We start from the raw sequence: 135,381 nt of genomic DNA, 5'->3' as shown, positions 1-135,381 counted from the left end.
AGGTTCTTCCGTGCTTTACGGTTCGGTTCAGTTCAGTTCAGTTCAGTTGCTCAGTCGTGTCCGACACTTTTTCGACCCCATGGGACGCCTGCCTGTCCATCACCAACTCCCAGAGTTTACTCAAACCCATGTCTACTGAGTTGGTGATGCCATCCAACCATCTCATCTTCTGTCGTCCTCTTTTCCTCCTACCTTCAGTCTTTCCCAGCATCAGGGTCTTTCCCAATGAGTTAGTTCTTCGCATCCGGTGGCCAAAGTATTGGTAGAAGACAGCTTCTAAATCAGTCCTTCCAGTGAATATTCAGGACTGATTTCATTTAGGATGCACTGGTTGGATCTCCTTGCAGTCCAAGAGACTCTCAAGACTCTTCTCCAACACCACAGTTCAAAAGCATCAATTCTTCCATGCTCCGCTTTCTCTATAGTTCAACTCTCACATCCCTACAGACTACTGGAAAAACCATAACCTTGACTAGGCAGATCTTAGTTGGCAAAGTAATGTCTCTGCTTTTTAATAATATGCTAACTAGGTTGGTCATAACTTTTCTTCCGAGGAGAAAGCGTCTTTAAATTTCAGTCACCATCTGCAATGATTTTGGAGCCCAAGAAAATAAAATCTGTCACTGTTTCCACTGTTTTCCCATCTATTTGCCATGAAGTGATGGGACTGGATGCCATGACCTTAGTTTTCTGAATGTTGCGCTTTAAACCAACTTTTTCACTCTCCTATCTCACTTTCATCAAGAGGCTCTTTAGTTCTTCACTTTCTGCCCTAAGGGTGGTGTCATCTGCATACATGGAGAAGGCAATGGCATCCCACTCTGGTACTCTTGCCTGGAAAATCCCATGGGTGGAGGAGCCTGGTAGTCTGCTGTCCTTGGGGTCGCTAAGAGTTGGACATGACTGAGTGACTTCACTTTCACTTTTCACTTTCATGCATTGGAAAAGGAAATGGCAACCCACTCCAGTGTTCTTCCCTGGAGAATCCCAGGGACGGGGGAGCCTGGTGGGCTACCGTCTATGGGGTCGCACAGATTCAGACACGGCTGAAGTGACTTAGCAGCAGCAGCATCTGTATAGCTGAGGTTATTGATATTTCTCCAGGCAGTCTTGATTCCAGCTTGTGCTTCCTCCAGCCCAGCATTTCTCATGATGTACTCTGCATATAAGTTAAATAAGCAGAGTGACAATATACAGCCTTGACGTACTCCTTTTCCTATTTGGAACCAGTCTGTTGTTCCATGTCCAGGTCTAACTGTTGCTTCCTGACCTGCATACAGGTTTCTCAAGAGGCAGGTCAGGTGGTCCGGTATTCCCTTCTCTTGAAGAATTTTCCACAGTTTGTGGTGATTCACACAGTGAGAGGCTTTGGCATACTCAATAAAGCAGAAATAGATGCTTTACAGTTGTAAGGGGCCAACTCTGTGCCAAGATTGTGGAAGGTCTTGGGTGGAGGGGACAGAGGGAGGAACACCACAAATGAGATCTTTTCCCTCAAAAAGTTTACACTCTGATGGGGGGAGGGGCAGGTAAGATGGCAAAAGCAAGAGAACCAACCAGAATGATTTGATTTGGTTTCTGCCCTGATTCTTAAACATTATTTAAGAATATGGTTTTTTAAAACATGGTTTTTCATAAGTATTGTAAAGGAAACACTTACAGTAAAAGGCTGAGATTTTAAATACTGCCTTTGAATAAAGTCTTATAGATTTCCTTATACAGGTCTGATTCATTTTATTCCTTTGTTAGTTTTATTCCTAGAATGTATATAGAGGTATTATATTTGTTTCTTTTTTCCATTATGTTTTCTAATTAGTTACTCCTGATGTGTACAGAAAAGTATTGATTTTAGTGTTAATCTTGTGTATTTAGACACTGCTGAATTCTCAACTGGTTCAAATAGTGACAGTCAATTTTCTTGGATTTTCTTGGATATGTGCTTCCCAGAGAAACATCCATCTGTGTTCAGTTTGTTAAGTATGTGTATGCATGTTGTATATATATATGTTTTAAAAGCAAGAACAAGATTTAAAAAAAAATTTAATGCTTTTTGTGTATCTTCTCAGATGACCATATGGTTTTATCCTTTGATTGTTTAGTATAGTAAATGATGTTGCTAGATTTTTCTGTTAAAGTATCCTACCATTACTACTACTATAACCTCTTCTCAATCATGCTTGGCATTGCTTATTTTTTAAAGTATACCCAGTGTGGGATTTTTGCCTCCTTGATTGAAGTGATATTAAATGGTGGGTTTTTTTCATGCTATCCTTACAAAATGTTGGTATAAGCATTGTAATAGCCTCGTAAAATGAACTGCCATCTTTTTCTCTGTTCACATTGAAGAACAATGGCATTATCTATTCCTGGACAATTTGATAGAACTTTACTAACAAAACGCTTTGATCCTAGTATATCTATGGAGAATGGCATTGACCTTTGATTGCCATTTCAGTATTTTGCATGGTTATTACTCTTCAGGTTTCCTTACTTTCCTTCAGCTAATTTTGGTAATATTCCTCTTTAGAAAATTGTTTCATTTTGGTTTTCACTTATATTGCTATAAAATGTAGGCAAGGATGTGACACAACTAGGATTTTCATACAGTGACAGTCTCTTATATAGATAAACTTACATTTACCATCAGACCCAGAACTTCCACTCATTTAGGAGGAATTAAAAAAAAAACACTTGGAAATGAATTTTCATAGCAGCTCTATTTGTAAGAGCCTCAAACTGGACAACCATATGTTCATTAAAAGAGGAAGTGATTTTAAAAATTGTGATATATCCTTATTAGCTACCCTGGTGGCTCAGATGGTGAAGAGTCTGCCTACAATGCAAGAGACCTGAGTTTGATCCGTGAGTTGGAAAGAGCCCTTGGAGTAAAGAAAGGCTACCCACTCCAGTATTCTTGCCTGGAGAATCCCATGGACAGAGGAGCCTAATGGGCTACAGTCCATGGAGTCACAAAGAATCAGACACAACTGAGTGACACACACACTTATTAATTAGGCTGCTATTCAGGAAAGAAATGCAATAAACTGTTGATATTTAACATGGATGAATTTCAGGATAATTTTGTTGAGTGAAAAAAGGAATATATAAAAGGGTAGATAGATATCTTGATTCCATTTATACAAAACTCAAGAAAAGGCAAACTATCATATAGAAATAAGATGAAGAGTTGTTTAGTTGCCAAGTCATGTTCAACTCTTTGCAACACTGCCCCTGCCCACCCCCGACCCTCCACATTACCCCAGGGATTTCCCAGGCAAGAATCCTGGAGTGGGTTGCCATTTCCTTCTCCAGGGGATCTTCCCAGACCCCGGATGGAACCTGTGTCTCCTGCATTGACAGGCAGATTCTTTACCACTGAGCCACCAGGCTGCTCAAATCAGCAGTTACCTAGAGCTAAAAGGCAGAGGAAGGGGATTGACTGAGGACTGACAAGAGAACCCCTGGGTTGTCAGAAATATTTTATACCTTGCTTATGGTGGTAGTGGTTACAAGTGGTATATGGTTATCAAAATTTCTCAAATAATATATTTAAAAGGTGTGCATTTTATTGTGTGTAAATTATACTTCAATAAAGTTGATTTAAAAAACAAAACTTATTGGCATAAAATAATTACAATATTTTTTATAATTTAAAATATATTCTAATACTGCTTTCCCTTTTCATTCCTAATGTTATTACTACCTCCTGTCTTTTTTTCCTCTTGCAAATGTTTATTTTATTGATCTTAAAAAAAAAAAAACAGGTTTGGGTTTTTATTGATGAACTTTACAGTTTTCGTGTTCCTTTTTATTTCTGCTTTAAGTTTATAGAGTCCCTCTGTCTTATTTCCTTCAGGCTATTTTGTGGTTCTTTTTCTAGTTTCTTGAATAAAAAGCTTCATTCAAGTATTTTCAATTTCTGTTTACTATCATTCTAGGTTTCTTATTTTTCCTTTTTCTGCTTTAGATGGACTGATCACTATTTTTTACTCTGCTTTTTCTTACACTGGTTTCAAGTCATGCTTTCTATTTTGCTTCATTCAGTTGCTATCTATATTTTTAAGATACTTGTTTTAAAACAAATTTTTATAACAACTTCTACAGTTAGTAGGTATCCATACCCATTCCCCTCAAACAGACAAGAAGCTTAGAAAACTATTGCTTCCCCTCACTTAGTATCCCAACTCACTGCTACACCATTCCATTTGTTATTATCTGGGATTTTAGTTTCAGATTTTTTTTTATACCAATGTTGAGACATGATGGAAGTATAGCAAATTAAATATATATATCTAAAGCATACAATCAGATGTTTTAACATATGTGTACAGCTGTGAAACCATCTCCACCATCAAGATAATAAACATATCCACCCCCAAAAGTTCTCTTACTACCTCCTTAGGCTCCTTGAAGTTGCCCCACAATTCACTGATACTCTGTTCACTTGTTTTTCCTTCTGTCTTTGTTCTCTGTGTTTCATTTTTCAGTTTCTACTGTTTCTTCACGTTTACTAACCTTTTCTTTTGCCAGATCTAATTTGCTACTAAACCATCCAGTGTATTTTTTTGGTATCAGATCATTTAGTGTTCACCTCTAGAATTTTATTTAAATCTTTCTTATGTCTTCCATATTTCTACTTAACATGGTCTATCCGTCTTCTACCTTTAACATGGAATGTAGTTATAGTAACTACTGACTGTCCACTCATTCCATCATCTGTGTCATTTCTGGGTCTGTTTCTACTGGTTGATTTTTCTTATTATTACACTTTTATTTTGTCCTGCTTCTTTGTAAGCTTGGCAATATTTGCTTGGATGACCATTGTAAATTTTACCCTATTGGATGCTGCATATTTTTCTAATAAATATTCCTGTGCTTTGTGTTATGTTTTTGGAAACAATTTGAGTCTGGTTTTACCTCCTTTTGAGGTTTGCTTTTATGCTTAGTTATTCAGATTTAGAGCAACCTTTATGACTAATTTTCTCCTCTGCTGATATAACATGCTTCTGAATACTGTGTCTGAGAACCCATGAATTTGCAGGTTTTTCCACTTTGGCTAATGGAAACAGACTATTTCTAGCCCTGTGTGAATTTCAAGGATTGTTCCTTCCAGTCCTTTCAGGTTGTTCTTTCCCTGGCACTGTATAGTTTCCTCCCACACACGCACTGATCAGTATTCAGCTGCAGCTCCAAGGGAGATCCTCAGCAGATTTCCAGAGCTCTTCTTCACGCTGCTCTCTTTGTCTGGTACTCTGCCCTGTGAACTCTAACCGCCTTGGCCTGCCTAGACAACAAACTCCATCTCTCAAGGAGACCACAGTGCTCTGCCTAGGTTACTACTCTTGATTCTGCATTCTGGATACTCTCTCGGAGCAGCAACCTGGGGCAGTCACAGGGCTCACCCTGTTTGCTTCTGTTCTTTCAGGGATTATTCGCCTCTGCTCCCTGATGTCCAGTTTCTGAAAAGATTGTTTCATATAGTTTGACCAGTTGATAAATTCATTTCCTGTTATTCCATCTTGGCTCAGATTGATTTATCTTAAACACTTAAAATAATACTTGGATTTAACTGTTAAATGTTTAGATAGGTGATCAGAGGCAAATCTTTCTGAGATGTCATTTAAAATGAGAAAGAATGCAAAGGTATGGAGCTAGTCATGTTAAGAGTTGAAGAAGTGCATTCCAGACGGAGGGAACAGTGTGTGAAAAAGCCTCACACAATAAAGAGCTTGGTGAATCCTCAGAACAAACAGAAGACTGGTTGGTGTTGCCAAAGAGTATCCAGTCAGGTGGAGTGTGGTACTTACTGAGGATGGAGTGACCAGCAAGGACTTGGACATGGCCAGTATCAGGGGTTCAAGTATTATCCTAAGGACGTTGGTGGTCATTTAAGAGATTTCTTAAGTGTCACATGGTTTAGAGTTTAAGAAGGTCACTCTTGATGCTAGTCGGAGAACAGTTTCAAAGCAAGAATGGGCATAAGGAGATTAGTTAAAAGCTTCCTTCAGGAGCCCATGTGAAATGATGATGACCTAGAACAGAGACGTGGAGCAGACATGGAGAGGTGACGATGGTTTTAATTGTACTTTGTGGAAAAATAGAACTAGCCAATGGATTGCTTATAGAAGTGAGAGAAAGGGAGGAATAGTAGGATTTTGATTTGAGTAACACAGTGGCAAGTGGTGTCTTTTTCTAAAACAGCAAGGACTGTACTAGTACCAAAGAGGGTCTGTTCCTCATAATACCATTATTTGCTCCTCTCCTTCTTTGTTACAACTGATTTTTTTCTGGTTTTACTTAAGTAAGGTCCTACGTAAACAGGATAGTGCTCCCCTCTGAGCAGCCACATGTATCTTCCTATTCAGAAATTCTACAGGGTGGCAGGCTTTTGTTTGGGACACGCAAGGCAAGGACAGGGGCGTCAAGAACCCAGTTGTGGGTGTGTTCACTTTGAAATGCCTATTACACATTCGAGTGCAGATGCCAAGCAGCCAATCAGCTATCTATCTGGAGTTCCGGGCTAGCACAGAATCTGGAAGTAAGCCACGCAGAGCGGGACACAGACTCATGGAAACGGATGAGATTACTAGGCTGAGAGTGAAGAGAGAAAAAGGGGCCCACGATGGAGTCCTGAGGAACACCAGCATTTAGAAGTCAGCTGGGCATCCGGTCCCACCACTTCATGGCAAATAGATGGGGAAACAGTGGAAGCAGTGGCTGACTTTATTTTTTTAGGCTCCAAAATCACTGCAGATGGTGACTGCAGTCATGAAATTAAAAAACACTTGCTCCTTGGAAGAAAAGTTATGACCAACCTAGACAGCATATTAAAAAGCAGAAACATTACTTTGCCAACAAAGGTCCATCTAGTCAAAGCTATGGTTTTTCCAGTAGTCATGTATGGATGTGAGAGCTGGACTAGAGAAAGCTGAGTGCCAAAGAACTGATGCTTTTGAACTGTGGTGTTGGAGAAGACTCTTGAGAGTCCCTTGGACTGCAAGGAGATCTAACCAGTCCATCCTAAAGGAAATCAGTCCTGAATATTCATTGGAAGGACTGATGCTAAAGCTGAAACTCCAATACTTTGGCCACCTGATGCAAAGAACTGACTCACTGGAAAAGACACTCATGCTGGGAAAGACTGAGGGCAGGAGGAGAAGGGGATGACAGAGGATGAGATGGTTGGATGGCGTCACCAACTCAATGGACATGAGTCTGAGTAAATTCCAGGAGTTGGTGATAGACAGGGAGGCCTGGCATGCTGCAGTCCATGGGGTTGCAAAGAATTGGACATGACAGAGCGACTGAACTAGAAAAAGAATGGGGCTTCCCTGGTAGCTTAGCTGGTAAAGAATCCCCTGCAAAAGAGGAGACCCCGGTTCGATTCCTGGGTCAGGAAGATCTGCTGGAGAAGGGATAGGCTACCCACTCCAGTATTCTTGGGCTTCCCTGGTGACTCAGCTGGTAGAGAACCTGCCTGCAATGTGGGAGACTTGGGTTTGATCCCTGGGTTGGGAAGATCCCCTGGAGAAGAGAAAGGTTACCCACTCCAGTATTCTGGCCTGGGAAATTCCATGGACTGAATAGTCCATGGGGTCGCAAAGAGTCGGACAAGACTGAGCAACTTTCACTAGAAAAAGAAAACCTAGTGAAAGGAAGGAAGACGGGATGTCTGAGGAAGCAGGGAGAAAACTAGGGAAACTAAGAGTTTCCAAGAGGAAGTGCTTCATTCATTTAATAAATGTTTGTTCTGAGTCTATGAAGCGCCAGGCTCTACTTCAGGCACAATAATAAGTAGAAAAGAACAAAGCTTATAACATAATGAGGAAGGCAGAAAATAAAGATAAATAATAACTATGTATATAATATGTTATCTGAACATTTTATTGGACAATAAGTCCAATGAAGAAAGACAATGCAAGATAAGGAAATAGGGATTGATGGAGGGTATAACTTTAGCGTGGTCAGAAAAGGCCCTATTTGAGGAAATGACATTTAAGTAAACTCTGGAAGTGAGGAAGCAAACCATGAAGATACCAGGCAAAGATCACTCCCAATCAAGGGAATAGCAAGTGCAAAGACTCCAAGGTGGACACGTGTCAGGGATGTCTGAGGAATAGCTAAATCAGTCTGTAGTTGGAGTGAAGTGAGCAAGGTGGGGGAGGGGCTCAGAGAGGATATTGGAGAGGGAGCTTGGGCCAAATCATACAGGGATTACAAAGACAGTCTAAGAATGTTGGATTTCAGTCTAAATGGGAGAGAAGCCATTAGAAATATGGATGGCTTCTACTTTTTAAAAATATTAAGTATGAGGTGTGATTTTCAGCCAAGTGAGTATGAAACTACCCCAAAAAAACATAGCATTTTAAGAGAACTTTTTCTTACGCTATTTTTTCCTGATGCTAATTTAAATTAAGGCCCTGATAGTATAGAGTGCATCCTCCAACCTGTGCTAATAATAATAATAATAGCTAACATTCATTGAAAGCTATTGTGTCAGACTCTCTGCTAAACACTGCACAAGGGTTATCTGATCTCTCCCCTCCATAACAACCCTATGAAATAGATTCTATGATCTTCTGCATTTTGCAGAATGGGAAATTGGGGCTTCCCGAGGTCACACAGCCCATGAATGGCTCTGACCTCTGTGAGATTCGTGCTTCTTTAACACGAGTATTCCAAGCTGTTCATTATAGATGCTCAAGGATGTATATTATACAATGTTTTGCCAAAGCAAAAAAGGGGAATTTCCAAGTTCCCCATCCTCTCTAGATGTTGCCTGAATTCACACCACATTCCTGAGTAACTCATCCTTAAGTCTGGTTGATTTCTCAACTTGCTCAGTCTATATATATACAACCTCTTGTCAGGTTATGTGCTTCCATTTCCTGTGTCTCGCTGTAGTGTCTCTCTCATGTACAGTTTGCTTCCCATTCCTGCCACCCTAGAGCTGAGTTCTGGTGCTTGTTCCTTCTTGGGTTCTTATGATGAGCTCTCCCCCTGAAGAGGCCTCTGCCTGTTGTCTCTCTTTCCACCAATATGTCCTACATCCTGTGGCCGCAATAACTTGGGTGAAATATACATCTGATCTTGTTTTTCTGCTTAGATATCCTTATGGTTATCTTGCCTGCAGAGTTAAGTCCAGGCCTGTAGCCTGGCTCCCCTTGTTCTGACCTCAGTCTGCCTTTCCAGCCTCACTGCTGACTCACACTCCTGGCAGTAGGCCCCACTCTCACCTCAGCCCATTGCTTGTGCATCTGCCCTACCTTTTGCTCCATTTCTGCTTTTAGAAACTCTGCCCAGATCATGTTTAGGACTTAGCTCAGAGGTCACCTTTTCATGATGACATCTCTGCCTGGCACCCCCACAGGTAACTGACCCCTCTCCCTTTGTGCTCCCACCATACCTACAAATGTCCCTATGTCGGTCCTGCCACACTATCACATTCAAAGGCCATGTGTCTGTCTCACCCACCCCAACACACACATACAGGAACACCCACATACGGCTACGGTTCAATTGAAAGCTCTTTGACAGAAGAGGCTGTGACTCATCCATCTTAGGATACCTACTCATCTTGAATTTCTGGGCAGCATAGTGTCTAAAGTATAGTAGGTGCTCAATGAATGTGTATGGAATAAATAAATGAATGAATTCAAGAAAGAGAGAAGAGAAGATGAGGAAAAGGGACATAGGCCTTGGAACAGGATGAAATCAGACAGAAAACATCTTGATCATCTTTGTGCACAGGGAACTCACTCAGGATTGAGAAGGAGTACAGAATTAACAGTCTATGAGACAGCCTCATGCTATAACTCCAACACAGAAGTCAAGGCTGCTGTTTCTTAACACTAGTTTTCAAGAGCCCACAAATGACCCTTCTGTTGCTTGAGCAGCTTCCTTTCACGATATTCAGTGTTCTGGTTCTGTTTTCCCAATTGCCTTAACCTGCCTGTTTTCTGGGGGTGAGGTCATTGGGCGACATACTATATTCACTTCCTTCCCTTAGGGTCTATCTTAGACCTGTGCCAGGTGAGAAGGCCTCTCGGAGAATGCTTAGGGCTGAGAAGCAATCTTCTAGCTTAATCACCAAGACCTAGAACCCAAAGAATTGATAAAATACAGGAAGACAGGCCCCCTTCATCATTCCCCCTTCGGGCTAAAGGATGCTGCTTGATTACTGGAATCTGTTCTGCTGCTAATTTGGGGGTCTGTCAATGCCGTTCTGATTTCCAAAGGATGCTAACACTGAAACAAAAACAGAAACAAAAGCATAAACCAAAGATAGGGCTCATAAAAGAGCAGCAGACTTACTTCATGTTTGGTTTTGTTACTCAGAAAAATTATAGGTTGAACTGTCAGTCAGTAAGGGCTCCCAGGGCTTCAACCACTCATAATTAACTGGATTAACAGCTCATGATTGAGACAGAATGAGAGCAGGTATACATTGGGCGCTTTTATCTGGCGAAAGATACAGGCCTGACAAAACCCATCATCTCTTCTTGCTGGCTCTCTCCTTCCTCCAGGTATGTCCCAGAGACTGAGTAAATTGTGGCACAGCTGTACCTACTATCTAAGCAACAGTTTCTACATTGTAGAACTATTAGCGCATATAGAAAATCTAAAGAAGAAAATATAAAGGAATGACTGTACTCCCTGATATAACCACTATTACTCTTTTGTCATTTCCATTGACTCCTTTAAATGTATTTTCCCTATTTGGGACTGTGCTCTAAATATAATTTGATGTTCTGCTCTTTTTCCCTGCACATTATCCTTATGGACCTCTATGGGGAAAACAGAGAGCTAACCCAGGTGGGGGGTGCCTACTGTTGGTGGGGTCTGGCCTCAGGATGAGGCAAGCTGACATCATCTAATTCTGTACCATCCTGCCCCTAGAACCACTGCAGTTTTATTTGAAGCCTGAGACAGCAGGTTCTTGGGTTAAATCTGCTTCAAGTTCATGAAATTTTCAGTATGTTCCCCCAATCTTTTACTGTTCTTGGCAGTACAGCTTTTTAAAATTCTTTGGCATCATGCACTTTATATTTGCATTTCCTTTCTTTAAAGCATTTTCTTAATGAAACAATCTATTCTTCAATATGAAAGAGCTTTGAGATTGAAAATGTTCCCAGTTTCTAGTACAGGGTGCTTAGAGTCTTCAGTATTTGTTTGATCACATTTATTTATTTATTTAGTTTCTCACATTAATTTAGACTTTTTAAAAAAAATTATAATTCATTGAAGGTGGTTTTGAAGAGATGAGGGATGGGAAAGATAAACTGAAAAGGTAGCACAAGGGGAGGAAGAGAAACAAAACTCAGATAAGAAACACGGTATCTGTTTGAAGGTCACACCTCATAGATTCCTCCTGGAAGACCAGATCGCACAGAAGTAGAAATGTGATATTATCTGTGTGCTTTAAAAAGACCTACATTTCTCAGAATTCATGTGCATACATGCCTATGTGCCTGCAATGAAATCATGTTTTAAAGAGGATTCAGCTGCATTATATTTATAACTACGTGGTTGCTACCGGCTACCAGCCTGTCTCCTTGCGGTGGTTCACTTCTCTTTTCTCCATGTCCTAATTCTGTTCTAAAGGGTGCAGCTTTGCTGAAGCCACCGGTCAGTCCACACCCTCTTCCCATCATACACAATTCCAGCTGTGGCTTCCTAGGAATCCTGATCTGGCCCCACACGGGCCTATGTTCTGACATTTTTGTCTCTGGGTTGCAGAAGAAAGTTTGAAGTGTTGGGGATCCAGACCCTTCCTTTGGTGGTGAAAGATGCATCTCTATGGGAATCCTGTCCTATTTGACCAGGATAAATAATGAGAGATTAACTGGATCTGAATCTGAGGCTCATTGGCAAACATCAAGTCAACATCTTCCCCAGAAAACAAAGAAAGTGATTAAGTAGGGCTTTTTAAACATTAGTGAGCTTTAGAAGCATGTGAGGAAGGTGGTTAAAATGTAGATTTCCAGGTCCCACCCAAAGTTTCTGATCTCAACGTTTTTTAGTAGAGCCTGGGAACCTGCATTTAAGCAAACACTTTCATGTGATTCTGACACTGGAAGTTCAAAAACCACGCTTGGAAGAGTATCAGGGTCCTAGTGGCATATCCTGCTATGAACACCAATTCAGCAAAATAATGCCATTGTCCTAGCTTCCTCCTACCTCTGTCTTTAGGTCGCATGTTGCTAATCATTGGGTGTACCTAAAGTTCCTCGTAACCCTCCATTACCTTGGTAATAATATGTGTATTGGGGAGGGGCACGCACTGCAACTTAGTCCAGTTTAGCAGTTCTTCCTGGAGAAGAAAATGGCAACCCACTCCAGTATTCTTACCTGGGAAATCCCTTGGACAGAGGAGCCTGGGGTTGCAAAGAGTCAGACATGACTTAGTGACTAAACAACAGCAGTAGAATCCCCTGAGGATGGCCCAGACCACATCCATTCAGGCACTTCCAGAACAGCTGTACTTCCCTACTAAGAAGACAGACATGCAGAGCCCTACACAGAAAACAAATTCCCAGGAAGGTGGACAAAGTTCCCGCGTTCTATGATAAACCCTGGCACAAGCTCTTTTCCCAGTGTCCAGACTCCTTGCTGATGTACAAACTCTAAGCACACATTCAAAGCTCACTATTATGGGCTTTCACTTTCCACCTTACATGCAAATCCAGGTTTCCTTCATCCAGTCCACCTCCCATTTGCAATTTCTCAGCTCTTATGCCCAGTTCACTTCAGTTCAGTCACTCATTCATGTCCGACTCTTTGTGACCCCATGAACCTCAGCACGCCAGGCCTCCCTGTCCAAAACCAACTCCCGGAGTCCACCCAAACCCATGCCCATTGAGTCAATGATGCCATCCAACCATCTCATCCTCTGTCGTCTCCTTCTCCTCCTGCCCTCAATCTTTCCCAGCATCAGGGTCTTTTCAAATGAGTCAGCTCTTCACATCAGGTGGCCAAAGTATTGGAGTTTCAGCTTCAACATCAGTCCTTCCAATGAACACCCAAGACTGATCTCCTTTAGGATGGACTGGCTGGATCTGCTTGCAGGCCAAGGGACTCTCAAGAGTCTTCTTCAACACCACAGTTCAAAAGCATTAATTCCTCGGTGCTCAGCTTTCTTTATAGTCCAACTCTCACATCCATACATGACTACTGGAAAAACCATAGCCTTGACTAGACACATCTTTGCTGGAAAAGTAATGTCTCTACTTTTTAATGTGCTGTCTAGGTTGGTCATAACTTTCCTTCCAAGGAGTAAGCGTCTTTTAATTTCACGGCTGCAATCACCATCTGCAGTGATTTTGGAGCCCCCCAAAATAAAGTCAGCCACTGTTTCTACTGTTTTCCCATCTATTTGCCATGAAGTGATGGGACCAGATGCCATGATCTTAGCTTTCTGAATGTTGAGCTTTAATCCAACTTTTTCACTCTCTTTCACTTTCATCAAGAGACTCTTTAGTTCTTCTTCACTTTCTGCCATAAGGGTGGTGTCATCTGCATACCTAAGGTTATTGATATTTCTCCCAGCAATCTTGATTCCAGCTTGTGCTTCCTCCAGCCCAGAGTTTCTCATGATATACTCTACTTATAAGTTAAATAAGCAGGGTGACAATATACAGCCTTGACATACTCCTTTTCCTATTTGGAACCAGTCTGTTGTTCCATGTCCAGTTCTAACTGTGGCTTCCTGACCTGCATACAGGTTTCTCAGGAGGCAGGTCAGGTGGTCTGGTATTCCCATCTCTTTCAGAATTTTCCAGTTTATTGTGATCCACACAGTCAAAGGCTTTGGCATAGTCAATAAAGCAGAACTAGATGTTTTTCTGGAACTCTCTTGCTTTTTCGATGATCCAGCAGATGTTGACAATTTGATCTCTGGTTCCTCTGCCTTTTCTAAAACCAGCTTGAACATCTGGAAGTTCAGAGGTTCACGTATTGCTGAGGCCTGGCTTGGAGAATTTTGAGCATTACTTTATTAGCGTGTGAGATGAGTGCAATTGTGTGGTAGCTTGAGCATTCTTTGGCATTGCCTTTCTTTGGGATTGGAATGAAAACTGACATTTTCCAGTCCTGTAGCAACTGCTGAGGTTTCCAAATTTGCTGACATATTGAGTGCAGATGCTCACAGCACCATCTTTCAAGTTTTGCACAAAATATCCTTGTTATGTATGCTTAGATACTAAATATTATTCAGACTCTCTTTCATGCTTTGTGTGCTCGTGCCCACCAGCGCACAGACACATACTCAGTATGTGTGCATAAATAACTTGTAGACAATAAACATACCTCGTTATATCAACCCTCTGGTCTAGACGTCCCTGTCACAATGCAAAGGGCATATGCTTTGGCGTTAATAGATCTCAGTTCAAATCTACATGGAAGCAACCTCAATGTCCACTGAAAGATGAATGGATAACAAAGCTATGGTATATATGCACAATGGAATATTACTCAACCATAAAAAGGAACACTTCTAAGTTCTAATGAGGTGGATGAACCTAGAGTCTATTATATAGAGTGACGTAAGTCAGAAAGATATTAAGCAGAAGCTATTAAGAAGAGATGGCAAGAATACACAGAAGAACTGTACAAAAAAGATCTTCATGACTCAGATAATCACGATGGTGTGATCACTCACCTAGAGCCAGATATCCTGGAATGTGAAGTCAAGTGGGCCTTAGGAAGCATCACTATGAACAAAGCTAGTGGATGTGATGGAATTCCAGTTGAGTGGTTTCAAATCCTGAAAGATGATGCTGTGAAAGTGCTGCAGTCAATATGTCAGCAAATTTGGAAACCTCAGCAGTTGCTACAGGACTGGAAAACATCAGTTTTCATTCCAATCCCAAAGAAAGGCAATGCCAAAGAATGCTCAAACTACCACACAATTGCACTCATCTCACACGCTAATAAAGTAATGCTCAAAATTCTCCAAGCCAGGCCTCAGCAATACGTGAACCTCTGAACTTCCAGATGTTCAAGCTGGTTTTAGTAAAGGCAGAGGAACCAGAGATCAAATTGTCAACATCTGCTGGATCATCGAAAAAGCAAGAGAGTTCCAGAAAAACATCTAGTTCTGCTTTATTGACTACGCCAAAGCCTTTGGCTGTGTGGATCACAATAAACTGTGGAAAATTCTGAAAGAGATGGGAATACCAGACCACCTGACCTGCCTCCTGAGAAACCTGTATGCAGGTCAGGAAGCCACAGTTAGAACTGGACATGGAACAACAGACTGGTTCCAAATAGGAAAAGGAGTATGTCAAGGCTGTATATTGTCACCCTGCTTATTTAACTTATAAGTAGAGTATATCATGAGAAACTCTGGGCTGGAGGAAGCACAAGCTGGAATCAAGATTGCTGGGAGAAATATCAATAACCTCAGGTATGCAGATGACACCACCCTTATGGCAGAAAGTGAAGAAGAACTAAAGAGCCTCCTGATGAAAGTGAAAGAGGGGAGTGAAAAAGTTGGATTAAAGCTCAACATTCAGAAAGCTAAGATCATGGCATCTGGTCCCATCACTTCATGGCAAATAGATGGGAAAACAGTAGAAACAGTGGCTGACTTTATTTTGGGGGGCTCCAAAATCACTGCAGATGGTGATTGCAGCCGTGAAATTAAAAGACGCTTACTCCTTGGAAGGAAAGTTATGACCAACCTAGACAGCACATTAAAAAGTAGAGACATTACTTTTCCAGCAAAGATGTGTCTAGTCAAGGCTATGGTTTTTCCAGTAGTCATGTACGGATGGTTTTTCCAGTAGTCATGTATGGATGTGAGAGTTGGACTATAAAGAAAGCTGAGCACCGAGGAATTAATGCTTTTGAACTGTGGTGTTGAAGAAGACTCTTGAGAGTCCCTTGGCCTGCAAGCAGATCCAGCCAGTCCATCCTAAAGGAGATCAGTCTTGGGTGTTCATTGGAAGGACTGACGTTGAAGCTGAAACTCCAATACTTTGGCCACCTGATGTGAAGAGCTGACTCATTTGAAAAGACCCTGATGCTGGGAAAGATTGAGGGCAGGAGGAGAAGGAGACGACAGAGGATGAGATGGTTGGATGGCATCATTGACTCAATGGGCATGGGTTTGGGTGGACTCCGGGAGTTGGTTTTGGACAGGGAGGCCTGGCGTGCTGAGGTTCATGGGGTCACAAAGAGTCGGACATGACTGAGCGACTGAACTGAAGTGAACTGAAGTCAGAAAGAGAAAGATATATATTGTATACTCATGCATATATATAGAATCTAGAAAGATGCTACCAATGAATATATTTACAAGGCAGCCTTGGAGAAACACACACAGATAACAGACTTATGAACTCAGGGTGTGGTGGAGGAGAGGGTGAGAGAGTAACTTGGCAACTCACATTACCATATGTAAAATACATAGCCAATGGGAATTTGCTCTATGACTCAGGGAACTCAAGCTGGGGCTCTGTAAGAACCCAAAAGGGTGGGATGGGGAGGAAGACGGGAGGGAGGTTCAAGAGGGAGAGGACATATGTATACCTATGGTTGACTCATGTTGATGTTTGACAGAAAACAGCAAAATTCTCTAAAGCAATATCCTTCAATTTTAAAAGTAAATTAATTTTTAAAAATCTTAGTTCAAATCTAACCACTGCCATTTATTAGGTAGCTGATCTTGGAGAAGTTAAATTATCTATGCCCGAGTTTCCTTATTTGGATTAATTGAGATAGCTTGTAAAACATCTAGGACTATGTCTAGAACCTAATGGAACTGCAAATCCCATGGACAGAGTAGCCTGGCAGGCTACAGTTCATGGGGTCACAAGAGTTGGACACAACTGAGCATCTGAACCAATAATTGTTACGTATCTCCTTTATTTCTATTTTCTTTCTTAATTTTTGTATCTGAAAGAAAACAATCCCTCAAATTTCTCTCACACAGTATCTTTGTTAGGGTTCTTAATTGCAAACTTCAGAAATCATCTCTGGCTAAATCAAGCTAAGAGGGAATGTACAAGGGGACATTGCGTAGCTTACAGAATTGCTGAAAAGCCTGAAGAGCCAGGTGCAGAAAATGAACTGGAACTCAGAGCCTTTGCAAACAAGAACATAGCCAAGATCTCACCTCAGAATAGTCTGATGGCCTGCTATCTGCCACCGTTGACCTGTGAACACTGGAGGCTGCTGTCCCCTCAGTGGCAAAACCGATTCTCCGCTGATTCTGCTTCTTGCCTCATGTGCTCCTGGTTCAAAAAGCTCTGAGTGATCAAGGAAAGACAGGATAAATTCTACTCTGGGTTGTACCAGCATCACATCTGGTTGTACATTCTCGTTGTTCCCCATCAATTCCTCGGCAATTCCAGTATAGGCTTCCAAGCAGCCTGCCCTTCGCTTAATCAGATGATCCACCATGTTGTAGTCTGACTTGTCCGCTTGGGCTTGGGAGGCTTGCTTAAAAAAAAAAAAAAAAAAAAGCTCTGAGTGAGAAGGTTCCTGGTTGGTGAGACTGCTCTAGAGTTTTTGGCTTTCAAGCTCTAGTTCAGCTTCCATCCTTTACAATAAGAAGGGAATTGAGATGTCTGGAAGCCATGAGAGACCAGAGCAAATCCTCACCATTTCTGATATTCACATCTCATCCTCATTTCATGTATACATACATTCATTCCTAAGGTTGTAGAGTCTCTCTCCAGGAACTCTCCTCAAGCCTAGAACCACTCTGTTTTCAGAGCAATTTTACACCTTTCTGCCTCATCTCCTTTCTTTCCTCTGCCCAGTACTTCCCTGTCCTGTCCCCTGTCCATCACCAATCCCTCAACATAACAAATCCTGCCCATTCTATAAACACCAATTGAGACATTAAATCATTTTTACTGGTGTTGCTCACTCCCCCCACTCCCCACCCCCACTGAACGGCTCCTTCCTTCATGTTCCAGGGGCACTTTCTCCATACCTCCACCATCAATATATGCTCTCCTTTACCACCAGTATTTGTTTTCTGTTTAATGGTCTGATTTTCCTTCCTCTCCTGGACCCAAGATGAGGCCCCTTAATGGCAGAAAATCTGCCTTCCTCATCTTTGTAGCTTTGGCTCTTAGCACCTAGTAGATGCTGGATACATGTTTGTTAATGTATATATTTCTTGGTCATCTCGAAACATGTACATTTAGGATCCTTTCCTACACACACAGACAAATCCTTTTTAAGACTGAAGTGATCCATCTAAATACGCCCTGCAAACTCTAAGTGAAATTCACTCAGACATTGCCGACTCTTTGCGACCCCATGGACTATAGCCAGTCAGGCTCCCCTGTCCATGGAATTCTCTAGGCAAGAATACTTGAGTGGGTACCTATTTCTTACTCCAGGGGATCTTCCCTACCCAGGGATCGAACGCCGATTCTTTACCATCTGAGCCACAAGTGCACCTTTTTGTAGACAAAAGGCCGAGAAGTGATTAAATGCTGGACAAATGTGAGCCGTATAATTGTTCAGTTCATTCTATATTTACATATTTTTCTGTTAAAGAGCAGCATGCCCTTATGTCATAATGTTTTAACCTCATAACGTTTTAAAAGAAGAAAGTTTGGATGCAGATTCTCGCGTACCTTTTCCAATTCTGCGGAGCCCCTTGGTTTTTGACATTGTTAATAAGGGATCAGGATGGGGGGGGGGAAGGGGGTTCAGTGAAAGCCCACACCCTCGCCAACAAGTTATGCCAAGTCGCCGCAGGTCCCTCTCTCCCAGTTAGAATGGCTCTGGCCACGTGCGTACCAGACTCCCTCCTCGAGTCCACAACCCCGCTTCTGGCTCTGGTCCCGAACGCTGGCTTCGCTAGGAGCTGCCGGCGCTGATCGCTCCCAGCTCGGCGCAGCCCGCCCAGCCGCCTCCTCCGCACCTTCTCCCCCTTGGACTTTGTCTCTCGGCCCTGACCTCCCGGCCGCAGGGGCGTGCACGTGACGGAGAAACTTTGGCAGGCCCGGGGCGGGGGGCGGCGGGCGGCGGGGCGGGGGGCCGGCGGCTGAGCTCCCCCGCGCGGCGTGCGCTGCGGCGGGAAGGCACTCGGCGGGCTGCGCTGCCTGAGCGTGCGGGTGCGCTAGCGGGCTGGGAAGGCGCCGCCGAGCGCGGGGCGGACTCCGGGAGCCCGCGGCAACGCGCGTGCAGCCTGCGGCGCTGTCGGCCCGGGGCCCCGCCTGCGCTGCCGGGCCGGCGGGTGGCTGCACCCAGGGACGCCGGGGCCTCGCTCGCAGCCGGCGCCGCGGCTCCGCCGCCGCCTCCGCCACTCGGTTACATAGATCCTCCATCTCTGCCGCTTCCTACTTCCCTCACTCCTTAATCTGGATGGGAAGTTGGGGGAAATGGACAGAGTCGTGATGGCTTGGGTTGCTCTCCTCTGGCTAACAGGTAAGAGACATTTTCAACCGAGACGGATAACTTGACATGTATTCCGGTACTGGTACAGTTCTCACCCTCCTCCCCACCCCATCCCCAGTTCCCCCCAGACTGTGTTTAAAGCTGCTTAGCAGAATGGTGGTAAGTGGGGGAGGGGGCTGTGTGTGTGTGTGTGTGTGTGTTAGAATGATGGGGGAGGCCGAGAGAAGCCCGAGTGTGTGTGTGTCTGTGTGTGTGTGTCTGGGTCTGTGTGTGTGTGTGTGTGTGTGTATTAGAATGATGGGGGAGGCCGAGAGAAGCCCGATAATCAAGTGAGCCGGCCAGAGATGCAGGTGTTTTGACTCATTGGAGATATGAGATTGTTCTTGCCAATGTGCATTTCCCTTTCCATTCCACGGTTCTCCCCAGTCTTATCCGGAGTTTGTATAATGTGAGTCCTGGGGAAAACCTGGTTGGGAAAAAAAATGAAAGCTCAGGGGAGACTGATTAATTAAGAGAACTAGTTTTCTGGAGGTTGGAGGTCCACGAGTGTCTCCTTGATTCCTTCCCTGGAGAACCCGGAGCCCCAGGGGTGCAGGGGAGCTGGAATGAGGAAGGAGACTGGGATGGAGGCTTGATTGGTTGTGGAGTTGAGGGCCTTGCGCTCACTCATTTGGTATCATTTGGGGAGTGGTTGCATAGAGGAGAAGAGCCTTCCTCCGATAAACAAGTGGGAACGCCTCCTAATAAAGATAATTTGCAGAGATATTCAGAAGGTAAGGTTCCTCTTTAGCATTAGAGTCACTTCCTCGAGCTTGGACCTCCGTATTTCCCCCTCCCTTTTGGTGAACTTTCTTGTCACCCTCCTGGGATCTGGAAAGGCTCGAGTTCCAAACGTGTGTTCCCACAGGATGATCTGGGAGGTTGAGAGACAGGTGGCCAGGCAGGGTGGGCAGCCCTGCCTGGGGATGGAGGGGTTAGGAAGGCTTGGATAGTCGGAGGCTGGGTCTGAGGCAACAATTCAAAGCAAACTGGAAACCAGGTGATGGAGCAGAAAGGTGAGGACAAGAGGGGGCAGTGAAGGGCAAGAGAGAAAATATAAAATAGCACCCAAAATAAAGTTGTGTCCCCTCTCGGGGCATTGAAGACTGGGAAAAATCAAGTCAGCAGGAAAAGAGGAACAAGATTAAAAATCTAAGGCAAGTGATTGAAAGAGGGTCAATAATACAGTTAAGAAGAAAGACAAAACCACTATTTCCCTTAGTTTCAGAGTAAGATTATAGATTACCTCAGTTTTTTTTCTATTCCTAATGAAGGGTCCCTAACACTGGCTCTTGCCCCCTGCTAGGTTTAGGTTTGGGGGAGCCTTTAGCAGAGTTAGCCACTTCTCTTGGCTGCTCTGAGTTCATCCCTCCCACATTATTCAAATCTGAATCATCTCTAATTTCAGGGTTTGGCTGATCCATGCCTCCCCACTCCTCTGGCCTCCCAGTGCCTTCCACTTCTACCCTTACTGATTCTGAATGTCCTTAATTTGCCTCTGCTTCTCAGTTATCGTATTTGAGGGGAACTTTGGCCTTGAACCTCTATCACCTCCCTAAAGTCCGCTAGGCATCTGTGGAGGGGTCCTTGATTCAGAGATGCTCTTCTAGACACCCCGGGGTGTACCCTAGAAAAGCTCTCTAAGGACTTGTAAGGCATGGGCAGAAGGGGAAGGTATAGCCCACGCTAGAGGGCTGAAAGCTTTTTAATGTAATGGTCCCTGGAAGGAACAGTCTAGTTTAGTCCTCTCAATTTTTACAAATGGAGACCCAGAAAAGCAATATTTACACAGCAAGTTTGTGTTGGAGCAGGTGCCAGAACCCAGTTCTCTCGAGCCCCGGGCCCGTTCTTCTCCCATCGGCACTTGGAGAGATTGCTTCTGCCTGGAAACAGGCAACAGGTTATCAGGGCCATCCCAGCTGTCAGAGGGCCAGAACTTCCAGGCTCTGCAAGTGAGGTGGCTCCGGAGATCCCACTGATCTCCCACTGGCACCCCCTGGTCCTAGCTTCCGCTTCCCTTTCATCCCCCGGTGGACAAGCCTTTCAGTCTCAGCCAAGTGCAGGAGCTAACAATGGCGGCTGGGGAGGGGAGGGGAGGAGAGAGGAGCAGTCAAGGATGAGATGGATTCAGACTCTTCGTTCACAGAGCAACCAGGAGAGGAAAGGTAAGACATTTCAGTCCAGCCCAATCAATGAATTTTCTCTTGAGGGGGTGGTGGAAAGGGAGGGAAAAAGGAAAGGACAGATTAAAAATGAGTCAGAGAACCAGAGGGGAAAAAAACACATTCATTCTCCCCCTCCCTCCCTTTCTCTCTCCTCCCGCTTTTCACTTCTCCCCTTTTCTCCTACTCTCCTCCCATCCACCCTCCCCACCACCACCACCACCACCACCAGTTTCTCTGTTTTAATGCAGTCTGAGCAATTACTAATCAACACGTCAGGTTTTTTTCCCTCAGGCTCTAGCAGCTTCTTCCTCGTCTTTCAATGCAAAAATTCTGTATTTCTTTCTGCTGTATATTTAGCCTCCTGATTTCCCATTGTCAGTGTGAGGGAGCTTCTTGCAATAGACTATTTTGTTGTTGTTATTGTCCTTGTTGTTTTGCACAAAATAAAATGCTTACCAGCTGCTATTTTAGCAACAGGTGCCATCTAGCAATAAGACTTGAGGGTTCACTATGTCTTTGTTCCTGAATATGGGTGGCATTTCAACCTTTCTGGCAGCAGCAGCTGTGAGAAACGCCAGAACCGTGGTGACACTCTGGGAACATACTCCAGGAGCAGGCAGTGCATTTTCCTGGAAACTCTTTTGGGTCTCTTTGTGATAAAGAGTGCTTATTCTATTAGCATTTCTTTTGGCACCTTTTTGGTGGTATTGATTCATTTATTCATCCATTCTCCAGGCATGTACCAAATACCTGCGGTTTCTAAGTATTTTGATAGGTGCTGAGAATACAGAGAGAAAAGACATAGTCTTTGCCCCTGAAGAGTGGTCAGTCTAATCAGTGACTCAAATGAGTTTTCAGATAATTTTGATATGGAGGTAAAAAGTCCTACAATGAGAGCCATGAGAGCCACACAGGGGCTGTTAGGGCGTAGATGAGGCACACCCACCTCAAACCTGGGGTGGGAGTCGGGCAACTCGGAAACCAGCTCCTGGAAGAGGTGATGGCTGAGTTAACATGTTTACTCATGCACGGTCAGCTGCTGAGTTACTGTCACATCCAGGCATTGTGCATTGTGTACGACAGTCGTGCATTCCAGCAACTTACAGTGTGGTGGTGGTGACCTCAGTGAGGGAACTGAACAGTTAGGGAGTACCACTTGCAAAGGCGACCATGGAGATATGCACCAAGTGTTGTGGGTGCTACATACAGCAGGAAGGGAAGTATCCAGGAAGGGTTGTTACCTGGTTTGTTTGCATTCAGGTAGTATGAGAATGGGCTTGCGTATGGAGAATTAAAATGTTATTAGTCCTAGAGAGGCAGGGGTTTCTTTCTTTTTTTTTGTATTGATAATATATATTTTTTCTCTTTTTTTTTTTTTTATAATTTTTTAACATTGTATTGGTTTTGCCATACATTGACTTGAGTCCTCCATGGGTGTACATGTGTTCCCCATCCTGAACTCCCCTCCCACCTCCCTCCCCATCCCATCCCTCTGGGTCATCCCAGGGCACCAGCCCTGAGCACCCTTTTAAAGATTGCTGACACCTCAGCAGCTGGTGTGCTGCAGTCCATGTGGTCACAGAGTTGGACACGACTGAGCAACTGAACTGAACTGTTACCTCAACTTCCATTATCTCCTTTTTCCATCCTTTCAACTCCCTTCCCTCCTCTGTTCATTTTTCCCCATAGAAGAGATCTTTTTTGTACTGGAGCATCTTTCAGCACTTTATTACAACTCTCTCCACTTCCTACCATGAGCCTGGATGCTTTTCTCTGGACTAGGAAAGGGGGCTTGTTTCGTATCCCATTTACACCTTAGATTTTAGACTCATGATTCTGCTGAGTGTCTAGCTTATACAGACTTGGGTATTAGTTCTAGTAGTCCTGCTGTAACTCCATGCTAGTACTATACTATAGTCTTAGTGAAAGTACCTAGTGCTTATAGTGTTAGTACCAGGACTTGGTTAGTGGAAAGAACTCTAACCTAGGATTTGAGGACTGGATTCCAATCCCATCTCCACAGATTAACTGTATATCCATGGGATCTGGGTCTTATAATCTGGTTTTTTTTTTTCTTTTGGTATGTAATTTTATTATTTCATTGAGATATAATTGACATATAACATTAGTTTCAAGTGTACAACAAGATTCCATATTTCTATATGTTATGAAATGATCACCACAATAAGTTTAGTTAACATCCATCATCTTATACAGTTACAATTTTTTTCTTGTGATAGCTTTCAGCATTTATTCTGTTAGCAACTTTCAAATATGCAACATAGTATTATTTTACTTTAGTCACCAGGGTGTGCATTATATTGGTTTGGACTGCAGCACGCCGGGCTTCCCTGTCTTTCACTATCTCCCGGAGTTTGCTCAAACTCATGTCCATTGATTTGGTGATGCCACCCCACCATCTCATTCTCTGTCTTTCCTGCCCTCAGTATCAGGGTCTTTTCCAGTGAATTCGCTCTTTGCATCAGGTGGCCAAAGTGTTGAAACTTCAGCTTCAACATCAGTCATTCCAGTGAATATTCAGGGTTGATTTCCTTTTGGATTGACTGGTTTGTTCTCTTTGCCCTCCAAGGAACTCTCAAGAGTCTTCTCCAGCACCACAATTCAAAAGCATCTATATTTGGTGCTCAGCCTTCTTTATAGTCCTACTCTCACATCTGTACATGACTACTGGAGAAACTATAGCTTTCATTTTATGGACTTTGTCAGCAAAGTGATGTCTCTGCTTTTTAGTATGCTGTCTAGATTTGTCATAGATTTTTTTCTAAGGAGCAATTGTCTTTTAATTTCGTGGCTGCAGTTACCATCTGCAGTGATTTTGAAGCCCAAGAAAAAGAAATCTGTGCATTATATACTCAGGACTTAGTTATAAACTAGAAGTTTGTACCCTTTGACCCCCTTCACCCAGCCCCCACCTCTGGCAACCACCAATCTGTTCTCTATATCATGGGCTTGGTTTTTTGTTTTTGTTTTTAAAGATTACACATTTAAGTGACTTCATACAGTATTTGTCTTTCTGATTGATTTCACTTAACGTAATGATCTCAAGGTCCATCCATGTTGTCACAAATGGTAAGATTTCATTCTATTTTATGGCTGAATAATATTCCATTGTGTGTGCATGGATATAAATGTCGATTATACACACACATATATAAATATATAGTATGGCATCTTTTTATCTATTTATTAAATGACAGACACTTAGGTTGTTTCCATATCTTGACTATTGGCTACTATAAATAAAGTAGCAGTGAACATGGGATTGTATATATTATTATCTTCTAAAAATCCATTTCTTTTTATTATTTTATCTTTAATTGGAGGATAATTGCTTTACAATGTTGTCTTAGTATTATAATCTTTTGAATGAGGTCATGTCTTTCAGCTCTAAGATTCTCTGGTACAGAACTTTTCTCTCTTTAATTTTGATGAGTTGGAAATCAGATTTACAGAGCCCTCAGTGCCCCTTCATGGATCACAGCCTTGTCATGACGAAGGGACTTGCATAAGTCAGTGAAGCTATGAGCTGATGCTGTGCGGGGCCACCCAAGACAGACAGGTCATAGTGGAGAGTTCTGACAAAACGGGATCCACTGGAAGAGGGAATGACAAATCACTCCAGGATTCTTGCTGTGAGAATCCCATGAACAGTATAAAAAGGCAAAAAGATATGACACCAAACAATGAGCCCCTCAGGCCAGAAGGCATTCAGTATGCTACTGGGTAAGAGCAGAGGGCAGTTACTAATATCTCCAGAAAGAATGAAGTGGTTCAGCCAAAGCAGAAATGGCACTCAGTTTTGGATTTGCCTGGAGGAGAAAGTAAAGTCCGATGCTGTAAATAGCAATATTGCAAAGGAACCTGGAATGATTGTTGAGAGAAATGTCAACAACCTCAGATATGCAGATGATACCCCTCTAATGGCAGAAAGTAAAGAGAAACTTAAGATCCTCTTCTTGAGGGTTAAAGAGGGGAGTAAAAAAGCTGACTTAAAATTCAACATTCAAAACACTAAGAACATGGAATCCAGTCCCAACACTTCATGGCAAATAGGAGGGGAAAAAGTGGAAGCAGTGACAGATTTTTTTTTTTTTTTTTGAGCTCCAAAATCACTACTGATGGTAATTGCAGTCATGAAATTAAAAGATGCACGCTCCTTGGAAGGAAAACTATGACAAACCTACATAGCATATTAAAAAGCAGAGACATCACTTCGCTGACAAAGGTGCATCTAGTCAAAGCTATGGTTTTTCCAGTAGTCATGTATGGATGTGAGAGTAGGATCATAAAGAAGGCTGAGTGCCAAAGAATCAATGCTTTCGAACTGTAGTGCTGGAGAAGACTCTTGAGAGTCCCATGGACAGCACAGAGATCAAACCAGTCAATCCTAAAGGAAATCAACCCTGAATATTCATTGGAAGGACTGAAACTGAAGTTCCAATATATTGGCTTCCTGAGGCGAAGAGACAACTCATTGGAAAAGAACCTGATGCTGGGAACGATTTAAGGCAAATGGAGAAGGGGGTGGCAGAGGATGAGATGATTAGAAAGCATCGTTGACTCAATGGGTATGAATTTGAGCAAACTCTGGGAGATAGTGAAGGACAGGGGAGCCTGGTGTTCACTGGATTACAGGGAATCAAACTCAACTTAGCAACTGAACAAACAAACAGAAGGTCCTCAGTGAGGAGCCACAGAAGGAGCCCCAGTTATCTTCAGCCTTTCTCTGACCACTAACGATTGGAATGAAGAACAGCAGCTGGGAAGGGAGAGCCCTTGTTAGCATTTTCAGAGGAACGAATAGAACCCAGTGCCTGGTGGACAGGATAGGATCAACTCTAAACAATTAAATGTTGTTATATTGGGAACTGTTGAAGTGAGTCAGGTGCTTTGGGTCAGGTGGGATGATTCCTGCTCTAGCCAACGTGGCCCTCAAATGTCCCTTCTGGTCTCAACTTTTTGTTCCAGGACACACTCACCTCTTTACTCCTTCCAATTATTTTAGCTCTTATGATGACTTTCCCCCAATTAGGAATTATAAAAAAAAGGTACAATCTAATTGTTGCTCTTGCTTATTTAGAAACTATAATGCTTTTCTAGTTTTGTGAGTGGTAAAGAATCTGCCTGCCAATGCAGGAGATGCAAGAGACACTGGTTCAGTCCCTGGCTCGGGAAGATCCCCTGGAGTAAGAAATGGCAACCCACTCCAGTTTTCTTGCCTGGAAAATTCCATGGACAAAGGAACCTTGAAGGCTACAGTCCATTGGGTTGCAAAGAGTCAGACGTGTCTGAGCACGCTCGCAATACTTTTTTAATGTGTTTTATGACTTTTAAAATCTCTTTTGATCCTTCTAAGTAAGGCTGGTTACTATCTACCTATACATAAGAAGAACAAGGCTCAGAGGAAGTAAATGACTTGTCTAAGTCCATTGTATCTTATTGATTAAAAATAAGAAATAATGTCACTGACTTACATATGACTTGGTTGTTCAAATGCCTGAATCCAAGGGAAACATTTTCTAGTTAGTGTGGGTGAAACTAGAACTCCTGATTTAAGGGAACAAATCCAGGTGTCTGGGCTTCCCTGATGGTGCAGTGATAAAGGATCCACCTGCCAAGCAGGAGGTCACACATTTGATCCCTGGGTTGGAAAGATCCCCTGGAGGAGGAAATGGCAGCCCACTCCGGTATTCTTGCCTGGGAAATTCCATGGACAGAGGAGCCTGGTGGGCTATTGTCCATGGGGTCATAGAAGAGTCAGACACGACTTGGAGACTAACAACAGTACAGCGTGGCTATCTGCCATAGGGCATTGGGTAATGAGGCTCAGAATTCACAGCACTCGGGGAAATATTACAGGGAAAAGTGGTAAAGAATAGCATTTAGTATTTCTAATTAAATCCTAAAATCCACAGGAAAGGAGTGAATGAGGAGTGCCCCAGTGAGGCACAGGAGAGCATCTGATGTGACCCTGTGACAGCAGAGGCTGCTGGCATGTCAGAGCCCATCTGGGACTAGCGGATGGCGCTGTGCGTCCAGGAGCCACACAAGAGGGAGCATATGTAGGTTTAAAATCTTGGTCTTTAAGATAGCTTCTGCTTGCTGGAAATGAAAGACGGCATCTTGGATGACTAGAGTTCTTTATGGGCCAAGAAACAAGGAGGAACTCAGAACATGCTGCTTCCCTTTCTCCTCCAGCGGCTGAAGCCCTGCAGGAAGTACTGCTCTAAATTAGGAGTAGAACCTTCACATTCAGCTGGAATCCTGCATCATCACTCCTCCCTTGCCCTGGGCTCATCAGGAGGCAGTTGGGAGAGAGGGATAAGGCTCAAACTGACTTGGATTTAAATATTAAATTAATAGTTTACCTTATTTTATTTAGTTTTAAAATGGGAAAGCTAACTTACCTTGTAGGGTTGTTGTGATCATTAAAATGAAATGATGTACAATTCCTAGCACAGTATTTGACACATGTTATGCTCTCAATGCTTTTTATGGGCCCCAAATAGGAATATTAGTCAGCATTTTGATGTAGCAATAACCAACCTCATAATCTCAATAGCTCACAACACCAAACATTTAGTTGTTCATATTATATGAGAGCTGCAGTCAGCTCCAGATCAACTGTGAATTGGCTAGAATTGGTGAACTTGGCTCATTTCCAGACGTCTTATTCCAAGACCCAGGATGAAGGAGCAGCCACAGTGTGGGCATGCTCTTCTCCTGGTGGAGGACTCATGGCTGGTAGGGAGAGGGTACAGAGCCAAATGACACAAATGCCTTTTAAGCTTCTGCTTGGACAAGTCTTACGGCACATGTACTCACATTGCATTGGCCAAACGTCTCACCTGGCCAAGCCATAGTCTATGGAATGGTAAGTGTACTCCGCCTACAGGGAACAATGTAAGAGTGAAGAGAGAAAACTACCTGGGAACAAATAATCCAATCTGTCAACTGGCTTAAATCATTCAACTGAATGTGTTGAGTACCTACTAGGTAGCAGTATTTAAAAGCCTTCAGGAGAGAGCTTGTTGTTATTAATAATGGCCAAGACAGATGACTAAATAGGAAATTCTTAGACAAGATGATGTGATTCTCTAGGGTACCATGACTGCAGTAAGAGCAAGAAGAAGCTTTTATAGGAAGTGATAGCTGAGGAAGTCAGGAAAGATAAGTAGGTACTACTAGAGGAAGAGTGGGATTGAGGGAAGGGAAATTTACAGAGGAGACAGCATGTGCAAAAGCCAGGAATCAAAAGAGGACATGATGTTTTTTGAAAAGTACAAATATTTTACTTGTTGTTGTTGTTTTGTTTTTTTTTTTTTTAAGTGAGTGGGTAGCCTGTCCCTTCTCCAGGGAATCTTTGTGACCCAGGAATTGAACTAGAATCTCCTGTATTGCAGGCGGATTCTTTGCCAGCTGAGCCACCAGGAAAGCCCCATGGAAGAGGGTGCCCCCATCTAAAATGAGTCCTTGTATTTCTGAACGCCTACAGGGAGTATTTGAAAGCATGAGAGCATAGGAGTGCTATGACCAGATGTGCATTTTAGAAATATTATTTGAACCTCAATGTGGAGGGTAGATTAGATATAGACAGACATGCAGCAAAAACCAGCTAGAAGACCCTTGCAGAAAGAGAGGGAAGACATGATGAGATTCTGAGCGCCGGTGGTGCAGTGACGATGACAGGAGTAGACAATGACAAGAGATGGAGGCAGTAATCCTGGCTTGGTTGCATGTGGAAGTTGAAAGACAGGAGTATCAAAGATGTCTCCAGGTTCCTGTCTTGGGATTGCTGGGATGCCATTTATGGATGTGAACTAATATAGGAGGAGGAACATGTAAGGGAGGGAGATACAGGTTCAGTTTTTTGCATTATATTAGAGTAAGCCTAAGATGCTATAACAAAGAGACCCTAGTAATAGTTTAAAACTCACATAGTTTTTTTCTCTCTCCTATAACAGAGAACTAGTGGGACTGAGTCTACTGTTCCCATATGTGGCTCCCAAGACTGCTCCAGTGATAGGTATTTTTCAGCTAGTAGAAGCAAGGAAAACAGAGGATCAAGTAGTTTGTTTTTAGGGAGGTGACATGGAAATCACATACATCACCCCTCCTCACCTATGTCCTGAATCTAGTCCTGTGACCATAATTAGCTACCAGGGAGGCTAGGAAATATAATATGTGGCTGTCTTGGCTGGCCAGATTAAAACCTGGAAGGTTCTGTTTCTAAAAGAAGTGGACAGTTAGCATCTCCATCTATAGAATGATGAGTTTGGGGTGCTTGTGTAACATTCGGATGGAAAAAGAAGTTATATATTTGGGTCTGGAGCTTGGGTAAGATATCTAAACTGGAGATACAGGTGACAAGTTGATGAAAGTGGAGAAGAGCTCTCTTACAGGAGCTTTCTCTGCCCACATGGCTGGTCCATCCAAGGAGTCTGACCCACCTGATTGAATCAGGACTGCTTCCACAGTTCCTGGGCTGTGCAGGGTAGACTGACCTCTTTTAGTACTGCTTTAGTCACACTGGACCAGCATGTAAGCCAGCTAGACATTACCCATGAGCTTGCTTCAGATCTCTGGAAGATGAGCAAATCAAATAGAAAGGAGATGTGCTTCTGGCTTTCATTTGCACAGTGGTGGCAGAGAGTGGGAAGGCAAGGCTCAGTGGGACACACAGGACATGTGCTTAATGAATGGCAAGCTCTGCATGCACAAGGGCCGGAGCTATAGGCAGCAAATAGTAAGTAGGCCATGAGCAATGCCCACCTGAGCAAGGGCGACACCAGTGTTTACTTTAGCCCGATAGAAAGGGGGAGACACTGATGCTTTTTAGGACCCTTGGGGAGAAAACATGAAAGAATGTTGTCATATTTTTAAAATATTTTTTAAAAGAAATCTCTAGTACATCTGGTCACCCTAACCCTAAAATGGATCAAGCCATCAGGTACTGTGGTAGCAAACAAGAGAAACTGATTCTGTTCAATTTAACCAATTGGACAGAAAGAAATTTATTGAAAGAAAATTGATTAACCTGTAGGACCAATAAGCAAACTGGAGAACTAGGCTTAGAAAATAGGCAAGCACTAAGGGAATGTTTATGATTCTTGGTAAAGCCTCTTTTATTATATAACCCAACTATATCAAAAGATGAATAGCTTCTATTTCTGGTGGTTAAAGGGTTCAGGTTGTGTTTCGTCTTTAAAAATTGAGCCTGTAGGTCAGAATTTCCCAAAATACTTTGTTTTCCATGCTGACAGTACTAAGGGATGGACACACTGTGGACCAAACCTAGAGGAGATGCTTCAGCACTCATTATTCATCTCTTACGCTTAGAAAACCCGCCTATCAATTGTTCCTAAAACAATGTCATAGGAAATTGGGACAGTGTATTAAAAATGTGAAGACAAAAATATGGATTCCTTAAAGATCTAACTTAAAGTCAGGAAAAAGAAGATATGTATTGTCATATTGAATGAAGAAAAACTCGGGGTTCTGAAAGCCAAGATATGCTGGTGAATGGGCAATTCTGAGGGCTTCAAGAGTTAAAGGATGGATGAACTTGATATAAAATTTCTAAAGATGCTGGTCTGTGGTGGTAATAATTTTCCATGATCTTCAGCAGCAATCTTTACTTCTCTAAAATGGGGCTGTGTTTATAGATCTGCATTTCAAAAATGCTGGCAGGAATAGCTTACAACTAGTGGGGAAAAGGGACTTGCTTTGAAAAAAAAGAAAGTGCTAAAATAAGAACAGCATTGCTGTAGATACTGCTTTTGTTATCCTTGCAAGAACACAATTCCTCATGTATAGAATCCTTTTTTTTTACATGAGAATTGGGGCAGGAGCTTATTTTGCCATATGTAAGGAGGCACTGTCTATACTTGTGGCTGATCCTCCCGGGCCTGGTAACTAGGCACCCCTGGTGATTAGCTGAGATGGGGCCTGCTGCTCTGAGCTGTCACTCATCGCTCTACTTTTAGGCAGCTTTTCTAGTTATTGATCAGAATCCATTCTCTGCACTGAGGACCACCTGCTGAGAAAGGCCCTTTGGATTCACTTATTCATTTCTTCATTCATTCTTTGATTCATTCCACATTTTGTGAGCTTCAGCTCAATTTTATGGCCTTGCTGTATAATGAGGATACAGAGTCAACCAAATCCACCAAGCTGGTTTTAGAAAAGGTAGAGGAACCAGAGATCAAATTGCCAACATTGTTGGATCATCAAAAAAGCAAGAGAATTCCAGAAAAACATCATCTACTGTTTTATTGACTATGCCAAAGCCTTCGACTGTGTGGATCACAATGAACTGTGGAAAATTCTGAAAGAGATGGGAATACCAGACCACTTGACCTGCCTCTTGAGAAATCTGCATGCAGGTCAGGAAGCAATAGCTAGAAGCGAATACGGAACAACAGGCTGGTTCCAAATAGGGAAAGGGGTACGTCAAGGCTGTATATTGTCACCCTGTTTATTTAACTTATATGCAGAGTACATCATGAGAAACACTGGCCTGGATGAAGGACAAGCTGGAATTAAGATTGCCAGGAGAACTATCAATAACCTCAGATATGCAGATGACACCACCCTTATGGCAGAAAGTGAAGAAGAACTAAAGAGCTTCTTGATGAAAGTGAAAGAGGGGAGTGAAAAAGTTGGCTTAAAACACAACATTCAGAAAGCTAAGATCATGGCATCTGGTTCCATCACTTCATGGCAAATAGATGGGGAAACAGTGGAAGCAGTGACAGACTTTATTTTTGGGGCTCCAAAATCACTGCAGATGGTGACTGCAGCCATGAAGTTAAAAGATGCTTGCTCCTTAGAAGAGAGTTATGACCAACCTAGACAGCATATTAAAAAGTAGAGACATTACTTTGCCACCAAAGGTCCATCTAGTCAAGGTTATGGTTTTTCCAGTAGCCATGTATGGATGTGAGAATTGGACTATAGAGAAAGCTGAACGCTGAAGAATTGATGCTTTTAAACTGTGGTGTTGGAGAAGACTCTTGAGAGTCCCCTGGACTGCAAGGAGATTTAATCAGTCCATCCTAAAGGAAATCAGTCCTGAATATTCATTGGAAGGACTGATGTTGAAGCTGAAGCTCCAATACTTGCATACTTGCTCCAATGTATTGCATCCAATACAGATGCAAAGAACTGACTCATTGGAAAAGACCGTGATGCTGGGAAAGATTGAAGACAGGAAGAAAAGGGGACAACAGAGGATGAGATGGTTGGATGGCATCACTGACTCAGTGTACATGAGTTTGAGTAAGTTCCAGAAGTTGGCGATGGACAGGGAAGCCTGGCGTGCTGCAGTCCACGGGGTCGCAAAGAGTCAGACACGACTGAGTGACTGAACTGAACTGAAATCCACCAAATCCTGGTCCTTGCCCTCAGGGACCTTAGAGTTAGAAACCAAGTTTATATTGAATTTTTCAAGATCAGAAGCTGGTCTTTTAAATTTATTTCCCCAGAACTTAATACTGTATTTTACAACATGTTTTTGAATGAATTTGAGTTAGATAGTCAAGGGCAGTTTTCCTGAAGATCAAGGGCACAGTATAAACTGGAAGAATGGTCTGGTGATCCAAGAATGATGACTCCTTCTTTTGCAAATATAGAAAACCACCTATAATTTTCAATCTTCAGTATATCATCTGGTGCTTCTTTTGGTCAGGAATCCTAATTTTTACAGATATGTTCTATATAGTATGATCCCTTACTTGACTTACCTTCTTTTTCTGTCTTTTGCTGTCTTCTCTAAGCAGTCTCCTTCCAGTTTTGGGGGATACTTATTTTATTTTGTAGCATGAAACATGGATTCTTCCCATACTTCTGTAAATGTCTTTGTAAGAGCTTCAAAACACAAATCCTTTCTGGTGTCGGTGCCCAGGTTCCAAGTCCCAGCCTTCCCACTGTGCCAGCATCTGCTTCTCATATATGTGCATGCCCTAAACTCAGTGCTTCTCTCTGTCCACCTCCCAGAAACTCGGGAATAACATGTTTATAATAAAAGAATGGAAAACCTCTTAGTCTGCCTGGAACGAGTGTGGGGCCAAATCATGGAGAAAATCTTACATGCCATGTCAAGGCATTTGGACCTTATCCTGGAAGGAATGGGGAATCTTTTGAGCCTTAAAGCAGGAGACTGTCTTTTCTGAAAGAATATTCTAGATATAGAAAATGTGGGGAATGCACCAGGCTGGAAGTAGGGAGACCACTGAAGAGGCTATTATAAAACCAAGAAGGTAATGAGGACTTTAGTAAGAGCTTTGGGTCCAGTCTAGGTTTGGGGCTTCTCTGGTGGCTCAGTGGTAAAGAATCTGCCTGCCAATGCACGAGATCCAGGTTCGATCCCTGGGTTGGGAAGATCCCCTGGAGAAGGAAATGGCAACCTACTCAAGTATTCTTGTCTGGGAAATCACATGGCCAGAGGAGCCTCATACGCTATAGTCCATGGTGTTGCAAAAGTGTCAAACACAGCTTAGTGACTAAACAACAATAAAAGCCTAGCTTCAAATCTGTCACTTGCTAACCCTCATGTGTTAGGCAAGATACATACATTCTCTGAGAGTCAGTTTCTTCATCTGTAAAATGGATGTAATGATAATATCTACTTTATAGGATTTTTTGAGAGAATTGAGATACTACATGAATGACACATAACACAATTTCTAATATATAGTAATTCTTTCACAATTATTTCCTGGTATGAGGAATAGAAACCTGATTTATTCCCACTGGGAATGACTGTAGGAATAGAGAAAAGTCAGATTGGAGAAAGATTTGGAATTAATGACAACTGAAAGTGGGTAGAGACAGAGAGGAAATGATCAAAGCTTTAATTTTATCTGCAGTGACAGAACAAGGGCTGTACTGGCAAAAGAGCTAGAAAGACAAGGAAGACCAGTCTATGAGCAAGAGTTGAGGTGGGAAAAGAGAAAGTGATGTGTGTTTAATTTGAATAAAGAAATTGAAGTCGCTCAGTCACGTCTTACTCTTTGCGACCCCATGGACTGTAGCCTACCAAGTTCCTCTGTCCATGGAATTTTCCAGGCAAGAATAATGGAGTGGGTTGCCATTTTCTTCTCTAAGAGATCTTCCTAACCCAGGGATTGAACCCAGGTTTCCCACATTATAGGCAGAAGCTTTACCGTCTGCGCCACCAGGGAAATCCTGTCTAATTTGAAGTATCTGTTAAACACGCAGATGAGGTTTCATGAAGCTGAGGGTCTGAGACATAACTAGTAGTTAGAAACATGGGAGAATAAGATTTCTTAGATCAGATGCACAGGTGAACATTACAAAATGGCTGAAAAGGTTTAGTTTATTTACCTGGCACTCAAAGATGTTCTTATTAGCCTGTATAGACCAGCATAAGAAGTACTAGGTTTTTGACATCTGACGGGTGGTGACATAGAAAAACAAAAAAATCTATAAGAGGTGGGACTCGAGTTCAGGACACTAACCTAGCCCCAAGGCAGATCTCTCGGGAACTAGAGTCAGAGGCAGTGTTCCCAGGCCTAAACCTCAGTGTCCATAGGAGACCGCCAGTCTTGGTCTTCATCCAGACTTGCTATGACTCTGAGGGGCCTGATCTGGGATAGGAGTGGGGATGCCATGAGAGGTGTTTTTTGAAGTTGAGTGAATAGCAACTTTACAGATATAGACCAGTCATGTGTGAGTATATTGGAAACAAAACCTAGTCCTCAGGAGAAGGGCCCTATGTCAGGCCCCAAGCAAGCAGGGCTGGATCTCAGGACAAGGTTTTGGCCCCAGTGGATTGCAAGCCAGGTGGAAACACAGCCTATTATAAACATGGACTGAGGGAAAGACATGTGGCTCAGTGGGTGTGGGAATTGCAGCCCTCACCCAGAGCCCAGGATTAGGGCCAGAAGAGCAGTTCTCGGCCTCACCCTCCAGTGGAAATGGGATATCTGACAGGGTTGGCCAGGACAGGCTTGGGACCTGGGTGGCGTTTATCCTACAGTTTTGAAGCTTCTAGAGCTCATGCAGGGATTGACTTCTTTAACTTTCTAACTCTTCACTCTGGTCCTAAAATGTTCAATAAACTGACATTTCCTTGAAATTCCTAGTTCTGTCCTCTCCAGCTATCCAGATGTATCCCTAGCTTAGATTCCCAGGAGTTCCATTATCCCTGCATGTGTAGAAATGCCTGTGTGTGTGCACACACACTCAGCGGTACCCTGCTTCCAACTGCTAGAAGGTGTGAATGCGACTGTGCTATGCATCCAGTCATTGTTCAACACCGAGTTACCCAGTCTGCAATCACTATTCCTTCGCAGTTTCTGCCCATTCTGCCCTATAACTCACACCTTTGTGCTCACCTAGCTCTCGGTTATATGGCTTTACAGAAGTCCACAGATTGTTATTGACAGCAGCAGCAACAACTACATTTATTGAGTGCTTACTTTACATTAGTATTATCCTAAATGCTTAGGATAAAATCTTTATTTCACCCTGAAACAACTCCACAAAACACTTACTATTATTCTGGTTTTAGCAGTAAGGAAACCGAAATTCCTAAGAGGAGTAATCTGCTGCAAGTCATGCAGCTAGGAAGTGGCAAGACTTGGATTCTAAATGAGGACTCGCTCTAAAATCCATGCCTTTAACTATCATGCTATAAAGAGGCAAATGTTTCTGAAAACATATTCTTTATTCTTTGGAAAATGAGCTTATGTGTATGTCAGAAGAAACATACACATAAACTGAGTTGATTAACCTCTGTTAATAATTAAGGGAGTCCACGATTTTAAAAAATAATAATTAATGGTGTCCCATGGCTTGGTCAAGTGGTTAATCTCATTAACAGAAAACAGAGCTGAGAAGGAGGTTATTCTTAGTAATCATTTAATGAAGAAAACCCTATACTTAACCCTTCCCCCAACACTTTTTGTGCTGCACCTGCCTCCTTTGCTGGTTTCCTTTATCCTGAAAGGGCTAGGAAATATTTCATTTCCAAATAGAGCCTGAATAGGTAGCAGAGAAGAAAGGTGGTTGGTCAACAGCCAGCATTGTGATTGGTCGATACCTGTGATTGGTCATCCAGCCTCAGCGACTGCTCACTGAAGTCATTTCACCTCCCTGTCCCATTTGTTACCTGGAAAATCAGACTGTGAATAAGGATTTAAAGAATTACAAGGTTAAAAATTAATGCAATAGAATTCAAGGAGAAACTGTAAAAAAAACATACACACACACACACACAAGTCTTTTCCTCATCTAGATTCTAGATGTGTGAGTTGGGAAGAACAGAATCAGTGACACCAGCATTTGGGGGTGGTGGAGGGAAGCAGCAGGGCCTAGGAGGTTCTTTTTTGAGCTTCCAGATGGGAATTATCTTCCCCTTGATGGCACTGATCTATGTAATCTGGCTATACTCAAACCTTTTGGTAATGAATGGTCATCAAGATTCAAGAGACTCTGAATGGGAGTCAAGGGGAAAGGCAGGAAAGGTAAGGGAGGGCTCTCATTTGAGATGTACTATCTATGGGTCATGGTCAAGGTGCTCTTAAAGAGTCCTCTCTCTGCAGGCACCCAGAGAGATAAGGTTTAACAACTCTGTTGAGTTAAGGAATATGAGGCTCATTTTACAGGTGAAGGTTGCTTAAGAGACTTCATTTAGGCCTTACCATTAGTGTGTAACCAGATGAGATTCAAAGCCTTATCTCTTTGATTCCAATGCTCTTTTACTATACTATGCTGTTAATGTCATTTAAACATAAATGTGAACTCCTAGAAATTTTCATATTAATAGTCATTCATTCATTTACTTGCCCACTCCTTTATTTATTCTATAGTAGTTATCCAGCACTTAAGGTTCAAACACTAAATCTTAAATACTCTGCTGTATTCACTTCCCAATTCCATAGGATGCAGAAACCTTTTCTTCCTAACAGGAATTAAAACCTAGTTTTCACAGTGCTTTTATGGAAGAGAGGCACTAGTGAGTACAAATATGGTATCTTGCCCTTGTTGAGCGAGCTATAAAGCTATTATTCATGACCCTATAAAGAGTCATGAATAAATGCATATTCAGGTTGTGAGAGTGAGTTTGCTTTGTGGGATGTCATCATGACCATGGGCAATAGGAAACTAGTCCTTCTGCCTCTGAAGTCCACCTGCAATTCTAGGGTAAAACTCTGCCTCAAGCTACCTGAAAGTGGCTTGGCAGCCTCTTGGTTTCACCTCTGGACCTCTTTATCCTATGTTTCTATTCATATTCCTTTTTTTTTTTTGCTTCTCATCATGATTCTGCTTCTGTTTCGAAGCAGAATTAGATCAAGCTAGAAACTCTTAACTCTCCCAGTAACCTGAAGAAGTTATGTTCTCTTTGTCTGGAGTTTCTAGACCTTACCATTGAGTTCATAGAAGCCCTTTGCCTCTCAAACACTCCCCTGGGCTTTCATTCATAGCAACTTCCCTCTCTTTCTTGGACACCAAGCTTCAAATTGATCTTTGTAACCACTTAAACTTCTCATCTGCTTTCTAGTCTCCCCCTACCTCTTTTTGGATCACCTTCAAAGCTTTTGAACTTGGTCTACTGCTTTTGATCTGAAATTCTCCATTTCTCTCAAAGCCTTCTTTCCCCCTTAATCTCTGTCTTCTTTGCTTGGTCACCAGCTAGAAGGGAAGTCACTTCCTCCTAAATTCATACTTCCTGGATTCATTGTCCTCATTTATCAAATAGCTTATAGTGTCTATGGGCTTCCGGAGCCAGGACAGCTAAATAAGACATGTTACTTACTTGACCTGACAAGTCTGATGGCATGAAAATAAGAACTTGCGAAATTGTTATAGTAAATGTCTGGCGGAGAATGCTGGGGACGCTATGGCACAAAGGAGGAAGTGATAAATAGATTGACTGGTCAGAGAAGGCTTGACAAAAAGCCTTTGAACTGTGTTTTAAAAGATGAGGAAGAGTTTCCCAGGAAGATAAGCAAGGGAAAAGCTTTCCATAAACAAGAAACATTATGTGCCAAGATCTAGAGGTGTGATATAGCACATCCCACTTAGGGAAACTGTTAGTTTGGTGTCCTCTGAGCTTGATACTCAGAGGTGCTGCAAGAAGTGAGGCTCAGGAGGAATTAGACAATGAAGCACCTTAAATGCCTTGCTGAGAACTTTGGGTTTTGTTCTAAAGGCCATGGAGGATGAGTGAAGGATTTTGAGAAGGAGATTTAGAAAGTAACTCTATGGCTGATTCATATCAATGTATGACAAAACCCACTGGGGAAAAAAAAATAAAATAAAATTAAAAAAAGAGAAAGATAACCTAAAAAAAAAAAAAGAAAGAAAGAAAAAAGAAAGATAACCTGAGCTTATAGCAAGGAGAATGGATGCATGTGGGCAACTGCAGGTGGAGAGACCAGACAAGAGATTATTGCAAAATTATAGGCAAAAAATGAGGAGAACATACATGGAAGCAGTGGTAGTGGGGTTAAAGAGGGGGATGGAAACATTAAAGATGTTAAGAGGTCACGTTGACATGACTTTGTGACCAACTGGGTATCAGGAATGAGTGCAGGTTTCTGGACAGGGCAACCAGGTAGATATTGTGTTACTCGTTGTGATAGGTGAGGGACAGGTGAGGAAGGTAAGGCAGAGGGGCATGCCTGTGTAGTGTGAGGGGAGGCCCAGGATCCAGACGCTGTTTGGACGTCTTCGTTCTGTCTTGCAGCCGCGGCTGAAGGCCTCCAGGTCACAGTGCCCGACAAGAGGAAGGTGGCCATGCTCTTCCAGCCCGCCGTGTTGCACTGCCACTTCTCCACGTCCTCCCGCCAGCCGGCGGTCGTCCAGTGGAAGTTCAAGTCCTACTGCCAGGATCGCGTGGGGGAGTCCCTGGGCATGTCATCTCCACGGGCCCAGGCTCTCAGTAAAAGAAACCTGGAGTGGGACCCTTACTTGGATTGCTTAGACAGCAGGAGGACTGTTCGAGTGGTAGCTTCTAAACAGGGCTCGACTGTGACCCTGGGAGATTTCTACAGGGGCAGAGAGATCACGATTGTTCACGGTAAAAATGCCTCTGTTTTTAAGGAATGGGAGGGAGGTTGGCTTCATTCTTCACAGGTGCAAGAGGATGTCAGCAGTGCACCCTTTCAGTCTCTCAAGACTTTGATTTTATGGGAGATGATAGCATCAAGAAGCTTTCATGAGCTTGACTTTTAGTCTGATAACAAATTTATTATCAGCCCTGAATTGAAGTGGGTTCTAGTGAAAGCATTCTCAGTCAAATACTTTACATCTGACACCAGCCTTTATTGCCGTTGACTCAGAAAGTAAACTTCCCTAAGAAGTTCTCTGCTGGGAAAAGGATGATGTGTCTAAGTGCAGAGCCAGGTCGGTGCACAGCCCAAGTCCCAGGTAGTTTTGCATCTGTTCCACTCTTTCTCCTGGTCCCTAAAGCTTTGGAGAAGAGAAGGTCCAAAGTCTGGTATGACCTACTTGATTATTGGAATTTTGAAGGACTCCTGTGAACCTGTCCTGGGCTTCCCTGGTGGCTCAGATGGTGAAGACTCTGCCTGCAATGCAGGAAACCCAGTTTCCATTTCTGGGTTGGGAAGGTCCCCTGGAGAAAGAAATGGCAAACCTCTCCAGTATTCTTGCCTGGAAAATCCCATGGACAGAAGAGCCTGGCAGGCTAACAGTCTATGGGGTCGCAAAGAATCAGATACGACTGAGTGACTAACACTTTTCACTTCCTGTGAACTCAGCTTTTTTCCAGGAGTCCAGGTTATTTCTGGAATTTACTTGGTTTTCAGGGGCCTCTGTAAGCCTGGTTGAAAGCAAGTGTTCTATTCCTGAAACCAGCCTGCAACTAGACCAGTTTCTGGGTGTGAATTCTCTCGCCTTAGGGATGCTAGTTTTTACTATTGCTTTGTTGTTTGTTTGTTTTCAGTAAAGCAAACATCACGTCAACCACCATTCAGGTAAAAGAAATAGAACACTTTAGACACCCAGAAGCACCCCACTTCCACCCACCCTCTGTTGCTCACTGTTTTCTTCAAAAGACAGAATTTAGAACCAGGTCCTTCTTTTGTGATAACAGATGCAGATCTTCAAATTGGAAAACTCATGTGGGGAGACAGCGGACTGTATTACTGCATCATCACCACCCCTGATGACCTGGAGGGCAAGAACGAGGATTCCGTGGAGGTACTGGTGCTGGGTAGGTGACAGCCCTCCGCAATATTTTCATCTTAGCCCGCTTGCACTGCTCCTTCTTCTCACTTCTCCCTGCATGTATCAACAGGTGGCACACACAGGCTTTATCTTTGGTGCACAAACTGATTTTAGAATATGGTCTCTATGAGCAGTAGCTGTGTTTGTTATATTTTGTTTCTTGGCTGCTATGATCCCCTTTTTCGCATTGCCTAAATGTTTCTTCTGCTTTCTTAGTTTTTTTCTCCTCCTTTCCACTTGTACCTTTAACCCTGATTTCTTTCTGCTTATTCTTTACATATGCTACTAGTGAGGAAAATGCCAGACACCTTTGAAGCAGGGTAGAAACAGGAATTCACTGGTGTGTTAGGATCTCTTGAGGCCTCTGGGAATCTTTTCCCATCATTCAATTATCTCCCCTTAAGGCAATCCTAAGGAAAGATGGCTGTGCACTTTTAATAATAAAAGGTACCTAGTGAAAAGAGCTCTGGGTTAGACCTACTAGTGTTTAATTGGAGGGCAAATTTCTTGAAAGCTAAAAGTGCCTGAATTAGTCTCAAAGCAAATATAATCTAATCCTTATTAATATTAATTCCCTCATAAATGAAAACTCATTACTTTTGGCTACTTTTCTCTTTTGTGGATTAGAAGAATGTCAGTGGGAAATGACCTCCTTGTATGAAACTGAAGAACTGAGCACATATTTCACGCTCTATAAATGTTAGTTGAACAAGAAAATTGGAATAAAACATACAGAAATTAAGAAACAACATTAACTGTAGGATAAAATGTACATCCTTGAAGTGATTTTCAAAAGAAATTACATTTTTTGTAGCTTCTAAGAAACCAGGTGATAACAATTTGGGGGCATAAGTAAGGTGGTTTCTTTTAGGGCAAATAAAATTAAAGGTTAATTTTTACCTGCTGTGAGAAATTCAGTGCCCAGGGAGAAAATGGAATTTTCTACTTAGGACTTTTAGTTTTACTCTATCATGACTGGCAAATCAGGTTTACTGTTGCCTTAATTTTACAGTTTACAAATGAACTGAGGTAACTATTAGTTATTAACCCTTTAATAATAATCAATGAATTGATGCTTTCAAATTGTGGTGCTGGAGAAAACTCTTGAGAGTCCCTTGGACTGAAAGGAGATCAAACCAGTCAATCCTAAAGGAAATCGACCCTGAATATTCATTGGAAGGACTGATGTTGAAGCTCCAATACACTGACCACCTCAAGTGAAGAGCCGAGGCATGGGAAGAGACCCTTATGCTGGGAAAGACTGAAGGCAAGAGGAGAAGGGATCAGCAGAGGGTGAGATGATTAGGTGCCATCACTGACTCAAAGCACATGAATTTGAGCAAATCCTGGGAGATAGTGAAGGACAGAGGAGCCTGGCATGCCGCAATGAATAACTGCTGTGATCTGTAAAAGAATGGGAAATATGACATATATTCAAAAGGGAATAAAAATGTAAAAGGTTTATCTTGACATTGTAAAAGACTACAGGACAGTCAGATTCAGGATCTGCTGTGCCTCTGTAAATCTGTAGGAAATAAAAAGATAAATTTCTGCCTAATAACACAACTCTAATGGTCAAGTTTGAAGGAACAAGCGGCTCATTGAGCCTGCAATTAGCTAATTGTGAACACAAGTTATTTGGCCAGTGCAACCATTTGCAGCAAAGTAATTGCTTGTGAAGGAAAAGGAGGCCAGGTAAAAACCACTTGAAATAATTTGGTCCCAGTTCTGCAAATGTGGGGAAATAATAGAGTGAAAGCCTTGTCATTAGAGGATGTGCTGAAGTATGTGAAGGGCATTCCTCTGGTTTGAAACATACAGGGTAACTTGGGCAAAGATGCTATCCTCAGGACCAAGAGTGGGGTGAAAGGAAGGCTCAGATGAAAAGGGTCAGCAATGATGGGAGAAAAGATAAGAAAAATTAGTGTTATCCTAAAAAGGGATCAGAAAGACCAAATGTGGATGCTGCAAATCAGATAGAAGCAACACATTTGTGAGATAAACAGATACACAGTGGAGTTCTTAGGGAGGAGAAACATGTCATTCTGCTATTGCTGTTGTTTAGTCGCTAAGTTGTGTCTGACTCTTTTGCAAGCCCAGGGACTGTAGCCCACCAGGCTCCTCTGTCCATGAGATTTCCCAGAGAAGAATACTGGAGTCTGTTGCCATTTCCTTCTCCAGGGGATCTTCCTGACCCAGGGATCGAACCCGGGACTCCTGCTGCATCTCCTGCATTGCAGGCAGATTCTTTTCCACTGAGCCACTGGGGAAGCCAGTATCCCACATTAATTAGAAATATTCAAAGCATGGTAAATTTGCCATGTAAACTTTTTAGGGCAACACTGGTTGTGTTAGTTAATTAAAGGTGTTAGTCTGAAATCTAGGAGAATTTTCTGAATGCAGTATTTACTTTCCAAATGCAACATTCTGAATCTTCTTGGTCTTGACACCCCATTATGGAATTTTTCAAAATATTGTCACAGTTTCTAAAATTCTAATTATTTAGTGGTTATATCCTGCAGGCCTGTTCATGAGGTATTCTTTTTATGTGAGACCAAGAGAGCAGCCTGATTTCTGAAGTCAACCTCAAGGAGATAAAGACCTTGGTAGGAAGATAACGGGCCACAGTTTGCTGACAACTGTCATGAGCTGCTTGTGGTCACTGAACTTACTATGAGGAATAGTTGGAGGAACTGGGAGGATTTGGTCTTGTGAAAGAGGACTTGGGAAGGGGAGCATGTGAAGTCTCTCCAGATATCTGTAGTGAAATTGTTTAGGAGAGATTGGAAACTTACCCTGTGTAGCTAGGTAAAACTAGACCCAGGAGTGGAAGTTACAAAGGGAGGGAGTCTGTCTCAGGATAAAGAAAGGACTGTTAACAATCAGAGAGACATCTGAAGATGCAGTGTTCTTAGGAGTATTAATTTCTATGTCCTTAAGAAGGTGGAAGATTTCTTTTGAGTTATTGTATCAGGTATTTATAGGAAAAGGTGTTCAACTCACTTATTTTTTAGCTTTATTTCAAATTGAAAATTATTGATTTAAAAAGTAATGAATATGAGTGATGTGGCTACTCTGATAAATGAGAAAACGACTTCCCGGTAATTCAGTCCTCATGACAGAGATAAAAGGGTTACAAGTTGCTCACAAGAACATGCAGGATAGCATTCACTCAAAAGGAAGCCAGTGGGGATGCACTGTGGTCTTCTGTGGTACGTCAGTGTTAAAAGAACTGATTCCACAAGAATAAGAGTAAACCTGATGGAGGCTTGTAGGAACTGGAACGAGCTCTTCTTAGAGGATGATCACAGCATGAGGAATAGAAAACTGTAGAATTTCAGATGACCAATTAGTAAGGGAGATAGTTAAAGGAATAAATCAGAGGCAAAGTTAAGAAGAATTTGTTTTTTTCATTATACTCACAAAGATAAAGTTGGAAAAGTTAATGGAGCAAGGTTATGAAGTGTCTTATATGTCAGACTAAGAACTTTGTGTTCCATCTGAAGACTTTGGGGAGCCAGTGAAGAAGCCACCACAGAGCAATGAAATTAGATTTCAGGATCAGAATAAAAGTAGCAGGGTAGACAATACATTAGAGAGGAGTACTAGAACAGAGGGATCAGTTATGGGGTACTGCAGCAGCATGCGTGAAAGGGCATGAGATTCTGAACCAGAGTAATGAACTGAGAACAGACAGCATGGAAGCATTTCTGAGAGGGAAGTGATGGATTCTGAGAGAGAGGAATGAGTCAAAAGGACACCATGATTTATCGTTAACTGTTCTGTCAACCAAGAGAGAGGCTACAGATTGGAAACCAGGTTAGAGAGGCAGGAGAATGAGTTTGGTTCTTAATACATGGAATGTGAGATGTCTTGATGACAATTAGAAATATGGTCTGGAATTCAGTGGAAAAACAGGGAATAGAGATAATAGATTTGAGAGTCATGACTGATAGTCACAACCAAGAAAGAATAGATGAGTCACCCAAAAAAATTATATAAAGTGAAAAGGGCCAAGGACAGAACCTTATCAGTCTTATATTCTAGTTTGACTTCATGTGAGTGGTGACATTGGTACTGCGTGTATATTTGTCTTAATTTCCCTTACAACACTGGACCCTTCTCAGTAGCACTGGAACATGAGCTCTTCAATGGCCAGGACCAGTTCTCATTCATCTATTTGCACTGGTTTGCAGAGTTTCTAGAATAAAGAAGTTTAAGTGAATGTTTTTTAAATGATAAGTGGGCAGAATCTGTAACTAATACTTACTTTGTACGTCTTAAATATTAGTCAATGCTGAGTATGTATTTGTTGACTTATGAAGTGTTAATACAATAAATGTTTACAGTCTCAAGTGAGATATAACATCGTTTAATCTCATTGGTCATGATTCTTTATCTAGGTATTTAAATTTTTCCTAGTGACAAAACCATCAGGAAATATGGTTGAAGCCACAATACTACACAACCTGTCTATATTATGAAGCTATAGAATGCTCCCTGGCATCAGTCATGTTTTCAAAAATGTAACTGCTGCTTTAGGTAATGGTTTTTACTTGTCCCAGATTTGCTTTAGTGCTTCATTTCATTTCTCAGTGAAACGGCCTATAATCATTAACCTAGGCCCTCACTTCAAAGACAGAGTTGTCCTTGTCTGCACTGCGTCCTCCCCACTGAGTATGACCTACCTTCTTTCCCCATACATCTAAGCCATCTACGAATTGCTGCTGATGCTTCTTTCAGAGGTTCAGAAATATCCAAAGATGTGATTTAGAGAAATGCGAGGATAACCGCTGATTCACCATTAAACTCAAACACTATACTGAACACTTTGTTATCTTTCTTTGATGATTCAGAAGGTAGAGTCATTCTGAAGAAATGCACGTGGTGTTTAGGGTGCCTTGAGATGATAGTGACAGGTACCTTAGAAATATTTAGATATGTTTCGGATCATAGGGCCATACCAGCAGACAGTTACAGAAGGTGGAAGTGTCCAGAAAATCTGCCACCCTGAGATTAGACATTGGTCTAGGATCAGGAACAATCTGTTTATAACCTGGAACCATGCCACTGTTTGGATAGGAATAAAGTCCCCCTGGGCAGCTCCAGCTGGCAGGAAAAGGACTTCACTATTCAGGAAGCCTCAAGTAGGGAAGTTGCTATTTTAAAATCTAAAGGCAGCTCGCCTTGTTCTTACTTCTTTCTATGCACAATGTAGGGGCCTGACCCCTTCTTTCTGATGTCTCATGTGATAGCTTGTTTTTTAAGGGCCAAAATAAAAAAGGAGGGAAAGGGCCCCAGTAAAAATATGGCGCAATGAACACTTGTGCCTCTGGACTGAGAAAAGAATAACAGTGCATGAGCCTGTTTTATGAGCATATTTCAACATGGAACAGGTTCTCTTACCTGGGTTATCAGGATAAACAAGATGGCTTTAGCATCCTTTCTATAATTTTGACTTTATCTAAAATATCCACAAATTGCAGAACTAATTCTCTATATAGGGTGATGCCAAAATACTGCTGTCCTGTTTTGTTTAATACTGCTTCTGTTTTAGGGAAAGTGATACTTCTTTATTATAAAAACCAAACAAAACAGAAAACACAAGAGAAGAAAATATCTTTTAAAAAATTCACCACCCAGAGCTAACTATTGTGTTCTTCAGAACTCTTTTAATTGCAAGGCATAGATTCTCAAACTGTCTTAGGGAAACTTTTTGGCTTGCTGCTGCTGCTGCTGCTGCATCACTTCAGTCGTGTCCGACTCTGTGTGACCCCATAGACGGCAGCCCACCAGGCTCCCCCGTCCCTGGGATTCTCCAGGCAAGAACACTGGAGTGGGTTGCCATTTCCTTCTCCAGTGCATGAAAGTGAAGAGTGAAAGTGAAGTCACTCAGTCGTGTCTGACTCTTTGCAACCCCATGGACTGTATCCTGCCAGGCTCTTCCATCCATGGGATTTTCCAGGCAAGAGTACTGGAGTGGGTTGCTGTTTCTTTCTCCATGGGATCTTCCTGACCCAGGGATCAAACCTGGATCTCCAGTACTGCAGGCAGACTCTTTACCGTAACCAGTAATTCCAAGGGTGTTCCTCACTTCAAGCCTGGCTGAGTTTCAGTGTCCAGATTGTTTTAAATATCTCCATCTCCTCTGTGTTAGACTCATTCTCCATCAGGCTGTCTCCAAATGTGACCCCTAGCAGATCTTTAACACCTTTGATCTCAACTGCCTCTCTCCATAGTGTAGCCAAAGTCCTATTGTTGGGGGTGGGCTGTGCATTCTGAGAGGAATATAGGGTACCACCAGCCCCAAATGAACCATATGAATTGAAGGGAAAAGGAGTAGCTTCATAAAGAGAAATGGACATTTGTTTCCAAATGAAGAAGAAAAGAATGCCAGGCGGGCAAAAACACACACTGTTAATATTTTGTGGAATTCATCAATTTCTGCTTCTTTTTAGGCCAAATGCAATGCTATTCCAGGAGGCTAGAAATAGGCTTGCTCCCAGCAGGTCCTTGTGAGTAGGCGCTAAGTTGGAATTGATTCTTCCCTGTGAAGGTAATGCAGCAGAATTACCTATGTTTTCTTGTCATGCTTCTATTTTTCCTTCCATCTCCTCCTGTGATTTATCCTGAAGTACAGTACATATTACCTCGACAAGAGGTGGAGAAACAGGCATGCATTAAATTTTTTAAAAATCAAATTATTCACAGTACTGTGCCTGAAATTGTTATTCTGGTCTAAAATCAACTTTTTGGCCTACTAGCATTAAAAAGCCATTAAGGACATAATGAGAAATCAGGGAATTCTAGGGAGGGACATCTCAGAACTAGTGATCCAGTTTAGGGATTTTTGATAGGAGTCTGTTTCTATAGCTGTGCAGAAGTACTCAGGCACTCACCCCTCTGTCTGCGCTGCCTCAATTTGAATCCCGTTGTACTTCCCCCCCTCCCCCATTAGTTCTGGCTGTTTAGAAAGATTACCTGTTGCCAAGACTCCCCCTCCCCCTTCTCTTCCTCGCTGCCAGCCCGTGCTGCTAACCAAGGAGATTTGCCGATTAGAAGGGCTTCAGCTCACAGAGTTCCCATGGCAACAGACTCCTCAGAGGTCTTTGTTGCCTGCTAAAACTTTGATCTCTGAGAGTGGCTGCTGCTGTTTCTCTCTAAGATTTACAAACAGAGGAAGAGGAGAAAAGAATTGGAGGAGAAGAAAAGTTTACTCCTGGCCAAAAGGAGAGAAGGAATTAATTACAGCCACGCTCTAGCCATAAATCTGGAGGTTACTCCTTTGGAACATCTTCCATTTGGGCCATTCCTACATTTTCATTTGTAGACTCGATTATATTTCAGCTATCTTGGTTTCAAATGAAAAACTTAAAGTGGAGTTGATTCCTCTTGGAAGGTGAACCTATCCTATCCATCTTCAGATTTCCAGAAGAGTCGAGTTAACTGCTCTGGCTGCCATGAAAGCGGAGACACAGAACTAATATCGGGAGAGAGCTTTTTAGGACCCAGATCCACTGGCTTTTCTCCCAGCCCTCTCTCTTAATTCTGGCCTACTCTGTCCCGAGCTTACCTACATGCCTCTAATGATCTTGGTTTTGAGAAGAACCAGAGTAATGTGTTGAAGGAGTGGAGAAGAAGGAAGAGGCAGAAAAATCAGCCAGGCATCAATAAGAAGTTGATTCTGTTTAATGGCTGTCAGTGAGCATTCTACCATCTGAAGAGTGGAGTGGGGTTTGCGGTTGCTCCAGCGACTGGGGTTCATGCATTTCATTCTTTGCAAGAAGCCTCTGATGGCCTTCACACCTCTCTACTGCGCAAGCACAACCTTGTTCTTTGATGAGCATCATGGAATGGAGTCAGTTTTGCTTCAAGTGTGACTTGTATTTGCATTATGATTTAACTTTGAACCAGTCTTTTTTGCATACTATGTCCCTAACACAGGGAGGATACAAAATAAATAAAAGGCACTGTTCTGTCCCTATATAAGTTACCATCTTTTGATAAAGATAAGTATTATATTTCTGAGGCAATGAGAGAATAATACAAAAAAAGTTAAAAGGTGTATTGATATTAAATATCTAGGCTACTGATTCACAAGAGGGGCCACTTTTGCCCCCCAGAAGATATTTGGCAATATTTGGAAACATTTTGGTCATCAGAGCTTGTGGGATGGTATGGCATCTAGCAGGTAGAAACCAAGGAGAGTGCTGAATATCCCACAATACACAGAACAGTCCTCCCACCTCCAACAAAGGATTATCTGTCCCCACATGTGAATAGTGCTAAGGTTGCAAAACCCTGATCTTGATCAAAGGTCAATCTGGATACTGGATAAGGTCCACTGTGAAGAGCATGGGCTTTGGGGGGGTCACATTTATGTGGATTCAGTGCAGCCATGTAAGCTTTAATAACTAAATGTTGATGAGTCATGGTTTCCTTATCTGTAAAAATGAGGGAGGAAAAACAAAAGTTAACATGGAAAACCTATGGTGAGGATTAAATAGCACAGAACACAAACTCAGTAAATGTCAGTTCGGGGCTTCCCCTGGTGGCTCAGCAGTGAAGAATCCACCTGCAATGCAGGAGACTTGGGTTGGGAAGTTTGATCCTTGGGTTGGGAAGATCCCCTGGAGAAGGAAATGGTGATTCACTCTCCAGAATTCTTGCCTGGGAAAGCCCATGGATGGAAGAGCCTGGCGGGCTACAGACAGGGGTCACCAAAGAGGCGGACACAACTGATGACTAAACAGCAACAGCGAAATGTCAGTTTCCTTCTCCTACTTCTTCCCGTCCCCCACGTCTCATTTGCAGATTGCCACCCCCCTCTGAGGGAACACTCTAGGGAATCCTGTGTTCCGGGACTCGTCCTAGAGAGCCGATTTTCCTTTAGCTTGTTCCGTAGGCAGAGGCTTTTAATGAGCCATCTGAATTGGCGATCCTGTTACTAATAGGTTCATGTTTTTCCCGATGACATCTGTGCAGCGCTGTGCAGTGGTGACCCGAATCAGCCCCGTGGGAATCTTCCTGCTAGTGGGTTTCAGGGTATTCTGTCCCAGCATGCAATCTTTTGGTTGCTATGTTTTGGTAGCTGTTGAAAGCCCCTGTTTGTCAGTTGAATACAGTGTTTGCTATCTGACCTACATACAAGGATTAGGTCATACAAGCCACTCGATGAAGGCTGGAAGGGTGTGGGGAACGCCTAAGACTTGGATTAGGATCTGGATGGACTTGGAAAGACCTTAGATAGGACGACCTTACAATTTCTTGTCCAAATTAGGATACTCGAGAGTAAAAAGGGGAGACTTTAAATAACTAATATCAAGACAACAGACATACAGGTGTGATGATCATCTCACCTTTAGACATGATCACCAGGAAGGTTTTTTTTTTTTTTTTTTGATTGTAGAGACCAGAAGAGCCAGAGGAGCTGGGAGCAAATTAGTTTCAGCTCACCTTCACCTGCTGACCCCAGGATGTTAGCAGGCATTCTAATTAGGGAGCCTATGGATGTGCACCAGCTTCCCTGGTAGCTCCTGCCAATGCAAGAGACCCTGGGTCGGGAAGATCCCCTGGAGAAGGGAGTGACAACTCACTCCAATATTCTTGCCTGGAGAATTCCACGGATGGAGGAGCCTGGTGGGCTACAGTCCATGCGGTCACAAGAGTCTGACACCACTGAGCAACTAACACTTTCGCTTTTACAGGACTGTGTACCTCTCCATCCATTTACTAGAAGCAAGCAAAGAGGTGGTGGTTTGCGGTGCTACTTGTTCACTGAAAAATGTGTGCGAAGATTTCTGAAGGGTAAAGGACGTTTAGGCCCTTCACTGCCCCGGGTTGTTAAGAGAACAAACGAAGTCTGGAAGGCACTCACTGCCCTCCCCTCACCCACAACCACCCGGCCCGAGCTGTGGCTGCTGTCCCCTCCCCCCTTCTTCCGTCGAAGCCTTCATCCCGCCTCACTATTTTTGCTTCACTTGTTGCTCATCGCTGTGGGAGGAAGCTGGGCCTTCAATCAGTGCGCATTCCTGAAGCCCGCGGTTGCTGTGGTTACCGGGGCGGGAGCGGGCGCAGCTGGGGCAGCTCGCCGGGCGCATTGTAGTCGGAGCTCCCGGCGGCGGCCAGCGCGCTGAGCCGGTGCGCGTGAGCGCGGGACGGGGCCGGTAGAGGGGAGGCTCCGGGGGCCCGTGGGGGAGTGGGCGCCGCCGAAAATCGGCTCAGCTCTGGAAAGAAAGAATGGCAGCCCTTGGAAGTCGGTCAGGAGACAGTGATGGCATTTTTCTCCAAAGCCAGCTGCTGCTATTGGAGTGTGCCGCTTTTCGTTCACGAGGGGATAGTGCCTCTGAGTTTGCTCGGGGAAATGCCCCATGCTCAAGCCCCTCACACTGAGAGGAGGCTGGCCATGGAGGAAAGGGCAGAGCTCTGACCACCCAAGGCCTATCAAGTTGTGTGCCCCTGCGGTCAGCCTCGGACACCCTGGCTGTTTTGCTTAAGGAAACTAGCCATGTTGGTACCTTCGCATCTGTGGTATCTGTGCTGGTCTGATGGATGGAGCACAGTGAGCTCAGGAAACCAAAGTGGGCACCAAGAAACTCAATTTCCTGCTTCCATTAAGTCCCACCCTCCTCCATGTCCTTTTGGAGTCAAATCTACCTGTCTTCAGCATTTTTTCGTCTCATGCCAAGTTGAGCATGTTATATTACTAATAATACCTTTGCATCTGTTCACTCTAAGACTAGGGAGTTGGATCACTGTAGCACTTTGCAAAGACAGTGCTTCACAGTCATTTTTATTATTACTTTTAGTAGTTTGTAGCAGCACAGTGAATACCTTTTAATTAGCTCATACTGTGTTATGTATTCAGTAATCATTTTCTGGTCACAACTTTAAAAGGTGTTGAATTGTTAACCATCTCCAATCCAAAAATTATACTTGAGTTATGTAAGTAGAGCAATAATGCCACAAACACAGATTTCTGCGTTGCTCATTGCAAAGACTAGAAATGCTTCACATCTCTAACATTTCTAAATTTAGAATAAGCAAAGCTTGAGGTGGAGTGAGATATTGGGAAAAATGCAAGAATACTGGTGAGTAGACTCAGGGTCTACTCCTGGTTTGATTATTAGTCAGCTATGTGATTTTGGGTAAGATTTTTAAGCTCCCTGAACCTCAGGTTCTTGAAAAGATGAAATGGATTCTGGATTAGATGACCTCTGAAATCCTTTCTAGCAATACAGTCTGATTCTAGAATTCTGTGTGACTAGAAGTCAGTGCCTTAGGCTAAGCTTACAACTACTGTCAAAAAGCCTGAAGCATTTATTAACAGTTAATTGCAGATGGTCTGATATTAGTCATTTTGTGGAGAGAATTCAGTGTCAGAATTACTCCCTATAATTTGAAGTGAACTAAAATGAAAGGGACACAAAAAGAAAAAATACACACATGAAATGCTTACATAGTTTAAAAATAAATATAAAAGAGAAGCTATGTCCACGTTTGTGATACATAATCATAAACTGTATATATTGAATGCATGGTTGCCATGGGAATATAGAATAAGAACAGATGTGTGTGCCCTTGGGAAATTTCCAATTTGGGGGGATTCCAAATAGTCATAGAAACAACTTTAAACTTTAAAAGACCAGAGAGAAACATCTGCTCTTCTCAGAGACTTAGGAGAGAAACATTCTGGAGGTTAGGAGCTGAGACAATAGGGGTGGATATAGTACATCACTGAATAGGGATCCAGGGAATCTTAGGAAAACTTGGAAATATGATGAAGGCCAGATGTGCATTAAGCAGAAGGGGAAAGGAGGGAACCTCAAGGATATGGGGAAAAAAAACATTCTAGATTATCCTGAACAGAAGGTTCATTTTATAATATATTGGCAAACCCAAGCAGGACTCCAAGTTAGTACATTTCAGAAAAATGGATGGAGGTATCTATGTTATCAGCAGTTTTGAAATCACATGGACTAAAGGAAGTACTGTTTTCCCTTTTCATAAGTTCCAGTGCATAACATAATGTGTCTTATTATTACTTATTAATGTGTCTTATAATTACTTAATCAAGTAATTAAGTAGCAGATCTAAAAATCCAAAAACAAGTTTGTCCTACATCTAGAACTTCTGTACCTTCCATTATACTTCAAAGGCTTAGAACAGAACTTGGATTTAAGTTTTAAGACTAGAGACAAAAACCAATTTGGGGAGCATATTGAATCTCTCTGTAATAATTGCCTTGAAAATACCTTAGCCTGGTGGCTTTCAACTTGTAGGGCTGGGGTAGGGTGGTGCTTCACTTCCCTGAGATGGCAAGATGGCATTAGGGGATATTTCAGTGACCTGAAGATCTTCCTGACATTGACCCCTGAGTTCAGGGCTGCTAAATATTCTCCAGTACATAGCATAGTGCTGAATGAATGGGCAATTCCTTCAGATTCTCATTACGAGCCCATTTCCATCTGGGATGGATAAAAGGCACAATGATGAGCAGTAAATCAGAAGTCTAGCATAGAAAACTGGGGATTTGCTGCTGGGAGAACGTCAAGGTCCTGATGGGTAAGGTGTCTCCTGGTGTCAGGCTCTTAGGGATGCGGCACAGACACAGTCCCTGCCCCAGAGAGGTTTCCATCCTGCTAGTGGAGAAACCTGGAAAGGAATCACTGCAGCCAAGATGTGTTCTCATGAAGGTGTGTACAGTGGTCATCAGGAGCATGGAGGAGGATGTACCCTCTCAGAGCAGTATTCTTAAAGGACTGTCAGAACATATTTCAGAGTTTTGTAGACTGTGTGTGGTATGGATTTGAGAGAAGCAGAAGTTCATTAGCTAGTTATCTTAGTAAAGAAGGTAAGTACGTCCTGCATTGAGGACCTGACCAGCCAAGAAAAAGGGATTAGAACCTTGGGGAGATGTTACCAGGACATGATCTGTTGTAAATATACAAAAATAATGCCATGGGTAGGAGAAGAGTGGGAAACCAGGCAAAGATTATTGTCTCTGAGGGAAGGCCTCATGACTAGCGGGAACCTGATGTCAAAAATGCCCCCCAAAAGCTGATGAAAACATGGAATTTGGCAGGAAGATAGTCCTTTGACCTTGGTAAGTCATATGGCACAGAAGCAGATAAGCAAAGCTGAGTTCTTAACCTCATACTGTTGGACAAGCTGCTTGGGCAAGTGTGTGACTTTCAAGCATAGGGATCATGTCTTCTTCTCTGTGTCTCCACCTGGCACGATACAGATTTCTTTATTGATTGAATGAATGAATTGGAGACATTCCAAAAATGAGCTTGTTCTCAGGAATATGTACCAAGAGTTTAGTTGGGGATAACTTCAAGCTGTCAGTGGCAGAAAACAGCTGAAATGGGAAATTATACAGTTAAAATCTGTAAGTTATTTTATTCACAATGATTGTTTTCTGCCATCATCATTCAACCCAAAATATGTGACTGTTTTGGGCTGTGAGGTTTCTGATGGTATAGTATGGTATGAGGCTGGCACATGGATATGTGCATTACAAACTATCAGTATGCTTGATTCATTTGGTCTATTCATGTGGAAGTTTCTTTAAAATAATGGATTCTGCAAGGTTAAGGGAAAACTGAGTGCTTACATGAAAACTATTTTCTACTCATAACTTGAGCTGTGTTTGAAAAGAGTAAAGGTGGCCTTCTATTTGCGGGGTCTGTTCTCTGTGCTTTTCTTAGACATTAAAGTAACTTCTAATTGCCACTCTTTAACTGAATCCTAGAAGAATGACAGTGATTCACAAGTGTTAGTAAAGTGCGGTGGAAATCTGGAATGTATTTACTGCAGTTGTTCGGACTCTCAAAGATCAAGCCTTCATTGGATGTGATAGGATAGAAGAGAATGGGAAGAAAAGTTAGAGCATTTCTAACTGACAACAGCATTTCTTAGAAATTGTTAAGCAAGAAGCTGAAAGCAAAATGACTTTCAGAAATATAGGATTTCAGTATTAATCCAGTTTTTAAAATGCCTTTAGCTCCAGGAAAATATAGGTCATGGTATAAAAGCCTCTCTCTCCCCCTCTTCTCCCTACTGTTGACATACCATAGTGGTATTATCAGCTATCCCCAAACTCCTGCTATGTTCTGAATTTTGAAGACATTTAATTTTACCCACTTTACTGCCAAATTCTGTCACTCACACCACCCTGGGGCTAACACTGCATGGGTGCATTATGGGACGGCTTTATCGTCTTCTGAAACTTCAGCTTTTGGCTATTGCTTCCGGGAGAATGAGAAGCCCGATGCATGTCTCTCTGTTGGAGTGACAAGTTTTGTGAACCTCCTGTCCATATTTCTTATTGTAATTTTTTTAATTACACATATAAAAAAATCTAAAAAATGAAAGCCCTTTCATTGTTCTTCCATGATGCCCATTCCAGCTCCCCAGAAATAAGGGCTAACAATTTGGTGTGTCAAACTGTTGCTTTCAGATTTCAATTTGAACTTAGTGCCTAGAGCTTATATTCACTAACATTCTATGTGTAGAAGTAGTGTCAGAACACCATCAAGATGTTGTTTTAAACAGTCTCTGGGGAAACCCAGCTTTTGTGTTTTATCCCTCATAATTATATCTGTGTTGATAGCTCAGTTGGTAAAGAATCTGCTTGCAATGCAGGAGACCCCGGTTCCATTCCTGGGTCAGGAAGATGCACTGGAGAAGGGATAGGCTACCCACTCCAGTATTCTTGGGCTTCCCTTGGGCTCAGCTGGTAAAGAATCCACCTGCAATGTGGGAGACCTGGGTTCAATCCCTGGGTTGGAAAGATCCCTTGGAGAAGGGAAAGGCTACCCACTCCAGTAGTCTGGCCTGGGGAATTCCATGGACTTTGTAGTCCATGGGGTCGCAAAGAGTTGGACACGTCCGAGTGGCTTTCACTTTCACTTTCGTATATATCCCTCAGTGATTGCAAGCACATGATCTCTAGGTTTTATAGCCCCCAAACATATTTTGTATGTCTTGCCCAATGATTTTTAACAATCTATGAATCAGTTGCCAACATCTGAAAATCAGGATTTTTTACGTAAAAATCGGAGGTCTGGCTAATCTTGAAAAATAGGAAGATTTGCAACCTTGAAGACACATTTCTGTGAGGTAACAATTGTCTAGAGGTGGGCAGGAGCAGCCCCTACAGACACAATATGCTGTATGCCATACCCTTAACTGCTGTTGACTGTATTACAGAAGGGGATCTGCACTTGTTTGCATTACCTACTGGTCCATATAAATATACAGAGTTGAATTTGCAACTCTAATCACTAAGCATCAGATTTGAGAGCAGAGAATGTTATGGATAGGGTGACCATATAAATAATTGTCCAAATTAGAAGACTTTGAAATTAAAAAGGGGTGTTCTTAATAATTATACCAGGCATAAACCAGGACTATCCTAGACAAACCAAGATGTATGGTCTCCCTATATATGGATCTCTTCCTTCAACTACTTCATTTGACTAATGAGAAAACTGGATCCTAGAAAGAGGAAGGAATTTGCCTGTTAACAGTCAGCAAATAAACTCATGGCAAAGTTGCCTTCATTACCCTGATTCCCAGTCCCCTGCTTTCTCCAATAGAACATGCTCTATATGATAGGTGTGAGCACCATAGCCTCCTTCAATTTTTTATAGTTAATGATTTTATATTTATAGTTAATGATTATCACGTAGCTAATTTTCTGTGAGAAACTGTATACAAATCAATAGCTTGTATCATCGGTAACATTTCTATTATGAATGTAACTAATGATTTGGGCTACAGCACATAAAAGGATGTTTAAAACATTGGTAGGCTTGAGAACTAGAGAGTAAACACAATAAATGTCTCATTTTACTAGACACAATAAGAGATATATTTAGAAGTGCTAATTGTGCATATTAAAAAAAAAAAAACTCTTAAGTAAGTACCTGATAACTGTCTTGATAAAAAGCAAAGTATATTGACTTTTTGATCATTGGCTATCGCCTCGTAATTAATACTAATTATTCCTTTAAGAGATGTCTAAGATCCTAAATTCCCAAATCCTTGACCACCTGTCTATTACCTTGTTGATTTCCAAGAAATATTTGTCCACAGAACACTCCATATGAGACCAATGGATGCTCTTAATCACTTGCATGGACTTTAGCCCCATATCTATGTCTCTCACAGGGAACTGGACTGGACCACATGTAAACTTTATGGTTACCTCTCAGCCTTCCATGAAGGCTGAGGCCAAAGGCTAGTCAGAGAACTCTCCTTCAAGATGCCATTTTCCAGTGACCTACTTGTCTCCAACTTGTCTTTCCAAGAGACCTTGCAAGCAGCAGACTACTCTTACCACGTCAGCTGCACAAGAAGGAAACCCTTCTTGCCAAAACCTAAAGCAGAGCTAACCTAGGGGCCCACTCTGTGCTTCGTTTTCCTTGGAATGTACTCTGGTCCTGACTAACTTTTCAAATGTGGGTCCATGCAGGAGACGTGACGGGGATACATTTCACTACACTGGCCTTGTGTAGTTGAGGAGAGCCAAGAAAAATAAAGTGAGCAGAGTCTTCTCACCTGACTCCCTTACACCTTACCTCTGCTACAACATCTTCCGCTAGTCCTGGAAGAGCTCCTCTTTTCTTTGACTTTTGTCAGAGCTGCTTTTCTGTGGAGTGATTTGATACAGGAGAGGATCAGTGACCAACTATGTCCTTTAGACTCAAAATATAAGCCACATACATGGGTAACTTTTTCTTTAACACACCTCAACAGGAAAAGTTGTCTTCTGAGCGAGCCAAAGAGACCAGACGCCTGGAGTTGTGCTTTGTAATAGTGATGTGTGGTCACTGAGCCTTTGAAGCCTTAATATTTTGGCTACATTGATACAAGTGAAAATATCATGAAGCTAATTTTTATATTTTTTAAAAATTTAAACAACATACCTTTTTATTTACAACAAAGCCAATTAAAAGAGCTACAAAAGGAAATCTTTCAAACAAAACACAAATTTACCGAGATAGAACTTATTTTCAACAAACATATTTTTCTATAATATAACTGTTTACAAAGTTTTTCATATGAATTGTTTCATCCCTCCTCCCCTAGAACTGTGTACAGTATGCAATCCTTTCCCTAAATGATGGGGGGTAGGGTGGATAGAATGTACAGATGCATACATACAGGATGCTTCTATAGGCATGAGACATCTCTAAAAGGATTCACAGAAATTCATAACAATGGTCACCTCTAGAGATGGGTCCTGAGAAGCTGGGCTCAGAAGTGAGAAGCCTACTTGGCATTGCATGCCATTTTATACCTTTTAAATGTTGAATTCCATGAATACAGTTTTAATTTTAACAAAAATGGGATCATACTATACACTGTAGTATAATCTCATTGTTATATGATGTTACAAGCATCTTTCCTCAATATTCCATCATGTATAGATTCTGCATCTTAGCTTTATGGCTCTAACAGTTCTGTTAGTAAAGATATAACAACTATGTGTCCCCCCACCAAACTAGTCTAATCATTTGAATTCTCACTGGCAATTCCATCAGGTCTCCCTCGATATATCCTAAATTATATACTTACTTTGGTGGCTGAGATGGTGAAGAATCTGACTGCAGTGTCAGAGACCCAGGTTCAATCTTTGGGTTAGGAAGATTCCTCTGGAGAAGATAATGGCTGTCCACTCCAGTATTATTGCCTGGAGAATTCCATGGACAGAGGAGCCTGGTGGGCTATAGTTCATGGAGACGCAGATTTAGACACAACTGAGCAACTAACACTTTAACCTTTCACTTTGTGCCAGGCACTATATTATATATATATATATATATATATGTATATATATCATATATAATAAATGTACCACTCACTGAGTCCTATCAACAATTCTATGAGGCAGGTACCATGAATATGCCCATTTTATAAAATTTAAAACACAAAACTGAGGCTTAGAAAGATTAAATAACTTGTCTAAGGTCATAAGGTCACATATTCTAAAATCCATGCTCTTTTAACTTCTTTTTGTCCTAGATTGAACCCATTCAATCTAGGAGAGACAAGTCTCGAGACTGAGTTTGTTAGTTCCTTAATTGATCTCAAAGCAGCAGCGTTGCCTGCATACATTTTTATGTGGTCTCAACAGTGAGGAAAAGAACGGTGAACCAGATCCACCACACAAGATAAGTCCACAACACTAATAATCCTTCTCTGCCACAGCTGATGAAAATTATGCATAGCACATTTTACTTTACAAATTACAAAAGTCTCTAAAGTATATGTGCTTGTGAAAAACATACCGAACAGTCCATTCAGTTAATACACAAACAGTAATTACAATATTAAAAATTTTAACACATACCTATGTACAAAGTTGGGGCTTCCCAGGTGGCACTAGTGATAAACAGCCAACCTGATGGCAGGTTTGATCCCTGGATCAGGAAGATCTCCTGGAAAAGGGAATGGAAACCCACCCCAGGATTCTTGCCTGGAGAATTCCAAGGACAGAGGAGCCTGGCAGGCTACACTCCACAGAGTCTCAAAGAGTTGGACACAACTGAAGTGACTTAGTATGCACCCGTGTACAAAGTTAGTTGTTCTATCAGTAGGGTCAATGATCCATGTAGGATTGCCAGTTAAGACACCTTTTTTTTTCCCCAACTGCCACAGATTACTCACCAATGAAACTGTGAGATGTATCAGTTCAGTTCAGTCGCTCAGTCATGTCCAGCTCTTTGCGACCCCATGGACTGCAGCACGCTAGGCTTCCCTGTCCATCACCAACTCCTGGAGTTTGCTCAAACTCATGTCCGTCGAGTTGGTGATGCCATCCAACCATCTCATCCTCTGTCGTCCCCTTCTCCTCCTGCCTTCAATCTTTCCCAGCATCAGGGTCTTTCCCAGTGAGTCAGTTCTTCGCATCAGGTGACCAAAGTACTGGAGTTTCAGCTTCAGCATCAGTCCTTCCAATGAATATTTAGGACTGATTTCCTTTAGAATGGACTAGTTGGATCCCCTTCCAGTCCAACGGACTCTCAGGAGTCTCTCCGACACCACAGATACTTTTCCTTTATGGAAGAGATAAGCATTTTTTCAACTTTATGATCAGTGTATGTTTGTGTTAGTTGCTCAGTCATGTCTGACTCTTTGCAACCACATGGACTGTAGCCTGCTAGGCTCCTCTGTCCATGGGATTTTCCAGGCAAGAATGCTGGGGTAGATTGTCATTTATTCCTCCAGGGCATCTTCCCAACCCAGTAATCAAAGTTGGGTCTCCTGCATTGGCAGGCAGACCCTTTACCATTTGAGTCACCAGGGAAGCCAGTAGCAGTTACCAAATCAACTGGAGAGCTTTTAATCATAGCATTAATTTCATTTCTTAGAGCTTCATGAACCACCTCTCCAGCTTGTCTTGCTAGGGTTACTGCATAACCAATGCATTCGTGCCAAGGATCAGTCATCTCCTCTTGCAGGAGGACATGAGGCTGGGACCCCGGCAGGATCCAGTGCTGGGGTCTTCCAGAGGGAGAACTAATTTCAACTTTGGGGGGGGGGGAAGCGCTATTTTAATGCTATTACCAGAAATGCTAAAATTACCAGTTACTCACATTAATTTCTACTGGACAGAGCTATTCTATAGCATATGTCATGCCCATAAATGAAGTCAGATTCAGTTGCAGGCTTAAGAACCATAGTGACCTTTGCCATCACAAGTCTGAAATGAGTAGAGTCTGCTAGTAGTTACCTAATAGAACTTGTTTATTCACAAGGCTGCATGTGATAGAACCCAGTAGGGGCAGAAGTTCTATCATGGCCTTTACATTTACCTGGATATGAGAACATGGTGGAAGCATTGGGCCCTTCTTTCTGGATAAATCAGGCCAGTTTTTAAAAGACTGATCGCCTTCCCCACATCTCCCAGGGTGCTGTTTCTTGCACAGCTCTTTGCTTCCCAGAGTCCCGAGTCTGACAGCACCCTGAGGCTTCTGTGCCATGTCACGCATAAGGCACTTGGTCCCACACCACGCCAGCTGCGAGCGCCATATGGAAAAGCTGTCCCATATACACTGTACAGAGTGTTTCTGAGGCCAGAAGGAATGTGGAAGAATGTGTAATTGATCTAGCTGTATCTTTTCCTTCCCTTTGAAAATTGTAATCATTGACATATCTTTAGTCTAGAAATAGAATCATGTAGGGAGATAATTCTGAGTCAAAACCAAATATGTACTTTTGTTTTTATATGGACATGGGGCTGTATATGGATGTATGAAGATGTAGGTTGACCATTTAGATGTGTTTGACTTTCCAATAAAATGTGTGGATGTATAGATGAATGGAGATGGTATGTGTCAAGCAGGATTTTTTGTATTTGAAGCAAAGATTTCCTCCTTCTACAATAGTTGGAAAGAAAGTTCTGTTTCTGCTTCTGCTTCTGCCTGGTTTAGGTGCAGATTTCTCCTAAATGGCTGCTGAGGATTGATGCAGAAGGTCATTGTCTTGACTGAGCCCAGCCTTGGGGATGTGCCTTTCATCACTCAAAGAGCAGGGATCAGTGGCGCCATGTAGGGATGGTACCAACTAAAGCCAGGCTTCAGGCTGTATTTGCCTTTGGAGTAACCGCTTTTCTTCTTTTCCTTCCACCTCTTCTAGGCAGAACAGGGCTGCTTGCTGATCTCTTGCCCAGTTTTGCTGTGGAGATTATGCCAGGTATTCAGTCATTTAACTCTGTATTTGCTTAATTTGCTACCCCTCCATCTGTCTTGCTTCTGCATTAGTTACTAATTGCTCCTTTAACTTATTTGCACATTTGTCTATATATGTCTGTGGTATTTTCCAGGATGAACTAAGCCCATTGGAAGAGCCTTGAAACTGTATTCCTTCTGTTACTAGGCCCTAAAAGAATAATGGTGATTAAAAATAGGCTGAGATGGGGCCCCAGTCCTTGTATGTCGGGTATGCAGGCCCTTTGACAGTCTCAGTATCTTAGTTGCACCCAGTTGCTATAAGTATCTTTAATGGAGTTGTTATTTATCTGCATTCCTTGTTCCCTAAGTTTCATGTTTGAAAGTGAAAGTCGCTCAGTCATGTCCAAGTCTTTGCGACCCCATGGACTATAGAGTCCATGGAATTCTCTAGGCCAGAATACTGGAGTGAGTAGCCTTTCCCTTCTCCAGGGGATCTTCCCAACCCAGGGATCAAACCCAGATCTCCTGCATTGCAGGCAGATTCTTTACCAGCTGAGCCACTGGGAAGCCCAAGAATACTGGAGTGGGTAGCCTATCCCTTCTCCAGCGCATCTTCCTGACCCAGGTATCGAACTGGAATCTCCTGCATTGCAGGCGGATTCTTTACTAACTGAGCTATCAGGGAAGCCCAAGTTTAATATTTACCCATTCATTATTGTACAACCATGTTACTTGGAATTGCCTTTTATAACTTCACCAAAACATTTTTTCAAACCTTATGAAAGCTATGTACCCCTCCTACCTTGAAAAGTACACATTTACAGGTCTATATTGCTTCCTATACAATCTGTATTGCTTTGTATACAATAACAAAGCAATTACAAAGCAATAACAAAGCAATTTAGGACTTTTTGACCTCCTAATTCCCTGGGGTCACTGACCCTATGTGAAGGACACCTGCACCAAATGCACACCTCTGTCTTTTTCTGTAGCTTCTTTTGAACATATCAGCTAGACAAGCCAGCAGTAGTTTGATGCTGCACTATAGCCCATCATGGAAGGAGCTCAGAGAGAAACAAGAATGAACTATGGGAGAGGACATATCCAAACACAGAAAGTAGAAAAGGGTGAGATTCAGTTTTGCTTTGGAGGGCTTCTGCCAAAGGGTTAAGAGCTGACTAATAATTGAGAGCAACAGAAAAATATAAAATAATCCTGGCGATTGTTTTAGACTTGATTCAAGTTTTAAGAAATATTCAGAGTCCTCACAATTGAGCTTCACTCTTCTGTGAAATCTCCAGATGCTTTCCCATTAGCGGCTTAACCCAAACACAGACATTCTTCTTACTGATGTTGATCCCAAGATCACAAATAGATATTTCTTTGTGATCCACCTTATCCAGAGTTCAGTCAATTTGTACTTATTTTTTCATCAGAAAAAAACCCACAGTGTTACACTGCATTGCTTCAAACTACATGTTGTATCTCCAACTCCCAAGGAAAAGTTAATGTCTTTCTCATATCTGGTCCTGGTCCTCTGAATTTCCCTCCCTTCTGACTCCAAGAATCCTTTCATGGCTAACATTTTTTGTTTCTCCAGGGCAACCTGCTAGTCTTTAATCCTTGACTGCCTGACCCAAGTTGTAGCTACTATACCACACAGCTCTTCTAGTCCTCAGGGCCCATATCTATCTCAGGTCACATTGTGTTATTATGTTAGTGCAAAGGCAAGGCCAAAGCCTTCAACTATCTACTGTCCTCAGCAAGAAGCTCTTCCAGAACATTCTGGCCTTCTCACTTCCGCCCTGAAGAGAGGGTGACCTGGTTAATTTGAGTGTATTTCTATTGGGTGAGTGAAGAGGGACACTTAGGAAATCGAAGTTGTGTGTTTTCTCTGAGAAAATTATGTTCTAAGCAAAGGTCAAATAACTTTATCATTATCACAAAACCCTTTATCTAACGAAGATGTCATATTCTCAAGCTCTAAATGAATGTCCTATTTTGTTGAAGAAATATTTAATAACTAAAATTCAAACAAAATAATGTATACTTGAAATTGGTTACAAAGGGATTTTTGGTAGATGGTTTTCAATCAAAATGAATTGCTTTAATCTTTTGCTTTGAAAGGAAATCATGGCTCATTCCAGTCCATCCCAGGCTCCCAGCAGGACATTAGGTCTTATAGCCAAGTCCCAAAAGCATGACATCAAGTCACTCGAGGGCCACAGTCATTTTTATCTAAGCCAGATAGAATTTGTTTCCTTTCGCTTTATCTGTTGGATGGGCAAATGAATTAAATTCATATTCAGTCTCTGGCAGAGCTGTGAAAATAGCTGATGTTAACAAACATGATCAGATATACACATTAGCCCTTGCTGGTCATCACAGCCTGAACCACTTTAGTCCGTGGCTCTGCTGGCTGTGTAGTGTGGTCAGCCTGCCTGTGATCAAACCATTCTTAGGGGACAGGGACAGCATTTCTCTATCAGAGCCTTTGTCTCTATAGTTTTTTCTAGGAAATGGTTTTAATCTCAGTTCTGATGCTGAGCACAGGAAAGGCATCAAGAGGCAGTCAGCAGAGAAAGCAGATGGCTACATAAGGGACCTGGACCGCCTAGAGGTGTTCTGATTTAGACCACATAGACACGGAGAACTTTTTCCCAGGACTTACACTATTAAGTGATAAGATTAATTTGACTACAAAAGATACGTATTCATGGAAATCACCACTCTATAGCTCAGCAAGCAAAGTCCCCTGTCCCCAGCCAGGGATTTCTCTGCTCTTGTCCCCTACCTATTCTGACACCACAGTCAGTAAGGTAAGCCCTTTCCCTGGGAAGGGGCCCTGAAATTGCTCCTAGCGTTTCATAGTGGACATGATGTGTGCTCAGTATGACCTGGGTAACTGTCCCTGCCCTCCACGCCCCAGCCCAGCCCTGGGAGGGCCTGCACCTCTCAGAGTCAGAGCCCCTCCTGAGTCTGGGGGCTCTGTGCCCCGTTGCACGCTCCCTCTCCCAGGGAGGCCCGGCGGGGCCGCCGCGAGTGCAGGTCTCTCTGTGCATCCCTGCAGAGTGGGTGTTTGTCGGCCTGGTGGTCCTGGGAGTCGTCCTCTCCTTCGTCCTGGTGGGGATCTGCTGGTGCCAGTGCTGTCCTCACAGCTGCTGCTGCTACGTCCGCTGCCCATGCTGCCCCGACTCCTGCTGCTGCCCTCGGGCCTGTGAGTAAGAAACGCCGCCTTCCACCAGCCAGCTCTGTGCCCTGAGCGCCTCGTCCGCCACCTGTCCTTCCACCCCAGAACGCATCATCCCAGCCTGCCCTCTGCTGGGAGCCCCTGACTTCCTGAGATGCCCATTCCCGTTTGCCTTCTCACACACAGGCACCTCTCCATGCCTTTGATCCACACTTACGTCCCTGCATTTGGAGTTCTCTTAATACTACTGATGAAAGGAAGGGCAGGTTCAGGATGGTGAGGTTGTGGGGTAAGGCTTTTGCCCTCTCCTTGGGCATCTAAACTAGAGAACACTTTTCTCTGGCCATGCCTCTCACGTGCAGAGAACTCTTCTTTTTACCAGTAGCATGTGCAAAGTACAGCCTTTGGGTCCCCTCCAGCCACAGAGGAGTCTTATTTACTCCTATGACAAAATGGTCCACAAAGGAACTCGTCCTCATTTGGGGATTCACAATTTTACCTCCCTGGCAGCCCATATAGGCATTAAGTTTGGCACCCCTGCCGTAAACATCTTGAAGGAGAGAGAGACACAATATGTATCTTTAGTATCCTTAGGAACACTGCGGATTCTGTGAGGCATCAGGTTATCTGCTCTGCTTTTGAACTCAAAGAGCAGGGCCATGTGTCAGCGCATGGCTGGCTTCACCTCTCTAGAAGAGGTTTGGATCCTCTGGGCAGTCCGAGTGGTAGGCCTCCTACAGAGGCTGAGGCAGCCCACATTCAGGGTGGTTGAGAGTGGGCTGCTGCTGCCCCAGGGGAGGCTGCTGTGACAGCTCCCAGCACCACTGAATTACTCAGTTGCCAGGTACTACTAAACACTATAATCCCTTATGTCACTGCTGGAGGAGTCCAGGAGAGTTGGGGAGAGTGCTTCCAATGAATCACGTCAGGCCTAGTAGAACACACACATACATACGTGAGCCCACGCCGGCGCATACATCCAGGAGCTCCCTTAAGTGCATCCTCAGGGATTCTTGATGTGAGGGTTGTGGAGGGTGGAACGATGTAATCTCTCTTGCTCTTCATCTCCCTCCACAGTGTATGAAGCAGGGAAAGCAGCAAAGGCCGGGTACCCTCCCTCTGTCTCCGGTGTCCCTGGGCCTTACTCCATCCCCTCTGTCCCCTTGGGAGGAGCCCCCTCATCTGGCATGCTGATGGACAAGCCGCATCCACCTCCCCTGGCACCAAGTGACTCCACTGGAGGAAGCCACAGTGGTAAATGCAGTTCCAGACTGTCCTGCCCCATGCTCCTGTTGGGCTTCCGTTCTGATTCCTTGCTGATAAGAACCATCAGCTCAGTGATGCTTCTGTGGACAATGAGTATGTCCATTCCGGAAATGGGATCCTGACAGCTGGATCAGATATCTCCTGAAATGCATGTCAAGTTTGCCAAGGGCTATAGGACATAGTTGCCCCTTGCTTTCTTCCTGGGCCCCACAATAACTAAAATCATAAGAAAGAGAGACAATGTTGATCATTGTCTCTGAATGTTGATCCCTGAATGTTGATCATTCAGTTAATAAGTAGTTATCTCTTTCATGCCTAGTGCTCAGGACTTTACCGGGTCCTCTGAGGAACACCCAGAGTGTAGGACATGGTTTGTCTAACCAGCAGTATGGCCCAACCAGGCAAAGAGAATGGACCTTTACTAGACAATTAGGTGCTACAGTGTATGTACTGGGAGTTCAAAGAAGAAAGAGCTGGAATGCTTACAAAGTCTTCAGGGAGGAGGTGAGATTAGACCCAGGCTTAGAGGAGTGAGAAGGATTAGGAAAGCAGAGACACTCACAGGCCAACAGAGTGGAAACCCAGAGCTAAAAGAAGAGTGTGTGTGTTTGACCAGCTTTTTGGTCTGGCTGGCAGACCATGGAGGAATATGGTGGAGCTAGAGTAGGCAGGGCCTTGGAGGCCCCCAGAAGAGCCTGGGTTGGTGCCATAGTAACTGAGAACCCCTGCAGCCAGGCTCCTGAGTGGCAAGGTGACGTGCTGACAAAGTGCTGAGTAGACAGAGGAGAACCAGAGACCTTGAGCCGAGGTGTGATGGATAGGTTTCAGGTGGGACATTATGATGCAGACAGAGGGAGTTGAGTGGTAAATCTGAGAGACGCTTTGACAGAGCAAGCAATCGGATGTTGGAAATCTTTAGGATGAGCCCAAGTTGTCTAGTGGTGTATATCCTAGACAGAGAAGAAATAACTGGTAAGGAGAGTTTATTTGGATGATGATTAGCACCACTGAGGGCATGATAAATTTGTTCTTATAGGCAAGGGTAGAAGCGTATAGGGGCGTTAAAATGGAGCTTTCCGGGAGGCAATCTGAACAGGACTATACAGAGTACTAACAGTCAGAACTGTGTACGGAATATATTTAGGAGGTGACTTTTAAATCCCTAGATGTAAATGAGCCACAGGGTTGGTGAAACAGAGGTTTCTCCCCTGGAGGGCTCTGGACAGACGTCAGTGGGAAGCGGGGGAGAATGTCTAGTTCGTTTAGTGACCTGTCAGTGCTCCACCATGGAAGGGGTGGGTATCCTCAGTGAGTAATTGGTACTTGTGTTTTTTCTCTCTCAGAAACTATTAGTAGAATTCTGATGTATGACATCGGGAATGAGTCATAGACTGAGAAGTAAAAGTTAATCATCAAGGACACACAGGGCATTAGAGAAATAAAAACAATACAGTCCATTTTTTCCAAAGGATGCAGAGGGCAAAAGAGGCATTAATAGGACTTGTCTCTGCCTTTTTCTCCCAATCTTCTTTCTCTTTCCTTCCCACCAGGACCCTTTCCCCTTAGTTTTTACTGAGTAGATTCTCTTAATAAAATGACTATTATTTATAGGATGGCAAATACTTCTCTCCTGTTTTCAACTTTTTTCCAGTTCCTGCTTGTTGCAGTTCAATCATTTTGACTCCATCCTGCCATGCTAACCAACTGTAGTTAGAAGGGACTTAAAAAAAATAGGAAAAAAATATGAGTTCACATAGTGAGAAATTCCAAGGTAAGGTGGTTCTGGGGTTGGTTAATGGAAGAGTTCAAGTGGCATCACTGAGAGACCTGCTTCTTTCCATCTTTCGTTCAGCATCCTGAGTGCATCCTCTGTTCTGGACTAGTTCCCCTCCAGACCCCATGATGACTACCATAGTCTCAGATACTATATGCATTCAGAGATGGAAAAGATACGCTTCTTCCTTGTGCTTCTTTGCCCAAGAGGGAGGAAAGCTTTTCCATAAGTCTCCTTCCCTTCCAGCAGACTTCTACATGTCATTTTATTGGCAAGAATTATGTCCTGTCTCCATTCCTAAACCAATTGACTTGGACCCACCAAGACTCATCTCTCAGGCCAAAACACCTATTCACCTCAGAAATGTACAGTCTGTTAGCCAGGAAAAAGGGGAGGATGCACAACCAGCTTTGGCCACAGCTAGTCTGGCTCATGTTACCTGGCTTACTGAGTCAGAAGTGAATTCTTCATGATCCCTACCAGGTACATTTCTGTACTCATTGTCCCATGGACAGAATTACTGATGGCATTTAGCTATTTCTCCTTTAAGAAAGGTGGCTTAAGCCAGCATTCCATGTAGGTTGTTTTTCAAAGAATGTTAGAAGTGTTAAGAAATGCTGATTTAAAAGATGTAAATTTAGCCTATTTTATATTTTTATGCTACTTCAATTTTAGGGTAATCATCTAGCAGCAGTAATTTTTCAGATTACATTTGTACACAATACTCTTTGAATGTTCTGTATAGTTGAAAAGGCATCTTTGATGAGCTATATATAGTATAGCCAGTTAGTTACCAAATGGGGGAGAGAGAAAAGGAATCCTGACTCCTCCTCCCATTCTTCATAGCAGCTATTTATTACCTCTTTACAAAAAAAAAAAAAAAAAGGACTGTATCCTTCTGCCCTTCTCTGGATCCATTGCTTTGTCAAGGTTCTCTTTTTATTGAATCTCCAAATCCCACCCCATTCCCACCTCATGTGTCTGGCCTTTCCTTCTTTAGTGACTTCTTCCTGTCAGCATTCAATACATGCTCAGATCTCTCGCATAAAAACACAACAATTTGCAAAAACCTCTTAGTCCTCTAATGCTGTGTCCCTGTCCACGTTCCCCTCTTCACAGATAAACTTCTTGATAGAGTTTTGAATATTTAATGTCTCCTTTTCATCTCCTCAGCTAACTTGCTGTCACTTTTACCTCTCCAAAGACCAGCTCTTGCGAAGACTGCCTTATTGCTAAATCTAATGGATGCTTCTCAAAGCTTGCCCCCCTTGACTTCTCAACAGCATTTGCCACCCCTGATGATACATTCATATTCTTTGCCCTCCTCAACACTGTATTTTGTAGCTTTCCCTAGTCATTTCGCTATATGCTGGCTGTTCTTCTCTGCACATCCCCTAGATGTTGGTGTCTCTGTTTTGTCCAAGGTCCTCTCCCTGGGAAATCTTACCTTGTGCATGGCCTCAGTCATCATCTGTATGCTGATGACTGCCAGTCTTTATGTGCATCCTCTCTCCTGTTCCTCAGTCCCACATATCCAACTGCCTTCTGGACATTTCTACCTGAATGTCTTTCAAGCATTTCCAATTCAACCTCTATCTAGGAAAGGGAATTCATCTGCTATTTCTCAACCTCAGACCAACTCCAGCATTTCTTATTTCAGCGGATGGCACTGTTATCCACCTAGTAGCCCAAACTAGAAGCAGGGACTTGATCCTTATCCTTTCCTGTTCCTCACTTCTCTCATCCAATTGGTCACCAAGTCCTTCAGATAGGCTTTCAAAATAACTTTGAATTGGACCATCTCTACTCAACTATCCTAGTCATTGCTGCCATCATCTCTTCCCTTGCTTGAATCCATTTTATTTTCATATCTACCTGGTCTCCACTCATCCTTCTTACAAAAGAACTGAATAGGCAAGTAGGGTTTTAAAATGTCATTTTTCAAACTAATAAGGATATATGCCTACTGTATGTATACAGAGAATATGCAAATTTTAAGCATCACTTCTCCCACAGCTGAGCTGCTCTCACCCTGGGGGTGGAATCTGGCAGCTGTTCCATTATCCATAAACAGTCTTCCTTAGCTTATTAAGGTAGGACAGGAAGAACAAGGCTATATACCCATGGATATCTGCCTCAGACACTTTTGCAAGTTCTACAAATTGGATTTGGTGTTAAAGGGGAAATTAGCTGAAAAATAGTTGAATCTTAATTGGATCAGAATTATCAGCTCTAATCTTTTAATAATAAGAATTTTAAAAATTTGGCATCAAAATGAATATCCCAATATTCCTTCTCCAGTAAAAATCAAAGTTGGTGAGGCTAGTAAATTAGAGGAGCTGAAGTATGAAAACCACACCAACCAAAGGACTTGGACCAGGCTGAAATTCAAAACAGAAATAAGTCTTCCACTGAACCTGAACTGAAACATTACCAGGAAAAAAAGTCATTTTCCAAAAAATGCTGGTCTTTGGCCAATAAAGATATTTATTGTAGGATATTTGTTATTAAATATTGTAGGATATTTCTTTTTAAAATATCACCACACCTCAGAGAGTTCTCTGATCTAAATTACAGATAAAAATCAGCCCGACACCATTCTGTTTTCAAATCAAGAAAAATTTAATGAATGCCTACAAATTTTTTCTCAAGGAGTTTACAGTCCAGCAGAATGGTTTTGGGGGGCTTGTGAATGGAAATAAAATGAGTGAAAAATAGAAAGGAGCATGTGATAAGACTGATCTCTGATTTCAGCTCAGAGAAGGCAAAGGCTCATCTGCTTGGAGGGACCAAGAAAGGTTTTCTGATGTTTTCTCTGCTCTCTGTGACACAGAGTCAGTTCCTACCACAATGAAAGAATTAGTTATAGTGTGCTGCCCAATCGAATTTACAGCTTTTGATTAAAAAAGAAAAATCTTTTCAAGGGAGAAGGGCCCAGCTTTCCAACTGCTGAAACCAGACGGACGATGCCTCTGGAGTCTACCAGCGCTCCACTCTGTCCTTTTTGACAAAGGAGACTGATTTAGATTTCTGAAATTATGAGCTGGTGTGACTGAGAATAACAGCTGAAAGTACTGGGCTGGCCTAAAGGTTTGTTCAGGTTTTTCATAAGATGTTACAGGAAAATCCAAACAAACTTTTTGCCCAAGCCAATACATAGCACAGTGATGTCTCTTTATATTGCCAGTACTGAAAGGCAAAGCTGACATCTTCATCTGAGACTGTAAATAGTTACTATAACTTTTCAGAGGCATGATAACCTATGCATACATGATCAATCTGTGTCATAATTAGGAGCATAAATTGTTATAATGACACAGAAAGCAATCTAAGCTCCAATCCAAGTTGCAGTTCAGGGAGATTTCCAACTGTTGCTTGAGGTGGCAGCCTTCTCTCACCACCAGGGGACAGCTGGGACATTGTCCCATATAGCAGTACTCTTCCCCCTTTATCTAAGTATTACTGAATGTCTGCCTTAACAGTGCTTCACACATTAAGAACACCTAGATAAAGACACAGCTGCAGGTAGAGTAGACCCCTTCTTTAAGGCCTGTAAACATGCTCCTTTTCTTAACTAAAAACGTTGTTGTTTACATTCCCTAAGTTGTGTCCAACTCTTCTGCAACCCTATGAACTGTAGCCCGCCAGGCTCATTTGTCCATGGGGTTCTCCAAGCAAGAATACTGGAGTGGGTTGCCATTTCCTTCTCCAGGGGATCTTCCTGGACCAGGGATCAAATTTGCATCTCCTACACAGGCAGGTGGATTCTTTACCTCTGAGCCCCTAGGGAAGCAGACTAAAAATATAATCATCAATAAAAATAACAAAACTAAACCTTTTGCCTAAACCTTGCTGTTCCCTCAAGCTACCATTCAAGGCTTCCCCTTCCTGTTTAAAATTCTCCAACAAACTCATCACATGTCTCTTCTGCCTTACTTTGTAATTCCTTGTAATACAGTTTCTATTCCTGATTTTCCTTTCATTCATTCATTCATACAAACTCACATGTTTGGGGTGTCTGCAGTGTGCTAGGTTCTACGCTAGGTGCTCATAGATACACAGAGAGAACTGGTCCTTGATCTCAGGAAGTTTACAATCTAGAGAAAGAAATTCTACTGTAAATAATCTTTCTTAAGAAAGCATTAACCTCACACCCATCCCCAGGCTGGCACCACTTCAGCTCAACTAAACATACTATGTTTGTTTAGGAATATACTCTGTGTAGAGCACCATCCTGGGCTTTACACTGAGCTAGAATGATAAGCATTCTTTTCCCTCAGGAATCTTTCAGAAGATTAAACATTTATACAAATCATTTGAAACAAATAGGAATATATTAAGGGACATATGATGAAAGTTCAAAGTAAATGATTTGTAATTTGGGGGTTGAATAGAGAGAGAAAAGAGAAAACTTTTCTAGCTAGAGAAAAAGAAAGCCTTTTGGATGAGATGTTTGTGCTGCCCCTAATAATTACAAAGAATGCAAAGTGCTCCACTGAGTTGGTCTTTGTTGTCTTCTTTCTTTTTTTCCTTTTTTGGTTTATGTATTTGTCTTCTCTGACTTATAAGATTATTTAAAAGGTGAAAATTATTAGTTGTATTTTGTAGACATGAAAACTGAGTCCTGGATAGGTCACCACTTATTTGAGGTCCTTGTGGCCCACAGGGTGCCCAGTTCCCCACTCCCCAGCCCTGTTTTATCCATCAGACACAAATGCCACAGAACAGACATAGCAGTTCTGTGGAATAATTGCATTTTAATTGAACTGTCTGTGCCTCTCTGTAAACGCCTCTGCAGAGATGGGAGGGTGCGGAGGATGATAAATAAAACCATTTCTGCTAATAATTGCTTCTGCATAAGGATTAAGGATCTAACCTCTGGGAGAAGGTGTCACTAAAAAGCATGTGTTGAGATTCATTAATTTTTTAAGTAATTCCACAGTTGAAGCTGCAAGTGGACTGCCCATCCTGTGCTTATGTAGAAAACCAATGCACCTGCAAATGGGTGTGTGGGCGTCTTCCCAGTTTTCAACACCAGGGCTGTGATTAGAGTCGGTGAAAGATGATATTTTAATCTTCCACATACATGCTTGTGTAGGGGGCTATGTCCACAGCAGGGGAACATAAGCAGAGAGCAGAGAGCAGAACGCAGAACTTTCTCCAGAGACGCATGCAGTTTGGTTTCTTTATGGCATTTTCCCTGCTCTGGGAATAGAGAATGTTGTGGGTGGGTCATCTGCTTCCATCCCCATTGTATGGTCCTGACTGGCCACATGGTAGGATAGTGCCTCGGATGCCCAAGGTCCACCTCTGGGTTCTTCCTTTTTGTCTTCCTTTTGTTTCTCTCTGCTGCTTCTGGCCCCAGACTCCAGACAGACAAGAAGCCCAGTATGGTTGGGCTTCCTTCAGACTACATTCCAGTCCCAGCACTGCCACTTATTGCTGAGCAAGTTATAAAGCTTCTCTGAACCAAAGTTTCCTTGTCCGTGAAATGTGGCTGCTGACAGCTAACTCCTTGTGCAGTTTTGAGGACTCAGTGACCATGGAAGGCATGCAGCACAGTGCCTGGCACGTTCCAGTGCCCGCGAGTGCTGTCTGCCACCCTTGCTGTTCTGTCCCCACCCCAGTCCTTTCTCTTTCTTGCTTTCTCTTTGTCTTATCTGTGAGTATTAGATCTGCCTGTGTCTGATCACCCTTGGGGCTGGTATTGCATTAGATTGATGCTTACGTGATACCGGGCTTCAGCAGCCTTTGTCTCTGACACCATGAGTGATGAGAATGTGGAGGATGGTATTCTCTCTCATGCTTTATTTTTGTTTTGTTTTTATTAAGCCCTGAAAATAGCACCTGCCTGTAACCACACTGTAGCAGGTTGACTTAATCATGTCTAAAATATGGTATTCCCTTTCCTAAGGGGAAAATGCTAAAGAAATAATAATGGGACCATAACTAGTAATCCATGTATTCTGCATTTTATTTTGTTCTAATGTGTGTAAAGCCTGAAATCTAATATTAGCTCATATGCATCACCTAGTTATGGAATTTTTGTACAATCTCCCAGGCAACTACAGGTTTTTAGGCCACCTGTGTGAAGGTCTCTGACGTTTGGCTATCTGTCTTAAAGCTACATGTGCTTCCACCAAGTGAAGGTATGATCCTCAGGCTGTAGAGTGATCTGTATCCCTAGTCTAGAAAGTGGTCTTTTTTAGTGTGAGTATACTCCCCCATACTTTGAGAAGATGATCTTTAAGTGGAGCAGTAAGAGGTCAGGAAGTAGGAAGGAGAGGTCAGGTTACTGGAACAGAATTTTTTGTTGATGTGCCAATCCTCCATTCTAATGGAGCCATCTGGTAAAGGGTATGGTTCCATATATAGAAGAATAGGTTACTATTTCTGGGTGATTTCAGAAAGAGCTGTTATATCTGGGACCCATGTTTTCACTGGTAAGTTACATGGAAGTCACCTTTTCCTGACTTTTTTCAGCTTGCTATCTTGTTTCTTTCTCAACAGTTCGCAAAGGTTACCGGATCCAAGCTGATAAAGAGAGAGACTCCATGAAGGTCTTATACTATGTCGAGAAGGAGCTGGCTCAGTTTGATCCAGCCAGAAGGATGAGAAGCAGATGTGAGCATCTGTTAGTTTTATGTGATCTGTGCATCATGCTAAAAGGGATTTGGGGGTGACCATACATGGGGAGCCCTCAGCTTTCAGGGTCAGAACTAGTAGGAGTGCTGGTGACACCACCCTAAAGAAAGTAGCTTTGAGTACACGGAGGAAAGAAAAAGGGGTTCTGGTATGAAGAATAGGGTGGTAACAGGGAACTATATTCAATATCCTGTAATAAACTATAATAGGATTAAAAAAAAAAAAGAATAGTGCAATCATGTACCATCTTGGCTTCTGTTGCCTCTTTCCATGGGGCAGTCGGTATTGCCGGGCTGTGCAGTGGGGTTGGAACCATTTTATTAAAACAGCCTTTCCCTACTACTTCCTTTAAAATATATTCAAAATAATGGCTTACAATGTGGAAGCTTCAGTATCAGTTTTTCCAACATGAAAGGCCCGGTTTTTTCCAACATGAAAGGCCCTAGCCTCGAATGACAGTCCAGCTGCCAACTTGCCATATCAATGAAAGTAAAAGAACAAGTCTGCCAAATGAATCTTGTAAAAAAGATGCCTACATTCCTTTCAGATACCCAGTGGCAGAGACTGAGGGGCAAGCAAAAAGTCAAAAGCATGTTTTACTTATTGAGTCTGTAGGCAGCAGGGCCCCAACCCTTAACTCACCCACAGACCTTGGAGACTTTGCAGCTGACATAGCTGATTCTTGATTGGGACTCCAGATTACTATCTATCATGAAAAGCAACACAGGGCAGGTCTGACATGGATGGGCTAATTACCAGAGGTGCTGGCAGGACTGGGAATGTGGTCACTAGGCTTCTCTCTTTGAACCCTCCTTGCCTTGGAACCAACCCGAGACTCAATGGCATTGTTGGGAAAACAGTCCCAGACTAGAGGAACTTTATTCAGATTAAGGACAACATATTCCTCCCAGTTTGCAACTCTAATTTCATCCTGTCTGAGTTGCATCCATTGCTACCTCCTCCCACCACACTGGCTATAAAAAGACCATCTCCAGATTGGAGTGTCAGGAATGCAGATGTCACTGCGCTTGACAAGCGAGTTGTAACAGTGTTGTCATGGATCCCTGTAAGGGGACAGACAGTAGAGATAGTCAGAGTTCCTGGGGAAAGAGCCCATGGAGGAAATTTGTGAACTCACAGCTCAGAGGAAAAACAGAGGTTAGAAATAAAGGGTAGATCTCAGTTTAGGTGATGTCTCCCGTCAGCCTGGATTAAAGTGGTCTCCAAAGGCCTGGCTGGCCAGAAGGTAATGACCAAGGAATCTTAGAGTCCAAGGGGTGGTCAACAGATGAAGAAACAAAAGCCCAGAAGGTTGAAGTGACAATATCAGGACCACAACCGAGGTCTGCAGATTGCCGTCCTGTGCTTTTCTGCTCAACTAGAAACTTTGGAGCCAACTGTGGATGGTGCCATGGCTGCAGTAGCAGTTTATATTCAAAGATCACAGCCTTCTAACTCTTAGGACTTTAGGATGTTGGAGCTGGAAGAGACTCAGATTGTTGAATCTACCTCGCTCATTTTATGGAGGAGGAAAGGGAGGCCGAGAGGGAAAGTAACCAGTGCCAGTACTTACTGCCAATGCCAGAATTGGAGCCCAGAGCTCCTGGAACCTGCAGGTTCACATTATAATAACTGCACAGAGATGAAGTAGAAATCTAAGTTCTCCTTACTTTGAGAGGTTCTATCCCTAAAGAGCAAAGTAAACCCTGGGGTGGATCGTGGCCATGGGATAGTCTTAAAGATCTCATCTCATAAAATGAGCCACACATAGTTTCAGGTGTGGCAAAGGAGAAATAGATTCTGTGAGAAATGGGAGTTTCAGGGTCAGGCCCATGAATTTCCCAGAATGTGTGATCCTCATTCACCTACTCTTTTTAAGTAGGGGGTTACTCTGGGGATATTTTAGTCTGGAATCAGCAAACCACAGCTCCCAGAGCACATATGTTCCACCTCCTATTTTTGAAGTAAATTTTCTTGGAACACAGCCATGCCAATCTACTTGTCTTATCTATGATTCCTTTCATATTGCAATAGCAGAGTTGAACAGTTGTGACAGTAAGACTTGCAAAGCCTACAGTATTTACTATCTGGCCCTTTACAGGAAAAGTTTGCCTCTCCTGCCCTAGAGTTCCATTATTAGGTGTCTCTGAAGTGGGGGATGTTGATGTTCATGTTCACTGTGGCAGAAGTTTCAGAACAGCATACAGCCTGGACCATCCATCATATGAATGGAGAAACATCTCTTCCTCACTATCTGAAGAGATGAAAAATGTCCATTATTCCCTGAAGTTTAAGGCAAATTCTGAGCCAATAATGTAATTTTTCAATGAACACACTGGGTGCATTTTAAAGTTCTCTTCTGTATGGTTCCCAGAAGACTGGAATTCACTGGCATCGTGAGAAAAGGAAGAATCTAGATTTTATTAATCAACAGGCTCTGAGTTATTTCCCTTTAAAATAGGCAGGCACTAGACCATTCTCCTTGCGAGGAGGAGAAGACTTAGATTATAATTCAGAACCAACTGATCACATGACCAAACTGAATGGCATTCCTGGGCAGCCCTGTGTCCTGGTCAAACAGGACAAGGAGGTTGTGTTTATGGCATGCAGGGAGGCCCTCCCTTCGCTTCAGGGGTGGGAACCAGCAAAATTCCTCTGCTCCTCTAAGGACTGTTGGGGGTGGGGAGGAGATAAGGTAGAGGGGAACCTGACGCACACTTGTGCTTCCCACATCTGATCTTAGTGTACCTCTCATTCGGCAGCCAGGCCCTACTCCTTATAATTGTTGATTTTGATAATAGTTTGAAGTTCAAAGGATTTTTAGAAAACAAGTGGATTCAGTTACATTACAAATAGATTTGCTAGATTTACTTTTTAAGTAATGTGAAATTCAATCCATTTCAAAGTTTTATAAATAAATAGTTGTGTTTTTTTTTCCTTTCTAGAAAGGTCCTTATTCACAAGTGCTTTTGTGAAAAGCTACTTAGGCCACCCTAAAAAATGAGAAAGTTATGACCATCCCCTCCCTTTTTACATTTTTGGGCTGGGACCACAGCATAAGTGGAGGCCCATAAGCCATAAGTGCAGCCTAACCTTCCCCTTTTCTTCCTACACTTCCAAACAGCTATCCTGGCCATCCATGGCCACATATACTTGGAATAGTCTGGGGCGTGAAGAGGTCCACTCAAGCCACAGCAATGGACTTGGTACTGTTCAGGGAAAATATTCCAGGTTCCTGGATGAACCTCCAGAAGCAGGGTGTGCACACTCTCTTCGTCCTGTGGACTCCGTGCTCTGTGGGGAGGGGCACAGCAGCAGCTGGGATGGGGTGCATGTGAAGCACGGCATGGGACTGGCTCTGAAGGCTCCATCTTGGGACGCAGATAACAGCAGGGAAGATACTGTGATCCATGGCTTTTCTCTCTTTTTGCTCCTTTTGCCTCATGCCTGGGATCATGGCTCGTCACTGATTTAAACAAGAAGAAGCAAAACATTTGAGCAAGGATGATGATATACTGGGAGGAGACCAGCTGCAGAGAGCCTAAGTTCTGGAAACCCTGCCTTAGGTGGAACAATAACAATTGTTTTCCTATTCCAAGAACAGAGCATGTGGGAAGCCTCCCTCTCTGTAGGCAACTAGGCTTCCAACTGAAGCCAGTTCCTGCTGAGCTGAGGAACACAAATACCAGTAGTTCAGGTCTACAACCCACCCTGGACAGGACTGAGACCCTCGGGTGGGAGTTTCCCAAAGCTTCCAGTCTTAGCCCTTAACCAAGTTCCTGATCTGTCCTCCAGGTAGAAAGCTCTGTCATGCTTCGTTTTTGTCCTTGCAGATAACAACACTATCTCGGAACTCAGCTCTCTGCATGAGGAGGACAGCAGTTTCCGCCAATCTTACCATCAGATGCGAAACAAGCAGTTCCCTGTGTCTGGGGACTTGGAGAGCAATCCCGACTACTGGTCAGGTGTCGTGGGAGGCAGCAGTGGGGCAAGCCGGGGGCCCTCGGCCGTGGAGTATAACAAAGAGGATCGGGAGAGCTTCAGGCACAGGTGAGGTAACTGTGGCAAGGCAGCTCTGACGCTGGGCGCGAGGAGGCAAAAGCTGGGAGGCAGGATGGGTCTGAGGCTGCAAGGATCTGAGAACGGCTCTGTCTGCCCTTCTAGGTTATCCTGCCTCATCTCTCTGTGGCTATTGAACATCCCTTTCCCACATGTATTAAGCAAGGGAACACGAGGCACCATGTGAAGAAGTAATCAGTCAAGGTTCTTTGAAGAGGGTACTCTAGACCCCTTAATGAACCCTGTTGACATTTCTCTGCCCTTCTCATGTTTTATCTTGTAACCTCTAAAAGACCCCACCCGTCATCTCTCTCATTTTTGATCATTTGTTTTGTGAAAGGTCAAATGCCAATTATACTGTTGGATTTGATTCTCATAATTCTGAAAGGCAGGTACTATTAATGTCCTCCCTGTTTTAAGTTGGGGAAGCTGAAACTTAAAAAATTCTGAGGAACTTACACAGGGTCATGTGGTCAGTGAATGTGAAGGGACAAGATGTGTGCCTGGTTTGGTGTGGCTGATGCCCACTGATAGCGCCTTCCCCACTCACCTGTCCTTTATATTGAAGGACAGTAGATATGCTCTTCTCTCAAAGCACCAACTGCGGGGTCCCTCTGGCCTGCTGCCCCGCGAGGTAACCTGCCCTCCGCTCTGAGGAAGGAAAAGGCCTCTGTTTATCACCAAATATCACAGGGCTCCGTGGGCCACAGCTGTTTGGACAGCAGGCCACATCGCCCATGCCGGCTTTGAGGGTGTGAGAAGTGAGTCAGGAGGCTGTCAGCCAGAGGGCATACCATAGTGGCCAAAAGGTGCCCCACGTGTGTTTCAGCACCGTGTAGATCACAGAGTAGTTTTATTCACACAACCCCTTAATCCTTAACGCTAACTCACCAGATGGACGGACGCCTTGACTTGGCTGTGATTCTGAGGCGTGAGAGGTGCCTGGGGTCATGCATCCAGCCAGGAGCAGAGCCGGGTCTCGGGCCGCGCAAACTCCTGAGCGAGGCCCGACACATGGGATCCTTAGATCCCAGCGCAAGCTCCCTGCCTCGCGCGTCTGACAGGTCTTGGGTACCTGGGCCTTCCAAGGACTGACCGGCGCCTCCTCTGCCCGCAGCCAGCAGCGCTCCAAATCGGAGATGCTGTCCCGGAAGAACTTCGCCGCTGGGGTGCCGGCCGTCTCCATGGATGAGCTCGCGGCCTTTGCCGACTCCTACGGCCCGCGGTCCAGCAGGGCGGACGGCAACAAACAGGAGCTCCGCTGCGGGAGCCGCTTCGAGCGCTCGGAGGCGCGGGCGCACGGGGGCCTCTACGAGGACGGCTCGCTGGAGTACTATGGGCCGCGGAGCCGCAGCCGGGAGCCCCTGACCGACGCGGACCGCGGCTGGTCCTACAGCCCCCCGCGCCGGCGGCCGCCGGACGACGCGCACTTGCCGCGCCTGGTGAGCCGCACGCCGGGCACCGCGCCCAAGTACGACCACTCGTTCCGCGGATCCGGGCTGGAGAGGCAGGTGCGGCCGGAGGGCGCCAGCCGCGGCGGCAGCCTCGAGACGCCGTCGAAGCTGAGCTCGCAGCTCGGCCCTCGCAGCGCCTCCTACTACGCTTGGTCGCCGCCGGCCACCTACAAGGCGGGCGCGCCTCCGAGCGACGAGGAGGACACGCCCGACGACACGTTGCCTCCCTACAGCGAGCTCGAGCTCAGCCGGGGCCCGTCCTACCGCGGCCGCGACCTGCCCTACCACAGCAACTCGGAGAAGAAGAGGAAGAAGGAGACACCCGTGAAGAAGACGGTGAGGCCCAGGCGGCCTCCCCGGGGGCCGGCGGGCACAGTCGCCGTCCCGGGGCCGCGGGGCTGGGGAGGAAGGAGAACAGAGCGGAAGGGCCTGCCATAGATGCGCAGACGCCGGGTGGGGCCCGGGTGGAGAGAGCAGGCCCTCCTGCTTGGGGAATCCGAATGTGAGGCTGCTCTGTCCCCCACCTCCTTCTACCCAGGCAGCACCAGGTGAAGTAACTGGACTTGGAGCCCGGAGCGTTGAAAAAAAGCAGAAATAGCAGATATGTAGGTGCAGCAGATTAGCATTAATGGCCAGCTTTAAGAAGCATTTGGCATCAGGGATTCTAGGGGTCATTCCCACCACAGGCCTTGAGGTGGGACTATCTATGCTCTATGCATGCTTATATGTGCGCTCCTGCCTATCGCCTCCTCCCTTTAGAGTGAGGGTTTGTAACTTGCATCAAATGCCGGAAGAGTCCACGTTCCAGAGGTCAGTAGTCGTTGGTATTTGTGAAGGACAACTCACTTCTTTTTTTCCTTTGACGTTTTATTGAGTGTAAACTATGCCTGTATATGTGAAGGAAATCTTTCCATCCCTGCCCAACTCATTTGTCTCTTGTGTAAGTGGCCTTATTTAGACTTTACTGTTTTCTCTCTAAATGCCAAGAGCTGCCCAGTGAATCCTGCAGCCGCCTAATGTGAGCTCTGAACCTCAGAGATTGTTGGCGGACAAATCACAGGTCGTTGTGGGTTTCCAGGGCGCCTCTGTGCTCCAGAGGCCCTCTCCAAGCCTGGGTGCTACAGCCTCCTCTTCAGTTACGCTGCCTCTCTCGTCGTTTTGTTTTTCTCATGGTTCCCAGCAGCACGTTTGCTTTAGTGTATAATACAGGGAGAGAACATGGACATAAAAAGGTTCTGGCATGATTATTAACCCCTCCAAAACAAAACCTGCAATGACCCAAGTATTGTGAGTAGAGAAGGAACTTACAGGTGATGTCAGATTTACGGTGCACCATCCACACCAACTGTTGTGAAAGTGTAAACATTTTAGATATCCCTAAAGGGGTGAGAGGTTTTTCTGTGGTCGTGGAACTAAGTTCTATGAGATGCATGTTGGCTTCAGCACCAATTGAGGCTTAGGGGCAGTAGTCACAAGCTTAATGAAATGTCCTAAAAGTCAGAGTGTGCTAGGCTCTGCACAGGTGTGGATTCTTCCCAGAGAGCCATTTGTTGTGTTTCTTTAATCAAGCTTTTTCTGTTCTTTCCCCAGAGTGACTTTCCAACCAGGATGTCCCTTGTGGTCTGATATTTGTTTTCAAGACAACTCTCTGAATGACTGGGAATTGGAAACAGAACACGGGAACAAGACACAAATCCAAGAGCCAGCAGGCCCGGGACCTTCTTGGGCCCCCACCTTGGAAGATTTGCTGATCTTTGCTTTGGCAAGGGATGGGGGGGCATCCTTTAAGGGAGGCTGATTCCAAACCTCAGTGCCCATCTAACTAGTTTGAGAAGCTTATCAAGAAAGCAACTACAGGTGAACACATTCCCACACATGGAGTTTATCACCCAGAGTTCATCTTGCCCTGTCTCCTCCCTTAGCCAAAGCAGGATTTCTTTTCCATTTCTGAAAGAGAGTTAGCTCTGGACTGCTAATCTCCAGATAATACCTGTGCTACGGTCTGCTTTTCCATACCTCCTGTGCTGTGCTTAGAGACAGAATCGATTACTACTATTAGAAGGCCTTTACCCACAGCAGAAGGTAGCTTCAGGCAAAATACACCTTTTAGCCCCATCACTTCCCAGTCAGTAGTCAATGACTATTGTTACACTGCAGTCAGGCCTGTGGTGAGCTCAGTGACCATGACCCGCCGGACAATCACAGAAATGACTTCAATTTGCTGTTCTGAATGACAGTTCTTGACTGGAACAAAACAAGAGCTGTCAAAGTGGTATTTCTTTCTCCACTCTGAGAACATGAACTGCTTTTTCTCTTTTGTCATAGCGACGTGAGTCTTGGACATCAAGGGCTCTTCTCGTCCTCCCCTTTCCTGGGCTGTCCACAGGTTGGTGCCACACACAGAGCCCCATGTCCCTCTGCACTCTGATTAGGTTATCATCAGGTGCCTTTTGATAAATGCTCAAGATACACATATGAAAGAGAAGAGGGGGAAAGAAAAGAGGAGAAAAGAATAATGCAAAAGAAAGAAAAATGAGAAAGAATCTAAGAAGAAAAGAATGTATGGTCTCACTATATGTTGAATATGGGCCATTTCCTCCACAGGCTCCGTTGGCTCTTCTGTGTGTTTTATACTTCATTTACCATGAGTTGTTCCTGCCCATCCCAGTTTCATCATTCCAGAACACTTGAGTGTGGAGCAGGCATCACCAGGCTGCCACTCTAGATGCTCTTGGGAGATGAGGGATACTGCTTTCTCAGGAAGGAGCACTTCCTACTCCGTGTGTGCATGCTAAGTCACTTCAGTCGTGTCTGACTCTTTTCAACCCCATAGACCATAGCCCTCCAAGCTCCTCTGTCCATGGCATTCTCTAGGCAAGAATACTGGGGTGGGTTGCCAAGCCCTCCTCCTGGGGATCTTCCCAACCCAGGGATCAAACCTGCTTCTCTTATGTCTCCTGCAGTGGCAGGTGGATTCTTTACCACTAGCACCACCTGGGAAGCCCTTTTCTACTCCCACCCCTGCCTAAAGGATAGATTTTGCCTAGGTCTCTTTGGATTTCATAATTTGTATAGATTGTTTAAATTTTTTTAAAAAGCTACAAACTCTTCCCTTCTCATCAAGAAGTGCAATCTATTTCTCAACCCCTTGAATTTGGGATTGGCCATGTGATTTGATTTAGCCAGTGGCCTAATAACAGATGTGACAGAAGTAGAAACTGACAGATTCTTGTGCATGAGGAAATTTGTCCTCTTTTGCTGCTTTGGGGAACCTTGTATCACCACCAGGTAAATTAGCCTGGCTGGCCTGCTGCATGATGAGAAAAAGGGCCCAGTTACCCCCATCACCCTAACTGGCAGTCTATCAGCTCTCAGCTGATTGCAAACATGAGTGATCCTAGCCAAAACCAAAAGAAGAACTGCCTAGCTGAGCCCAGCCCAAATTGCTGATTGCAACTCAAGGCATGAGAAGCTGGTCCACTGTTTAAATGTTCATTTTTCTTCAAGGAAAAAGCTGACCTTTTTTTTCTTGTCTGAATATTTAACCCCCAAACCCCAGACTCTGTCTAACCTTAGGTGACTGCGAGTCCCTACTTTCTTGGACAGACTTTTGTCAAAGCTGTCCACCCCACACTCTTGTGATGGGATACTTGTTTAGGTCAGATCACTGGTAGACAGTGTTGCTTGGTCTCTCTGTCCCTCTGCTTCAGCAGTGCTCCATCCTCTGTCTGTGGATCCATGGACAACTGCTGAAGAAAGTTTCTTCTGAGCATCTCTGGTCTTCTCTGGAACCACCTGACTGGGGCTAGGCCCTTTTCTCAGAGTACCATTGGACTAATGTCCATTTAATTCATGGCATTTCCAAACCAGTTCTGTGTGTGCAATGAAATAAATAAGTGGCTGGGTGAGGGTCAAAAGGATGAGTTGATATCATTGCTGGGGGTAGAACTGGCCTGCCAAAGGACTTCATAATGGCCTTGGCCTGTATGAGTTGAACCAAGAGGACAATTCAGCCCACTGCTGGCACTTCCAAGGGCTGGAAGACACAAGCCATAACCCTGGTGCTGAGTTTTTAGACTTGCTAGTGTCCTTGTCGTCCGAAAGCCTAGGTCTCATCTGTCTGTTTGGGCCCCATTTCCACTGGAAAAGATGATTAAAACACCAATTCTTAGTCACCAGCTTTGGATTTTAAATTGCTCAGGCAATTTTGGAGAATCTTGGGTAGCTGAAGTAGTTATTATTTCTTCATACTGAGCACTGTGTCAGGCTATTCACCACCAAAGAGCCCCATAGCACCAGCTGCAGAGACCAAAAATACTGCTTTCGTTAGCCGGGGGCCTTTGTGATTTTGGTGAAGGGAGCCATGGGAAAGAATTAAAATCGGAAACCTGAAGGCAACAAAACTACCGGCAGACAATAAAAAATACAAAGATGATAACAGGCTACTGAAATAACCTGGGTACATGGGACCAGGTTATCCTCGGAAGGGCTGCGTACATCACTCAGACCTCCAGGTTTCTGGTCTAGAGAGCAAACAGTCATTTCTGGGAATGTGGACAGGAGACAAGTCTGACCGGACAAGTAAAGGCAAAGCTGGCCACCCTCAGCATCCTGGCTTTTCTCAGCACATCCCTCTGTTCCTTTTCCCCCGACTAGTCCTGTGTGGAAAGTGCTTACACGTGTTCGCTCCCTTCCTTTGTTTTATTGGGGGCAAGAGATTAGGCTTGTGTAAGGCAAGATCTCTGTCCACGCATGCGTGTGTGCTCACTCAGTCAGGTCCCATTCTTTGCAGCCCTATGGACTGTAGCCCGCCAGGCGCCTCTGCCCTTGGGATTTCCCAGGAAAGAATACTGAAGTGGGTCACCATTTCCTCCTCCAGGGGATGTTCCTGACCCAGGGACTGAGCCTCATCTCCTGCGTCTCCTGCTTTGGCAGTTGGATTCTTTACCACAGCCACCTGGAAAGCCCACTCTGTCCATGGGGACCCTGCAACTGAATAGAGGAAACAAGAAATCCCCAAGAAAGAATTGGGAGATTTTATACGTATAATATGAAATATTGCTATGGATAAATTACAACAAACCCAGAGAATTAAAGTTTTTTTATTTAAATGGGTATATTTTGATATCTAAGTGTTGTGTGTATTTGTCCATTCATCCTATTTAAAGACATGCTTAGTGATCTGAAAAGCCAGTATCAAAAATCTGAGCTGAAAGAGATGAGTTAGAATGGGGAGGGGTGAGAGGCAGAGGGCTGAGTAGGATGATGCTGGAGAGTGTTTGCCTGTGAGTCACAGCTGAGTCAGGGACGTGTTGGATGAGGGGGCAAGGAGGCAGGTGCCAGGTAGATGAACTTCTTTAGTTTCTCATGCAGAAACTCATGAGGAAGCTGGGAGCATTTGCCATGGACCTGGCGCTCATGGGGTGCTCTCCATCTGCTCCTCCAGGGGTTCAGTTCTGCAGCCATGGAGTGTTGCTGCCCACCTTCACTCACACAGGGAATATCTTGCAGAGATGATGGTTCTCCCGTCTCCCTTTCCACACCAGGCAGACTGTGCAAACTGGGCATGGGAAATGGCTGTCACTCTAGCCTAAGAAACATCTAGACCTAGCCACACCTGTAAATATTTCTAGTCTGAAAGACTTCATACAGGTAATCCAGTCAGACCTTAGGCAGCCTTTGAGAGAGGCTGAGGCCACTGATTGTGTTGTAACCCAGCCCCTCTTTTCTTTAAAGATGGAGAAATAAACCACTGCTGCCATTAGTGAAGTCAAAAAGCTAACTGAGTCTTTTCTTTTGGATTAGCATTTTCCCAAATTGTCTAACCATATGAGTTACCTGATTGCTGCTAAAAATGTAGTGTTGGGCCCTGCCCAGAAGATTAATAGGATGGGTCTGGAGCTAGGATTTGTACTTTTAACACGTATTTCAGGAGAGTCCTGTGATCACATGTATTTGGAAAATCTTACACTAGATCATACCTCATCATGTGCCCCAAACACAGTCCTGAGGGTTCCTTGGGTTTCGAATATGTTTCTTCAGATGTCCTGGTGCAGCCGCTCACACTCCCTTGGGCCTGACAGTGGCGAAGCCCCCAGCAGTCTCACTAGGATGGCGGTGACTGGCTTACCAGGGTCCAGGGGTAGGAGCACTGTGCAAGGCAGAGAGAAAGGATGTCTAGGAACCCACCCTAGGAGGCTGTTCCCAATGCTTCCAGTCCTGGAGTAGAGATCCTGTCATGACAGTCTCAGATCTGACAGGAATTGCAGGTAACTTTCTCATTCCCCTGATGTCATTCTGAGCAAAACTTAGATCATGAATAGAAAGAAACAAGACCTTGGGGGAATGGCAAAAAGAAATCATTTTTTGAAAGATTCACATTGCAGCCTGACTGGTCAACACTTTCTCCTTAAAACCCAAATTGAATGAGCAAACATAATAAAATCTATGTTACATATCCTTCCAACATTAGATTTAAATGTTGCCACAATCTTAAAGGATTTTGAAATTGATTTACAGAATGTAGAAATCCAAATTCACCAAAATGGGAGCCAGGTACTTAAAAAAAGTGCCTATTTTTTTCCTGTCAGGATCCTTCCTCCTTTTCACCTGGAAAACTGTTCAATGAAGCTTCGAGTAAGGGACTCTTAATGTGAGGATGAAGCAAGGATAGTGTGAGCTGCTTTAAGCAGCAGCTTGAGTTTTAGCACTGCCGGAGGGTGATAGGAATAAAGTTTGTATTTTTTCTATGGTGTATTACTGTTTACAAAACACTTTCACATGCATTATCTCATTGATTCCTCACAGTGACCTCTATGGTAAAGGCAGGGTGGATGTGCTGGTCCCATCAAACATAATGTAAAACTGAAACTGACAAAGGCCAAGTGATGTGCCTATTGTCAAATGACTTTTTAAATCGTAGAGCCAGGGCTTCTGACTGTCTCTCAAGGGTTCTTTCCAATTCCTGCAATACTTGTGGGACTGGAATCAGCCCAACATCTGGGAGAAGAGTCCTGGAGGTGATGCTCACTCATGACATCACTGGAATGAACCTGTGGAGACAAGTGCTGTGGGTTCTTCATCTTGCCAAGCATCGGCCCTCAAATCCTGCTGTGAGAGGAAGTCAGTTCTACTCAAGGAGACTTTCATTAGCCATGCTGGAGGTGAGAAAAGGTTTTGATAAAAATGTGCTTTAGATTTTAGAATCCTTCCTGAGAAGGAATTTCTGAGCCAAATAACAAATTCCTGTAGACTCAGAATTCCAAGGCTTGGGGTGAGGCTGGATATAGGTCCATGTAGTCTGGCCCATTTCTTTTGGGAAGGCTAAAAGAGCTGCAAATAGCTTGTCTCTTTCCTTGGCTTCCAAAAAAGTCACTCTATATTAACAAGTGTATTAAGCACTATCCAAAAGCTTGAAACTTTTCTTTGTGGGAATAAAGGACAAGGGAATAGAAGTGACAACAGGACAAGAAAGGTCAGAAAGCCGCTTCATGATAGTTGCCTGCCCAGTTGTTTCTGAGCCTTGTCTGTGGCATCAAAACTGAAATGTCTGTATCACTGTTGCCCATGACTTTTTTCTGTATCAGACATATAAAGTGAATTTTGTTATAATGTTTAAATAAAGCGTTTTCAGCTACATTGGTTATTAAGAACTCATGATTTATCGTAACTGTGTTTAATCATGATCTGTCATTAAATGATCTGAATAGAAAAAAAATCATACAATACATGACCTCCTCAGATTTTCTTAAGTACTGTAATGGAGAATGAACACTGCGGGACTAGAGGCAAGTACTGACAAAGTGCAGTGTATGTTTTTATAGATTTTAATAAGCTTTCTGTGGCCACTCTCACCAGTCTGCACAGACTAACACTCAGGAGGTGAGGAGTGGGACAGATGATGGGACAATGGGGTGGTTCTTAGTCATTTGCAAAAAGGGTCCAAGCATTTGCCTGCTAGAAATGGCACTTGGGGAAGGGGAGAAGGAAACCGTCTTGGGAAGATGAACTTCTGAGGAGGTTTGGAAAATTCCACAGCATCATAATTTAGAGAAGGCAGCTTAAAACCTTTAGCAAACTGAAAGTTGAGTGTTAGTCACTCAGTCACGTCCAACTCTTTGTGACCCCATGGACTGTAGCCCGCCAGGCTTCTCTGTCCATGGAATTCTCCAGGCAAGAATACTGGAGTGGGTTGCCATTCCCTTTCTCCAGGAGATCTTTCCAAATCAGTGATTGAACCAGGGTCTCCTGCATTGTAGGCAGATTTTTTTTTTTTTTTTTTTTTACCAGCTGAGCCACCAGGGAAGCCCTTTGTTAGCAAAATAAGTGATAATTACCCCCAGAGAACTCTTAATCCTCTCTTCTTGGCCAGGCCCTTTCAAAGGAGTTCTAGACTTTAGGGCCCTGGTTGAATGAAAATTCTGTCCTTGCTTGAAGCATCTGGACTCATTTCTCTTCTTTTAATAGTTAACTAAAAATGTTTACATGTAGATTTAACTTAAAGATAGACACTAAAACAGTTTAACTTTGATTACCTCCTTTGAACTTCCTGCTATTTTATCCATTTTTAAATTTCTATCTTTCCTTTCCACTTTAAAATATGGTATTGACGTATTGTTTGTTTAGAATCACCTACATCTTTTGTTTCTACATTTCAGATCTGCTTTTGAAATCTTCTCCCTTCTTTCTTTTCTTTTTGTATTTATTTGTTTTTAATTTTTATTGGAGTATAATTGATTTACAATATTGTGTTTGTTGCAGCAAATTGCATCAGTTATACATATACATATACCTACTCTTTTTTTCAAGATCCTTTCCCATAGAGACCATTACAAAGTATTGAGTAGAGTTCCCTGTGCTATACAGTAGTTGTTACTTATTCGTTACCTATTTTATATATAGTAGTATGTATATGTCGGTCTCATCTCCCAGTTTATCCCTCTGCCCCTATATTCCCTGGTAACCATGAATTTGTTTTATGTATCTGTGACTCTACTTCTGTTTTGTAAATAAGTTCCTTTTCAAGATCCCACATATAAGCAATATCATATACCATTTGTCTCTCTCTGTCTTCATTCATTCATTATGACAATTTCTAGGTCCATCCATGTTGCTGTGAATGGCATTATTTCCTTCTTTTCTCTGACTGAGTAGCATTCTATGGTATATAGGTACTACATCTTCATTCATTCCTCTGTTGATGGACATTTTAATTGCTTCCATGACTTGGCTATTGGAAATGGTGCTGCAATGAATATTGGGGTGCATGCATCTTGTTGAATTATGGTATATACCTAGAAGTATGGTATATACCGGGTGTATACCTAGAAGTGGCATTTCTGGGTCATATGGTAGTTCCATTTTTACTTTTTTAAGGAAACTCCATACTGTTCTCCATAGTGGCTGTGAAAATTTTCATTCCCAATGATTGTGTAAGAGTCTTCTTCCTTCTTTCTGAAGAAAGTTTTCTTTAGTAATGGTCTATTGGTAGGATATTCTGTCAGTATGTCTTTGTTTAAAACAAAATCTTTACTTCATTCTTGTTCTTGAAAGATAATTTCACTAAGTATACAATTTTAAATCAATAGTTATTTTCTCTCAGTGAACTGAAGACATTATTCTATTGCCTTCTGGCTTTTGTTGTTGATTTGAGAAGGCAGTTACCAATCTAATTATCTTTCTTTCATAAATAACCAGCCTCTGGCTATTTTTAAGATTTTCTTGTTTCTAGTGTTTTTTGGCCTAATCAACATGTGACTGGTTGTGGATTTCTTTTACTTATTCACATTAGAATGTGTTGTGCTTCCTGAATCTGTGGGTTTTTCGTTAATTATGAGAAACTCTCAGGCATTAATATGTCATCTATTTCTTCTCCCCTTTAAACTTTCTTTTGAGAATTCTGATTGAATGTTTATTAGACCTTTTCATTCTATTCATATTGTTTAAATCTATCTATTGCATTTTTCATCTCTTTATCTTTCTGTGCTCTCTTCTGGGTAATTCTGTTAAGTTTATCTTCATTTCACTTTTTTCGGTTTAGTTTCCTCTAATCTCCTTCCTTTGAGTTTTAATTTTAAATAATAAATTTCTGTAAGGTGTTCATTTATAAAAATTCAACTTAGTTCTTTTTCAAATCAGTATGGTCATTGGCAATAGTATTTTGCTGTTACTGCTATACAATTTCCTCTTATTTCTTTGAATATATTAAATGTACTAATTTTATACTTTATCCCCAGTAATTCCAATATCTACAGTCTTCATGGGTCTGCTCATTCTCACTTGTGGTTTCTCATCTTCTTACATGTTTTGTAGTTTTTGGTTGCGAATTCATGTTTGGTAAAATGTCACATTATATTGATGCCAGTCAAGAAAAATATTTCTTGCTCCTTCTCTTTACCTGTCCTGTTCTCTCCATAGTAACTCCACATCTATATACATATACACAGTAGCCCTGGAGGATCCAGAAAGAATAAGTGATTGAGGGAAGAAGGAATGGAAGTGCTAAGTGGGAAAATCTAGAAAGCATATGCATTTCTCTCTAATGCAAACTTCTAAAGTAAAATGACCCTACAATAGGGGAGAGCAAGAAGTCTTAACTTTACAAATTGTCTGGTTTGATCTTTATAAAAGAATCATCGTTTGAATTATAGAACTAAAACTATTTGAGTGAGTTGAAGGTGAATAGAATGCCTGTATTATTCAAGAGTGACCAAAGAAAGTACGGATCTAGATTTCATTCATGAAGCAAGGAAGGGCTTGACCCATAGGATTAGAATTAGGCAGTTGTGGGGGAAAAAATCCACTATTTAATGTTTTAACCCTACTGATTTCCATTTGCTTAATGTAAGAGTCATATTTTAAAAAACAATTCTATTAATTTATTTAATTTATTTCTGGTTGTGCTGGATCTTCATTGCTTTGTGGGCTTTTCTCTAGCTGTGGTGAGCAGGAGCTAGTCTATACTTGCGGTGCACGGGCTTCTCTTGTTGAACTCGGGCTCTGGGTGCACAGGCTTTAGCAGTCGGGGCACATGGGCCTGGTTGCTCTGTAGCATGTGGGATCTTCCCGGATCAGGGATTAAATCCCTGTCTCCTGCCTGGGCAGGTGGATTCTTTACCCGTGAGCCACCAGAAAATCCCCCAAAGTTATATTTTTAAATACATTCAATTCAAGAAACAAAGAAGTAGGCTGATTTCAAGCTCTGAAAAAAATCTTGGCAGAGACATCCTAATAATACTCATCACACCTTTTAGGTGAGTTATATTTTCTGCAGAATTGGTCTTAAGCATTTCCTGAGTGTTTATCAGGTGGCCTGAAATGACTCACCAAATATGGCAGGAGGTGTAGAGGCGGCTAGCAAGTTGCTCAGAGAAGGGGAGCGAGTTAGCCTGACACGCCATCTAGTGGCACACGTCTAAAGGCGCGTCTCAGGTGCTAACTTTCCAGGACTCAAGGTAGAACTGATGCTTTTGAACTGTGGTGTTGGAGAAGACTCTTGAGAGTCCCTTGGACTGCAAGGAGATCCAACCAGTCCATCCTAAAGGAGATCAGTCCTGAGTGTTCATTGGAAGGACTGATGCTGAAGCTGAAACTCCAATACTTTGGCCACCTGATGCGAAGAACCAACTCGTTGGAAAAGACCCTGATGCTGGGAAAGATAGAAGGCGGGAGAAGAAGGGGACGACAGAGGACGAGATGGCTGGATGGCATCACTGACGCGATGGACATGAATTTGAGTAAGCTCCGGGAGTTAGTGATGGACAGGGAAGCCTGGCGTGCTGCAGTCCGTGGGGTCGCAAACAGTCGGACACGACTGAGTGGCTGAAGTGACTGTGCCTCACGTTGTCTGAGAGATGTATTCTTAAAACACCATGTATGAATTCACTTTTGGCAAATCACACTAAGTGCATTAGGAGTTATTTATGTAGAAGTGATGAGTCCTTGTGTATGTTCTGCAAGTTTAGATCTTGCCATGTTATATTTTCAGAGTGGACTTCTGTGGCTACAGAGTTATAGTGAAGTCAGTTTACCATTAGCAAGCAAAAATTATATCCTTGAACTGTGCAACCAAAGGATCTAAATAGTCTATTCCCTGGCTTTTGGCTGAAAAAAATTTGAATCAATATTTCTCTCTCTTTCTTCTTTGCTTGTTCACTTGCTCTTGCTCTCACTATTTTGCTGTCTCTAAAAAACAAGTGGAAAAAGTTCCATAGTCTCTTACATGAAAACACTTTTTTTAAAAAGCAATCCTTGCTCTCAAGACATGTTTTCTTGTATTTTATTTACATATTTTGTGAAGCAGCCTAGCACCAATGTTTTCTTGGCTTGTTTTGGTTTTTCATGAGATGTTCAGTCTCCAGTAGAGCAAAACCATAGAGAGAGAGATGCCAACTTCTATTTAGCACTGTTCTTATAAAAGCCCTTTGTTCAACTGAATGAATCTATTTATAATGGACATTACTGCCACTCCCTCCCCCCCTCCCCCATAACCTCTGTGGTCAGGCAACTGGCTTTTCTTATTCCATCATGCCAGGGAGACAGGCACTGAAGTTCTAGTTGAAGTTACTTTCCTTTTGCACAAGTGTTAGTAAAAAAATCTTCTGGTGGAAAATAACAGAAAGCTATCTCAGACTAGCTTAAGGGAAAAAAAGGAAGAGAGAGAGGCCATTTATCAGAAAGATCCTGGGATAGATCAAGGGATGGAAGAAGAGCTGTAGGAACTGTGGGTAAATCTGCGTTGTATGTATTCAGATTCTCTTTCCATCTATCACTCGCAACTATTTGACTTTTTATGTCTATATTTTTCCCATTGAGGACAGACCTTCTCTACAAGGCAGGAATATATCCAAAAGCAATTCAAGAGTTACAATTTTTCAGTTCATGTGGCCCCAGATAGATGAAGGGCCTTCCTTACGGGAAAGATCTGGGGAAAGGCTTGACTGAACCATTGTGAGTCATGTGCCCTTCTTTGAACTCATCCTGTGGCCGGAGAGACGGCAAGTCCATTCCAGAGAGACGGCAAGTCCATTTCGGAGAGACAGCGAGTCCATTTTTGATTAGAAAGTTGAGATTGGTGATGGACTGGGTCATGGGATAAGAAAATTTCTCCAAAGGAAAGAAGAAGGTGTTACTAACAGAAGTGGGAAAAAGGATGTGGGGCAGACAGGACACCAGAAGGACAGGCATCCACTCCCGCATCCTGAGAGTTTCTTCTATAGTCATGGAGCCCTGAAAACCCCTTGGGTGTAACATCCCTATGCAGGGCACTAGGGAGGCTGTTTTCTTTGCAATCCAGTGAAAATCCCGCCGGAGCCTTCCACATACTGGTGTATCTCCTTGGTTACCCTCTACTCATTCTAAATTCAGAAATCTGTCTCTGGGTCACTGCTTTAGTGAAGACTTTTCCTCTCTGTCCTGAGTTAGTTTAATATTCCCTCTTTATTCTCTCCTGCTTCCAGTGTTGTCCCCTAATAATTCACCTTTTTTGTTGTCAGAAATTCTAGCTGTATCAAGAGAAATACTTGATGTTGGGCAAAAATGCCTTCTCCTTTCCTTTCCTTTCCGCAGAGCTGGGAAATTCTAGTCTCTCTGTGCACTTTCATTCTTTTCTGTACCAGCAGGAAAGGAGAACTAACTGGATTACTGAGAATCCCTGAAGCTCACCACGCCACAATTTATGCACAAAGGTGAGTGTTCACGGACCACACGCACTTTTCTGGTCCCACTTCCTCTTCCATTTCCTCTTCTCAAGATGCCCAGCGCCTCTGAGCTTCCCTCCCTCGTGGGGGGCGGCACACGCGGGCAGAACCAGCACCAGGCGTCTCCACCTCAGACCACAGCTGTGTTCGCTCACATGTTCTCTCACATTTGTCCCTCAGAGCCCTCATTTGACTTCTACTCATCCTGTGTGCATGCATGTGGCCTCAGCCACAGGTGAACAGGGTCGTGCCTCTCCAGACCTCTAAGGCTGCTAAGACATTTGTTGATATTTGTACAGCTATAGAAAATTTACTGAAGTGTGTTGTCTATACAAACAACTTTAACATTATATTATGTAACTTTAAATATATCTTTTCAAAAAATTTATTGCTTCCAATATCTCACATCCATCTGACCATAGATTTGCTCTTCCTTTCCGTTTCAGCATTTGACACAGAAATTGAAACAGAATACTTACTGAACCAAGTGTTAACAGATTTAAAGCAGCAGGTTCTTGAGGGGAAAATCCATTTATTGAGAGCTGTTGCCTCAAGAAAAGTGAATGCCATGTCCAAGATCTCCCCATGAGGAGAACTTGGAGAGCACCCGTAGAGATTCTTCAGATTTAAATAAGTCCATTGAACAAAGGTAGATTTTCACAGTGATCCAAACTCTCATCAATCAGAGCAGGCCACGGGCATTTTCAAAAGGAAACCTCTTCTCCGGGTGTTTGAGGGCTCTTGTGTCTACTTTCAGTGCTTCAGAAGGAAAAATCTTCAAGAGCTGCCTAACAACTCTACATCACAGCAAATGTATCTCTCATTCCAAGAAACATCAACACTTGTTTTTCTCTCAAGGAAATTTGAAACAAACAAACAAAAAGTTTTAAATTCTTGACTTAAGGAGACCTGGGTTTGTTTTATATATATATACACATATATATGCATATATATACATACATACATATATACATATATATATATATATATATATAGCTGCCAAATGTTCCTCAGAGTATTAGAAAGAAAAAGGTCTACCCAAAGACTCTCACTGTAGGAACTGTAAAGGATGAAAAGGAGCCAGTCAACTCTGGCTTGGAGTAGAAGGCAGCCTGACAGTAGGCAGAGCTGACCGGCACAGAGGATGGGGCACTGGGCTGTGTGCCACCAACGGGTGGGTACCAGAGCCCCTGCATCCAGGCAAAAAAAAAAAAACAATCAGCCACACATAGTTCATCCAAAGGGAGAGTCCAAACACTCTCACACAAGCCATATTACACCTTGATAATGACCCTCAGTTACAAAAGTCCAGATATGCAAATATTTCCTAATCCAAAACCTAAAATAAATAGTTCAGTTAAAATCAAGATGCCCGGCAAGATCAAAGTCTGGCTTTGTCGCTCCCCGCTTAAAGCTTTTCTGGCTCTCCACAGTCTTCTCGGCACAAGGTCGAGTGCCTTGGAAAGTACAGGCTCTGTGACCCAGCCTCTTCCTGCCGTTGCAGCTTCACTGCCACTTTCTACTTGGACTTCTCTTTTTATTCTTTGCTGTGCTCTCATATGCAGAATCATTTGTAGGACTCAAATACACTGCGTTGCTTTGCATCTTTGTGCCTTTGTTGTAGAATGCCTTCTTCCTCCTCCTTGGGCACCTCCTTACACACATTTTAAGATTCATTTTGGTTGTCACATCCTCTAGGAATCCCTGCTCTCACCAGGCTGAGCTAACAGCCTCAGATCCAAGCTTCTCTGTCAGTGAAGCTGTCACTGCAATCAACATGAATTCAAAATGATTCCTTTTTGTGCCTGTCCACCCACTGAAATGCAAGTTTTTTGAAAGTATGCTTTTCCTGTCTCCTTCTAATCATGCTGGTATGTGGTACACAATAAATTTCCCAGTGTTAGTTGAACTAAACCAACCAGAGTGAGCTCATGTAATGATGTTCTGAAAGCTCTGAATACAGAAGGGCTGGAAAGCAGTTACTCTTATGCTGGTTGAATATGTGCAAACCTTTCCATACCCAGCTCACAGCTCGGCCAGGACAGATGATCTCGGTTACCTTGAGGCTTTCCTCATAGCCATATGCTAAAACAGAGGCTTGAAAACTTCTGAAAGGGACTTGCCAAGAAACTAGTCTCTTTCTCGGTGACATGTAAACCTAGAGATGTTTGGAAGGCAGGAGATGGGGATTGTGCTCACCTATAAGCCATGGGTGACAGGCCAAATATTTTGGAGGTAGAAACACCTGATGCTATATACTGACTGCCAACCTCAGCTTTTCACTCCAGTTGAGGATTTACATCCATGGAAGATTTTTCATGCTGCTGTGACTGAGACATGAAAGAAGCAGCCAGCCTCTAGGCCCCAAGATGTTTGTGTGTGTCTCTATCAGCGCCTAGCCCAGTCATTACTACCCCCAAGCTCATGAGAACCATGAGAGATCATAAGCTGTGTATCCAAGACAGAGACAGCAGGGTTGGACAACTCGAGAGGCCTGGAAGACATCCTGTCCAGGCTGTGCGGAAGATGAAGCCTGAGCTGCTAGAGAAATCTGCTCAGTCACTGACAGTCTCTAGGTCTGCCCCCTTCCTCTCCACCGTATCTGAGCCTCAGTTTCTTTTAGTTTAAAAGGCAACAAATCAGTGTCTTATGTTGAATATATCAGCGTTATGAGCACCCCTTAACCTCTTTCTCTTTCAATCTGCACCAAATTCTGAACAGTCAGCTCAGTGTCTGCAACTTGTGATATAAAACAAGGTGATGAGTGAGGCATTCCTTTGTGACTCAGATGGTAAAGAATCTGCCTGCAATGCAGGAGACTCAGGTTTGATTCCCGGGTCAGGAAGATCTGCTGGAGAAAGAAATGACAGCTCCCTCCAGTAATCTTGCCTGGAGAATTCTATGGACAGAGGAGCCTGGAAGGGTACAGCCCACGGGATTGCAAAGAGTCAGACGCAGCTGAGTGACTGATGCACACAATGAGTGAGGGCAGAACCCAGAGAACCCTGGCCTGGCATGGTGGATTCACATGGAATGAGCAGAGTGTGGGAGAAAAGACAGTAAAAGTAACAGTCAAGATGAGCTGGGAGATTTTGGAGAGGGGAGAAAGGGTTGTAGGTTATTAAAAGATATTGAATACAGTTCCCAGTGCTATACAGTAGACCCTTGCTGTTCATCTATTTTACATAGAGTAGTATATACCTGTTAATCCCAGACTTCTAATTTAACCCTTCACCTCCCTTCCTCTTTGGTGATTATAGTATTATTTTCTGTGTCACTGACTTTATTTGGATAACACAAATGTGCTATCTGAGACTGATGAGTCCAAGCAACCCTGGGAGAGGGTCAGAGAAGAAGATACAAAAGAAAGCTCTTGCTGGTCCTCTGTTCGTGTCTTAGAAACCCAGTTTTTTGAACTGGAGAATGATCATAAAAGATTCTAAAACTGTCTCTCTTTTGTGAGTCAAACGTCTGATATTTTCAGAAACCAGGCCTTGAATACAAAAAACAAACTGCCTGGGCCATAAGGGGCAAAAGCAGCCTTTGTTCAGGATGAGGGACATAAGGGAAGAGAACCAGCAAGAAAAATGTGATATCTTAAGTGGCACCTGCTATCCAGGGAGACTGATTCTGGGTTGGCAGCTCTTTTGCTTGTGATTCTTTGAATAAGAAGCTTTGAATAAGCTTTGAATAAGCAGCTTTGTTTAAAAGCTGCTCACCATTAGCTATGGATGAAGAAGAAGCTGTTTGAAGAAGTTCTTGGTTAACTTTTGTGATACTCCTGGAGCACCCAATGACTACAAGACTGATGTGGGTCAGGAGAAAGGGAGCAGGGTTTATGCCCAGTCATAGGTGTGACTGCCAAGAACCTAACAAACTCAGAGGACATGAAACACCCGGGCACTTGCCAATTAGCTTGCATCGGACACATGGAGTCTGAACTCCCGCTAGTCCTAGATTGTACATCCCCTCCCCCCCGCCCCACCACAAGCCATCAACTCCAATTGCTAAGGATAGAAGGTGGCCAAATAGATCAGACAAAGCTATGAAGCTTCAATTCTGATTTTCAATCTATTTTAGATGTCCTCCATCTATTTTTTTTTTTTCCTTTTCTTTTTTCTTTTTTTGGTCACATCACACAGCTTGCAGGATCTTAGTTCCCCAACCAGGGTTGAGTCTGGGCCACCACAGCAAAAGCACTGAGTCCTAACCAGTGCACTTCCAGGGAATTCCCTCCACCTATCACTTTATACAATTTCTTTATAAGATTTCTTTGGTGTATTGCCTTCAAAAAATCAGAGTTAATCATTACTACAAAGTATAATAAAGAAGGTAGGAAAGTAGAAAAGAAGCAATTTTTTTTTACATTCCCTTAGAGACAAACTGGGAGTTTTAACATAGGAGTAAAAATAGCTTAGCACTAACCACATCAACCCTAAAACAAAAGCCCTGCTTTTTCACCTGCTTTTTCTACCTGTGTTGATGGCCTCATCTGAGTCCTAGGAGCCGAGTCCTAGGAGATCATCACAGACTTCTCTCACTCTTCTACCCTAGCACAGGGGTGAAGTCCAGGTCCAGAGTCAGACTTCTGGGGTTCAAATCCCATTCTTGCTATTTTCTAACTCTTTGGATTTAGGCAAGCTATGAAGACCAACATCTTCCCTGAGCCAGATACCAGACTTATGCCTATGCAGTCCATGACTATAGGACTACAGGGACACTCACGGCACACTACTGACACCTCGTCCATCAAAACCCTCCAAGCTTTGTCATCGATGCTGCCAGCTTTGCTCTCCATAGATCACTTTTCACATGGAGGCTTCAAAAAATCTAGTCCAGTCATATGGGCCTCCTTTCATTTTCTTGAACCATCTTATTCTTGACTTTTCTTCATTTTTAATATCTCAGCTTGAATGCCTTTCTTTGGAGAAGTCTTCCCAGTCAGCTTGTCGACCTAATATCTTTCATGGAACATAGTATTACCTAATTAACTTGAGTATTTATTGGTTACTTCTTCATGGGGTCTCTTCTCCAGTAGGAGAGAATGTAAACCTCCATAGAATATAAGCTCCACGAGGACAGTAGTCCTACATTTTGTTCATCACTGGAGTCCAACACCTTTCTGGGAATTGTGTCCTGGGCAAATATTTGTTTAAAGAATTAATATAAAAACACTGAACCATAAGTGAGGTGAAGTGAAAGTTGCTCAATCATGTCCAACTCTTTGCGACCCCATGGACTGTATATTCCATGGCCAGAATACTGGAATGGGTAGCCTTTCCCTTCTCCAGGGGATCTTCCCAACCCAGGGATTGAACCCAGGTCTCCCACATTGCGGGCAAACTCTTTACCAGCTGAGCTACAAGGGAAGCCCAAGAATTGTGGAGTGTGTAGCCTGTCCCTACTCTAGGGGGATCTCCCCAACCCAGGAATCAAACCCAGGTCTCCTGCATTGCAGGTGGATTCTTTACCAACTGGTCTATCAGGGAAGCCCAGAACCATAAGGATGATGCTATTTAAAACACACACTTAATGATATTCCTTTTAATTGTCCTAGGGATAGAGCACTCAAGTAAAAGAACCAGAAAATATTAGCACTATTGTTAATGCAGATCTCATTTCATAGATGAGAAACCTGAGGCTTGTCTTTTTTGTAGCTAGCTGTCCAGAGCAGCTCAGCAGTAAAGAATCTACCTGCCAATGCAAGAGACATGGGTTCAGTCTCTGGATCAGGAAGACCCTCTGGAGAAGGAAATGGCTACCCACTTCAGTATTCTTGCCTGCAGAATTCCATGGACAGAGGAGCCTGGTGGGCTACAGTCTATGGGATTGCAAAAGAGTTAGACATGACTTAGTGACTAAATAACAACAGTCCAGAGCCACACAGCTTATTAGAGTCAATAGTGAATTGTTTTGTGGATTCCCTCAAAAATATACCTGTATTCTAAACCAGATCCTGTGAATGTAACTTTATTTGGAAAAATAATCTCTGTAGATGTAATGAAGTTAAGGGTCTCAGGATGACATTATCCTGAATTATCTGAGTAGGCTCTAAATCCAATGACAAGTGTAAGAGACAGAAGAGAAGATGCAGAAAGATAGAAATGAAGTCCATCTGAAGAAGGAGGAAGAGATTGGAGCTGTGCCTCCAAAAGCCAAGGAACACCTAGAGTCCATCAGAAACCAAAGGGTCAGGGAAAGATTCTTCCTTAGAGCCATCAGAGAGATCATGGCCCTATAGACAGACTGACTTCCAATTTCTGGCCTTCAGAACTAGGAGAGGGTAAACTTCTGTTTTAAGCCTTCAAATCTGTTGTAGTGTATTAGTTACGCCACAGAAAATTAACACGGGGAGGGGCCTGGCAAGGAACTACCAGCCATACTTCTTAACCAGTGTACTTTCCATGAGCACCTAGTTCCCCAGGTGACTATGAATAATTACAATATAACCAAGTTCCAGATGACAACCCAACCATTAGTCCCCAAGTCTAAAGACACCGATCTCAATCCCTGACAAAACCCCAAAAGCTGAAACCTAAATAGGGATCATCTGAATTCTGAATCCAGGGAAAGTTGCCTTTTAAACCATGAAGGGAGGGAAACTTTGGGCTCTATAAGTGTCCTGCCATTCAGTCCTTGATGGACAGGCATTGTTTCTCATGGGACCACATTTCTCCCCAGCCTCCATTCAAAGAAATTGAAGCATAAACATTTTGCTCAGGTCCACCACCAGTACGCAGCCCATCTCTGCACAACTATGCTGAACAAAGGTCCCTCTTTCAAGAGTCTTCTCCATACTTGAAGTGGGAGAATGTGCTCAAGCCAAAGGGGCTCAGTTCTTTACACCAGCTCATTAAACATGCCAACCATCGCATCGAGTCTCTACCAGGCAGTCAGTGTTTACAGAGGGATTGAAATCTAATTCCCCTTGTGTAATAATAGCATTTCACAAAATTCCATGTGGAACTCTCTGAGTAGTGCTTCTCAAACTGTTGCTATTGTTCAATCGCTAACTCGTGTCCCACTCTTTGCAACCCCATGGACTGCAGCATGCCCGGCTTCCCTGTCCTTCACCGTCTCTTGGAGTTTGCTCAAATTAATGTTCATTGAATTAGTGATGAGTTGGTTATCTAAGCATCTCATCCTCTGCTGCCCCCTTCTTCTTTTGCCTTCAGTCTTTCCCAGCATCAGTCTTTTCCAGTGAGTTGGCTCTTCGCATTAAGTGGCCAAAGTATTGGAGTTTCAGCTTCAACATCAGTTCTTTCAATGAACTTCAGGTTGATTTCCTTTAAGATTGGCAGGTTTCATCTCCTTCCAGTGCAAGGGACTCTCAAGAGCCTATATTGTGAGTTTAAATGACATGGGTTTCTTATTAAATATGCAGATTCTAATTCAGTAGGTCTTGCTGGGACCTGGGATCCTGCATTCTAATTGGCTACCAGGTCATAATGTTGTCAGATTTTGAATGGTTCAGAGTAGCAAGAAATAGAGATATGTGCATTGTGCTATGACAAGTGTGACAAGTGACCATATTTGGAGCTCCTATAGATTGTTTGCATTCTACATTCATAGAGCTTGTCCCAAATAATTCTTCCTCTTTCCCTAGACCACATTCCGTATTCACAGAAGTGTCAGAGCAAGGGGAAAGAGAGCTGTGTAGGAAAAGTCTGTGCATGCTGAGTCACTCAGTCATGTCTGACTCTTTGTGACCCCATGGACTGTAACCTGTCAGGCTCCTCTGTTCATGGAGTTTTTCAGGCAAGAATACAGGACTGGGCTGCCATTTCCTAAACCAGAGAATATTCCAGACCCAGGGATTGAATCCATGTCTCTTGCATCTTCTGCACTGGCAGGTGGATTCTTTACCACTGCACCACCTGGGAAAAGTTTACTGATATAGAATATATAATATGTAAAACACATATCATAAAATGTGAATATATATTCATATAAAAATATACATGTACATGAAATATAATAAATGAAAGAATATAAAAAATGTTTTAAAAATATAAAAGTTTAAAGTCCAAATATTTAAAGTCCAAAAACGGAGAAATATTTTATTTTCTGAAACCCAGTTTCTTCTTATGGACAATTTTTTTTAGTATTTTCTTTATTTGTCTGTACCAGGTCTGTTCTGTGGCACACAGGGTCTTCAGTCTTCGTTGCAGTGTGCAAGATCTTCCAGTTGCAGCGTGAGAACTTTTAGTTGTGACATGTGGTCTCGTTCCCTGACCGGGGCTCAGACCTGGGCCCCCTGGATTGGGAGTGTGGAATCTTAGCTGTGGACCACCAGGGAAGTCCCTATGGACAAACACTTGAGGAGACAGTAAAGAGACTTACGACTCATCTTGACTTTATCACCTTTGTCAACTCTAAGATGGTTACCTTCTCAATTACAATTTACACATAGTCACATAATCAAAAACATTTGGTTTGCAAGTAAGTGTTCAAATTCCTTCAGACTGTAAACAATCATGTCTTTCCATCTTCATATCCTTAACACTAAGCACATACTAGGTGCTCAAATATTTGTTGGGAAGAAAAATGTCTTCGGCTTTAAAAACATGACCTTTCACCATGTTATATTATGCAAAAGTGATAAGATGAACTCTACCTGCAAAGAATCACACTTGTGCCCTCCCCAGGCAGAAGAAAAGGTAGAAAGGGCAAAGTCATGTAGGCAGATAACAGATAGAAACCAGCGAGAGCCAAGGATTAATTGCACACACGCTGGGGGAGGGTGTGCTTAGAGCCTTCTGGTTGTCAAGCCTCTCCAGATCATTGGCTCAAATTTGGGCAGGAAGGCAGTTCCAAGGGCCACTTCAGGCCAGAGTGGGAAGAGAAAGGAGTAACTTGGTGGTGGTGGAGGGGTGGGGGGACGTGTAGAAAAGACAAAGACACAGGAAGACTGTAGAGTGAGAGGGAAGTGAATGGAAGGAGCAAGGTGCCTTAGAGGACAATAAAGCAGAAAGATTCCTATTTCAGCCTGTTAGTTGAGCACTGTCAAATCTTTGTCCCCAACCCATACTCTCTCCTGAACCCCACTTGTGTTGCTTTCTAGACATATCAACCCTGAGGACAATAGACTCTTCAAAGTTGACAAGCATAATACCAAATTCACCTTCCTCTGCTCAGACCTGCATCTTTTATTGGGTTTGTTATACCTTTAATATACTAAAGTCATCGTTGACTTATTTGCTTTCACCCTTCCACACAATCCTGCACTAGCTAGACAAGTTACATTTAACAGGCTAGGTGCACATTCTTCCACAACACTGTCCTTACTTTAGATGTCAGCTACATGTTCAGGGGTTACTATGTCACATGCTAAAGAAAGCTGAGCATCGAAGAATTGATGTTTTTGAGCTGTGGTGTTGGAGAAAACTCTTGAGAGTCCCTTGGACTGAAAAGAAATCAAATCCTAAAGGAAATCAGTCCTGAATATTCATTGGAAGGACTGATGCTGAAGGTTCAATACTTTGGCCACCTGATGTGAAGAACTGACTCATTAAAAAAGACCCTGATACTGGGAAAGATTGAAGGCAGGAGGAGAAGGGGATGACAGAGGATAAGACGGTAGGATGACATCACCAACTCAATGGACATGAGTTTGAGTAAGCTCCGGGAGTTGGTGATGGACAGGGAAGCCTGGCGTGTTGCAGTCCATGGGGTCAAAAACAGTCAGACATGACTGAGCGGCTGAACTGAACTGACTGATGTCACATGCACTTCTGACCAACTGGCTATAAATTGGAAGGACTCCCATGACCTTTTCAGATTTGATCATTTGCTAGAATGACCCTCAGGAAAGTGTTATGCTTCTGATTACAGTTCATGATAAGAAGATAAAAATCAGGACCAGCACAAAGAAGAACCGCAGGTGAAGACCCCAAATGTGAAGTTTCTGTGTCTTCAGGATGCATCACCCTCCCAGTACATTAATTGTGCATCACTAGCCATAAAACTCATGAAAGTCTCAGTGTCCAGAGTTTTTACTGGTATTAGGGTTTCTTTAGAGAGGCATGGTTGCTGGACTCCTTGGCCATGTGATTGAAATAACTCTAATCTCTCTTCCCCTCCCCTAAGTTCAGAGGTCCAGTATATATCACTTGGCTCAAAGCCTCAACCTCCAAACTGCATGATTGGTCCTTCTGGTGTGACCAGTCCCTATCTTGAAACTTTCTAGGGGCTTAACATGAGTCACCTTATTAGCATAACTCAGTTGTGGTCCAAGGGCCCCATGATGAAGAATAAAGACACTACTCTCACTTGGGAAATTCCAGACTTCAAGATTACCCGCAAGAAACCAGGGACAAAAGCCAAATTCTTCATTGTACAAGAGCCCTCCGTGGCCAGCCAATCACTAAGCTATGCCGATTTCCATCCTACATATCTTTGCAATAGAGCTCCTTCATTCCATCCCTGCTCTTTTAGGTCTTTGTAGGCTCTTATGTGGACTATAGCCGTAGTTTACTAACTGGTCACCTTACTCTCTCACCAAGCCATCCTTTGCTCTACTATCAGAATTGTAATTATAAAAACCCACTCAGATATGCAGATGACACCACCTTAATGGTAGAAAGTGAAGAGGAACTAAAGAGCCTCTGGATGAAGGTGAAAGAAGATAGTGAAAAAGCTGGCTTAAAACTCAACATTCAAAAAACGAGGATCATGGCATCTGGTCCCATCACTTTGTGGCAAATAGATGGGGAAACAATGGAAACAGTGACAAACTTTCTTTTCTTGGGCTCTAAAATCACTGTGGATGGTGACTGCAACAACAAAATTAAAAGGCCCTTGCTCCTTGAAAGAAAAGCTATGACAAACCTACTGATCAGTGTTCGGTGTTACTCTCTGTTGTATCTGACTCTTTGAGACCCCATGGACTGTAGCCCACCAGGCTCCTCCATGGGACTTTCCAGGCAGGATTACTGGAGTGGGTTGCCATTTCCTTCTCCAGAGGATTTTCCCAACCTAGATAGCATATTAAAAAGTAGAGACTTTTCCAACGAACGTCCGTATAGTCAAAGCTCTGGCTTTTCCAGTAGTCATGTACGGATGTGAGAGTTGGACAATAAAGGAGGCTGATGGGGAACACATGTAAATCCATGGCTGATTCATGTCAGTGTATGACAAAACCACTACAATATTGTAAAGTAATTAGCCTCCAACTAATAAAAATAAATGAAAAAAAAATAAAGGAGGCTGAGTGCCCAAGAATTTATGCTTTTGAATTTTGGTGCTGGAGAAGACTCTTGAAAGTCCCTTGGAAGATCAAAGCAGTCAATCCTAGAGGAAATCAACCCTGAATATTCATTGGAAGGACTGATGCTGAAGCTGAAGCTCCAATACTTTGGCCACATGTTGCAAAGAGTCAACTCATTGGAAAAGACCCTGATGTTGGGAAAGATTGAAGGCAGGAGGAGAAAGGGGCGACAGAGGATGAGATGGTTGGATGGCATCATCAACTCAATGGACATGAGTTTGAGCAAACTCCAGGAGATAGTGAAGGACAGGGAAGCCTGGGGTGCTTCAGTCCATGGGGTCACAAAGAATTGGACATGACTGAGCAACTGAACAACAACAAACCTAGGAGATTAAATCAAGATGGTGGCATAGAAGGACGTGTGCTCATCTCTTCTTATGAGAGTACAGAAATTGCAACTAGCTATTGAACAATCATCCACAGAAGGATGGTGAAACCCACAAAAAAAGATATCCCACTTCCAAAGACGAAAGAGAAACCACAACAAGATGGTAGAAGGGGTGAAATTATGATAAAATTAAATCCCATACCTGTTGGGTGGGCAACCCACAAACTGGAGAACAATAATACCTAAGAAGTTCTCCCACTGCTGTGAAGGTTCTGAGCTCTATCTCCAGCTTCCCAGCCTGAGGATCCAGTAAGGGGACTATGAATCTCCAGGGAATCTGACTTTGAAGGTCAGTGGGATTTGATGACAGGACTTCCACAGGACTGGTTGAAACGGAGACTCCACTCTTGGAGGGCATAAGCAAAGTCTTGTGTGTACCAGGACCCAGGGGAAAGAAGAAGTGACCCTACAGGAGACTGAACCATACCTACCTGCGAGTGAAGGAGGGTCTCCTTTGCAGGTGTGGGTCAGCAGTGGCTCGCTGTGGGGATGGAGCCACTGGCAGCAACAGTCCTGGGGGTCACAAAGAAGGTGCACTTTGGCAAGTGAGTCCTCTTGAAGATTGCTGTTAACCCTTCCATAGAGCCTATAGACTCCAGGGCTAGGTCACCTCAGGCCAAACAAGTAACAGGGAGGGAGTGCAGCCCCATCCATCAGCAGATAATCAGATTAGTTTTACTGAGCATGACCCTGCCCACCAGAACAAGACCCAGTTTTTTCCACCACCAATTCCTCCCATCAGCTTCATCCACCAGAGGACAGACAGAAGAAGTGAGAAGAACCACAATCCCACAGCCTCCAGGATGAAAACTGTAACCACAGAAAGTTCATCAAAGTGAAAAGGCAGAGGATTATCTCCTAGGTGAAAGAACAAGATAAAACCCCAGATAGATAACTAAATTAGGTGGAGATAGGCAATCTTCCAGAAAAAGAATTCAAAATAATGATAGTGCAGATGATCCAGGATCTTGGGAAAAGAATGGAAACGATGCAAGAAATGTTTGACAAAGACTTAGAAGAACTAAGGAACAAACAAACAGAGATGAACAATACACTAGAAGGAATCAGTAGAAGAATAACTTCCAGGGTAAGCGACCTGGAAGACAGAGTGGTAGAAAACCACTGTCATAAAACAGAATGTAGAAAAGAGAATGAAAAAGATGAAGACAGCCTAAGAGTCCTCTGGGACAACATTAAACATATCAACATTCACTCTACAGGAGTCCGAGAAGAAAAAGAGAAAAAGGACCCAAGAAAATATTTGAAGAGATAATAGCTGAAAACTTCCCTGACATGGGAAAAGAAATAATCAACCAAGTCTAGGAAGTACAGAGAGTCCCAGGCAGGATAACCCCAAGAAGGAACACATTGAGACACATAATAATCAGACTGACAAAAGTTAAAGATAAGACAAAAAGCAACAAGGAAAAAATAAATAACAGACAAAGGAACTCCCATCAGATTATCAGCTGATTTCTCAACAGAAACTCTACAAACTAGAAGGGAATGGCACGATATATTTAAAGTGATGAAAAGGGAGAAACTGCAACCAAGTTTACTCTACCAATCAAGACTCAGGTTCAGATCTGATGGAGAAATCAAAAGCTTTCCAGCAACAAAATTTAAGAGAATTCAGCACCACCAAACCATCTTTACAACAAATGTTAAAGGAACTTCTCTAGGCAGGAAACACAAGAGAAAGAAGAGACCTACAAAGAATAAACCCAAAATAATTAAGAAAATGGATCATATTAATAATTACCTTAATGTAAAAGGATTAAATGCATCAACCAAAAGACATAAACTGGCTAGGTGGATGAAAACATGTGCAGGTATACACTTCTACTTACCACATCACTCTACTTAACCCCCTAAATTGTGTGTAATTATTTTATAAAGTGAAAATTGCTCAGTTGTATCTGACTCTTTGAGACCCCATGGACTAAACAGTCCATGGAATTCTCTAGGCCAGAATACTGGAGTGGGTAACCTTTCCCTTCTCCAGGGGATCTTCCCAACCTAGGGATTGAATCTAGGTCTCTGCACTGCAGGTGGATTATAATTGCAAGCTATAATGGAAACATGATTAGCCTAACAGTATACTGTAATTATCTTTTATCTTTTGTCTGGCTATTAACTGTGAAAAGTTTTAATTTTGTGACTCAGTTCAGTTCAGTTGCTCAGTCATGGCTGACTCTTTGTGACCCCATGAACTGCAGCATGCCAGGCTTTCCTGTCCATCACCAACTCCCGGAGCTTACTCAAACTCATGTCCAACGAGTCGGTGATGCCATCCAACCATTTCATCCTCTATTGTCCCTTTCTCCTCCTGCCTTCAATCTTTCCCAGCATCAGGGTCTTTTCCAATGAGTCAGCTCTTCGCGTCAGGTGGCCAAAGTATTGGAGTTTCAGCTTCAGCATCAGTCCTTCCAATGAACACCCAGGACTTATCTCCTTCAGGATGGACTGGTTGGATCTCCTTGCAGTCCAGGGGACTCTCAAGAGTCTTCTCCAATACCACAGTTCAAAAGCATCAATTCCTCGATGCTCAGCTTTCTTTATGGTCCAACTCTCACATCCATACATGACTACTGGAAAAACCATAGCTTTGACTAGACAAACCTTTGTTGGCAAAGTAACATCTCTGCTTTTTAATATGCTGTCTAGGTTGGTCAGAGCTTTTCTTCCAAGGAGCAAGCATCTTTTAATTTCACGGCTGCAGTCACCATCTGCAGTGATTTTGGAGCCCAAAAAAATAAAGTTTGTCACTGTTTCCATTGTTTCCCCTTCTATTTGCCAGGAAGTGATAGGACTGGATGCCATGATCTTAGTTTTCTAAATGTTGAGTTTAATTTTGTGACTATATAACTAATATTCATTTTAATACCATTGTGTCATGATTGGTAAACAGAAAATAATTGACTTCTATATCACTAAACAACCATTTAATGGAAAAACCTGTAATCACTTTTAAAAATCCATATGCACAGTAGAATTATCTTGTAAATTTTTGAAAAATACAAATGCCAAGGTATTGTTTTATTTTCTCAAAAGCTCCAGAGGTAATTCTAATGAACAGTCATGTTTAAAAGCAACTGGACTATATGATGACCTTTTACTTTTATCTAGTTTGTTTCATTTTTTTCTATTTTATATTCAATGCTCCCATTGCATTAAGTTTATGTTTTCCAATTTCTCCATCTTTTTTTTTGTTGTTCTTTCTCAAGGCTTTATCAAGTGTAGTAGAAAAGCTTTGATATATTTATGTGTGTGTGTATATATATATATATATATATATATATATATATATAGTAAGTATAATATATATATTTTAGAAAACTTATTTTTACTTAGCTAAAAAATATATGACATTTTGAGTCTACTTGTTTGACTTAATATAAGTGGAATACTAGATTTGTAATTTATAGTCACTCAAAACTTTGATATAGTTCCATTTATTTTGGCATCTAGTATTACTGCTAAAAGTCTAGAAAATTTATTATTTTAGTGATTTTTATTTTTTTTTATTATTTTTTTTTTTTTAATTTTAGTGATTTTTAAAAAAACATTTGAATGAGAAACTTCTAGGGCTTCCCTGATAGCTCAGTTGGTAAAGAATCTGCCTGCAATGCACAAGATCCCGGTTTGATTCCTGGGTCAGGAAGATCTGCTGGAGAAGGGATAGGCTACCCACTCCAGTATTCTTGGGCTTCCCTTGTCGCTCAACTGCTAAAGAATCCACCTGCAACGTGGAGACCTGGGTTCGATCCCTGGGTTGGGCAGGTCCCCTGAAGAAGGGAAAAAGGCCTACCCACTCCAGTATTCTGGCCTGGAGAGTTCCATGGACTCTATAGTCCACGGGACCACAAAGAGTCAGACATGACTGAACGACTTTCACTTTTACTTTCACAGTATTATTAACTAAAGTACAATTTTGTTCAAATTTCAGAAAATTTTATACTAGTGTCCATTCTGTTTTCATTTCTCTTCTGTTACAAATATCTTCTAATTTTCCTTGTTATGTCTCCTTAGAAACACCCATTATTTAAAAGTGGACATTTAATTTCCAAATACATGGGGTTTTCGAAGTATCTTTATATTAATTTCTCATTTTTATGTTAATCTCTCATTTAAATGTTTCTTTCTCTGCAATTGCTCTCTGTGGTTTTTTAGTCTTTTAACCTTCTTGAGGCTTTCAATAGCTCAACCAAAGATCTCTCTGGCTAAATCAAAGATTTCTGTGGCTAAACCAAAGATCTCACATTGCACTTGAAAATATGTGGGTTATTTTCAAGTATCTTTTGATATTGATTGCTAACATAATTCCACAGTAATAAGAGAACAGACTGTGTATGCTTCTTTTATGTCTCTGGATATGTTTCTGTGTCTCCTGGTTTATAGTCTATGGAAACTTGAATAAATTTGTACCCTTTTGTTGTGTGAAAATTGTATAAATCTTAATTATGTTGAATTGGTTCATAGTGCTTTTCAGGTCTACTATATCCTTCTACATTTCTGTCTATTCATTCTATTAATTTTTGAGGGTTTGATATTGAAACTCCAACTAAAAACCTTAATTTATCTACTTGAAATAATAATTGTTATAGGGGAACTACATGTAACTTTGTTCTGTATTTTCCAAGTCTCCTGTAAATGTGTCACCATACTTTCATAATTTAAAAAATTTTTTAAAAATTAATTAAAAAATAAAACCCCAATCTGATCACATTCATTTCTTGCACAAAATTTCTCAGTGGCTCCCAACTGCCTATAGCAGCATAGTCCAACAAAAATATAATGTGAGCTGAACACATAATTTTAAAGGTTCTAGAGTCTGAGTGGCGGAGAAGGCAATGGTACCCCACTCCAGTTCTCTTGCCTGGAAAATCCCATGGACGGAGGAACCTGGTAGGCTACAGTGCATGGGGTCGCTAAGAGTTTCACTCTTCAATTTCATGCATTGGAGAAGGAAATGGCACCCCACTCCAGTACTCTTACCTGGAGAATCCCAGGGACGGGGGAGCCTGGTGGGCTGCCGTCTATGGGGTCGCACAGAGTCGGACACGACTGAAGCGACTCAGCAGCAGCAGCAGAGTCCGAGTGGAGCGAGCGAGCTGAGTGGTTGTGTGGTTGCGTCCCGGAGATGGGTAGCGCTTGCAGCATGGCTGACCAACTGACTGAAGAGCAGATTGCAGAATTCAAAGAAGCTTTGTCACTATTTGACAAGGATGGTGATGGAACTATAACAACAAAGGAATTAGGAACTGTAATGAGGTCTCTTGGGCAGAATCCCACAGAAGCAGAGTTACGGGACATGATTAATGAAGTTGATGCTGATGGCAATGGCACAATTGACTTCCTGGAATTTCTGACAATGATGGCAAGAAAAATGAAAGACACAGACAGTGAAGAAGAAATTATAGAAGCATTCCGTGTGTTTGAGAAGGATGGTAGTGCAGCAGAGCTCCGCCATGTGATGACAAACCTTGGAGGGAAGTTAACAGATGAAGAAGTTGATGAAATGATCAGGGAAGCAGATATTGATGGAGATGGTCAAGTAAACTATGAAGAGTTTGTACAAATGATGACAGCAAAGTGAAGACATCGTACAAAATGTGTTAAATTTCTTGCACAAAATTGTTTATTTGCCTTTTCTTTGTTTGTAACTTATCTGTAAAAGGTTTCCCTCTACTGTCAAAAAAATATGCATGTATAGTAATTAGGACTTCATTCCTCCAAGTTTTCTTCCCTTATCTTACTGTCATTGTCCTGAAACCTTATTTTAGAAAGTTGATCAAGTAACATGTTGCATGTGGCTTACTCTGGATATATCTAAGCCCTTCTGCACATCTAAACTTAGATGGAGTTGGTCAAATGAGGGAACATCTGGGTTATGCCTTTTTTTTTTTTTGAGTAGTTTTCTTTAGGAATTTTCAGCATGTTGTTGTTGAAGTGTGGAGTTGTAACTCTGCGTGGACTACAGACAGTCAACAATATGTACTTAAAAGCTGCACTATTGCAAAACGGGTGTTTTATCCAGGTACCCGTACGCTATTTATTTGTACTGCTGGTCCTATGCCAGAAACACTTTCTTTTATTGTTAACTTGCTTTTTAAACTTTGTTTTAGCCACTTAAAGAAAATCTGCTTATGGCACAATTTGCCTCAAATCCATTCCAAGTTGTATATTTGTTTTCCAATTAAAAAATTACAATTAAAAAAACATTAAGGTTCTAGTTGCCACATTTTTAAAAACTGAAAAGGAACAAGTGAAATTTTAATAGTGTACTGTATTTAACCAACCCATCTAAAATATAATCATTTCAGCGTGTTACCTGTGTATCTTTCTATTTTATACTATTTCCATTTTTATTTACATAAATGAAATAAAACAAAAAATTCTGCCCTTCGGTTGCATTGAACACATTTCATGTACTCAAGAGCCATATGGTTCATGGCTATCCTACTGTACTACTACAAGGTTAGCTTCCTGCCTATGATATAAAGTCCTTCACATGCTGCCTCCTGCCTGCATTTCATCCTGCTTCCTCCCATCCACCCCTCCTGCCGCCAACTCAGATACTTTCTTCTCTGACCACATTGAAGCACTTCCCTCAAACAGTCCAAACTCCTTCCTACTTCACACCTTTACTCACACGCACTTAACTGTCTGCCTTAAAACCTGTCTCTCTCCTCTGCCAGGAAATGTCACATGTATTGTTGACTATTAAACACAAACTTTGTCTCCTCTGAAGAATTCTCAGACCCTCCAGGCTGAGTAAGTCATGCTCACTGGTGAGCCTCGATGGTGCTTTAATACCTCTATTTGAGCAAACCATATTTTCTGCATCACAGATTGCAACACATGATTTGACACATCAATTGACAACTAGGCAAGACTATTTGAAAAGCAGTTTTGTGATTATAGTACTTATTATGTTATGTTGAAATTGTGTTTGTACATGCCTGGGTGGTTAGCTCTTCAAGGACACAGATTGCTCCTGTTTACCTCTGCGTGCCCAGTTCTAGTTCAGTGCCTGCTGGCTGTTGGCCCCTTCACTTATTAAGCGAACAGATCTCTAACCCTGGATACAGCAAATACTCCTGGGAGAGGAAATATACAGACCAGTTTGTTATATATACTGCAGTTTTTCCCCTTAATTTTCACTGTATTTTGCTTAATCAAAGCACTCTTAGAACGTTTGTTCCTGTTCAAGTTATACACAATTGATGACAATGAAAATTGTTACCAATTATACAAGAGTTTGTATTTTGACAGAGTTCAAAAACTATTTAGATGAAATATGAGGACAGTGTGAGAGGCATCTTCCAACTAATGGCTGATCAGGGAAGTTTTCTGAAGTCTCTGAAAACACACCTCATATAGGTACTGCTGGATTCAAGATTAAGTCATTTAAAATACATATAAACCATGGTATAACTGCTTTTGAAGTTTGAAGGTTTCTTACTAAACAGTCTGAACATATACTCCAGTAATCACATTCCTTGCTATTTATCTAAGGTAATTTAAAACTTATGTCACACAAAAATCTGCACACAGATCTTTGTTGCAGTTTTACAGAGAATTGGCAAAACTTGAAGACAACCAGGATGCCCTTCAGTAGGTGAATGGATAAACTGTGGCACATACATACAATGGAATATTATTCAGCACTAACAAGAAATGAGCTATGAATCCACAAGAAGACATGGGGGGATATGAAAAGCATATTATTAATGAAAGAAGACAATCTGAAAAGGCTACATACTCTATGATCCCAAACACATAACATTCTGGAAAAGGCAGAACTATACAGACAGTTAAGAGCTCAGTGGTTGCCAGGGGTTGGGGGTTGGGAGCCGTGAATGGGCAGAACACATAGGCTATTTCAGGCAGGGAAATTATTCTGCATAGTACTACAGTGATGGATGCATGTCCTTATGCATTTGTCAAAGCCCATAGAGTATACACCAAGAGTGAACATGAATGTGAACTATGGATTTGGGGTTACAGGGATGAGTCAACTTAGGGTCTGTATTGTAACAAATGTGCCACTCTAAGGCAGGATGTTGATAGCGGAAGAGGTTATGCATGTATGAGGGCAAGGGATATGTGGGAACCCTTTGTACATTCTGCTCAGTTTTTCTGTGAACCTAAAACTGCTCTAAAAATTAAAGTCTGGGACTTCCCTAGTGGTCCAGTGGTTGGGACTCTGTGCTTCCAATGCAGGTAGCATGAGTTCAACCCCTGGCCCAGGAATGAGGATTCCACATGTCTTATGGCAAGGCCAAAATAATAATAATAAAAGTAAAAGAAAGAAAAAAAAATTAAGTGTGTTAAACAAACACTGTAAAATGAAGAAAATTCTGTACATGAGCTTCTCTGGTGCTTGAGGAAAAAGCAGCTTCTGCACTCCCCAAGGCTAAGCAGCCTCTCTGCATCTCTCATTGGGTAAGGTAGGTACTCAATTTCACTGACCACCCCTACCACATTGATTTACTTCCTCATCTCCCCTTTAGATTGCAAGCCCCTTAAGGACAGGGACTGTGTGTGATTGAGCATTGCATCCCCATTGCCTCGTAGCTACTAGATGTTTAGTGTATGTATGCTTATTCCCTGAATCAGAGTGTGGGCAGCTACAGAGCTGCCCTGAAACACACTTGACTGAAGCCACAGCTCTGGATGCCTCACAGCACAGCCCTCTGGGAAAGCGTCCTCTGAATTAGTAACACTCTGTCCTGAGAAGATGGGGCAACTGCTTCTGGTGGTATTATTTTGAGTTCTGCTTGAGATGCCACCTGAAACAGAGAGCTGCTATTTCTGAAAATATCTCAAAAAAAGAGAAAGTTAAAGCATCAGGTTGGCCTTCCTCTCTGGATGAGAAATACATTACACCAGCAAACGAAAAGCTGACTACGATCTGGCTGACCTAGTTTCAGGCCCAGCTCTTTCCCTCACTGACTGTGTGGAGGTGGGCACGTCTGTGAACCTGCTTCTTTGTAAACAGAATGAGCAAACACTTGGGTTGGATGAGCCAGAAGCTCTTTTTTAACTTTGTGATTTAGTACAGCCCAACAGCAAATGAAATGCTTTTAGCCTTCATGGCCTATGTCTTCCCTGAAGCCATTTACCAGCTATTCCTGCTATGTTTCCATTCCTCTCCTTGTTAAAAATTGTTTATAATGATTTTTACTTCTTGTATAGTGCTCATATTCTCAGTTTGCCCTCACCCCCACCTCACCCTAGATTAAAGGACACTTTACACCCTTTTCTGCAGACTGCAGCTTCTGTGGTTCACTTGCCTTTTGACTTTTGCCAGTGGAAGGCATTGGCTGAGATCAGGAGGGCAGGAGAAGGGAAAGGCCATGGCTCCTCTAAGTGAGCTGAGTCGTTTCAGTTGTGTCCGACTTTTGTGACCCTCTGAACTGTGGAGGCCCAGGCTCCTCTGTCCATGGAATTCTCCAGGCAAGAATACTGGAGTGGGTTGCCATGCCCTTCTCCAGGGGATCTTCCCAATCCAGGAATAGAATCCACATCTCTTTTTTTTTTTTTTTTTTTTTTTTTTAAATATTATTTTATTAGTTGGAGGCCAATCACTTTACAACATTTCAGTGGGTTTTGTCATACATTGGCATGAATCAGCCATATAGTTACACGTATTCCCCATCCCGATCCCCCCTCCCACCTCCCTCCCCACCCGACTCCTCAGGGTCCTCCCAGTGCACCAGGCCCGAGCACCTGACTCATGTATCCCACCTGGGCTGGTGGTCCGTTTCACCATAGATAGTATACATGCTGTTCTTTCAAAACATCCCACCCTCACGTTCTCCCCCAGAGTTCAAAAGTCTGTTCTGTACTTCTGTGTCTCTTTTTCTGTTTTGCATATAGGGTTATCGCCACCATCTATCTAAATTCCGTATATATGTGTTAGTATACTGTAATGTTCTTTATCTTTCTGGCTTACTTCACTCTGTATAATGGGCTCCAGTTTCATCCATCTCATTAGAACTGATTCAAATGAATTCTTTTTAACGGCTGAGTAATATTCCATGGTGTATATGTACCACAGCTTCCTTATCCATTCATCTGTTGATGGGCATCTGGGTTGCTTCCATGTCCTGGCTATTATAAACAGTGCTGCGATGAACATTGGGGTGCACGTGTCTCTTTCAGATCTGGATTCCTCAGTGTGTATGCCTAGAAGTGGTATTGCTGGGTCATATGGCAGTTCTATTTCCAGTTTTTTAAGAAATCTCCACACTGTTTTCCATAGTGGCTGTACTAGTTTGCATTCCCACCAACAGTGTAAGAGGGTTCCCTTTTCTCCACACCCTCTCCAGCATTTATTGCTTGTAGAATTTTGGATAGCAGCCATCCTGACTGGCGTGTAATGGTACCTCATTGTGGTTTTGATTTGCATTTCTCTGATGATGAGTGATGTTGAGCATCTTTTCATGTGTTTGTTAGCCATCTGTATGTCTTCTTTGGAGAAATGTCTGTTTAGTTCTTTGGCCCATTTTTTGATTGGGTCGTTTATTTTTCTGGAATTGAGCTTCAGGAGTTGCTTGTATATTTTTGAGATTAATCCTTTGTCTGTTTCCTCATTTGTTATTATTTTCTCCCAATCTGAGGGCTGTCTTTTCACCTTACTTATAGTTTCCTTTGTTGTGCAAAAGCTTTTAATTTTCATTAGGTCCCATTTGTTTATTTTTGCTTTTATTTCCAATATTCTGGGAGGTGGGTCATAGAAGATCTTGCTGTGATTTATGTCGGAGAGTGTTTTGCCTATGTTCTCCTCTAGGAGTTTTATAGTTTCTGGTCTTACATTTAGATCTTTAATCCATTTTGAGTTTATTTTTGTGTATGGTGTTAGAAAGTGTTCTAGTTTCATTCTTTTACAAGTGGTTGACCAGTTTTCCCAGCACCACTTGTTTAAGAGATTGTCTTTTTTCCATTGTATATCCTTGCCTCCTTTGTCAAAGATGAGGTGACCATAGGTTCGTGGATTTATCTCTGGGCTTTCTATTCTGTTCCATTGATCTATATTTCTGTCTTTGTGCCAGTACCATACTGTCTTGATGACTGTGGCTTTGTAGTAGAGTCTGAAGTCAGGCAGGTTGATTCCTCCAGTTCCATTCTTCTTTCTCAAGATTACTTTGGCTATTCGAGGTTTTTTGTATTTCCATACAAATTGTGAAATTATTTGTTCTAGTTCTGTGAAAAATACCGTTGGTAGCTTGATAGGGATTGCATTGAATCTATAGATTGCTTTGGGTAGAATAGCCATTTTGACAATCCACATCTCTTATCTTGCAGGTGGATTCATTACCACTGAGCCACTGGGGAAACGCAAAGACCAGGTATTTCTTCCCTATTTTTTCTCTGCTATATTAGTTTTCTAAGGATCTTAAAACAAATTACCACAAACTGCATGGCTTAAAACATTGGAAATGTATTCCCCTCTCACAGTTCTGGAGGCCAGGTGTCAGCAGGGTTGATTCTTTCTGAGGCTCTTGGGGAGAATGCCTTTCATGCATTTCTCCTCACTTCTGGTGGTTCCTGGAAATCCTTGGTGTTCATTTCTTGGCTTGTTGATGCATCACTCCACTCTCCACCTCCATTTTCCCAAGGTTCTTTCCTTCGTGTGTTTCTATGTTTCAAGTCTCCCTCTCTAATCTTTAACAGGACATAGGTCATTGGTGTCTACCTAAATCCAAAATGATCTTTCCTTGAGATATTTGAAAATATTTGCCAAGACCCTATTTCCAAACAGTCACATTTTTAGGTGCCAAGGATTGTTGCTGTTTAGTCCCTAAGTCATATTCGGCTTTTTTGTGACCCCGTGGACTGCAGCCCACCAGGCCCCTCTGCCCATGGGATTTCCCAGGCAAGAGTACTGGAGTGAGTTGCCATTTCCTCCTCCAGGGGATCTACCCAACCCAGGGATCGAACCTCTGTCTCCTGCATTGGCAGGCAAATTCTTTACCACTGAGCCACCAGGGAAAGCCCACCAGGGATTAGATTTGGGAATATCTTTGGGGGTGTCACAGTTTAACCCCTCCATTGGCCCTGACGCTGTCTCCCAGGTAAAAGCAGAGACATATGGAGGAGAGACGTCAGCTGTGCTCGGTCACACTGTCCCCTCTCTGTCCATCTCACCCTAGGAGTGGTAAGGACTTTCCATGATCTGCTAGACTCAGAGGCCCCACCTTAAGGGATCGAGTAATTGGATATCCTTCTAGTCCAAAAAAGACTGTGGGAATAAAATTTGTATACCTGGAAAATAACTGGCAAGAAGTAAAAGTGAACTTGGATAGAAATCTTAAGGATGCAAGTCAAGCAAGAAGGTAAAGGGTGAATTTTATGTTTTTCTCTAAAGAAGAACCATCTCATATTTGGTTCTTTTTTTCCAGGATTCTTTTTCAAAGTTCATTGTTATAGTGCAGTGTGAAAACAAGAAGTTATAATCAGTTTAAGATAAGGACTCACCTGAAATTAATGTCATCTCCAAAAGGACATTTAGGTCCAGTATATTGGAGTTACCACTAGGCCATTCAGGTAAGATCTAAATCAGATCTCTTATGATTTACAGTGGAAATGAGAAATAAATTCAAGGGATTAGATCTGACAGACAGAGTGCTCTGAAGAACTATGGACAGAGGCTTGTAACACTATACAAGAGGTGATGACCAAAAACATCTCAAAGAAAAAGAGATGCAAGAAGGCAAAATGTTATCTGAGGAGGCCTTACAAATAGCTGAGAAAAAAAGAGAAGTGAAAGGCAGAGGAGAAAGGGAAAGATATACCCAACTGAATGCAGGGTTCCAAAAATAGCATGGAGAGATAAAACCTTCTTAAACGAACAATGCAAAGAAATAGAGGAAAACAATAGAATGGGAAAGACTAGAGATCTCTTTAAGAAAATTGGAGATACAAGGGGAATATTTCATGCAAAGATGAGCACAATGAAGGACAGAAATGGCAAGGACCCATCAGAAGCACAGAGATTAAGAACAGGTAGGTGGCAAGAATACACAGAAGAACTATACAAAAAGGCCTTAATAACCCAGATAACCACAATGGTGTGGTCACTCACCTAGAGCCAGACATCCTGGAGTGTGAAGTCAAGTGGGCCTTAGAAAGCATTACTACGAACAGAGTTAGTGGAGGTGATGGAATTCCAACTCAGCTATTTCAAATCCTAAAAGATGGTGCTGTGAAAGTGCTGCGCTCAATATGCCAGCAAATTTGGAAAACTCAGTGCCCTCAGGACTGGAAAAGGTCAGTTTTCACTACAATCCCCAAGAAAGGCAATGCCAAAGAAGGCTCAAACTACTGTACAGTTGCATTCATTTCACATGTTAGCACGATTATGATTAAAATCCTTCAACCTAGGCGTCAGTAGTACATGAACAAAGAACTTCCAGATGTACATGCTGGATTTAGAAAACACAGAGAAACCAGTGATCAAATTGTCAACATCTGTTTGATCATAGACAAAGCAAGAGGATTCCAGAAAAACATCTGCTTCGTTGGTTACACCGAAGCCTTTGACTGTGGATCACAACAAACTGTGGAAAATTCTTAAAGAGATGGGAAAACCAGAGTGCCTTATCTGCCTCCTGAGAAAACCAGTGTGCAGGTCAGGAAGCAACAGTTAGAACTGGATATGGAACACCTGACTGGTTCAAAATTGGGAAAGTAATATACCAAGGCTGAATATTGTCACCCTGCTTATTCAACTTCTATGCAGAGTACAACATGGGAAATGACAGGCTGAATGAATCACAAGCCAAAATCAAGATTTCCATGAGAAATATCAACAGCCTAAGATATGCAGATGATACCACTCCAGTGGCAGAAAATGAAGAGGCACTAAAGAGCCTCTTGATAAAAGTAAAAGAGGAGAGTGAAAAAGCTGGCTTAAAACTCAACATTCAAAAAACAAAGATCATGGCATCTAGTCCCATCAACTTCATGGCTAATAGATGGGAAAAAAGTGGAAACAGTGGCAGATATTATGTTCTTAGGCTCCAAAATCACTGCAGATGGTTACTGCAGCAACAAAATTAAAGACACTTACTCCTTAGAAGAAAAGCTATGACAAACCTAGACAGTGTATTAAAAAGCAGAGACATCACTTTGCCAATAAAGGTCCAAATAAGTCAAAGCCATGATTTTTCCAGGAGTCATATATGGATGTGAGAGTTGGACTATAAGGAAGACTGAGCACTGAAGAATTGATGATTTTGAACTGTGATGGTAGAGAAGACTCTTGAGAGTTCCTTGGACAGCAGGGAGAACAAACCTGTCAATGCTAAAGGAAATCGATCCTGAATACTCATTGGAAGGACTGATGCTGAAGCTGAAGCTCCAATACTTTGCCACCTGAATGTGAAGAACTAACTCATTGGAAAAGACCCTGATGCTGGGAAAGATTGAGGGCAAGAGGAGAAGAGGATGACAGAGGATGAGATGGTTGGATGGCATCACTGATTCAACGGACATGAGTTTGAGCAAGCTCTGGGAGTTAGCGAAGGACAGGGAAGCCTGGCGTGTTGCAATCCATGGAGTCACAAAGAGTCAGACACAATCTAGCGACTGCATAGCAACAGCAATAGTGAAGTCATCTGGGATATTTTTAAAAAGTATTGCTTTCCTGCCTTCCCTTTGATCTACTAAGTTAGAATGCCTATAAACAGATTCTAAGTATTTTTACACTCAACTTTCAAGCCATAAGAAATTAATTTGGGAACATTTGTGGTCGAACAGTCTTGATTTGGGTTCCCCAAACAGGACTTTAAGCATAAGTTCTTTGTTGGAGAGGTGATCTTCAGGGAGAGGAAGGAAGCCAGTAAGAGTTCATTGTCAGGGCAGTTACCATTTCCTGCCCTTGGCAATCAGTCTTGATGGGAGCTTCTGGAAGATTTTATAGAAATGTCTCATCATCCCAACTGAGATCTGAGAATTCTATTTACCATTAAATTCCCTTCCCATCTTTGGTTCAGCTGCTTCCAGGGCATTAACTTCCCAGAGTATCCTGCTTGTCCCCCTTGCTGGGCTGAAGACAAGTCCTCAGCAGTTGTGGATACTTGCAGTAAGCAGCTCTGTCTTGTAAAGCTGAATATTAGGTGGATTAGAGGTGGGGCATTGAATAACATCTGCTAAAGAAATTAAAATCATTAAAGAAAAAGACAAAACAAAAAATATAGACTTCCTTTCTATTTATTTGTCAGACTAAGTCAGATTGTATGTATTCTCCAAAAGTCTTCCTTCTTCTCTCCTTGCCATGGCTGAATGATGAGCAGAGTGTAGCACTATTAAGTAACTTGCTTTCGTCCAATGGAAAGTTAAAATAAGTGATGGGAGCACAGACTTTAAATGACTTGTGTGGTTTGACTCGGTCTCTGTGTTCATGTCATCTACCTTTACACCTAGAAGTCCACTTTGGGGACTTGATTCTTTATAAATACAGAAGTATACAAATAAATTATGTAAAATGATAGTCTTATAGAATTGATTGTAAAGGTAAAAAAAAAAAAAAGGAAGGAACCTAAATAGAAGAAAGGGTAAATAAGTTATAGTATATTCTTTTTTTCTGATTTTTAAAAAATTTCTGTTTTTGCCCACACAGTTTGGCATACGGAATCTTAGTTCCCAACAAGGGGTCAAACGCATGCCCCCAGCAGTGGAAGCACAGAGTCTTAACCACTGAACCACCAGTGAAGTCCCCATGTTATTGTATATTTTCACTGTGAAATCTTATTCAGTATGTCTTTACATGGAAAGATGTGAGTGGTATATAAAAAAGGAAAAGGACATTGCAGGACTGTATACACTAAAAACCCTAAAAGTAAAACATATCTCTAGGCACTGCAATTGGGAGAAGCAGAGAAAAGGAAACTGCAGCTGATAGTTCTCTAAGTGTCATATGCAAAGCACATATAAGATGAAAAATGCAATGAGTGAAAGATAGAAAATAAAGGTGAGCACTCCTTTCTTTCTCTAGCACCAGCTCCCATCCCACTGATAACAGTTTCCTGTAACTCATTCCAGAAAAAATATTTTAATGTATATATTCACATGTATATATTCATCATATATATATATATATATATAATATATGTGAATACATATATTCACATATATATATATTATATATACATAATGTATATATTCATAATATCTGCATCTATTTATTGGTTCTTATAAAAATGTTACACATTGTGCTGCTGCTTGTTCTTTTGTTTTTGATAACACAGAACTACCTTGCTCTTTCCATGAAGGCATTCTTATTCCACCATATTTAATTTAGTTAACTTGTCCCCTTCTTTTGAATGTTAGATGTTTCTAGCCTTTTAGTATTGCAAAGCAATGTAGCAATAAACATTCTTGAACATACTTTTGCTAAATAATTGCAACTATATGTATTGGGTAAATTTCTGCCAGAAGGATTACTAGTGAAAGGGGATGGATATTTTTAATTTGACAGGTATTGTCAAATTATCCTCCAGAAAGGATGCACCAGTGTACATTTCCACTAATTATTTATGAGACTGCTCATTTTCCCCTCAGGCTTGCAGTACTAGGAGTCATCAAACATTTCTATTTTCCAATCAGATCAGTAAAAAAAAAATTATTTTGTTGTCATTGTAGTTTCTATTATTTGCATATATTTAATTATGAGTGAAGTTTAATATCTTGTCACTTGTTTAGTGGATGGTCGTGTGCGTTTTTCTATAAACATTAGTTTCTTTTGACCATTTTTCTCCTGGATTAGTCATTTTTTTTCAAACTGACACATATAAACTCTTTGATAATTGAGGAAGTTTAACTTTTTACCATTTGCTTTGTAAAAACATTTTTCCAGTTTGCCATTAGTCTTGGTTTATGGCATTTTCCTCCATACAGCTTTTTAGAATGATTATACGATCAAATACTTTAATTTTGTTTCTTAACAGCTTTGGACTATGTTCTTACTTAAAATGGCCTTACTTATCACAAATTATAAATTCTTCTAAAACTTTAATCTTTATGTTTAAAACATTGATGCAGCTAGAATTTTAGTGAAGTGAAAAATATTTACTTTAACTCTGTAAATATCTACAGTTTGAGTTTTCTAAAATGAGCATGTGTTTGGTTCAGTAATTTAAATTCCAGTAAAGGAAAAAAGCAAGAAGATAAAGCATAATAATCCAGAGGATAAGGCCTGAGACAGAAAGAGGGCTACTTTAATAGTTTTGGTCAGACACATTAATTTAATACATTGACCACCTGTTATTTGCCAGGCCCAATGCTGGTCCTGAAGATATAATAAGGGCCTAGACTGAAGGTCTGACAATGGGAACAGGAAGGAGTGGAAAGATTGATGGAAGTGTTTTAGCTCATAGAAGAATCACCATGGCAACGGGAGCCTGAATCATCACTATGGAGACACAGTGCTTGAAATTATGACTAGAGGGCTACTGTGACTCTGTTGGTGAGGATTTTGAAAAAGGCAAACAAGTATGTTACAACACTGTTTCTTGCTTAATTGAGGTTACTGCCTTGCTTTTTCCCAGTGCTCTGTTTCAGGGAGGCTAGACACAAAAGAGTTCAAAGACAACATAGGTTAAGACAAGCACAAGCTTTTTTGATCACTGCTACTCATGAATGCACCAGCCAGGGAAGAGCCTTTTATTCAAAGAATTTCCTATCCACCATGACATGTGTTACATATAAAGTGACCTGGCATCCTGGACTTCTGATCTCCAGGCTGCTTGGTTGTTGGAGAGTCTGCTCAGACATTTTCTCCTCTGCAGCAACGTAAAGACTTCTGTCCAGTAGTTAAAGCCAAAGAGAAACTTACACATGGTTGGGAATGAGGCTTAATTTTAAAATGATATTCAGCCATGGTTTGATCTATACCATTGAGCTATTGGATTACAGCCTATATGTGATAAAATTCACATCAGTGCAGGAGAGGTCAAGTTTACCATCATGCCCAAATAATAATGCCTTTTGCCTATCCTACCCGTCCCTTCTCACAGAACCTCCAGCCTCACTCTAAGGGACACTGGGACCTTGGGCAATCTTGGGGCCAGAGGGCTTCATATAGGTTCCAAGGCAGTCTGTGACACCACTGTATTTCTGCCACTCCCTGGCTGGATGCTATTCCTTGCTCTGCCTGTGGTCACTGCTCATGCAACCGCTGACCCCTTCCCAAAGTGCTCGGCCTAAAAGAGGTTTTTGCTCTCTTGCCAGTCCATTCTTAGACACTTCCCTGGTCCCCACAGCACAGTTCAAACCAGGTGTGCACTCTAGGTGTGAACTTTCTTTTTCTTTTAATTTCTTGAAATTGAAGTACAGTTGACATGCAATATTATATTAGTTTCAAGTGTACAACATAGTGATTTGACACATATATATTGCAAATTGAAAATCATGATTAGTTTAGTAACCATCTGTCACCATACAAAGTTTTTACAAAATTGTTGATGGTATTCCCTATGCTGTATATTACATTGCATGACATTTATTTTATAACTGGAAGTTTGTACCTCTTAATCTCCTTCCCCTATTTCTCCTGATCCCTCACCCCTCTAGCCTCTAGCAAACACCGGTTCAATCTCTACATCTATGAGTCTGTTTCTGCTGTTTTATTTTTTAGATTCCACATGTAAATGAAACCATACAGTATTTGTCTTTGTCTGACTTATTGTATTTAGCATAATACCCTCTAGGTCCATCTGTTACTGCAAATGGCAAGATTTCATTCTTTTTTATTGCTTGAGTCATATCCATTGTGTGTGTGTGTGTATACCACATCTTCTTTATTCATCTATCAACAACACTTAAGTTACTTCCATACCTTGGCTAATATAAATAGTGCTGCAATGAACATAGGGATGCATATGTCTGATATAGTTATTGCTATACCAGCTTTCCTGTATGGCCTCTCTTTTTCCATCCCTTCACTTTCAAACTATATATATGTTAGATCTGAAAAGAATCTCTTGAGATAGTATATATGTGTATATGTATATACATCTTATTTTTTATTCATCCAGCTATATTATGTCTTTTGATTGACGCACTCAGTCCATTTATATTTGAAATATTTGTAGCTATGTACTTACTGTCATTTGTTAATTGTTTTCTGATTGTTCCTGTTGTTCTCTGTTTCTTCTCGTCCTCTCTTCCCTTCTGACTTGATTTTCTTTAGTGTTATGTTTGTATTCCTTTCTCTTAATTTTTGGTGTGTCTATTACAGGATTTTGGTCTGTGGTTACCATGAGGTCCACATATAAACAACCTATGTTGTTATAGTAGTTTATTTTAAGCTGGCAATTGCTTAAGTTCAAGCACATTCTAAAAGTACCATATTTTTACTCCACCATCACACTTTATGCTCTGACATCACATTTTACATTTTCTGTGTGTATCACTTAGATATAAGTGATTTTGCTACTTTTGTCTTTTAATCATCATACTGGCTTTGTGGGCTTCCCAGGTGGCTCAGTGGTAAAGAACCTACAGGGGAATCTGCAGAAGGTGCAGGAAACGCATGTTTGATCCACGAGTTGGGAAAATCCCCCGGAGAAGGAAATGGCAGCCCGTTCCAGTGTTCTTGCTGGGAAAAATCCCATGGACAGAGGAGTCTGGTGGGGTTGCAGGGAGTTGGACATGACTGAACACGCGTGCACAAACACTCTAGCTTTGTAGGTGCTTGATCCACTATATGTTTGCTTTTACCTGTAATATATATTTTTTCCATAATTTCCTTGTTTCTAGCTTTGGCCTTTTCTTTCCATTTAAAGAAGTCCCTTTAATGATTTCTTGTAGAGCTGGTTTAGTAGTGATGAACTCCTTTAGCTTCTGATTGTCTGGGAAACTGTCTCTCATTCAATGCTGAATGATAACCTTACGGGGTAGGTTTCTTGATTCTAAGTTTTATTTTTCCCCTTTAGCATTTTGAATTCATTGTGCTAGTCTCTTCAAGTCTGTGAAGTTTCTGTTGAAAAAAAGCAGCTGACTGTCTAACGAGGGTTCTCTTATATGTAATTAGTTGTTTTTCTTGTGCTGCTTTTATTTATTTATTTTGGCCAACCCAGTGACTTGTAGGACCTCAGTTCTCTAATCAGAGACTGAACCTGGGCCATAGCAGTGAAAGTCCAGAATCCTAACCATTAGGTCACCAGGGAACTCACGTATGCTGCTTTTAAGATTCTTTAACTTCTGACATTTTGATTATAATGTGTCTTTGTGTGGAACTCTTTGGGTTCAGCTTGTTTAGAACTCTGTGCTTTGGGGATTTGGATATCTGTTTCCTTCACCAGATTAGTTTTTCAGGCATGTCCCTGCTCCTCTCTCTCCTCTGAGACCCCCACAGTATGAATGCTAGTACACTTGATGTTGTCCTATAGATCTCTTCAGTTCAGTTCAGTTCAGTTCAGTCACTCAGTCATGTCTGACTCTGTGACCCCATGAATCGCAGCACACCAAGCCTCCCTGTCCATCACCAACTCCCGGAGTTGATGCAAACTCATGTCCATCGAGTTGGTGATGCCATCCAGCCATCTCATCCTCTGTCGTCCCCTTCTCTTAAGTTACTCTCATTTAAAGAAACATTCTCTTAGTGCAGTTCTTACTGGGTGATTTCCACTGTCCAGTGTTCCACATCACTGATTCATTCTTCTGTGTCTTCTAACATACCATTAATTCTCTAGCATACTTTTTGTTTTAGCTATTGTATTTTTCAGTTCTAATTGGTTCTTTTTTATATTTTTCTGTCTCTTTGTTGACATTCTCACCAAGTTCATCCACTCTTTTCCCAAGTTCAGTGAGCATCTCTATGACCATAACTTTGAACTCTATCTGATGAATTGCTTATCTCTGTTTCATTTAGTTCTTTTTTTTCTGAGGCTTTGTCTGGTTCTTTTGTTTGGAAAGTATTCCTTGGTCTTCTCATTTTGCCTAACTCTCTGTGTTTGTTTCTGTTTTTTAGATATATCAGCTATATCTCCTGATCTTGAAAGAGTGGCCCTGAAAGATGATGCTGTGAAAGTGCTGCATTCAATATGTCAGCAAATTTGGAAAACTCAGGAGTCGCCACAGCACTGGAAAAGGTCAGTTTTCATTCCAATCCCAAAGAACGGCAATGCCAAAGAATGCTCAAACTACCGCAGAATTGCACTCATCTCACACACTAGTAAACTAACACTCAAAATTCTCTAAGCCAGGCTTCAGCAATACGTGAACTGTGAACTTCAGATGTTCAAGCTGATTTTAGAAAAGGCAGAGGAACCAGAGATCAAATGGCCAACATCTGCTAGATCACGGAAAAAGCAAGAGAGTTCCACAAAACCATCTATTTCTGCTTTATTTACCATGCCAAAGCCTTTGGCTGTGTGGATCACAATAAACTGTGGAAAATTCTGAAAGAGATGGGAATACCAGACCCCCTGACCCGCCTCTTGAGAAACCTGTATGCAGGTCAGGAAGCAACAGTTAGACCTGGACATGGAACCACAGACTGGTTCCAAATAGGAAAAGGAATACGTCAAGGCTGTATATTGTGACCCTACTTATTTAACTTATATGCAGAGTACATCATGAGAAATGCTGGGCTGGAGGAAGCACAAGCTGGAATCAAGATTGCTGGGAGAAATATCAATATCCTCAGATAAGCAGATGACACCACACTGATGGCAGAAAGTGAAGAAGAACTAAAGAGCCTCTTGATGAAAGTGAAAGAGGAGAGTGAAAAAGTTGGCTTAAAGCTCAACATTCAGAAAACTAAGATCATGGCATCCCGTCCCATCACTTCATGGCAAATAGATGGGAAAACAGTAGAAACAGTGGCTGACTTTATTTTGGGGGGCTCCAAAATCACTGCAGATGGTGATTGCAGCCATGAAATTAAAAGACACTTGCTCCTTGGAAGGAAAGTCATGACCAACCTAGATAGCATATGAAAAAACAGAGACATCACTTTGTCAACAGATCCAGTGGTCATGTCTGAATATGAGAGTTGGACTATAAAGAAAGCTGAGTGCCAAAGAATTGATGCTTTTGAACTGTGGTGTTGGAGAAGACTCTTGAGAGTCCCTTGGACTGCAAGGAGATCCAACCAGTCCATTGTAAAGGAGATCAGTCCTGGGTGTTCATTGGAAGGACTGATGTTGAAGCTGAAACTCCAATACTTTGGCCACCTGATGCGAAGAGTTGACTCATTGGAAAAGACCCTGATGCTGGGAGGGATTGGGGGCAGGAGGAGAAGGGGACGACAGATGATGAGATGGTGGATGGCATCACCAACTCAATGGACATGGTTTGGGTGGACTCTGGGAGTTGGTGATGGACAGGGAGGCCTGGCATGCTGCGATTCATGGGGTCACAAAGAGTCGGACATGACTGAGTGACTGAGCTGAACTGAACTGATGCTAGAAAGTGTCTGTGGGTGCTCAGTGGCACAACCCCCTGGTCGTAGGAGTCAAGTGCTCCAGAAATACCCCTCATGTGGGTGTCATATGCCCTCTTGTGGTTCGCTGTGATTGTTGTGGGTAGGTTGATGGGCAGGGCTGCTCACCGGGAGTGGGCACCTCTTTGGAGGAGTGCCTGTGATGGCCAAGGCAGTCCACCAGGTGGGGCTGAATGGGCTTTGGTGGGTGTGAAAAAACTCTAGGATAATCAAAAGTGGAAGTGTTATTTGCTCAGTCGTGTCTGACTCTTTGTGAACGCACGGATTGTAGCCCACCAGGCTCCTCTGTCTGTGGAACTCTCCAAGCAGCAATACTGGAGTGGGTAGCCATTCCTTCACCAGGGCATCCTCCTGACCCAGGGATCAAACCAGGTCTCCTCCATTGCAGGCAGATTCTTTATCTTCTGAGCCACCAGGGAAGCCCTTAGGATAACCAAAGCAAAACTTAAATCTGGATACCAGATGAGACTGCTTTTGGGGCCAAGGCCCAGGCTCAACCTCTTCCATGTGACAGAGGCCAGTTGCCTCTGTCAGATTTGTGATCTGTGAAGAAGAAGATTTAACTTCAGGACCAGGAACCAGGCTTGATCATGCAAGAGCTTTTTGTAGCAGAGTTTTATTAAAGTGAAAAAGGGACAGAGATTTTGATTTATTCTTTTGATTTCTTGTAAGAAATCAAATCATTCTTTTGATTTATTGTAACAGCATTCTGGAATGCTCTTAACGTGAGAGAGTCAATTCCTAGGAAGATTGACAAGAAGTCCGGGGTCCCTGAGGAGGAGAAATGGGTCTGGGGCTCTCAAGGAGGAGGAAAGGACAGACCCCTTTTTTCCCTCTACATTCCTTAGTCTTAGTCACATGAGGTGTTTTTTTTTGTTTTTTGTTTTTTTTTTACCTTTAAGCCTGCAGTGTGGAGACCCAGGTTCGATCCCTGGGTTGGGAAGATCCCCTGGAGAAGGAAATGGCTACCCACTCTAGTATTCTTGCCTGGAGAATCCCATGGATGGAGGAGCCTAGCAGGTTACAGTCCATGGGGTTGCAAAGGGTAGGACATGATTGAGCAACTTCACTTTCAAGCCTGGAACTAATGATTACACAACAAAAAACTCAGTTCAAACTCTGTACTAAGGATTATATAACAACAATGTATCCTGCCTGACGACAGTTTCTCCTTCTTGAAAACTTTCTGACTGATCCTGTTATTTTAGAATGTATATTATGGGAGTGGGTCTGGTAAGATCTTTCTACTGTTAGTTCTAATCCTGTCATCTCAAAATGTAAATTATGGGAGTGGGTCTAGTAAGTTCTTTACAACCTTGAGACATTCTTTTGATTTATTGTAATAACCAATTTAAAAAGTATATAACTCCATTGCTTAGACTAGCAAGGGAGCACTCTCCGCCCCTTTCTGATGTCTACGTCAGAACCTTTCTCTGTCCCTTTTTCACTTTAATAAAACTCTTCTACAGAAAAGCTCTTGCGTGATCAAGCCTGGTTCCTGGTCCCGAAGCTAAATCTTCTTCAGAGATCACAAATCTGACACTGCTCACCGTAAGCTGTCAAACATGTCTCTCTTCCTCTATGAAGTGATTTTGTAAAATTTATTTCTGATATGAGCTTAGCAAACATCTTGGGACTTGCTGCCTTTAATTCCGTCAGGTCAGTTTTCAGGTTTCCTAGGAGTGTTTGGGTGCCCAGCTCACGGCTTCTACCCTGGCTGGCGTGTCCTGCACTGTGAACCACTTGTTAACATTTGGGGAAAGTTATGAGGAATGACTGCACATTGGAATCACCTGGGATTTGAAAAACACTGGCATCTGTGTTCCATTTCACAGACATGCTAATTTAATCGATTTGGAGTATGCTTGGGCATGGAGTTGTTTTAAGTTTTCCCAAGTGATTCTAACACCAAAGTTGAGAAACTGCTCTTATTAAAGTTATAATGGGGCAATTAAACAGAAATTATTCTCTAATAGAGCAGTCAAGGTTCAGTAATCTTTGGCTATGACAGTTTTAAGAAATGGAGAGAGAGAAAGGATCTTTCATAGGCTCTTTTCATAGTGAAAGTGAAACTGAAGTCACTTAGTCATGTCCGACTCTGCGACACCATGGAAACAGTCAGACACAACTGAGCAACCTCACTTTCACTTTCACTGTGAAAAGAGCCTATGAAAGGTAGGCTCATGTCTTTCATAGGCTCCCCTGGAATTCCCCTAGCAACCAGCTGTAATTGATTCCTTTGTCTTGGTCTGATTGATTCCTAGGTATCCCCTAGGATACCATTGGAAACCACTGGAATAGTCTAGACATTAGAATACATTTGTGTGGTATATTAAGTGCTTGGTAAATGCTTATTAACCTTATTATCTGATCAGAAACTGGCTCTGCTGGGTTTTCAACACACTCAGTGTTCTCTTTCCATTGGCACATAGGAGCAGAAAAGGCTGGGAAAGATTGAAGGCAAGAGGAGAAGGGGGTGACGGAGGATGAGATGGTTGGATAGTGTCACTGACTGAATAGACATGAGTTTGAACAAACTCAGGGAGATAGTGAAGGTCAGGAAAGCCTGGTGTGCTGCAGTTCGTGGGGTCATAAAGAGTCGGATACGACTGAGCAACTGAGCAACTCTTGCTGACTGGGGAGTGTGCTGCCTCTATAAGGGCTCCTGCAAAACAAATGCTGAAGCTTGACTGTAGGTTTCTGTGTAAAGGGAAAATTCCTCTTCTGATTTTCTCTCAGTAGTGAAAGCAGGTACTAATGCAAGTCTTTTGTAAAAGCCAAGTAGTGTAAAGCAAACTTTCAAAAATGCGAGGGATACCTATATAAGGTACTGATAATAATGGGGTTATTGTAAAGATGAAATAAAGCATCAGAAAAATATTCTGCACACTATTTGGCAGATACTAAATTCTCAGTGAAGTTAACTTTATTATGGTTATTGTGGCAAAGGGGAGAAGTTCATGGATTTGGAGTCAGTCAGACTTGGGTTTCAGTCCTAACTCTGCCACTCTGTGTAACCAAGGGCAACCTAACTTTCCTGAACCTGTTTCCTCACCCCTGGCAGCAGTTCAAACCTCACTGGGTTACAGTTGGACTCAAGGAGGCAATGTATAACTCCAGCTGGCTTCTAGTAGACAGTCAGTCAAGGACCGCTATTATTATCATTATTGACTAGGAGCTGATGAGAAAGCAATTTCACAACAGACTTTTTGCTCACTCTCTTCTTCTGGGCTCATGCTCTCAGGGTTGGGTAACCTCTGCTGGACCCCTGTACTGCTCTGCCTGTTTTTTTTAAACCACTGCTGTAAGACCCCTTCGGTCCTCAAGTCTTGGATTGTTCCCAAATGTAGCAATTCAACAATTTATTCCTGTAGGTGACAACATTCCCCAGAATCTGGCAATAATTTTGAACCTATTGCTGTGAGGAAACTTATGGTGGCCCAATGCCACAGTCACTGTCCACCAGATAACCTGAGCCCCCCCAGAGGTCACTGAGCTCCAACATCCTTGGAGGGCATGAGAACTCCCACCTTTGAATGGTCAAGGGGTGTGAGTCCAAAGGCCAGGACTTCCCAGGGCCTCCTAGTCTCTAGAGGGAATGCACATAGGTTAGGTGACTGCCAGAGCCCCTCTGGTGGCCAGGTGCAGCATCCTGAGTTGAGACTCCAGGATGGGATGCCTGAGACCCACTGTGCTCGCTGTCAGCTGCAGCATCCCTGAGGAAGGATTGGGGCACATCACCCTCTGGTGGCGGCGGAGCAGACATCAGCCAGGCCAGGCAGTGCAGCGGGCTGTCTCTTCTCTGGCAGGCGGGCTGCTCTGCTACAGAGGCAGCTCCGTGTCGGGACCAGCTGTGAAACCGTGGCTTCTCAGAGACCGTCGCTGTGGTGGCACTGCCTGGCCTGCAGAAAGATTCCTCTATCCAAAGCCATGTGACAGTCCCCCTACACCTGTTTCCTCCCGGAGGTGGGATCTAAAATCAAGGAGCATGGACACCAGGACCTCGGCTTCTCTCCAGCTGCCCTTGGGAGCTGGGTGACAGCACGGGAGGCTCTTACAGCTGAGCCAGGGCCAGACATAGGGGACATTGTTTAAACTGTCAGGAAAACAGTAACAGTGTATCCTGTGTCTGCAGATACGCAAAGAAGGGCGGTGATGTTAAGCAAGAGGGTACCCATCTATCTAAAGGAGCCCATCCTGACCCCCAAAACCATTGAATTAAATTTGAAATTTAAAAAACCTGCCCTCTTCTCCACCAGAGCAGGTTCAGAGAGTTTCACAAGGAATTTTCTCAAACTTTCAAAGAACAAAGAAGCCTCACTCCCCTTTTTAAACATTATTTCAGGGACTAGAAACAGTAGGAAGACTCCCAGTTCATGTCATGATGCAATATTCATATCCAAAGACAGTACTCAAAAGTTTTATATTGATATTACTTATGACCATAGGTGCAAAAATCCTAAAGAAAATATTCTCAAATACAGCAGTATATTTTAAAAATGCCTCACAATCAAGGAGGGTTTATCCCAGAGATACAAGAGTGCTTTAGTATCAGATAAAAATCTGAGTTTAATTCACCACACCAAAAATTAAAAGAGAAACACAAAACAATTCCCTGAATAGATGCAGAAATGCATTTATACATTCAATGATAATCATGGTAAAGCTTTCAGCAAACTAGGAGTAGAGGGTATTTTTCTAAGTATACAGCAAATATCATACTTACTGGTGAAATGTGAGGAGTGCCATGAAAGCCAGGTGCAAGGCCAAGATGGCCACTAGTAGCACTGTTTGTTGTTGCTGTTGTTTAGTCGCTATCTCATGTGCAACCCTGTTGCAACCCCGTGGACTGTAGACCACCAGACTTCTTTGTCCATGGGATTTTCCCAGCAAAAATACTGGAGTGGGATGCCATTTTTTCTCCAGGGGATCTTCGCAACCCAGGGATTGAATCTGTGTCTCCTGCACTGGCAGGCCAATTCTTCACCACTGAACTACCAGGGAAGCTACCATTACTCTGTTAGAGGATCTGGCCTTGAGCTGTTCCATATGGCCATCAAGAGCTACAGGTGGTTTTTCAAATTTAAATTTAAGTGAGTCTCATTAGCCATATTTCAAGTGCTAAACAGCCATATGTGGCTACCATATTGGACAACCCAGCTATTGAACGTATCCATCATTATAGAAAGTTCTATTTGCTAGTGATAATCTAGCCAATATAACAAAACCAAGAAAATGAAATGAGAAGCCCAAGGATTAGAAAGAAAAAAATGTTTCCCCTATCTGAAGACAATGCGATTGTCTACACAGAACATCTAAGGAAACTATTAGAACCTGCACATAAACTATTAGATTTAACAAGAGTTTAGCAGTGTTACTTGGAGAAAGAAATGCCAACTCACTTCAGTATTCTTGCCTGGAAAATCCCATGGACGGAGGATTTCAAACATAATAAAGGAAAAAAGTAACAGGTACAAAAGGTATCTTTACAAGAGTATCAACAACTTTTAAAGAAATTAGGCATAAAGCTAACAAAAGATATGCAAGATAGAGCTCCTTGCTTTGGAGGAAGCCCTGGCTCCCAGCACCCTTTATTTTTCTCGGCTCCAAAATCGCTGCAGATGGTGACTGCAGCCATGAAATTAAAAGACACTTGCTCCTTGGAAGGAAAGTCATGACCAAGCTAGACAGCATATGAAAAAGCAGAGCCATTACTTTGCCAACAAAGGTCCATCTAATCAAGGCTATGGTTTTTCCAGTGGTCATGTATGGATGTGAGAGTTGGACTATAAAGCAAGCTGAGTGCCAAAGAATTGATGCTTTTGAGCTGTGGTGTCGGAGAAGACTTTTTTTCCCCCCACTTATTTTTATTAGTTGGAGGCTAATTACTTTACAATATTGTAGTGGTTTTTGCCATACATTGATTGACATGAGGGTCCCTTGGACTGCAAGGAGATCCAACCAGTGCATCCTAAAGGAGATCAGTCCTGGGTGTTCATTGGAAGGACTGATGTTGAAGCTGAAACTCCAATAATTTGGCCACCTGGTGAGAAGGACTGACTCATTGGAAAAGACCCTGATGCTGGGAGGAGGGCAGACCCTGAGGGCAGGAGGAGAAGGGGACGATAGAGGATGAGATGGTTGGATGGCATCACCGACTCAATGGACATGGATTTGGGTGGACTCTGGGAGTTGGTGATGGATAGGGAAGCCTGGCTTGCTGCAGCTCAATGGGGTCGCAAAGAGTCAGATATGACTGAGCGACTGAACTGAACTGAGAATAAAGAGGTTGTTGTTGTAGTTGCTAAGTCATGTCCAACTGTTTGCAACTCCAGGGACTGAAGCACGCCAGGCTTTCCTGTGCTTCACTATTTTCCTGAGTTTGCTCAAACTGATGTCCATGAAGTGATGGAAGCAGATGCCATGATCTTAGTTTTCTGAATGTTGAGTTTTAAACCAACTTTTTCACTCTCCTCTTTCACTTTCATCAAGAGGTCCTTTAGTTCTTCATTTTCTGCCATTTAATGAAAGAAAAGTGAAAGTGAAAGTCGCTCGGTTGCGTTCGACTCTTGGATTGTGTCCATGGAACTCTCCAGGCCAGAATACTGGAGTGGGTAGCCTTTCCCTTCTCCAGGGGATCTTCCCAACCCAGGGATTGAATCCAGGTCTCCCACATTGCAGGCTAATTCTTTACCAGCTGAGCCACAAGGAAAACCCAAGAACACTGGAGTGGGTAGCCTATTCTTTCCTCAGCAGATCTTCTGACCCAGGGGTGGAACCAGGGTCTCCTGCATTGCAGGCGGATTCTTTACCAACTGAACTATCAAGGAAGCCCCGCCATTTAATAGTTGTCTGCATATGGTATGCATTTTTTACTAGTATTACTATAATTAAAAAAAAAAACAACTTTATTGGAGTATGACTGTTTAGTTTCTGCTGTACAACACGAATCAGCTATCCGTGTGCATACAGACCCTCCCTCCTGGGCTTCCCTCCCACCCCCCACCCCAATCCCACCCCTTTGGTCATCACAGAGCACTGAGCTGAGCTCTCTGTGCAGTATGCAGCCTCGCAGTAGCTATCTGTTTTACACATGGTAGTGCTCACGTTATTGATACTCTCACAATTTATCCTCCTCTCCCCGTCCCGCACTGTGTCCACATGTCCATTCTCTACATCTGTGACTATCCTGCCCTGCAGATAGCTTCATCTGTACCATTTTCCTAGATTCCATATATATGCCTTGATACACATGTTTTTCTTTTAACTAAAAGATTGAAAATTTATTTAAGGTAAACTATCAAATTACAAATGGTTTTAGTATTCATTTCTATTAAGTACGTGTTTTGGTCAGATGTCTTTGGTTTGTTATATTGTCTAACACTACAGTTTGAATGGACATTTACCTGAATAACTATACCGACATTAATGCTAATAGGTGTGTGAAATGATGAGAGAGGATGGACTATTTAATTGAGCTAGATGTGTAGAGGTATGCATGTTTTTAAGTATCGATTCCAAGAGATGAGTCATTTTGTTAGTGGACAGGTAGATGGGATAACCACACAGCCAGGAACTGTTCTTGACAGATACATCCGAACATCTGTGCCCCTTCCTAGTTCTGCTGAAGGGGCCCTTTAATACTTGAAACTGACTGTAAAAAACGTAGGTAGCCAATCATA

At 42.5% G+C, this 135,381-nt stretch overlaps 2 protein-coding genes across 5 annotated transcripts; both read left to right on the top strand.

The window, feature by feature from the left end:
- The first annotated feature begins 19,290 nt into the window (after nucleotides 1–19,290).
- On the top strand, nucleotides 19,291–87,465 carry ILDR2 (immunoglobulin like domain containing receptor 2). Of its 4 annotated transcripts, XM_065946192.1 has the most exons (10): nucleotides 19,291–19,395; nucleotides 39,307–39,639; nucleotides 40,675–40,794; nucleotides 61,461–61,517; nucleotides 64,566–64,712; nucleotides 65,763–65,939; nucleotides 74,236–74,349; nucleotides 78,204–78,420; nucleotides 79,547–80,219; nucleotides 81,474–87,465. In XM_065946192.1, the coding sequence occupies exons 1-10, from the start codon at nucleotides 19,350–19,352 to the stop codon at nucleotides 81,507–81,509; spliced, it is 1,920 nt and encodes a 639-aa protein (XP_065802264.1). In that variant the 5' UTR covers nucleotides 19,291–19,349; the 3' UTR covers nucleotides 81,510–87,465. The 4 variants fall into 4 exon arrangements, with proteins under 4 accessions (XP_065802264.1, XP_065802270.1, XP_065802279.1 ...); XM_065946198.1 differs by lacking the exon at nucleotides 61,461–61,517; XM_065946207.1 differs by lacking the exon at nucleotides 65,763–65,939.
- Nucleotides 87,466–110,334: 22,869 nt separating this feature from the next.
- Nucleotides 110,335–111,381, top strand: LOC136160686 (calmodulin-1-like). The gene has a single exon (XM_065924676.1). It carries the CDS (start codon nucleotides 110,381–110,383, stop codon nucleotides 110,834–110,836), a length of 456 nt encoding a protein of 151 aa, XP_065780748.1. The 5' UTR covers nucleotides 110,335–110,380; the 3' UTR covers nucleotides 110,837–111,381.
- The last annotated feature ends 24,000 nt before the right edge of the window (nucleotides 111,382–135,381 follow it).

The sequence above is a fragment of the Muntiacus reevesi genome, chromosome 1, assembly GCF_963930625.1.
Source record: "Muntiacus reevesi chromosome 1, mMunRee1.1, whole genome shotgun sequence".
Taxonomy (NCBI): domain Eukaryota; kingdom Metazoa; phylum Chordata; class Mammalia; order Artiodactyla; family Cervidae; genus Muntiacus; species Muntiacus reevesi.
This window is presented reverse-complemented; position numbering and strand designations above follow the sequence as displayed.

What these genes read in the sequence shown, in the direction of transcription:
- LOC136160686 (XM_065924676.1), top strand. Translation starts at nt 110,381, where the DNA reads ATGGGTAGCGCTTGCAGCATGGCTGACCAACTGACTGAAGAGCAGATT.
- ILDR2 (XM_065946192.1), top strand. Translation starts at nt 19,350, where the DNA reads ATGGACAGAGTCGTGATGGCTTGGGTTGCTCTCCTCTGGCTAACAG. An exon ending in TGCTCTCCTCTGGCTAACAG is followed by an intron (nt 19,396 to 39,306) that starts GTAAGAGACATT and finishes TCTGTCTTGCAG; the next exon opens with CCGCGGCTGAAGGCCTCCAG. An exon ending in AGACACCCGTGAAGAAGACG is followed by an intron (nt 80,220 to 81,473) that starts GTGAGGCCCAGG and finishes TTCTTTCCCCAG; the next exon opens with AGTGACTTTCCAACCAGGAT.